Source organism: Esox lucius, chromosome 19 (genome assembly GCF_011004845.1).
Source record: "Esox lucius isolate fEsoLuc1 chromosome 19, fEsoLuc1.pri, whole genome shotgun sequence".
In the NCBI taxonomy this organism is placed as follows: Eukaryota; Metazoa; Chordata; class Actinopteri; order Esociformes; family Esocidae; genus Esox; species Esox lucius.
In genome coordinates this window covers 14,387,743-14,531,921 of record NC_047587.1, presented here as the reverse complement: position 1 = coordinate 14,531,921, position 144,179 = coordinate 14,387,743, and the positions used below count along the sequence as shown (strand labels likewise).

General features: G+C 43.3%; 2 protein-coding genes across 4 annotated transcripts; one reads left to right on the top strand and one right to left on the bottom strand.

The window, feature by feature from the left end:
• Nucleotides 1–3,847: 3,847 nt before the first annotated feature.
• On the top strand, nt 3,848–30,310 carry LOC105018322 (homeobox protein aristaless-like 4). Its single transcript, XM_010883650.4, has 4 exons — nt 3,848–4,573; nt 14,501–14,838; nt 28,693–28,821; nt 29,587–30,310. Exons 1-4 carry the CDS (start codon nt 4,240–4,242, stop codon nt 29,923–29,925), a joined length of 1,140 nt encoding a protein of 379 aa, XP_010881952.1. The 5' UTR covers nt 3,848–4,239; the 3' UTR covers nt 29,926–30,310.
• A 19,060-nt stretch (nt 30,311–49,370) lies between these two features.
• On the bottom strand, nt 49,371–109,460 carry tspan18b (tetraspanin 18b). Of its 3 annotated transcripts, none has more exons than XM_034288478.1 (9): nt 109,155–109,460; nt 74,768–74,846; nt 59,840–59,935; nt 57,425–57,619; nt 52,494–52,568; nt 52,175–52,273; nt 51,860–52,036; nt 50,982–51,065; nt 49,371–50,367 (listed from the first exon to the last, which is right to left on the bottom strand). In XM_034288478.1, exons 2-9 carry the CDS (start codon nt 74,768–74,770, stop codon nt 50,320–50,322), a joined length of 777 nt encoding a protein of 258 aa, XP_034144369.1. In that variant the 5' UTR covers nt 74,771–74,846; nt 109,155–109,460; the 3' UTR covers nt 49,371–50,319. The 3 variants fall into 3 exon arrangements, with proteins under 3 accessions (XP_034144369.1, XP_034144370.1, XP_034144371.1); XM_034288479.1 differs by lacking the exon at nt 109,155–109,460 and adding an exon at nt 97,577–97,597; XM_034288480.1 differs by lacking the exon at nt 109,155–109,460 and adding an exon at nt 82,970–82,990.
• Between the last annotated feature and the right edge of the window lie 34,719 nt (nt 109,461–144,179).

Here is a 144,179-nt window from a genome sequence, read left to right as displayed (position 1 = left end):
TGTGAAAGAGCTTGAGTGGGCCAGACAAAGCCAGGTCTTGAACCCCACTGAACATTTGTGGGGAGACCTGAAGATTGCAGTTCACCAGTGCTTCCCATTCAATCTGTTTGAGAGGATCTGTATGGAAGAAAGGGCGAAACTGCTCAAATCCAGGTGTGCAAACCTGGTCAAAGCTGGAAGCTCTAATTCCTGCCAAAGGCTCTTCTACAAAGTACTGAAATAGGGGTCTGAATACTCATGTGTATGAGATATTAACTTTTATTTTATTTCCAATAGATTGGCACAAATTTCTAAAAACGTATTTTTGCTTTGTCATTGTAGGGTATTATATGTATATATATATATTTTTTACAATTAATTATAAATTACGTTTCACATCACAACAAAATGTAGAGAAAGTGAAGGGGTCTGAATACTTCCAATGCCAACGTACCCCACAGGCGCTGAACTGCGTGCGCTGAGCTGGATGTTGTTTCGGGGATAATCAATCCCGCAACACCGCACAGCGAATGTATATGCATGAGTGTGTGTTTCATACACCGTGCTGAATAATCTGCCCATGTTTCCTACTTCCTGCTGGAAGCTACACAGACAGAAGAGGAAACACTGGACCGCATCAACTAAAACAAGCTTTCTAAAAAGCCTTGAAGAATGTCACGGTTGAGTGACGCATCTATACGTGGGTGATGTATTCCGGGCGTGTTTTAACCTTTTAGCCAGTGGCAAAAGGGGTGTTTTCTGTTAGTGGGGGTGATTCTTAAAACATATTTATACTGTGATTATTATCATTAGGATGGCTTCAGAATAGTTCACTTATATGTTGTTTTTTTATCAATAAACAATATATCAGTACAGATTGCTAGACGTTGCACCAGAATAGTAGGCCGATCCCTACGTCAGATTTGTATTGATTTGCAAAGTAGGCCTACTTCAGGCAAAAGACTGCTTGTAAAATAATAATATACCATTACTGATTTAGTAGTAAATATACGTATTATTTAACAAAAGGGATTTAATAGATAGTGTACATAAGTAAGGTGAGTATTGTGGAAATGGCACAATTAAGTTTTGTCGTGGAAATAATTGTCTGTGTACTGAAAGCGTACGATTTGGCCAATTGTGTCATTTTCATATTTTCATATAGTCTGTATTGAATAAGAAATGTACTGGTAAATTCGGGTACAAACAGGAGACAAAACGGATAAGTCTACCACAAAACAAATGTCCTTAGATGTATTGGGATATTACAATGAGGGAGATTGGGCAATAAAAGAATGACGAAAATGCATTCAATGTCTCATTAAAAAATGCCTGCACAGCACGAGAGGTGCCAGCGAACCCTTGACTAGACAAGACTAGCCCAACGCATCCGCCCGGGTATGCGCAATTAAAGGCTTTGCTAATACGTTCAGGGTTCCAATGTTACAATTAATGAGCCGACTGGTATTTTTTGTTTCATAGCAAAGCGACGGCTTTTATTTTTCAAACGTGGTCGCGTTATTCATTGCAGAAAATAAACATGTTTATTGCTTTGGGAGCGTGCTATAGATCACACACAGCATGACCCAGAATGATTATGCACATCCGCGGTCAGAGTGAACACATAAATACGTGGAATTAAAACGAAAACTTATCTTGCTGAGATTCACTTTTAACAAAAGGTCGGGAATACAAAATAGTAAAAAACATAGTCCCGTGGTAAATTACGGTGCCTTAAGAAAAAGCCCATTATATCCAGGCCGTGAAAGAAGTGTAGACTATTTAGCAGACTACATCCTATCAAGTTTGGTCTGTGACCGGAGGCTAGCTATAGGCCACTGTTTCTTCTCGGTGACAGTTGCCGTAAACAGTGACTCCGTGGCACGATGTAAATTATCTGCCACTCAAATAAAAAGTGATTCTGATGTGGTGGGCTCCTTACTGTATATTCAAACAGAGATAATAGTATGTGACACTTCAGAGGGTCAGTAAATAAGCGCTGTTCTGGACAATAACGAATCAAGGAGTACAATGCCAAGGCTCTCTTTTAGTTGTCAAAATGATTCTCGAGGCATTCTCAATGACATTAGTCGTGTACGTTATAGTGTCCTCCTTAAACCCCATTGGATAAAACAGTCAGAGGCCCATCCCCTCTGACCTTCTCCTCCAATACGAATTGGAAAAAGATGGAGGAAAGAGAGAAGAGGCGAGGAATCTTTAGGTTTAATTGAGATCTTCCCAACATAATTCTCCGCGTCGCTTTTGTTAAAATGGTTTGCCACTGAGGCTAAGCATGAATCTCTGTGCATTATCTTGTAGTGGCACTTAAAAAAAATCGCGTGGCAACAAGTGAAAATCGGCTATGGGTCTATATCGCTCTTTTACATCATATATTCGGTGAATTGTGTGGAATAAATACAACTAAACGGTACAGAAATGTACAAAATAATATCCTGAAATAGGTTTATCGAGGAGCCTTAAATTATGTGGGAATAATATAACTACATCCCAGGAACAATTAAGCTTGATGAATGTAGTCAGGGGAATGATAATGATTTTTCATTCTGGTTGACCTTTTTTTGTTTAAATATAGTTTCTCTTCATTTGTAGTTCTGTCTACATTTGTAGTAGAAATGTTCAGCATTTCTTCTTGATTCATGTTCAATTGCTTCTCAGCCGTTTTATTCAATTAATTGAGTATAAACAGGTGGACATAAAACCATTCCAGAAAGGAGCAAATAAATCTCTCAGTAAACCTGTCAAATTTGAAAGGTTTGCTATTGGGAGCCACTTTGTTCATGCAATAGGCCTACTTTATCAATCAAATAAATCGAAATGCACTTAATCTTAAACAGTCCTTTCATTTTAGTTTAAATGCTTTAATTAAGCTTTCTGTTCGCTAATCACACAATTGTGAAAATCTACTGTTTCAGTCGTTGCAGTTATTATCGTAAATATTTCTGTAATGTATGGCTATTATAATGCAATGGTCTAAAATAACTCCGTAAAATCATGTAAGCCTATACCGCTTCTAGAAAAATGAAAGAGGTAAACGTGTTTTTTTATTTCTGCAGAGAAGTAATTTAATATCGAAAACCTTGTTTCCTTGCGGCAATGACAAACAACGCTTTTTATTTAACCATGGATTGCACAAAGAAAACATTCAGCAAATGGCTTACGGGTAGAAACTTAGGAAAGCACTCTATTATAGAGACAACCATAAATGTAATTGTCCTATTATTAGCCTATAACTAAATTAATTAATTGCCATATCACTGTAACGATCAATTTCATCAGTTGAGGTCAAAGCGTGGTCGAAATAATAAAAATACCCACAAAAATGGCATTTTACACACAAAATTATGGTTCTTACGGCTATAGTTTTGTAAACATTGTGTTCATTTTCTGTTCTGTTTTGCGTAGCCAACGTAAAATTGGAAAATAAAGCAAAAAGATAAAGCAGAAAGAGCATCAGAAGTGCTAAACCTATTTGACACAATGCAGAACGAAAATTGACATTTTACGTTAATTTACATGAATCCATAGTTGTTAACGTTCTTCCCAATAAGGTATTTTAAAGCTTATTATACCTCTCATATATATTGAATAAAGGAAAGAAAATCTAATTTTCGAGCAATTATCTCTTTTATGCACACCATGAAATTTTACCCCCCCCCCATGTGCATTTATCAAAGCAGTTATATTCACTCCTAATCAAATTAATGTCATGTGTTGTCTCCCGCGTGTTTACCAAAAAAGAAGGAAAAAAATCTATCTCTTTAGTTAGACCTCCCATCTTCCATCTTTGGTGTCTAAATAACAGCGACGGTGGGGTGGGCTATGGTTCTTGTAACGACGCCTATGGAGCGACAAGGTCGGAATGTTTTGAGCTGAGGACTTAGTGGGCCCACTGGCATCATCTGTTAAGCAACGGAATTTTTGTTCCTTACCCCAGCGAACCTTCAGGGGGCTTTTCTTAGCATTTGTCCGCTGCAATTCTCTGGCCAACATCAGATTCATTCTCTAACCGACCCAGATGCGGCAGTGTGCTTGAGGGAGTCTGTTTGAGAGATAGTGTGTTAGAGAGAGCGTGTGTGTGTGTGATAGAGAGAGAGAGAGAGAGAGAGAGAGAGAGAGACAGAGAGAGTGCGTGAGTGCTCGTCAGTGCATGAGAGAAAGGATCTCTTGCTGCAGGGGCACAAGGACATAGAAAAAACAGTTCGGCTTTTTTATTCAAACTTTTTAAAATTTGTTTTAGGAATGAACGTAGATACGTGCGTTTCATATTGTGATATGACATCCATGGATTCATATTATAACACGTCTTCGCCTCACAGTAGGGATCACCAACCGTCGAATCCCTTCAGGACATTCCAAACGAGTGAAACCAAATACAGCCCCACGTTCCTACCTAAAGGACAACAGGTTTACGGGGAGAAGTCCCGGAGTCCGTTCCAACAGGAGTGCCAGTCACTGGACGGCGGTACTGAAGAGGGCAACAACTACAACAAATACCACCTCTTCATGCAACGACCAGCTTGCAAAACTCCCCCAGAAAGCAGCGCACACAACGGCGCGCCCACCCCGTGCTACGGTGAGTACGACTCCTTTCGGCTGTGCGCGCGTTGGTACGAATCAGCATCCACAATGATTTTTGACTTTTGTTTTAACTGGCGGGTTGACGAAAGTGAAAACTACATTTGATTGATTTCTAGAGGATCTGCACTAAAACAGTGTTCAATAGTTAATTTAGTTATCGTTTGATTTTATAATAAAAACTATGTTTCATAGTTGGTCTAGGCCCTGGTGGGTCATTCGGCATCCCAAACAGCAGTGTGCTCCTTCGCCGCATGGGCAAGGAGGCTCAACATTGAAAGGATAGGATCAGTGTAAGAGGCCAGGCGTTAGTTCAGAGAAGTCTGCTTATGAAATCCCCCAAGTGTCCTTGAAAGATGAAGACACACAACATTTGTCTTTTAGAAACGGCACGAGCAGTTAATTAACTTGAAGCCAAATTTGTTGGTGAAGTCAATAAAATAATGCCAAAAATTGCAGAACAATTTCACTTTTGAGATCAGCTGAACATTATAGCCTAGCTACAAAACAGATTTTTGTCTTCGTTTAAGCTACGTGTTTCTGATATTCTTGTATATGTAATCTTATGGCGAACCAGAAAACCTAATTTGTTTTGTATTATTAGCTATTCTCTGTTGTCCATTACACATAGGGCTATTATACAGCCGAGGCATAACAACCACTAATTATAAACAACAACCAAAATCCTAAGAACTTTATTGGGATATGGATTTAACAAATTCATTGGATAGACTAAAATATGTTCTTAGTGAAATTACATTTACAAATTTTTTTTATAAGATCTAAGGATATCATACCAGAAACAAAAATAAGGGGAACAACTGAGACCAACCGCCAACCAGCAGGTAAAGGCCTACGAAGCTTACAGGGTTTTTCATGCTGTTTACAAAACGAGCTTGGATGTTTTTGTGTGGAATATATTGTATCTTGAGTGTCAAGTCAGTAAAAATTGGTGTTAAGTAGGCTTAAAGTTCTCTCCAGTGAAACATCCTCAAGCGTGCCGTCTAATCATGCCGTAGAAAATTAATAAAAAAATAAAGTCTTGAAATCCAGCACATCTAAATAGAACTTTTTATCATTATAATGAAACATACATTTTTGAGTTGTGTAACTTCCGTTTTTGCAATTTAGACAATATTTCTTATAGGCAATCCCAATTCGCTTTATTCAGGCCTTCTGCGTGGCTACAGATCAGTTGGAGAGGCTCGCAGCCTGACCCGCACACTTACCACAAGGGGCTTTGCGTCATGATGATAATCATGTCAGACAATGTAACAGATTTATAGCTAGGTTGTAATATGTCAATGGCGAGCATATGAAAAGTTCTTCTCAATAATGTTAATATGGAAATGAACATCATAGCCAAGCGTGATTGGCTGGACATCACTTTCAGCTCGTTATTTAAAATCGATTTATTCCAAAGAAAAACGTTTTTTTCTCGACATGCAACTGCATGGCTCTACGCTAATGAATTTCAGAAAGTCGACATTATTTCAAGAGAAGTAGCAAAATAATACAATTTGGTATAAGCTATTCCAATTAAGCTCTGCATCTTCCACTAATAACTCACGCCCACGTTTTGAAATCTTGTAATACGCTAGTTGTATAACATGGTAACATTTAAATAATTCCGAATGTGTTAACTAAGGCAATTTAATGCACAAAAAAATCAAAGGAATAAATATGTTTGGACGTATAACTATTGTTGCTTCAAGCGAATGGCGTACCATATGAAGCGACTGTTATGTAGATCTTATGACACTATTTGTAAAAAATAAAATAAAAAAAATACTACAATATACTATAATATAAACACAATTTAGTAACCAGGTTGTGACGACTTATGTGATTTTAAAGAGCAAGCTCAATTTAATTTAAGCGCTGAGCGGTCTGGACGTCTTTGAAACCTATAGCCTATAGTCTACACAAGAGCAGATACAAACCAATAATCACGATAACAATAGCCTACATTCAATAGAATTAAAATAATTTTAAATTAAATTCGTTCATGGTTTTTTGGACCAATATCCATTGGCAATTATACATTAATTATACATAGCCTATACTTTCATAATTTCAGCAACATTTATTTAATTGATATACTATCCTCAACTTAACAGAAGAAGTAGCCTAAAACAAACTAGGCACTGAGCTTAATCTATTACTAAATCTACTACTGCGCAGACGAGGGCCTTTCCATTTTGAAGAAATGCTTCAGATGTTTCACATTGTCCCTTCAATTTCCAATTAATTTAAATCTACCCTAAACATTTCGACAACTCATTAAAGCGTGAAATCCAAATGACAAGCTTCGAATCGATTCTGGGAGTGAAATAGACTAAATCGAGGACATCTGAACCGTTCGACAACGCTGTGCTATAACGACATACCGCCGCCACTGCCAGCATCTTTCACCCCACTCCAGCATAAAAGTAATCTGCTTTCCCGTGACAGCAGACAGCAGGAGTCAGGCCTTTTATTTTGGGTAAAACTCTCATCACACACTTTATAGTGTGTGCTTTTCTCAAGGTGAGAGCCAGGGGTTGAGCACCCCTGCATCGAACGAAAACATCTGGCAACGTCCAATGACAGAGAGACAGAGACATTTAAACAGCGATCATTAAAAACAGTATGTCTCCCCGAGGAGCGCTTTGCAATGTTATTCTATAAAATGTTGAAGCCAGATTACGATGAAGCTTCAGGGAGGATAGATTTGGGAGGCTAGCCAAAGCCCTAGGCGTCAACAGACCTTTGTGTGGGGTATTTTGGTACGGAACCAGGGAGATATTCCTCAACTTCATTGCATTTATATCCATCCACACCCGCATTTCGACGGTTTATTATCAATCGCGTGGGAATTATTGGTGCGCTTCTCTATTGTTTTGGGACAATGGGCATGCCTAAGGTCTGCATATCCATGCCCGCCACCATTGTCCACCTATTCCAAAAAAGAATCACACACGCACACGTACACACATGCACGCACATACCGTGGCAGTGAATGTACATCCCTTCTGAGTGTTGTGTTCACACCTATCCCGGAACACATACTCAGCTTCTCCATCGGTGTTAAACCCCTTCTGTTATGTTTCATTCTATATGTTAGTACTCTTTCACAACGCGTTTTCATTGTCCATAGTCCTATCTCTGCTTTTTCAACACAGTCCGAAATAAATAAATAAATATATAGAGAGACTAGCCTATCTATATTTTAAACGATTCATTATTTCTCCTTCAACAACCATAACAAATGACCCATACCTGTGTATTGTTCATACTACATTATTCCATACAGCTAGCTCCTTAAAATAGTCCAATGCATTAGGCTCACACTTCCATGCTAGGGTGGTGCCTCAGGCATCATGGGAAGTGGAGTTTGTTATGGTGAGACTATGACACAAGGCACTATGGCCATTATCAACAATAATTCTACAAACCCGTCTCAGCTACAGTGCTGTAGGCTCTGTCCCAATAAACCTGTGTCTCAGCTACAGTGCTGTAGGCTCTGTCCTAATAAACCTTGTCTCAGCTACAGTGCTGTAGGCTCTGTCCTAATAAACCTGGGTCTCAGCTACAGTGCTGTAGGCTCTGTCCTAATAAACCTGTGTCTCAGCTACAGTGCTGTAGGCTCTGTCCTAATAAACCTGTGTCTCAGCTACAGTGCTGTAGGCTCTGTCCTAATAAACCTGTGTCTCAGCTACAGTGCTGTAGGCTCTGTCCTAATAAACCTGTGTCTCAGCTACAGTGCTGTAGGCTTGGTCCTGCTAAACTGGTGTCTCAGGCACTGGTTTTTGACTAGATGGGAGGCCTCTAATTTCAGAGCTTACGCAGCAGGTTAGGAGAATGTATAGAAGCAGACTAGGAGAACCCATGCGGCAGGTTAGGAGAACCTATAGAAGCAGGTTAGGAGAACACACAAGGCAGGTTAGTAGACTCAACGTAGCAGGTTACAAAAGATTTGCGGAAGGCTAGGAAAAGGTTAGCAGAAGGTAGACGTTGCTTTCACATTAGTGGTGTCCTGTTTAGACACAACTAAGACATTGAGACAACATATCAGGGCTGGGGTGGTGGGGGGGGGGTGGTTGCCGGGAGCCCCAGCAGACAGAAAACCCTCCCTATGTGACCCGAGAGAGCAATGAATGAATTCAAACCACGAGTGGAACCGATGGGAGTTCTTACATGGCAGGAGTCGGCAGGAATGCGGGCCGGGCTACACGGCGCTACGGGAGAGCTAGCTACCCCATTAATACAAGGCAGATGTGTGTGCTCAGACTCCGAACGACACCCTATCCCCTACACAGCACGCAGCCTGTTTCACCGGGGCGCTGCGGGCTGTAGTGCACGACGGAGTGGATGGGGTGCCGTTTGGAAGAGGTGCCAGAACCGACTCCTACGGTTATTATTGAGGCTCCCCAACACAAGCCCTCCAAAGCCGCGGCGTCTGTCAGACAGACCCTGGGATGACAGAGGAGGACTGGTGTACGTAACCCCGTTTCACCAACGCCCCGAGTAAATAAACCAAACGCCAGAAATGGGTATCGGGTTCTGGGGCAGCGTTTTGAGTGATTATGGGGAGCAGGGGGTGCGCGCACACGGGGGGTGCATGCGTTGGGTGTGTGTGGAGACGGACTTGACGGGGCGTGCGTGTGTGTTTGTGGGGAGATGTTGGCGCTGGCCGGCACACTTGTGTTTTTGTGTGTTTGAGTGTTTACATTGCTGTGCTCTTGGATCATGGCGCTCTCTGCGCTTTGGGTATTTTCACTTGGGTTCTATTTGGAGTTTGTCTCTGAAGGACACCCGTTGAGATATGCCGAGACCTTGTTAGATTGTCACAAAATTGTATATGTTAGGGTGTTTTCTTGAAAGCGGGTGTTGTGCAGAGTGTGTGAGATCAACTGGAGGTTTCCAGTGAGGAGGACATCTGGATAGCAGATAGCCGACGGCTCCTCGTGATGACATGACATGAAACTTACTCTACACGTATGTAGTCTGACAGCAGCTATGGTAGGAGTGGAGTGGGCACTTCACATTGATTAAACTTAATGTTTGGGATTTGGACCACGAGAGTCTTCCCCCAGAGTCAGGTGAACGTGTTCATACGAGCCAATGCTAACCAGCCGATGCTAAATACCACCTGAGCAATGATTGGAACACTAATTTGAAATTAGTGTCTCGGCCTATCAACACACGTCCAAACAGCTAAAAGCCTGTTTTTGATGCTTGTTGACACTCCATGTTACGTCCGAACGCTGAGGCACGGTCCCAGCCGTGTTGATAAATCAGGGTGTAGCGCACACGTTCACACCACGGTTAAGCTGCACCCTGTTGGCGGGGAGTTAGACACTGAGGTTTTGGTTGTCATTCAGGCAATAAAACATTCCCATTTTATACAGTGTTCTTCGTGTCAAAGGTGAAATACGGGGGGGGGGGCTTATAGGATTAGTAAATTTCCACACATATGTACAAGCGTTTGGAAAGTTTGCGGGTGTGAAATTGCTCCCTCTGGGACACCCATGGATCAGATGTTACTGATGGGGACCCAGGAGCAATCAGTGTTGTGTGCCTTGCTCAAGTTCAGATCAACAGATCACTTTGTCGAGTCAGGGATTTGAAACAAACGCTGTAACCATTGCAGATGTACAGTTTGGGGCGATTTGTATTTTCTCAGATCTGAATCCAAATGCTGATAATCAGACTCACAACAAGAGGCCTTTGTTAGGTTCATGTAATAATAATAATAATAATTATAACTCCTGTATAGCTGCTACAATGACATGGAGAACTGGGACATGATTCCAGGAAATGCCCCCCCCCACCTCTGCCCCATTGAAGGAAAGATCACTGCTCGAACCCCTCCCTTCCAAAAACCATGACCCTTCAGCAGACGGGGGACAGATGAGCAGTACAGGTCCAATACGCCCAAAGAAAAGGACTTCCACCTCAACTCGTTCTGTCCCAGTGCAACGGACTGTCTGCCCCACAGATTCTAACAAGACTATATTCTCGTCAACGCACCTCTAAATGGTTAAATTAAAAGCGGCCCCATACTGCCCTCAGAACTCTGCTCGTGTGCCTATAGACATAACATACTGCACGGATGCTGTTAATATGTACGGCAAATCCAAGTATATTATATAGTGACAGCTCGCATCTCATAAGCACAGAGCACCATTGCACCAAGTAAAATCTGGGGTATGTGTACATATAGTTACTTCATAAAGGTGATTGTGATGTTTTCTCAGCATACAGAAAAAGGATAAAAAAAAAGGTCTTAGCAGCCTCTTTCCAAAGCGAGACACTCTCAGTAAGTATGTGTTAGATGGCCTAGAACGTGATGTCACCGAGAAGATATGTGATGATGGCTAACACGTTGAGTTGATAGTTCTGGGAGACAGAGTGTCTGCATGGTTACATGTCTGTGCCAATATTATGTGCAATAAAAACGCACACATGATAAATGCATGGATTACAATATTTGCTCATTACTTACCGGCTAGAACCCAAATTGTTATCTCGGCCCTACTGATCAGACATATGGATTGGTTTTTGGGCACGGATCATTTAGCAATTCAATTTCTAATTTTAGAAAAAAAAAAATTATTGTGGTGCGTTGAACACATTCTAAAACAGTTAGCACATGGCCAAACAGGCTGTCAAAGATGTTACTTTAGCAAGATTACTGAGACTTGCATGTTCCATAAAGTCCACTGAGCCTAAGGTAGATATAAAAAAACAAAGCCACAATCATGTTTCTTATTCACTCTGTCATTCTACAGAGGATTTATTTACTCTGATAAAAAACTGCATTCCCCAAGCCCCATGCAATTCAATACAATTGCTTAGACTGTCAGATTTGGAGGAGCTGACAGACAGTCTAAAAGAAGGAAGAATCTGCCATGAACACACACACACACACAGACACAAATCTTAATAACATCTAACACATTGAGGAGATTACAGGGGCCAAGATGTAAAAAAAAAAAAGATGTAAAAGACTCTTTTACCCAAAACAACATGAGTTTTTTATTGTTTGGTCCAGAGAAGGAAACCTTCTATCCTGTTGCGCTCAACCAACTAGGCCTGAGAGGAGGGGTTTTCCACAGTTAATGTAATCTCATGACCATTATTTTTTGTCAGACAGGTCTCTTAGCTCTGACATGCTCCCACAGTAGGCTAAGTCGTCACCCACAAACATAGTCCAGCCTGCTGAACTGTCTGTCAGCTCAATGCCGTCTTGGAGAATGCAACCATCTCACTTTTCTCTGGAGCAGTGGCCAAGATTCCGTTGCATTGCCTCCAAAATATTGTGCATAGAAAGAAAAGTGTGTGTGCGTTCATGTTTGTGTATGTGTGTGTGAGCGCGAGCTTGTGGCTGTCTGAATAGGAGGGGGCGTTGAAGAATAGTTCTTCTTCAGATCCTCCCTCATCATACGCACATAATATATTGTTAAAAGAATGAAGTTCACACATGCAATACTGTTCCTTTACAGTATAATGTTATTGTATAGAATACTGATCCTATTCTCACTGTTTTTCCATAAGTTCATTTGTGTTAAGCAGCAGACCTTTTCGTTCAGTTAGCAAAGGTCAGACTTTTACTAGGGTCAGTCGTTTAATCCTAGTCAAACCCAGAGCGAAAAACATCAAAGTGTAATTTAACTATCTGTAAAGCGGCAGGGCGCCCTCTCTGCTTTTACAGGATGGGACGGGAAGGGTCAACTGAAGGCAAATAAAAGAAACCACTATAAATTAGCAACCCGGGGAAGGGTTAATGACCAGCCGCTAAAGATGGAGATAGGAGGCTGGAACTAGAGAGAGACTTAAACGCAAAGCTGCAACTGCCAGCCGGTCCATAAGTCCCTTATCTGCCTGTCTGAGAGTCCAGGTTCAGTAGTGTTCAGTAGAGGGGAGGGAGGGAGGGAGGCAGGGAGGGAGAGGAGAGAGAGAGGGAGGCTTGTCTCCCAGATGTTTCCGAGAACTGAGGAGAGATCAATAGCAGCGACTGGTTCGTACAGGAATGCAGATTCCGTGGGAAACTATGAGAACAGTTCTGTTCAACCTCAGCTTCCCGATAAAACCGCCCACATCACATGACCCCTGCAGCAACAGAGTTTGCGCGGTGAGGCTTGTCGCAGGGCTGCGGACCGATGCACGAAATAAACATTACAATGGGACTTTTTAATAAATACGCGGCAAAAACTCTACCATTCTCTATTGTTCCGTCGATGAGAGAAGGAAAAGGCCATGGTGATTTGTGCTTACGGTGAAGGCCAACTTGATTCAGAGAACGCATGCGGGAATTAAAGCAGGGCATGATATGTGGCTAGCTGCCTTGTTCCAGGGCACAATGGCAGACGAGCTACATCTGAAGTAGAGTAAAATCACAGACTATCCCACTATATGGATGGATCTGAAGCCCAGTAGCCGGGTAGTGGAAGCCTTTGGAGTGGGTTAAAACTGGGCCCAGATTCAGCACATTTTCTGACAAATGAAATCTGTCCGTAAGGTTTTTTCTTCCCAACAGTCATATATGCAAAGAGATGTGTGGAATGAGTTGCTGTAGAGTTTACCCTTTCCCAAAGCTTTAAAACATTCCTGAAAGTGCCAATATTTCCCAACACAATCTCACTGAGCCCATCTGACCTAGGTTCCGATCACTCTGCTTCACCACCTTCCTATAAGATGATGACTGGATCCCAGAACCATGTTGTCCTGGTTGTTATTATAGCCAACAGGGACCACTAGGCAAAAGCCTGCTATATGCTAACAGAACATGCTAACCCTATCCACCATGCCGCCGTTCTATCAGCTCTGACAGTGAGGTTAGTCCTCCACCCTTGCTCCTTCATTCCCCCATTTTCGGTTTCCGTTCGAAAACACTTTAAAATGTTACGTCAAAGTGCCCGACTGAACGCGACCCAGCGTTAGAGGGCACACCATGCCCAGGAAAGACAAACAGAGTCTAACAGACCTCAGTGTTCCTCCACTTGGGCCTTACCAGAACCCCTCAGCTTATTTATCCCCACAGCTGTTTGTTTATCCAGGAGGAGCGCTCCTCTTTGCTCACCATCTCCCTGAAATAGAATCCAAAACATATTCCACATATAACCAGGAAGAGACTCTGATTATGGCACATACACAGAACAGAGCCGGGTCTGTCGCCCCAACGGAGGATATTATGAGTGACAAACACAATGTTGTTGACGTCTGAGAGCTGAGGGCCGCTCGGGCACCATGGTGGCCATGACACACAAAGGCCCCCCATACATGGGACTGGTCTGGTTATGGATTATTCATATTTCAGATGGCGTGATCAGAGATTTTGTAATAAGAGGCTGAGTGTGTGTGCACGCGTGTGTTTGGCAGTTGATGGTTGGATCACAGGTCAGAGTGTATTGTTGTGACACACCTGTCAAACAGAGAAGCACATTTCTTGTGATATTCAGTTTCTATTACTCTAGCTGCAGAGATATCTGACCCTTCTGAAAAGCATTACGGGGAATGATGTCATGCTGGAGTTCATGTCAGTCGATACTGGGACTGCTAGCGTGATGGTGAGCAGAGAACAAGGCTGCGCGGTTTGGAGGTGGAACAGTTATCCAGTTAGGGCTGTCAAGGACTACAACACTGACTCACCATAATCAAGATTGGTAGCCTCATTAAACGGATTACTCAAGGGAGCAATGTGACCACGTTCACCGATGTTTAGCAGAACACTGTAATGTGGTTAATTTAGAGACAACCGTGTTTTAATTATTCTGCTATTTCAAACACGGTATCCTGCTGAAAGATTTATTGCTGTCTAAACTTCACGATCACGATCACACAGAAAAAATGACTGACCATGGAAAACAGAAAATATAAAGAAATGTTAATTTCTTTGATGGCTTATACTACTGTTTTTCTCTCTCTCTCTGACCCACAGCCAAAGACAACGGTGGCTTAACTGACTCTGAGCTGACCTCCAACACAGACTCCCCCGGGATGGAAGGTTCCTACCTGACCCTGAAGGAGCCAGGGTCTGGGGTCAAGGGTCAGCCCGACCGGTCCGGGGGCCCTAGCTCCGACCACCTCTCCAGTCCCATGGACAAGGGGAGCGAGGCCGCCGAGAGCAACAAGGGTAAGAAGAGGCGGAACCGCACCACCTTCACCAGCTACCAACTGGAGGAGCTGGAGAAGGTGTTCCAGAAGACTCACTACCCAGACGTCTACGCCAGGGAGCAGCTGGCCCTGAGGACTGACCTGACCGAGGCCAGAGTGCAGGTGAGGACAGATGACCTTTGCCCTTTCAGGGTCCATGGAGATCATTTTTATTTGTATTTTAGGATTTTGTTCATTAACATCAGCCAATCCGGGGGCGGTCTCATGGCCAGTCACTTGCGATTTGTCTTTGACGAATCTCTTTCTCTCTCTCTCTCTCTCTCTCTCTCTCTATCTTTCTCTCCTTACACTTTGTCACTTTCTACTTTTACATTTGAACTTTTAGTAATTTAGGAAACACTAATCCAGAGTGACTCAGTTCGTGCACAGACCTTAAGACTCAGTGGGGAAGTATACCTACCAGCCCCCCCAGTAATATTACCTTTATCCCCATAAATTAGCAGTCAGACAGACAGTGAGTCTGCCAGTCAAACAGTCATTCAGTCCTAGAAGTAAGCAAAAAGAAAAAACAAGGACGTTATAATATGATCCCAGATGGAGGTGAACGTCGGCAGTTCAGTTTTCCAGAGTGGAGATGTAAAGAGAAAAACCGACAAAAAAGCAGTTGGCAAAATTACAACCACCGTACCCAGAGCTCAGCTTGAAACAGAGATCAAACTGAACCGAACGATCATATGTGAGGGAAGGTGAGATTACTACAAGATGGCTTTGGCTCTTGTGCACCACAAACAACTAGCAATATCACACTAAGTTCAGTGCATATGGTTGAACCCCATCATCTTAACAATATCCACCCAGGGACATGAAAGTTAAAACTAGAAGGAATAAAACTTGACAGAGCTGAACAGCTAGTGCTCCTCTCCTCCCCTCCCTTGGCGTAGGTTTCATTATACATGAGTGGGACATGTCCCCCCACGTTTAAAATGGCATTTTGTCGCCCCCACTTTTTATCAACAGAACTCCATTATAAGAGAGCCTCAAACTCTGTGCTTTAGAACGGTGTGGAGGCAGGACGGTAAGCAATCTGTAATTCAGACTGCCTTAAGGAACACATGCAGGCACTTTGTTGCTGGGAAGTTCATGTGCACGCTACCCCCAAGTACCCCTGACTGCAGTGTTCAGTTCGGGGCGTGATCAATGTGAGCGGAGACACACATTTGACCCCGCCCACCGTTTTTTTGTCCATCCGAGGTTCGACAGTCACACACGGAATACAAACACACGTTTTTGCCTGTGTTTGTATTCACATGTTGAATACAAACGTAGTTCATTTTTCAAGAAATATCACGTTGATTGATACCTGCCCGAGCACGTGACCTCTGGAGCGAAGGTTACGCACTGCTCCACCGTTCCGTCACTCCACGTCTTTCCCATCACTCGACTCAAAACCACTGTTCACTCACAGGAAAAATAACTGCCACTCCAAATCCGCTCTGTTCATTTTTTGTTTAGTCATAATTCAAACAGAAATCTGTCCGTTTTGTGATTATGTATGTTGAGTATTCGTTCTTATATAACAAAGCCATACAGTATTTTAATGAAGTCTAGCTTGTTTTTTTAAAACATGAAAGGATGAGAATACAAAGTAATCATCATTTCAAATAGTCATCAGATCTGTCTATCAGTCCTTTAGCCAAAATGTATACACCCAAACAAGTACCACTATATAATTTTTTTCATATTAATTTTATACGACGACGAAATACTAAAGCATTTCTGATACACTATCGGCTTGCAAGAAAATCTGATACTCAGCATTTTTAAACAACATTTTGCCTCTTGAATGTTTAAAATAAAATAGGACATTTACTTGCTTTGAATTAAATTAAACTGAAATGAAAAAAGCAGTTCCAGCAGGCAGCCAAAAAGGAACAACAAATATATTCTATCAGTGGGCTACATGTCAAGAAATTGCAAATCGCATGCTTTCAAATATTATGCGCACAGAATTATTCTAGCATATACATTGCGTATATTGGCTGTAAAAATAAAAATCTAAAACTGACGTGAAATTAAATTTTAAAAAATCCCTAAATGTCTGTCAATAATACCATGGAAAACAAATTTTTGAATTTGACCAGAATCTATTTGGCCAGAGTCTGTTTGACCAGAATCTATTTGGCCAGAGTCTGTTTGACCAGAATCTATTTGGCCAGATTCTGTTTGACCAGAGTCTGTTTGACCAGAGTCTGTCTGACCAGAATCTATTTGGCCAGAGTCTGTTTGGCCAGAGTCTGTTTGACCAGAGTCTGTTTGACCAGAGTCTGTCTGACCAGAATCTATTTGGCCAGAGTCTGTTTGGCCAGAGTCTGTGGCTTCAGGATGATGTTATGGTGCATGATGTAGTTCTTATTATTTCTCCTACTTCTCTACCGCTGCAACCACTGCTCCTTCTATGTCCAGTGAGGATTGTTGCTGCTGTGTAAAATACAAGCTGTGGTATTTGTCTCTAAATTGGTTGCGCACCTGATCCTCCCTTATCACCCACTTGGCTTTAAATCTACGACCCAAGACATTAGCTGGGATGAGATTATCTTAAAAGTAACGCATGTAACCGCAAGTGGAAACCTTTTCATATAGTGTCGTTTTTCAATAATATTACAGCCAATAAACAGATGATACAACTACAACCGCATTTAATATGTTCTGTAGGCCTATAAGATAAATTATCATATCATAATGGAAACATATTGTAAATGACTAAGACCTTCCGGCATGAAACAAAATTACCCAATTAAAATGTAAGTAGACAAATACAACAAAAATTAACTAAACCTTTTAATGCTTAGCTACAACAGCTACCCACTTTGTTCCTTTCTGATAGCATATGTATGTACGTTTTCCATAATGATTTATTAGGTTACTAGATCATCGCACTCCCTCTCCAGCATGTTCTTGGTTCTCCACATTTCTGTAAGATTTCTTTATTTTTCACCAGTAGGTTTGCACCAGTTTTTGCACCAGTTTCTTTATATAATTATTTAGTTCATGAAACTTAAGCAACAAGGTTTATATTTGTATCTATGTAGGATAGGTTCGATTAAGATTTGCTTTCGTTAACGTTGATACCTTTGTGAACCTCAGCTTGAGTGACTTTAAAGGAGACGGGAGGGTTCGGGTTAAACACGTTTGACTCCGCCCACATTGAGGCCGGCCCCGAACTGCACACTGCAGTCAGGGGCTTCTCCACGGTACTGGTTACTGTAATAGAGCAGAGGCTACCGTTGCTACTAGCAACTCTGATCTCTGGCTCATGAATGTTCGGTATTCTAGCTGACATTACCTCTAGTTAACTACCTCTCATAACATATAAATGAGCTCATCTATCAACAAGTGTTTTCTTTTTAACCGGCAACCATGTTAGGTGTGGTTAGGCTAATGTTATATATTAACGATAGTTGAGAAATATTTATTATCTTCCTAGTTAACGTTTTGGCTCACTAGCTAGCAAACAGACAGATTTTCAAAAAATATTTTCACTCAAAGCAAATGTTGGTATAATTGCTGTTATGTAACTTCACACAGTATATTTTTTGTACTACATGCTTTTAACGACAACTATTCCAGCAGCCCAGACCCAAGAAATTCATATTTTTGGCCCACTCACTCATTATGAACAGGAGAGCCTCGTATGGGCGTTGACCAATGAGGTGAAGTCAGGAGTCTTTTCTGTTGAAGCAGTGTGCGGTACTTCTGCAAGATGTTGGTCAATGAGGCTGGATCTGTACTTGGGCATCGGATGACAGTTTTTTGTATTTGGACCGCATCCTTTCTATGGAAGTGCCTCTGCAAATTGTACTCTTTAAAAACTGCGACGTTAGCATTACATATTAAGCAAGTTGCTTTACCTGCGATATCTGCAAATAAATATCTTCCTGTCCATTCTTTTTTAAATACCCTGCTTTTGTTATCAACTTTTCTTAGACAGGCTCCTGTCCGGAGATCGCTAGCCATCAGTTGCTTATAGCAGTGGTTCTCAAACCTCTCCTGGGGCCTCCCCAGCTGTTCCATGTATTTGATGTAGCCCCGACCTGGCTCACCTGAATCAAGCAGCCAAGGGCTTGATAATTAGTTAACAAGGTGATTCAGGTGTGCTAGCTCTGGGAAACATCTAATACATGGAACAGCCGGGGAGGAGATGTTTGAGAAACACTGGCTGTATAGTACGAACAAATGATAACTTCCGCACGTGGATTGTGGTGCTGGTCCCTACTTATCATAGCAATGTAAATAGCTTGTTTTAACTTAAAAGTGTTTAAAACAGACAGTATGATACTGCTGTACTTATTACTGGGAGTGCCACTTTTAATTTGAAATAAAATAAATATGCAGCAGTAAATAAAGTCATGTAATCTGCAGACCTCATCAGGTATTTTTTGTTTGTTTTATTAAGTTTTGGATATATCGAGATAGAATGACTCATCGGGCCGGATCCAGCCAGGGGGCCTTATCTTTCCCAGGTCTGGTCTAACACATTAACACTATGTTCACCCCACTCACAGCTAGCACAGAGATGACACCAGCCAAGAAGAGACTTAAGTTAGGTGTATTTTCTATGCAACGACAACGTGAGTGCTACAGCTAGCTAGCTATGAGATATTAGAAGACACAGTTGGATAACTAATTAGCTTAATAGCGTTTTTTTAACTAGCTTAATAGTTGTTCTCTTGAAAAGTTAGCGAACGTTACCTGTAGTTCCATACACAGGTAGCTGCATTTTACATTTCAACCTAATGGGGATCCTATATATCAAACATTGCCATCAGGTTGTGCAGGCGTCAATGTAGCTCAAGCTGTTCATATCGTATTCTGTACCGCACTTTAGCATGATCAGATGGTGACCGTAACAGGGGTTCCTGTCACAGCAGGATCCGACAGCCAGGGAGGAAAGGTCAACCAAGAAGCTGAGGTGAAATGTGGCTGCATAGCAGTAGTCTATAAAAGTGGATAACTTCAACAAAAAGATTTGTTGTAATGTGTAGGCCATATCTTGAATGTTCATATTTATTAGCAGAACCAAGAGCATGTTAAGTCGACCAGTTTTGTCATGTCAGAGGGTTGTGGTAGAGCTTGGGAGGTGATGTTGTGAAATTTAAGTACAGTACAGGCAACATCTACATGTAGATCACATTATATCAGCCACACAAATTGAAAAACAGAGGTCTGTGTAATAACTTTTTACTAAGAACACACATCACAGACAATACTAAGTAATATTAATGAAATGGTTGAAGGCAGTATTGTTCATGTCTATTCAAATAGATGTTGTGTCCAGGGCAGATACACCATACGGCCAAAAGTATGTGGAGACCCGACCATCACACCTATATGAGCTTGTTGGATATCCCACTCCAAAACCACGGTCATTAGATTCTTTTTTTGTCCCCCTTACATTTGTAATCAAACCTATGCCCCTGCTCCTATCTACTCCTCTCCCCCTCTTCTCTCGTCTTCTCATCTGCATGGGCAGGACTAAAGGGGATATACAACTTAGCTTTTGAGTTCTACACAATGTAGACTGTAGTACAAGGTTGAAGGGCAAGGGCCTCCCCTCAAAACAACCTTTTTTAAACTGCACAACTGCAAAGTTTTAATTGAAAGAAAAGAAAATAGAAAGAGAGAGCAAGGGAGAAAGAAACAGAGAGAGAGAGAGAGAAAGTTCATCTCAGCTATTTGGCAAGTGAAGAAAAAACACTTTGAGATGCCAGGTTCAATTTCCCAGTGTGCTCTGAGACACAGTCAGGGACAAAGAACCTGGTCTGGAAGAGGGAATGTACTGTACAACAACTGAGTGTCTGTTTGTGTGAACATGCGTGCTTGGGCGTGTTGCGTGTCTGGGTGTGTTGTGTGTCTGTGTGTCTGCGTGTGCGCGGATGTGCGTGCGTGCCAAGGCGTGTGCGTAACAGTCGCTGCCGTCATTGGGTACTCTAACAGAGAACATCTATCCCGCCAGATGAATGTGATTTACTCCCTGTCCAGACTACCAGGCACACACTGTTGAGTCACTGTGATGTTTGACCCGCACTTCACATAGAAACTCATACCATAAATACACACGCAATCAAGACTAAACCCCAACAATTTTGTCCAAGGAAAGGGTCCGTCCCGAGTCTGTAGACAAAGTCCAGCTCCATACGTCTCATTATGTTACTACCGTCAATTTTCCGATCCATGCTGCGGCATAACGGATTACAAACCGGGTGATTCGAATCCTGAATTCTGATTGGCTGAAAGTCATGGTATATGAGACCTTACACCACGGGTATGACATCACATCACCTTTTTTCATTGTTCGAATTACATTGGTAACCAGTTTATAGTAGCAATAGGGCTGCTTTGTGTTTTGTGTTGTGCAACCAATATTTTGTGGACTAAAAAAAAGGGTGGACTGAAAGGGCGTTGGATTGGGCTGAGATGCAATACATCACTGTACAAAAGGAAAGTGCTTATTATTGCCAAAGGGCCTGATATAACTAGACAGTGTAGGCTACCATCTGCCTGTCCATATCTGCATATACCAGCCCATTTCTGAATGTTATTAACAAGATTTTTACCACACACGTTTCACTCAAATCTGAAATATGGGCCCTGCAGGTTTTGTGCTCTTGTTGAAGAGCGGTAAACCCCCTTCTGAGAAATACAATTAACCGGCCTGATAACTTGCTAACCAACAAAGAATATAAATTCTCTGATCTTATCTATGGTCGGGAAAAGGCTTTCCCCTTGTTGGTATGAAAGCTCTGTCTCTTGGGCTACTGTCAACAGAAATGTGCTCCAGTGTGTGCCTGCTCAGTCTCCCAGAGATATTTACTTTAGTTAGTTTTATTGAAAATTGGCTGAGATTACATTTTAATTTTAATATATTAAATATATATTAAAACATTCATTAAAACTAATTTACCAAACTACTAATGTAGCTCATTAAAGGTGAATCTGAGGAACTTAACGGAATGGGAAGTAGATGGCAAAAAGCTGTTCATCTCTGTGTCACGCTGCTATTCCACACACACACCCAAAGATTAGGTCTTCCTCTCATTCTCTATCCGAAAGGTTTTTTCTGTGCAACTGTCTTGAAAGAGTGTCACATATGACGACGGAACAGTGATAGTACATTGGCCGTATACTTAATCTCTTCAGGCCACATTTCTTAAGTACATACTCTCTGCGAATCATCACAGAATGCATTTCATGTCACAATGAAAAAAACTGGTGATATTCAGCATAGAGATTCCTTGCCAGAACTAACAAAATCCCAAAGAACATTAATTCCAAGTAATTTCTTCCAAGCAGTAGCTCCACTGAATCTAAATGTCATGATTTTTTTCGCCATAGTCACAGTCAACGCATTGACTTAGTTCACTCACGTTAACTTAGATTGGACCTTCTCCACAGACAGGGTCTAGGCTGGGGGGGGGGGGGGGTCTGAGCGAATGCTAAGGCACTCTATCAATCTCCAGGGTAAGGCCCTGTGTGACAGAGATGAGGTGAGACTGCTAGACTTCAAAGCCGCTTTTTTGCAGTTGCTGCTCTCTGCCCTCTCTCTTTCTACCTCTTCCTCTCTGCCTCCTTTTCTCTCTTGCTCTCAGTCTTCTCTCTCTCCTCTATCCCCCTTCTCTCCCCTGTGTCTCCTTTTCTCCTCCTGCTCTCTTTGTCTCTCTCCCACTGGCCATGGAGCATAAATAAAGCTCTTTAATGGCTCTGTAAGCTGCCTTTTGCTGTCAACGTCTTTAGCAATTACTGCATCACTGCTGAGCTCCACGCTCAGCCCCCAGATCTCTCTCTCTCTCTCTCTCTCTCTCTGCAAAGAACCACCTTCTGCACAGATGTCTGTTCCACTGCTGGAGAGAATCAACAAGTATAGAATCCATAATGGTTGCCATTGCTAGATATCAGTACTCAGCCTGTAATGGTGGTGGTGAGTTGCTAGATGGAAATTTGTTTCTGCCTGTCCTTTGTCCAAAAGACCAGAGTTTGTGTTATTATGTGTTATGTGTTTTGAGGTGTTTCATCAATATATTTTACTGTGAAATTAAACAGCCACGTAAAATTTGAAATACATATTTTTGCACATGTGCAAATAATATTGTAATATTTTATCCACTGTGATTTCAGAGTTCTCCATTAATATACTTCTCTAATTAACCTGATGCTTCATGGTAATTAATTGTCTTGAGTGTACAATAAAGGTATGGTTACAATCACCTTTAACCTAGCTCAGTTTCTGACCTAAATGTTGGAACATTGCTCTGTGTTCCTTGTCCACCTGCTATAGGTGCCGTATTGACGTGACATGGGGCGGTTTTAAACAACATTAACTGTCACCTCCAAAATAGCGATCACCCTTGATAAGGATGAGCAACTGTATAAAATTAACCGTTAAAAGTCAGAACTAAATTATGACTATGGGGCATTTTGTCAAATGTTGAAATGATTCGAGAACACATGGGAGTTTAAGTCCGGAGACTGAGATGGCCAGTGCAAACTGAAAACAATGGTGGTCATATAACTATTTTGATGGGTGCTTCGGGTTGCTGTCTTGTTTAGAGAGTATCACTTCCTTCTGGTTGCACACAAACCTGACTCCCTGCAGACACATTGATCGCAACTTAACGTCTTAAAACAGCATAAAAAATTCAGAAGAGGCCCTGACTTTCGAAATGCATGCTACTGAGGTTAGCTAGTGTGCTCCGCGGGCAGCTGTTATATTGCTAATCCTGGCCTTGCTAGCCGAGGTGAGAGGGGTCGTTGTTACTTTCTATAGACACAGGTTATGTTAACGTAACATTAGCAATAGCCGGGAGGTTAGCGGTGTGGTCACATTTGGGTTGAATTTCAAATACAATTTGAAGAAAACACCTTTTTGAAAAATGCAGGGCTTCACCATTGAAGCTAGCGATAAGGCGACGGTGAAGAGACTCTTTCTCTGCCGGGATTCCTGCTTTGGGAGTTACACCCTGGAAACACTACATAATGTTAGCGTGCTCTCAGCGCAGACAGCTGCTACCACGCTATTCCTGCTCCTGCTAGCCACGTTGAGCCGGGACGGGGTTGACAGGAGGAGCAGTGACGGACACAACGTCTGACTTCGTAATACGTCTCAATGATCTCCCTTCGAAACAATTTGACCCCAAATCCCTCTTCATACTGCCCTTCAAAGAAAAAGCATCGAGCGCATGCACACACACACACACACCCAGAAATGAGCAAAGAAAACCCCTCTGTGATATGTGTGAGACGTCATGCGCATTGGAGTGGGTTAGTGTTAAAGAATGACATGTACGGAATTTATTTGGCAGTGTGTAAGGACAAGCATCTACTCACTATTGTTTCAGATTTGAAAATGCGTTCACATGTAGTGTCATGATGGAATTATGTATGTGCAGTGTATGTGTGTGTACTGGTGTGTGTGTGTGTTTGTAGCTGGTCCGCTGCCCCAGCCTGTGAGCCTCCAGAAGGTCAGAGGGCTAGCTGAGGAAAGCCAAGGGCTTAGGCGTCAGGAAATTAAACATGAAATGAAAACAAGCTCCAGTTTGAACATTCTCCCATCTCACTTTCCAATATCCCCACTTCCCTACGCTGACTTAAAAGAGAGAGACGTGGGGACGAGGGGGGATGGGGGGGTTCAGAGAGGGAGGAGGAAGCTGAGGCGGGGCTTGGATCTGAGAGACAGAGAGAGAAAGACCTCTTCTTTGGGATGTGTGTGTGTGCGTGTGGGGGGGGGGGTGAACAGCGTGACGCAGAGATGAACAGCTTTTTGCCATCTACTTCCCATTCCATTGAGTTCCTCAGATATTTTCGGATATACTTGAGGGAACTTTCATAGCCGAAAACAGCAGATAGAGAGAGAGACCAGGTAGAAGGAGACAGGAAGCGTTCATTCAACAGTTGAACACGGTACTCCAGGGTTTGCATCTATACACCTTGACCACTGGACCATAGGGTCTGCAGATGTCCTCGGATTCTAATCTCCCCTTGTTTTGGTTAGCAGATTCAGATTCATCTGGTGAAGCCTTTGTAATCAGATTCCCATGAGAAAACCGAACAGTACTTTGATGAAATGCGACTTAAAATAACCGTAGGAATGACTTTGACATACCTTAACCAAAACGGTGACCTAGATAAACGCTGTGTGTATAGGCTGTGTTGCCCCGGAGGGATTGGTGACTGTTGTGGTTTTGAAGTTATTTGAAAAACCCCAAAGCCTTTCCAAACAGATGATATGATCTGCAGGGCGACAACCCTCACCTTGACGTTTAGAGTTCAGCCACATTGAGTAATATCAGGTTACTGCTCTGTGTGGTTGCTCTGTGCAGACGACCTGGGGAATGGATGTCAGACTCTTTCTCTCTTTCTCACACTTTCTTTTTTTCTCGCTCTCTCTATCTCTCTTAATCTCTCTCTTCATTTCTTTTCTCTCTCTTTCTGCCTCTCTCTCTCCTCTCCCCATTTTAAACTCAGGAGAATTTAGTTGCGTCAATCCACCACACTCTTGGCATGTATTACTAATGTAACCGTGGTCATGTTACACACACACATACACACGGACAATCATACACACCGGTGTCCACTCACACTTACAGTGAAATGTCTATAAACAGCAGCCACCTAGTTTCTGAAAAAACATGATAACTTGACGAGTTTCAACCCTGTCAGAGTATCAGCCTCTGTTGGAGATGTTCACAACCCTCTGCCATAATCACACTGGAAAACAACACTCTTCCTCTTTGGTTCCGGGTGTGTGAGTATGTGAGTGTGTGTGCGCGTGCATGTACGTGGAGGAGTGTGTGAGAGTGTAAGCTAGTGAAACATTGAGAGTGAGACAGACAGACAGACAGTGACTTTGGGTTTGAGAATGAGTGAAAGACAGAAAGAAAAACAGATGGATAAAGAGGAAGATCCCCACATCCCCACCGAAGCTTTTGGCTCTGCCCATCCTGCAGGGAAGCTCCCACTCAGCCCAGTCCAAATCTCTCCTCAGACACCAATAGAGGAACCTGCTTCCACTTTAAGCCAGGACAGGAGAGACCCCACCCATGTTCTGGAAGTATGTGAAACCCCTACCGTTTCAAAGAGTATCTAAAATAACTCCATATTCCACTCCTCACCTACCGATGCCTTTTCTGAGCCAGTGCTTGAAAATTTCTATAAAATTAGCTGACTATGCTAATGAGCTGATGGCTACTTCACTGGGTGAGGTGAAGGTACTCCTCCTGGGTTGGATGGTTGTCCGACAGAGCTATTTGAAGATAAACACACAAACCGGAAGTCTCGTGAAATAATAAAATGCACAGCATAAATGTCAAAAAGGGAGAGAAAGCAGGGACGGAGAGATAGATGAGCTGAAAGGGAAATTGCACGTAAGCGGCTGTGAAACCACAACCTGATTGGCTTGAGACTCCTCCACGCCATAATCCAAGTTCAAACCCCCGTGTCGACTCTACATCGGCCTCTCTTTGAAGAGTACTCTCTTTCCCCTCGGAGGATAACAGGCAGACAATCACTGCGTACATGCATCTAAACACTGGAGGCCCAATCTCCTCGCATCTGCTCCGCTCCCCTCTCCACTCTTCTCCTCCTCTCAGTGTTCTTGTCCAGGGTTTTTTTCTTCTGAAAATCATATAATAGTTTAATTTATTGCACATCTAAACTAAGAGATTTTTTTTTTTTGCACTGAAATGGAAATAAAGTGAAGAACAGACTATGAGAGAACAGGGAGAGATAAAAGATGAAAGGAATCCTGATTTTAGGATGAGGAGATTAGAGAAAACATCTGTGATGGTCTGTGTATTGGGTGACTGAAGCAGCCATCACAGGATGAATCACTAGCTGAAGTATTGGAAACGCGTGGTTTAGGTTGGTGTTTTTTAGGATGGTGTGATTTAGGATGGTGTTTTTTAGGATGGTGTTTTTTAAGATGGTGTTTTTTGGGATGGTGTGTTTTAGGATGCTGTTTTTTGGGATGCTGTTTTTTAGGATGGTGTTTTTTAAGATGGTGTTTTTTAGGATGGTGTGTTTTAGGATGGTGTTTTTTAAGATGGTGTTTTAGGATGGTGTTTTTTAAGATGGTGTGTTTTAGGATGGTGTTTTTTAAGATGGTGTTTTTGGATCGTGTGTTTTAAGATGATGTTTTAGGATTGTGTTCTTTTGGATTGTTTGTTCTAGGATGGTGTTTTTAGGATGGTGTGGTTCTTTAGAACAGTGTGTTTTAAAATGGTGTGTTTTAGGATGGTGTTGTTCTTTAGGATGATGTTTTTAGGATGGTGTGTGTATTGTTTTAAAGAAGGGTGGTATTTATCATCTATACATTTACCTACCCAACCCCTCTCCCCGAATCCATCTCCTACAAAGCCTACTCCTCCAAACCCTCTCCACTCTCTTTCAGTTCCTGTCCTCCTATCCCTCTACTCCAGTCCTTCTCCTCCATGCCCTCTCCCCTCAGGTCTCTGTCCAGCAGTGATCAGAAGGTTACTGTACGGGTGGAATCCTTCTAGTTGTGAAATCAGTGGAGGTGGTGGTCATACCTTTCCAGCAGTCTGGTGATTGATGAGATGCAGCAGATCCAGATGTGTAACACACACACGGATACACACACACACACACACACACACACACATACTGCAGCGGACATCTCCAGGGGGACACTTGCAGCACTCTGGGAACATCAATAGCCACGTGGTAGATGCTTAGCCGGAACTTTAAAGACACGTCAACCCGGCAACCTGTGTCCGGGCTTTCAAGTAGGGCAGGATTTATGGAATGCTCTGCATTCTGTCTTCACCTCAGGTTCAGATGGCAGATCCTCTCCTGGTTCCTTGCTGCGATGTGGTGAAAGGGGGGTCCTGGTTTAGATCACAACAGGGGCTGATGTTTTGATCAGGGCTGATATATAGCAAATGTTTGTGTTTTTACATGCATTGTGGGCTGACACTCTCCATAATGCACTCAGAACCAGTTCCACCTATTATTAATAACTTTTTTACATGTTGGGAAAAACTTTTTTTCTGCTCTCCATTTTCTGTAAAATGTATCTTTTGGAGATGTATTTTTGCTGTTAAGTGGCAATACGGGGATGTGGATTCATGACCACATGACCAGCTGCAATGTTACAATTCCATACAGTGTTGATGTCACCGGTGTTGGAGATGTCATCAATGTTGGAGATGTCATCAATGTTGGAGATGTCATCAATATTGGAGATGTCATCAGTGTTGGAGATGTCATCAGTGTTGGAGATGTCATCAATGTTGGAGATGTCATCAATGTTGGAGATGTCATCAATGTTGGAGATGTCAGCAGTGTTGGAGATGTCATCAGTGTTGGAGATGTCATCAGTGTTGGAGATGTCACCTGTGTTGGATATGTTACCTATTGGGTCAGGTCATTTGTAGGAGGGAGTATCTTTCAAAATGTCTCTGTGGCCACATCTCCCATCTGTACCAGTAAATGTGATTCCGGTTCATCCGTGCTGATACCAGGTGTTTGGTTTGTTACCTTTTGCAATGCTTAAACTGGCATATAAGTTCCTCAAGAGCCTAAGCACATCCTGATGTTGGAATGTGGTTTGTGAGTCATCATTTACTTATTTTTCATTAGGATAATGTGAAAACAAATTAACATAAAGAATGCGAATGAAACAGTCTCCTTGATCAATCTAAATGCAACGTCCTCAATAGCACACATACCCAAAACTCACAGGTGCTGAGTCAACCAAATTCATGGTTAAATGAACTGAACTGATAGTTAAATTAAGTATTACAAACAACCCAACCCAAATAGAACCATTTAGGTTCCATAAAGATCCTTTCCAGGACTCTTCATGGACAAAACATGTTGAAACGAAAATGGTGTTCCCTTGAGCCAGAAAGCTGTTTTTCACACAAGAACAGCCGAAGAACCATTTACAGAAACTCTTTTCTCCTGAGAGTGTTATTTCTGATGGCTCCTTTCTTGCAATAGGTGTGGTTCCAGAACCGGCGTGCCAAGTGGAGGAAGAGGGAGAGGTTTGGTCAGATGCAGCAGGTCAGAACTCACTTCTCTACTGCCTACGAGCTGCCCCTCCTCACCAGGTCAGACAACTATGCCCAGGTAACTACTGACCCATATCCAATCAGCTACTGAGGAGACGCTCTCGCCATGATTTGTTGTCATGTTATGTTGTTGTCATATTGTGTTGTTGTCATGTTGTACGTGTAGTTTCGTCAACATGGAACGTTGGTCCAGCATCTGATTTATTTAACACCCTGCTTAATTCTAAATTGATTGCAAGGTGAAATAAAGTATTCAAGTTTAATCAAAATATATGTAGAGGTTGACAGAAAGACCACCAGACTGCATTATGCCAGACTGTGTTACGCCAGACTGTATTACGCCAGACTGTATTACGCCAGACTGTATTACACCAGACTGTATTACGCCAGACTCCGTTACACAAGACTGTGTTACGCCAGACTGTATTACACCAGACGGTATTACACCAGACTGTGTTATGGCAGACTCCGTTACACCAGACTGTATTACACCAGACTGTGTTAAGCCAGATTGTGTAACACCAGACTCCGTTAACTACAAAAGAGGTTATCAACTCAAACACACTACAGATCTGCTATTTCCTGATCAAATTAAGATCCTGCATTTGATATTTTTTCTCCTACTACTCACAAACAAAACCCTCTGGCCACCCTTATGAAGCCACAGTTGAAATTCCATGACATTTCTACGTCAACAGATAAGAATTACCATGGTAACAACAAAACACACTAATGCGGTGTAAAAAACAACAACAGAAATGACCAGACCTCAACCTGCTATTACTTATCCTCTAACTTCATCATTTCTTGTTTTTCCGTGTAGATCCAGAACCCATCGTGGCTGGGTGGGGGCAGCGGAGCCTCGCCCCTCCCCGGATGTGTGGTGCCCTGTGACGGTTCTGTCACCTCCTGCATGCCCCCTCACACCCACGGAGGGGTCTCAGACTACCTGGGGGTGCCCAGCCCGGCGGGGGGCCACGGGGGTCACATGGGGCAGACGCACATGGGCAGCCTCTTCGGGGCCGGGGGAATGGGCGGCGGTGGCACCGGCATCAACGGCTATGACCTGAACAGCGTGGACCCAGACAGGAAGTCCTCCAGCATCGCGGCGCTGCGCATGAAGGCCAAGGAACATAGCGCGGCCATCTCCTGGAACACATGATGTCACGGGCCTGGCTGTGACTCCGCCCCCGGTCTGGGAGGACGCGCCCTAACACTAACCTCGCCTCTTGACCCAGACTGCCCCTCCTTTGGATCCACCCACGTCAAAGACCACGCCCAGTTCTGGGGAGGTGGAGGGCTAGGACGGGACTATGACTACAGCACCTGAAAGCACTAATGATTTAATAACTGATTAAAGAACTGAGCAGGTCAGATGAACTAATGACAGGAGACACAAGGATGATGTCACCAGCCAGTCCAGAGGCCTTGAACATCTCAGCCAAGATAACACCTAGGATACCTGTAGAGGAGACACCTCTCTTCATCTCTCTCCCCTGCCCTGTCTCCCCCTCTCTTCATCTCCCTCCCCTACCCTGTCTCCCTCTCTCTTCCCCTCTCTCCCCTACCCTGTCTCCCTCTCTTGTCATCTCTCTCCCCTACCCTGTCTCCCCCTCTCGCCATCTCTCTCCCCTGCCCTGTCTCCGCCTCTCTTCATCTCTCCCCCCTATCCTGTCTCCCACTCTTGTCAGCTCTCTCCCCTGCCCTGTCTCCCCCTCTCTTCATCTCCCTCCCCTACCCTGTCTCCCTCTCTCTTCATCTCCCTCCCCTACCCTGTCTCCCCCTCTCGCCATCTCTCCCCCCTGCCCTGTCTCTGCCTCTCTTCATCTCTCTCCCAGTTTTTCTCTTGTCATATTTTTTTCTTTGCCCCTCCTAAAAATCCTCCAAACTCTTGAGACAGAGGCACAGCCACTTCAAACAGGGCTGGTTCCTCTGAGGACCTAACAACATAACAACAGGACCACGTAGCCCACCACAACAACATCACAAAACGTGACAACTCTTAATAGTCCTTTGAGCTCACACTGACGAAGAACATCAGGAATCCCCCTGGACTCTGTCAACAAGAATCACCACTGACTGATGACCATGTCAGGGACTTTTCTCTTTCTCCCAAACAACACAATAACCAATTGTCTCAGAGGCAGTATGGTAATAACCGACAAACATCTCCCTCTCGTGTGATGGGAAGAAAACATCTGTTTGGTGCGGGACAAAGGAGATGTGCCGGGCAGCTGTGACGATCCCTACTAGCGAAAGAGAGAGAGAGAGAGAGAGAGAGAGAGGGAGAGAGAGAGAGAGGTAGAACAAAAACAATCCTGTAAAGTTCCACAACATTTGCCTACTGAAACATGACACAGGCTTCTAGAGCGACAGAGGTTGAATATCAGAGGGCTCTGTTGATTGGCTGTTTCAGACAGGGCAGACCCGATGCCAATTTGGTCAGCAGAGGCAATGTACGGCAGGCGTGTGATTGACAGTAGTTGCAAGTGAACTTGTCACTTCCTCCCCCAGGGCTGCCCCCCTCCCAGTGTCGACCTATTAGATTACAGGAAACAGTCTCCCCCGGCGACACACACACACACAGGCGCAAACACTCTCACACACATGCATACAAACTACACACAGTAATACACAGAGCAGCGTTCAACACCAACTATCCAGACCTCTCTCCAATCACACTCCAGCCGGGACAGACAACTGACAGACAAAATGGCAGACAGACAGACAGGAAGGCAGACAGACAGACTCAAACTACCTTTCCCTGAGATGGAAAAAAAATATTTTTTTTATAGCCGTGCCATTCTATTCCAGCATGGGTAGAGAAGTTGAAGCATTCTTCATGTTAACGTAATCAATTTCATTGGCTGATCATTTCTAATGACCCGGTTGGACTTGTGATCACGTGACCTACATACAAGTTGCGGATTCCTTCCATGGCGTTCGGGGCAAACCGTTCGGCAACCTTCAAGCGAATTGAACTCAATCAATCAATCAAATTTTTTACAAGAGCAGTTGTCACAAAGTGCTTTACAGAGACACCCGGCCTTAAACCCCAAGGAGCAAAAAACAGTAGTGTTGAATTTCAGTGGCTAGGAAAAACTCCCTAAGAAGGCCGAATTTTAGGAAGAAACCTAGAGAGGACCCAGGCTCAGAGGAGTGACCAGTCCTCTTCTGGCTGTGCCGGGTGAGATATTTATAGTCCAATTGGAATAATTAATAAATTTCTCTGGGCTAAATCCAGAGGCTATTTGATTTTATACTAGGTCAAACGTATGACCAGGTGGACAAGGACAGGGACAGCAACGGGCCCCCCAAACCAGGTAATCCGCAGGTGTGGACCAGGACCTCATCTCCTCCTAAAATTTAAAACTGGAGGAAACTGAGAACTCACCTCAGTTCATAATTAGCTTACAACCAGGAAATCTGATTGGACCCTAGTTGGTGTCGCACTCAGACTGCAGTCAGCCGTTAGGAGACTAATTAAGCCTGGCTCTAGCGACAGACCCAATCACCGGCTTCAATCGCGCAACAGGCCTGCAATCAAGTCCTACTGCATTCCTGCCATCCGGCTTCAATGTCATCGCATTACCTAAGTAGTCACAGGAACCTGCAGCCTGTCTTTCACCTCCCCATTGTCCGGTGGTAACCCCACTGTCCAGCGGTAACCCCATTGACCAGTGGTAACCCCTCTGTCCTGCGGTAACCCCATTCACCAGTAACCCCACTGTCCAACGGTAACCCCACTGTCCTGCGGTAACCCCATTGACCTGTGGTAACCCCACTGTCCAGCGGTAACCCCATTGTCCTGCGGTAACCCCACTGTCCAGCGGTAACCCCATTGTCCTGCGGTAACCCCACTGTCCTGCGGTAACCCCATTGTCCTGCGGTAACCCCACTGTCCAGTGGTAACCCCACTGTCCAGCGGTAACCCCACTGTCCTGCGGTAATCCCATTGTCCAGCGGTAACTCCACTGTCCAGCGGTAACTCCATTGTCCTATATACACCCGGAGACCCAGGTTCGATCCCACTGCCTTCTCACCTCAGCGTCTCCCCCCCCTGAAATTGTAACGTCTAATAGAAATCCATTAGAAAATAATAAATACATCTGTCTGACTATTAGTCAATTCGGGTTTGATGGAGAGGAGGTGGTGCTTATTAATTATCCTAACTGGTTCTGCTCTTGTGACCCATGACCTTTAACTCCTCTGCAGCTTCCTCCATATTGATACTACTGAAACCGCAACAGAGGATCATGGTTATTCATAGATCATATTTGTGTAAATGTGTACAAGCTTAGTTTTTATTTAGCTTGTTTGTGCTGAACATTTGTTTAATGTTGGATCTTTCAGAAAGAAACTATTAGCCTTGAGAATTAATGTACCATATTTAGTTTGAAGTATTATCTTACTCTTTTGAAGTGTAACGTTATTTGGTGTGTTTTGTTTTTGATGAGTTCTGCTGGATTTTAACCAGGTTGAAATGGCTTTTTAATTTGCTTACGGCTTTAAAGCTGAGATGTGTGTTTTTTATTCATCTTGTATTTTATCTATTCCTGATTGTGTCTGAATATAATTCTGTGCCATTGCAATAAGTTATTGCACTTACAACAAATGTTTGAATCTTCCCTTTGGGCAGCAGCTTTTCTAAATAAGCCCGTGCTATGCAACTCTCAGCCAAGAATCCTACTAAACCATCTTTGAAACATACATTCAGAAACGCTCTTGATGTAAGACTTTGTGTTTGTACAGAAGTAACTCGCTGACTGTGGATTTGACTTTATTTTATTCTTTGAAGTGATTCTAAAATAAATTGGTCTCTATTGATTGAGTGGATAGATATGGTTGCTTTGCACACACAAACACAAACACACACACACACACACAGTGGAGAGGGTAAAAAGATGAGATGGGGAGCCTCCTGGATTCCTGGCATTCCTGATGCTCTGGAATAATTCCTGTAACTCTGGAATAATTCCTGTAGATGTGGAATTGTTCCTGTAACTGTGGAAAGGAGAGAGGAGAGGCACGGAGGAGAGAAGGGGAGAGGGGATAGAAGGAGGATTGAGAGGGAAAGAGAGGGAAAGAGAGAAGAGATAGGGAGGAGAGATTGGGAAAGAGAGGGGAGAGAGGGAGGAGAGACAGGGAAAGAGAGGGAAAGAGAGAAGAGATAGGGAGGAGAGACAGGGAAAGAGAGGGGATAGATAGGGAAAGGGCAGGGTGAGGGGGGAGGGAGGGGAGAGAGGAGAGGGGAGAGATAGGGAAAGGGCAGGGTGAGGGGAGAGGGAAAAGAGGGTGGAATGAAGCATGAAGGAAGCACACTTAATGCTTCATCTATCTACACCAGCACTAAGATCAGAACACACATAAACACAAACCTGTAACCTTTGCCCTAAAACTTAAAAATCAGTAGTTTTGTTCTGATTTATCTCCAGTTTGGGGACATTTCTGTCCCTATAATAAATATTTAGGTTAGAAACACACACACAAAAACAAAAGTAACTAACTTAAATGAACACCTTGGGCCTATGAATGGAAGGTTTTCAATAGAAACACCATATCTGGTCCTTTATTGAGATAGCTGATTCCACAGGTCAGAGGTTAGGGGTTCAGGGGTGACAAAAATGAAATTATTCAGAATGGAGAGATGATTTTGCATATCTATTAGTTCTCATTTTAAGTCTCTTCCTTTCTCGCAGACTCTCTCAATTTCTCTCCCATTTTCTCTTTCCCTGGCAGTCTCCCCTCCCTCTATTTCTATGCCATCTCTCTCTCCCACCCACTCTAAGAGAGTAACATGACAAGGGCTAAATAAACATTTAATTTGTCATTTCACCTACACAGTCAATCATACAGCCATGTCTGTTCAATTCAAGGTTCCTGTTCATTAGGGCAAAGCGTAGCAAAACATTTCAATTGCTTTCTTATGGTAAAAGCTCTACCACTCTGTGCCTACCGAACATGAGACAAACCGACAAACAGACAGACAGAGACTGCTAGGGAACTACACACAAGAAGCCCACAAGAGGTTAACTGTTCTGTGTATCTGACCTCTGACCCCTAACAGCAGGAGAGCTAGCGAGCGGTCCCAGTGAAAACGGGCAGGACTGGAGAAAAGCACTCTATAAATCAGATAGGGGCTCCGCAAGGGGCCCCTACACACGATCCACCTAGAGGCCTAATTGAAAACATACTGTGGGGAGGGTGTTGAGAGGTGGGGGGCGGGGGGCAGGCTGGGGGCCCCTCAGGATGATAAGGAGGAGAGAGAAGGGAGCCAGAGAAGGCAGCATTCAGTGGTAGGGGTGGAGGTGAGGGGGAGTCAGACAAGGCCGTGTTGAGGAGTACGGGTGGAGGTCGGGGGTAGACTGGTTTTAGAGTAGAGTCAGACAAGGCCGTGTTGAGGAGTACGGGTGGAGGTCGGGGGTAGACTGGTTTTAGAGTAGAGTCAGACAAGGCCGTGTTGAGGAGTACGGGTGGAGGTCGGGGGTAGACTGGTTTTAGAGTAGAGTCAGACAAGGCCGTGTTGAGGAGTACGGGTGGAGGTCGGGGGTAGACTGGTTTTAGAGTAGAGTCAGACAAGGCCGTGTTGAGGAGTACGGGTGGAGGTCGGGGGTAGACTGGTTTTAGAGTAAAGTCAGACAAGGCCGTGTTGAGGAGTACGGGTGGAGGTCGGGGGTAGACTGGTTTTAGAATAGAGTCAGATAAAGCAGTGTTGAGGAGTACAGGTGGAGGTTGGGTGGAGGCAGGGGGTAGAGGAGTCAGACAAGGAGGTGTTGAGGGTGATGATGTAGGGTATGAGAAAGGCTGACAAGGACCTTCGTGCCTAAAGGATGGGTGAAGACTGGAAAGATAGAGTAGGAAGGGGAGGCAGGTTCAAAGGTGAAGGTGGGGCCAGCCCCCAGACAGTTTATTGGGTGAAGTAAGGGGTTCAGAGGTTGGGGGTCAGGCGTCGGTCTCAGTATACCCAGATCCTCTTGTCTCCCCAATGGCAGAGTAGTTGATGGTGAAAAGTAAATTTATTTCACACTTTATTCACACTTTCAGGGTTTGTTTTGGTGTAAATTTGCCCCGTCAAAACTAATGATCAGTATGTTATCCCCCAACCTTGGTTTTCCACCTACATCCTTTCTTCCCCACTTCACATCAATCAAACTTTTCTGTGTGACACATTAATGCAGACTTTTCTGTGTGACACATTAATGCAGACTTTTCTGTGTGACACATTAATGCAGATTTTTCTGTGTGACACATTAATGCAGACTTTTCTGTGTGACACATTACTGCAGACTTTTCTGTGTGACACATTACTGCAGATTTTTCTGTGTGACACATTACTGCAGACTTTTCTGTGTGACACATTACTGCAGACCTTTCTGTGTTACTCATTACTGCAGACTTTTCTGTGTGACTCATTACTGCAGACTTTTCTGTGTGACACATTACTGCAGACTTTTCTGTGCGACACATTACTGCAGACTTTTCTGTGTGACACATTACTGCAGACTTTTCTGTGCGACACATTACTGCAGACTTTTCTGTGCGACACATTATTGCAGACTTTTCTGTGTGACACATTACAGTTTGTGATACGGAAAATAAAATGTCAGAATCGAGTGTATGTTAGGAACCCCGTTTCTCAGTGTTTGAACCCCTGTTAACCCTTCCTTGCATTCCCCCCAAGGTGCTTCTGTCATTGGGACTCCTAAAATGCTTCCCTACTTCCTCCCTGTTTGAGCCATGTCAGGAAACCACACTAGACATTTCCACACTGTAATAAACGGTCGTTTTATTGGTTGGGGGGACTCTCTCTAGTATGATGGTTGAACGATGCGGGGAGAAACTGGTGTTAAGCCAAGCTCGTCTCCCTGGTAACTGACCACACCACACAGTGATCCCTGTGTGTCAGGGAGCAGGCAGAGAGAGAGGTTTCCGTGGTGTTTGGTGGTTTTGACAGCCATGGACAAATGTGACATTTTAGCGGCAAATTAGGATAAATTAGGCAGCCAACTAGGAGGATTAACATAGCAGGTTAAGGTGAATTAAAGGTTTGGAAGAGCCTCTCATCCAACGTGACGCGAAAATGCAACCTTTTTACTGTCAATGTATACGATCTACTGCCACAATGGAATAACAACTGATAGACCATCTGGATAAAGCGGCACATGTTCACGGTACCCCAGATCTCCATCTGCACCATCCTAGATCTCCATCCACACCATCCCAGATCTCCATCCGCACATCCCAGATCTCCATTCGCACATCCCAGATCTCCATCTGCACCAGCCCAGATCTCCATCTGCACCAGCCCAGATCTCCATCCGCACATCCCAGATCTCCATCTGCACATCCCAGATCTCCATCCGCACATCTCAGATCTCCATTCGCACATCCCAGATCTCCATCTGCACCAGCCCAGATCTCCATCTGCACCAGCCCAGATCTCCATCCGCACATCCCAGATCTCCATCTGCACATCCCAGATCTCCATCTGCACCAGCCCAGATCTCCATCCGCACATCCCAGATCTCCATTTGCACCAGCCCAGATCTCCATTTGCACCAGCCCAGAGCTCCATCCGCACCACCCCAGATCTCTCATCTCAGGCCACTCACGACCATTGGCTTTTCTGCATTGACTTCTCATTGGAGCCCTGGACATTCACTCACTCTGCCATACTAGCGCAACGCCCTGTGTTAGTTTGCTCCTCTGAAACAAACCACACCATGAGAACATATCTGGAATGAGGGAAGTTAAGTGAAAGTTGTTAATGTGATCTCATGGCAGAGGGGCTGTGAACATAGTGTGACTGAGCAAGCACCTGATAAGCGGCTAGGGACCTGGCTGCTAAGGGTTTTTGTTGCCTATGTCAGATAACATTCTCAGTCTCTCTAATCCACTCAAACATTTGTAACCATTATTTTATCAGTCAGACCAAAAAAACACCTCTCATTCTTGATGACAACATAGCCAAAACCATGTGGTTACACTGAAGTGCTGAGTACATTCGCACAATTCTGGTAACCCTCCCCAAACTCCCAGGTTTTCAACAGGATTTGGAGAGAAGCAGGGAATTTCGATAATATTACTGGCAACCTGCAACCGTAGTTCCAAGTCAACCCTCCTCAAACCCTGCCGGAGTCTTTATAGCAGTCATACTTGGGGCCCAGAGGTACAGAGTCAGGTACAGAGTCAGGTACAGAGTCAGTCAGGTACAGAGTCAGGTACAGAGTCAGTCAGGTACAGAGTCAGTCAGGTACAGAGTCAGTCAGGTACAGAGTCAGGTACAGAGTCAGTCAGGTAGAGAGTCAGGTACAGAGTCAGTCAGGTACAGAGTCAGGTACAGAGTCAGTCAGGTAGAGAGTCAGGTACAGAGTCAGTCAGGTACAGAGTCAGGTGCAGAGAGCATTGGATTCTAAAGACTTTCGTTTTCCTCCTCCTTTGTCTGTCTGTGTGTCCCTCTGTTCATCTGTCTGTCTGCCTGTGTCTCTCTGTTGGTCTGTCTCTCTGACCATCTGTTTGTCTCTCTGTTGGTCTGTCTCTGTCTGTCTGTGTCTCTCTCTGTTGTTCTGTATCTGTCTGTCTGTGTCTCTCTCTGTTGGTCTGTCTCTCTGTCTGTCTGTGTCTCTCTCTGTTAGTCTGTCTCTCTGTTGGTCTGTCTCTCTCTCTCTCTGTTGGTCTGTCTCTGTCTGTCTGTGCCTCTCTCTGTTGGTCTGTCTCTGTCTCTCTCTGTTGGTCTGTCTCAGTCTGTCGGTGTCTCTCTCTGTTGGCCTGTCTCTGTCTCTCTGTCTGTGTCTCTCTCTGTGTCCTTGGTACAATTCCTGAGATAACAAACTAATGTATGGTTCAGACAGGTCCACTGTCCTACTCCCCATTCTAGTCAGTCAGGCTCTCTGCTTGTACATTTACATTGGCTTCTTGAGATACTTTCTTTCCTTCTTTTTCTTCCCTCTCTCACCGCTCTCTTTCATTTCTTCTCTCCATCACCATCTTCGGTCTCTCCCTCCCGGTCTGTTTCTCCGTGCCGTTCACGGTGTCGCCCACACAGGAGACCGCCTTCTCATCTCCCAGGACAGAATCAATACGTCAGGAAAGAATCAATACGTCAGGACAGAATTAATATGTCAGAACAGAATCAATACGTCAGGAAAGAATCAATACGTCAGGACAGAATCAATACATCAGGAAAGAATCAATACATCAGGACAGAATCAATACGTCAGGAAAGAATCAATTCGTCAGGACAGAATCAATATGTCAGGACAGAATCAATACATCAGGAAAGAATCAATATGTCAGGACAGAATCAATATGTCAGGACAGAATCAATACGTCAGGACAGAATTAATACGTCAGAACAGAATCAATACGTCAGGAAAGAATCAATACGTCAGGACAGAATCAATATGTCAGGACAGAATCAATACATCAGGAAAGAATCAATACGTCAGGACAGAATCAATACGTCAGGAAAGAATCAATTCGTCAGGACAGAATCAATATGTCAGGACAGAATCAATACATCAGGAAAGAATCAATATGTCAGGACAGAATCAATACGTCAGGTAGGAATCAATACGTCAGGACCGAATCAATATGTCAGGAAAGAATCAATACGTCAGGACAGAATTAATAGGTCAGGACAGAATCAATACGTCAGGAAGGAATCAATACGTCAGAATGGACCACTAGTCACATTTCTGATTGGCTGTCAAGTCTTTGCGGTCTGTGCAGCCAAGGTGAGGGGGACCTGGCACTGGTGTTATGACTCATATATTTGTACAGCCTCTAATCTGTGCCAATTAAGACCGCCTGATTCTGCCGGGTAAACGGTCACTGGGTATCAAATTATCAATTGTTCAGTCACCCTTAAATCCACAGGAATTAGATCTTTTGACTTTCCTGGACCAAAAACTATGTTTGTTACAGAGCTACAGGATTTACTATCAAAATTAAGGCATGGTTTAACTGTATAATTGTCCACATGTCAGGTCTAAATTATTACCTTTTAGAGATATGTCACTAAAACCTGATACAAGACTTGATTCATTGCTGTGCAGCCCTGCTAACGATGGCTAATGCCGGATTACGATTGGCTAACGACGGCCCTTAACTGGTGCTTAACGAGCGTAACAAGCATCCAGTTGTTTATGGAGCTGCATGGATGACATGTCTGTGCCAATGGAAAAACTACAGAAGTCAGTTCTGAGATGAGGAATAGGATCTGTCTCCCCTGGTCCACAGGACCCCATCAGCAGTACCCTAACACAGCAGAGTGACCTTTGAAGTGGCCTAATGGTTGTCATGGTCCCTTAACCGTGCCAGAACAGGCCAGGTCTTTATTAAGGCTAAAGTCTGGTATTCGTTGTTGTTGTTTTTTTTTTAACAATTTGTCAGCTCTGCCACTCAAGAATCGAAATGACCATTTAACAGAATCTCAGATCGCGAACAGCACCTTTAGCTGGGACCAGAGCCAGAGCCCCATTAGGGTGTCTGTGGACCGGAGCCTGACCAGAGGGGAGAGGCTTTGGTCTGCCGGCGGTAGAGAGGCAGTGGTCTAGGGGCCGGGCTCATGAAGCGGTATGACTTGTAGTGTTTAATGAGTACTGCTCAGGGAAAATTGGGGCCCCGGTCTTCCTCTCTGGATGAGTCTGTTAAACTCAGGCCATACATGAGAGCCACAAGGCCAACAGGAGTGAAGGACACAGAGAGGACATCCCAGGATCTTCATTCCTACCTTTCAATAAGCATCATTGTCTTTGTCATCCTCTACGCTCAGAAATAAATGTTATCAACTAAAATCTCAGTCTTCTTCCTCTTTGTGTTCCAAACTCCAATCTACGATGTCCCGGTCCCTTTCTCAGTTCATTTAGAGACTTGGGTGTGACAGACACTGTGTCCTCAGCATGTCATTCTCATGCAAGTGCTGCCGTGGCAACAGCTGGATCCTGGTGGATTGTGGGCAGTTTCAGCTAAGCAGGTCAACAGCCATGTTTGTGTGTTTGTGTGTGTGTGTGTGTGTGCGAGCGCTCGCTACAAGGAACTGTATAAGTGATGTTGGGGGGCATCGCAACATAAACTTGTCATCCGCGAGAATCGGAACAGATGTCAAAAAGGGGCCTTGTCCATGCCATTTGGGGATTCCCTTGAGTGAAATTCATGAGTGAAGTTGACTTCTCGCCTCTCATGTTCACTTGGAGAAAGAGAATTCAGCCAAACTCTTTCCTCCTAAAAGAGGAAAGCATTCCTGTGGATGCTTTCCAGCTTCTCTCAGAGCTGTCAGTTCTCAGTGGAAGGTTTATTGGGTGACGGTTCTCTCACCCGGGCCAGGCCGTCTCCTCTCCCCCTTCACCCATGCCTCTGTACCTCAGAGCACAACTGTGAAAAAGACAGTGATTGTTCCTGCGATCACGGAGGAATGGAAGAGCAACTCCAGCGTTTCCAGCAGGGCAAAGCCGAGCCAATTGTGTTCTGGCTCTGGAGCTGGTCTAGCTGGGCTGGCCGTGGGCTGGTCTAGCTGGGCTGGCTGTGGGCTGGCCGTGGGCTGGCCGTGGGCTGGTCTAGCTGGGCTGGCCGTGGGCTGGTCTAGCTGGGCTGGCCGTGGGCTGGCCATGGGCTGGTCTAGCTGGGCTGGCCGTGGGCTGGTCTAGCTGGGCTGGCCGTGGGCTGGCCGTGGGCTGGCCGTGGGCTGGCCGTGGGCTGGCCGTGGGCTGGCCGTGGGCTGGCCGTGGGCTGGCCGTGGGAACCCTTCCCATGAGAGTGGTTGGGTCGTAAGTTGACAAACTAGGGTTCTGCAGTGAGACGTATGAAAATATGGGTGCAGAATGACTCCGAAACTCAGTCAACGGTTTTCTTATAGGACAAGCACTCACTAGCCTGACGACCTATCCAAGTCTGCCCAAATTAGTGTTTGTTCTACAGAGCGAGTCTGGATTTATTTTTCTTACTGACGTTTTCTTGAATGCAAACACACTCCCGACCATCCGGGTTGGTCTGAGGACAGGAGCCGTCGGGCAACTCCTTCACTGTATAACAGAGCCGTTTGAGATCTTGTCACCCAGTGCAGAATGAGACATCAGCATTTTTAGTTAATTACTAAACCAGAGACCCGTTGACCTGAAACATATGGCCAAATGGACAGCGAAGCAGAGTGAGTTAGACTTGGGTCTATGTTACACTTGAATTGATGGACACAGTGGTGAAAGATTTTTACTGTAAGAGAAGTGGGCCAGACAGGAACCCAGAACGGGGGCAGAAGCAGGGGTGGACACTATCAGAGAATAGTGCTGATGAATTAAAAGGTGTGTTTTATATTTCATTCTATAAACCCATTTACAAAAAACTGTTACAAGTTACATGTAACGTAACGTTTTGATTACTCAAACTCAGTAGCGTAACCTGATTACTGTCACGGTTGTGGCGGTAGGACACAGGCGGAGAGACGAAAGGGCCGGTAGAAATTCATGGTTTTAATGAAAATGAACAAAACAATAGCAGCAACCAGTGACGTTGGGCAGCAAGCTCAAACACAAAGCCATAAGGAACCACCCCGGGTGTGGCCACACATGGAACATAAGTAGGGTCCCCAACTGGAGGCAACGATCTACACCTGCCTCTTGACATGACTGTATATACAAATCTGGATATCCGTAGCTTTTCGCACAGACACTAAATCTGCAGTAGTCTGATGTTTTGCTCCACAACCACCAACATTGTTAAAATGTTGCAGAAACCCCAGGCATACGAATGCACATTTGCAATCGCAAAACACCCGCATACAAATAAGATTTACCCACGCGAATGTAACCTGCGATTATTAGGGCCACCAGCGATGGGTTTTTCAAAAAGCAAATGAAATAAACTGTGATTATACACCTGCACTGTTAGCTTAAAGTCAATGTCGTCAGCAGCCAATGATCACCAATGAATCACATGGCCTACCTGTATGGAGTTGAGGTAGCTGCATCAAATGCAAATCAACATCCTTTGGCAGAAGGCTTCCCGACACACCTCTTTTCCTCATATATCGTGATCAATGTCATAATATTTTATCTTGAAGGCAGCAGAATGTGACAGCTATCTAACAAATAGCTGCCTAATCTTTTAAACAATTCCTGTCAGTAAAAGTAGGCCTATCGCCTATCATAGTTCTGAGAAAGATGCATTGATAGTAGATAACAAGAGGTTAGATAAAATGTTATATGGGTCGGCTAATATTATCGTAGATATACTCTGTTTTTACCAGCCATCCAACCAACCAAAACCAGAGAAAATTTAAGTATCTGTAATCCGATTACAATATTGTAGTTGGTAATGTAACCGATTACAGTTACTGTTTTTTTGTAATCCACTACATGTGACGGATTACTTGTAATCCCTCACTCCCCAACACTGTTTACAATACAATATATAGTATACAGCTTGCCGGGAGGGGGTCTCATTTGCTGTCAGTGTGCGGTCACTTCCTGTGACACGATTGGCGATGGGCACCGGGCTGTGCGTCACCGAGCCAAGGCGGTCCGCCGTGATGGCTGGGGTTCTGTGGGACTAAGTGAGCTGTGGGAGAACTTAGTACACTACAACTGGGCAAATTGCCAGGCCCATCTACAAACTTTCTCGGGGACTGGGAACTGCAAACCCAGATTAAAACTCAGTCCCCCCACACCCCCACCAGAAGAACTGAAAATATCAATGTCTAGGATTTTCAAAGAGACACCCCCAAGAGACCCGGAGGTCATGTCCATGTACCCATAATGCATTGTCTTCACCAGCAGAATGTGCTCAGTGCTCAGTCTGTAATTCTCAATTTTCTCAGGGCTGGATCTTAGTGCCGGAACCGGAGAGCCATGTTACAACTCCAGTTCATGTGTAACTATCCTATTGACATCCATGTGTGACATGCATGACATTATATAATAGTGTAGGGTATTCTAAAGCCTTCAGAGGTTTCACTTTCTCCTCTCACCGGAGCAGTAGATCACCATTTTCCACGGCCTGGTTTCTGTCCATCCAACAGAATATTTTGTTAATGGCCTAACTTACTGTATGCTAGACCTCTACTAACACACAGTATAATACACCTCTACTAACACATTTTATACTACACCTCTACTAACACACTGTATACTACACCTCTACTAACATATTTTATACTACACCTCTACTAACACACTGTATACTACACCTCCACTAATGCGCTGTATACTTCAACTCTGCTAAAACACTTTATACAACACCTCTACTAACACAGTGTATACTACACCTCTACTAAAACACTGTATACTACACCTCTACTAACACACTGTATACTACACCTCTACTAAAACACTTCCTACTAAACTTCTACTAACACACTGTAAACTACAACTCTACCAAAACACTTTATACTACACCTCTACTAAAATACTTTGTAATACACTGCTCCAACCAGACTTAACACCTTCTACACTGGACACATTAACACAGGGAAAGATGGGGAGGCCGTGTAACGCAGAAGAGAAAAGGCATTTGCTTCCAGTGGGAGTCTAACCACCTATAAATCAGCAAGCAATGAAAGTTAAGTTTCCTTCCCTTGAAACAGCGGGTGTTAAAACTAACTGAGAACCCCCCCCCCCACCCGCCTTTATCCCCCACACCCCTCTGAATGCTCTCCACGTTCCTCTATGCTTTCTCCACGTTCTTGGTGTGTGTGCTGTACATGCCCTACTCTTTTCTTTCCTGGCAGGAATTTTTATGAGGAGAGAAGAGATGAAGGCCGTCACATGTTTGAAGATGCAGAAGACTGTTCTGTTTCTCAGGGCGAAAGCCAAGCAACAATTCATACACTCTCAAAAAGAGAGGTTCCATGCGTGTTCTTCCACTGTATCTGTGGGGGAACCCTTTTCATTTGGTTCAGAAAGAACCCTTTTGGGTTCCGGCAAGAACTACTTGGTGTCTACTTGGTGTTCCAGGGAGAACCTGATCATCAAAATGAACATAGAAAAACAAATCAACCAAATGAGCTGTTAATTACATTTTATTAAAGCCTGCATTGCATTAATGTTGTATTGCTACTTTCTCCTATTGTGAAGTAAAATCTTTAACTGGCCAAGGGTACGGTAAAAAGTTTTATACAGTACAAAGTTTCCCCCTAGCAGACTTCACTGTTTCAGTCCTGGCAGAGCTTTTTTAGCTATCAATATGAACCCTGTTTACACCTCCAACATGCATCCTGTCCTAACTTTGACCTGATCTTGATCCATTATAATCATTAGACCAGATCGCAATCTCTTTTAATCGTCCGTACCTGACTGAAACTGTGAAACACGCAGAATGTGAACCACGATCAGACCTGATGATGCATGTCAGAATGGGGAATAAACGGGTCAGATCAAGCCAAAAGAAAAAGTATGTGTGTTAGTTTTTGATGATCATTGGAATGCACACACATTTATGTTTTTAATATCCGTTTGGACACCCTAAACGCTACATGAGCCTAACCCTATCCAAGTAACCTCCAAAACATACATTAACCCTAACTCCAAAAACATACATTAACCCTAACTCCAAAAACCGATCCCGATCATTATTTTTACCATGAAAGGCATTTGAGAATTTAACATCAAAGACAAAAATAGCCCATGTTCTCCTTTTCCTCGTTGTACTATTCTTCCCTTTCCAAATGGTTGATCCCCTCCATGACACAAAACACACCCACCCCCCCCCCCCACACACACACACACACACACACACATACACACACACACACACACACACACACACACAGTCAAAAAGATACACAGGTGAATGGTCTGTGTTGACTCAGTAGCTCACAGTGTGTTACAGCTGCTAAGTGTTACTGTTGGTCAGACAGCCGTACCTCCGGCTCCTGGACATGACGTGTTTATGGTCAAGGTCAGTGCACACGCGTACCTCATTAACATGGCTCTGAGGTGTGCATCTGTGTATGTCTGTTTGTGTGTGTGTCTGAGTATGTCTGTGTGTGTGTGTGTCTGGGTATGTCTGTCTGTTACTCTCTATGTGTGTGTGTCTGAGTATGTCTGTCTGTTACTCTCTATGTGTGTGTGTGTGTGTGTATGTCTGGGTATGTCTGTCTGTTACTCTCTATGTGTGTGTGTTTGTGTGTGTGTCTGAGTATGTCTGTCTGTTACTCTCTATGTGTGTGTGTGTGTGTGTGTGTCTGAGTATGTCTGTCTGTTACTCTCTATGTGTGTGTGTGTGTGTGTGTCTGAGTATGTCTGTCTGTTACTCTCTATGTGTGTGTGTGTGTGTGTGTGTCTGGGTATGTCTGACTGTTACTCTCTCTATGTGTGTGTGTGTGTGTGTGTGTCTGAGTATGTCTGTCTGTTACTCTCTATGTGTGTGTGTGTGTGTGTGTGTGTCTGGGCATGTCTGACTGTTTCAGTTGTGTTAATGAACCTTCTCCAGCGTGGATATAGTCCACATGGAGACAGTCCACACACAACTACCATTCAACACAGAAAAAAGCAGTTCCAAAAACGTACTGACGATACCGGTAGGAGAACCATTTTGGATTCCTGGTTTAAACACAAATTATAAACTGGGTGCGTCAAATTTCAAGTGCTGACTGTCCGATAGCTGTGGTATATGAGACCGTACAAGGTTATGGCATCAATTCACTTCTCACTGCTCTAATTGCTTTGGTAACCAGTTTGTAATCGCAATAAGCCATCTCAGGGGTTTGTGATATGTTGCCAATATACCACAACTAAACGATGCGTTGTGTCTAAGAACTGCTCTTAGCCGTGGTATATTGGCCGTATACCATCCCCACTCGTGCCTTACTGCAACATTTGTGAGTGACTGGAGTATGCAACATTTTGTGAGTGACTGGAGTATGCAACATTTGTGAATGACTAGAGTATGCAACATTTGTGAGTGACTGGAGTATGCAACATTTGTGAATGACTAGAGTATGCAACATTTGTGAATGACTAGAGTATGCAACATTTGTGAGTGACTGGAGTATGCAACATTTGTGAATGACTGGAGTATGCAACATTTGTGAGTGACTGGAGTATGCAACATTTGTGAGTGACTGGAGTATGCAACATTTGTGAATGACTGGAGTATAGAGATTAATATTTGTACCTTTCAAATGTTTCACAAAATATCCATTGAGTTCTAAATTTAACAAACCATACAATTTTAGAACTTACAGATTTTATAATTCACATGGAACATGTTACAGCAAAGCATTTATTTCAGAATATTGCAGATGCTAATTTTGGAAAAAGGACTAAGGTTTGCTACTATTGTTCGGCTAACAAACTTTGAAAACAACAGGTTTTATTTTGACAATTTAAAAGGGAAAAGTCTCAGGTATATTTTGTTACCATGGAAATGCCTACACAGAAAGTCTAATGATTTCAGATACAACCAGACATAGCTCTAAAGTGCTTCTACTTATTTGAGCCAATCAAAACATAAGCAAACTACCATGTACGTATAATCAATATGATATTAAGCTTTTCCAAAAAAAAAATAGAATATAAAAACAGAATATAGGCTTTTTGTAACCATGACAGCATGGTCTTCCCAGGTAGTAAATTACCAAACACCTAGGGTTACATTCATCAGGGTTTAAAAAGCAACCAGAGATCAAAGCGTTGAGTCAGAATTTAGAGTACAGGATGTAGAAATAAGCTGCTGCCATCTTGTGGTAATCAAATGCAATGCAGATGAATTGCAAATGGCATTGACAACAGGTCGATGACAGAATGACGATGAATTCAGAATTGCAAATGTAGAAAGTGTCAAGTAAACAAAATGAACATAGTCACTGACCATCGAATCTAAATATATATTAATTTCCTAGAGTACAATTAATCAACTAGTCTATTTACATGTTATGAAACTACTGTTTGGGGCCAAATTTAGCACAATAATAATTAATTTAATAATTATTATATAATGAATTTACAACTGCTCCAAACGGTTTACCTCTTGGCTTTAAACAAAGCATTGACTGGAGTTAACTACATTTTTACAGGGCATCGGCATTTCTAGCGATCCGCAGGTAAGCAGGTCTTTCAAACCATGCAGAATATTTTACACTTCTGTAAACAACTCACACCTTTGATTGACCTTGCTCAGTCAGTTCTGCCCATTTCCAATGAACAAAAGTTGATTATTTAAAATCTCATAAAAGCATGGCAAAATCACGTTTCTCGAAAACAAAGGCAATGCGTGTATAATCTCTATACATTCTACTTACCAAGCAGGCGTTCCTTACAAAGTTGTTAAAAGTCATAGTTCTCCTGGTATTGCCAGATTTTTTTGTTGTTTCATGTGTACTTACGAAGTTTGAAAAAAGATGGACGACTTAGTTTAATTACTGGCACTAACTGGGGGGGGAAATGCTTTTTACAACTTTGTTGATGGCCAGGAACTCCAGTACATTCAGATAAAGTAGATAAAGTAACGTTAGAGTAATAATCCAGATAATGCAACGCTCATCTGCGGAGCTGAACATAGCCGATTCGAAACATGGCTTGGATGTTTTGTACAAATTCGTAATGTGTGATACGTTTTAGTAGCGTTTGTATCATAAATTTTTGTACTGTTCGGAACATATATGTCGTATAGCTTTCGTAACATATGATACATTTTAATAGCATTTGTTACATATGTTACGTTTTAGCCCATTCATTATGCATTATACGTTTCGGTAGTGCATTGTGATGTAATCTACAGTAACATATCATACAAAACCGGGTGCCATATATTTACGTAAAATAGTCTATATATTGCAATGAGACCAGGTTGTCATCACTGGCCTCCCTAGCTACATTAACATGACATTATTTCACGTGTTTTGTTTGTCTAAAAGATTGGTATTTAAACTGAAACTGGAGGATGTCATTTTATTTGGCTGCCTCAAATCTTCCAGCCACTGACCCCACCAGACACTGGATATCTTCTCTGACGATGCTATGTCTGTCTGCTGTTTGTTTTGAGGGAGTTTTGCTTCAAATCTCATCTTCAGCAAATTAATTGATTCATTTAACTGTATCATAGACTGTATAAATAAGAACTGTATTAATCCCTCAGAGGAAATTTGAGATGAAAAGCATGTACATTTGATTTAAATCTGGAGCTACAGTATTTGCCCACTTCTTGTTCCTAAATAATGTCTTAGTTAATAGGGCAGTACTTTTGGGGTAATAGTCTTCATGTATGATAAAGCACTTTCCAATAAGGTTGGAGGCATACACTTTAGCAGCCAACATGCTTCTGGACACTTCCAAGAGCCAAAATAAATATATGTTACCTTTGGCCCTTTTCGCACTGTGGAACGCATGAAACCTCCTGACACCTTTGAGAATATCACCCTTGTCAAAATGTGTGGCTGTTATTGTATATCAATAACTAGCATAGCATTTGACTTCCTAGTGAATACAGACTGTAGGCTTTCTACCAATTCAAAGAGAGGAATGGACAAGAGTTAACTATGTGCCTGTAAAATCAGATTTGTGATCTACACATGCCTAACTCAGGGTGGAGACATATACAGTATTTTTCACTAGGTACTTTACTGTAAAAAGGCTGCTTGTCAAATGAATGATAAAATAATTACACTGACAATACTTCAGAATGTCATTTTAATGTCATTATCTTTTCAAGAATCTAATACAAATGCATACACATACATTTATGTTCACTTAAACCACATGTAACCACTATTGCAATGAACATCACAATACAAATATAAAAAAAAAGATCAGAAGTTGGCTCTCGTGCTCAGGGACGGTCAAAACAGGGGGCACATGCACTCGTTTATACAAGACAAGCCTGCACGCGCACACACACACACGCACACACACAGAGACAGGTGGGGCTTTGTACAGCATTACAGGTTTGTATTGTCTTTAACAATAGTATAGGAAAGAAGTGAAGGAAAGGAGGGAGGGTGGGCAGAATTAAAGGGTGGGGGGAGGGATGGGAGTTTCAGAGGGAGGGAGGGGAGTTTCAGAGGGAGGGGTAGGGTTGAAGGAAACAGCCAAAGTGTACATAAAACACACATTTCTATATTACAGTTATGCCAACATTTTACTCAGTAAGTATAAATATTCTTCATCCAAAAGTCAGTGCAGTGCCTTCTGCGCTAGCCTGAGTCCCATTTAGCAAGCAAGACTGCACAAACAGACATGGGACTCAGGCTAATTCTGCTGTAAGGCAGGCTTCAACCAGGACCTCTTCTTCACCATGCCTGGTTTCAACCCGGTCCACTTTGCCCCTCCTGGTTCCGCTACTATACACCTGGTCTGTGAGACCTGGTCCGCTAAACACCTGTTTAACTTTACACACAAATCACTCTTATTTTTGTTTTCTTGTGTTTTTTTCTTTGTTTTTGTCACCCAGTACCTCAGAGGTCCAGCTGAGAAGTACAACTTGATGTTTGTTTACCACCAATTTGTTTTGCAGATATAAAAGAGAACAACAAATTTAACATGTGATAATTTTTCTTTCATGTCTCCTAATTTCCCTTTTCTAGCTCCAGAAAATTCCTCCCATTCGTGCGTTGCGGCCAACAGGCCTACTGGATGCCCCTGAAGAGACACATGGCAAAGACCATGGCGAACAGCTGGAGAGAATAACACAGAAGAGGAGAGATAGGACAGCTGTCAGGATCGAGGACAAGACAAGGGCACTTCTGTACAACTAACATGGTCAACTGTCCTGGCTATTGAGATATCTGTACAGCGCGAATAGCGACCAAGTCAAAGCTAAAGGTGACTTTCAGAATCTTGTCAGGGGGTGTGTGGAGGCTACAATGAGGCAAAACATACTAATACACCCAGTAATCAACAAATGTTGATTGCCTAATCAGCTGTGTTTCCTAGGGGAGGTGGAGGTAAACACTGACGTGGTCAAACAGTCCTGCAACACCTGATCTCTCCACCAGGCGGTGCTATACTACTAGAACAGTTGAAGTAACCAGAACCTGTTTGAAATAAGGTAAGCCATGTCTCAGTCAGTTAATCTGAGGACGAAACAGGGTTTGTCTGGTTCATGGGGGGCAGAAACAATCCATGGCAGAAGCGTATAGCGTTGTGTGTGTGTGTGTGTGTGGGTGGGGTGGCTTCTCATCTCTCCTAACCCTTACATTACGCATCAACTAACTGAGGGACATTTATTTAAGCGGACATGGCTGCTACTCCCCCCAAAAAGTGACACCCTGTTACTGAATGACAGTACCTCTATGGTGAGCACCACGATGGCCAGAGCCCCCGCCACGTAGATGTACAGCTCGAAGTAATCCACCACGGCCGAGTAGCAACCCTGAACATGGACAGACAGGATGTAGTCAGGCCAACATCCACCCGAGGAAAGTCGGAGACACAGTTGGATGTGAATCATATGAGAAAAAAGCGTTCCATTCGGAATGTGGTTTGTGTGCGGCCTGATTGTGTAATGCTGTGTGTGTGTGTGTACAGCAAAAATGGCTACACAGCCCTAACTGAATGTCTCAGTGTATAAAAGACTGTAGACGTGAATGGGCTTAGAGACAGACAGACAGACAGGTAGAGACAGGAACAAGGACACTGGCCTCGTTGGTTTTAATGAGCCTCTTTGTGTGAACGGGAGAGACAGACACCTCCCGGAGATACTGCATTGTTCCACAGGCTTGGACAGAAACAGGTGCCTGTCCTTCCTATCTGCTTTCACTGTAATTACGTTTCACTCTGAAGGCACTTATTAAGATGGGAAGGCACGCAGTCTCACACATACACGCACACACATAAATATAGAATTTCTCTCACCCACTCTCACCCACTATAAATATAAAATCTTTCTTTCACACACACACACACACACACGTTTTTGTTTTTCAAGACCAAAACAACTGTCCACATTAATATCATTTTCTACTAACCCTAGATCCTAACCTTAACCACATCCCAACTTAAGCACAAAATTCATACCATTAACCCCTATTCACTCTTAACACTAAACCACAAATATAAACCAAAACAAATATATACAAGCATAGAAAAACAAATACACACACACACAAACACTTTTTGCGTACATCTTTTTATAGATATATAGATGTACCAGGACAAGCAACCTACCTTATTGTTCCGGAAAAGCATGTTGCCCCTCAGACAGTCATCTTGGCTGACCAGTGCCGAGTCCCCTGGCTGGCTACTCCTCCGGCAGCAGGTCGCCGGCACCAACTCGTTGTGATTGATCAGTCTGAACAGGCTGTCCTCAAAGTCCTCAGGGCTGTTCACGCCGCAGCAGTCAAACTGGGGAGACACAGAGGGTCAGGGGTCAAACCCTTTACAGGTATCATACACTTACTGACAAACGTACTCAGCTACATCTAATCACTTTACTTCCTGAGACAGAAATGACCCCTAACCCCTGTGGTATATTAGCCTTACGGTGTTCATAATGGCGTTCCACGTCCCAGTGAATACATCAGTGTTGTTGTAGCCCTGGTAGTGTTTCTTCAGCTCCTTGGTGAAGTACTCTCTGGTCAACTAGACGGGAACATGGAGAACAGCTGCGTTTTAACACTGCACACGGTCAAAATGGCTTGGGAGCACAGAAATACAATCACCAGAACAGACATTCCCAATTAGGTCAACACTCCTAGTGAGTCCATAAGAAATACCCTTGTGGTTTCAGAGCATTGGCCCTCTTCTAGTTATAATAATGTGTTTGTAACTTTGAATGGGTTTAAAGAGTGGGGCCACTTACATGCTCCCTGAAGATGAACGCCAGGATGGCCGCTGCCAGCTCCGCCAGGAAGATGACCAGGATGAGCATGAAGAACTGAGGGAGGAAAGAAGACAGAGAGATGGATTGGAAAGGGAGAGATGATGAGAGAGGGAGAGATGATGGGACAGGGAGAGATGGATGGGAGAGTTAGAGATGGATGGGAGAGTTAGAGATGGATGGGAGAGTTAAAGATGGATGGGAGAGTTAGAGATGGATGGGAGTGTTAGAGATGGATGGGAGTGTTAGAGATGGATGGGAGTGTTAAAGATGGATGGGAGTGTTAGAGATGGATGGGAGAGTTAAAGATGGATGGGAGTGTTAGAGATGGATGGGAGTGTTAGAGATGGATGGGAGTGTTAGAGATGGATGGGAGAGTTAGAGATGGATGGGAAAGTTAGAGATGGATGGGAGTGTTAGAGATGGATGGGAGTGTTAGAGATGGATGGGAGAGTTAGAGATGGATGGGAGAGTTAGAGATGGATGGGAGAGTTAGAGATGGATGGGAGAGTTAGAGATGGATGGGAGAGTTAAAGATGGATGGGAGAGTTAGAGATGGATGGGAGAGTTAGAGATGGATGGGAGAGTTAGAGATGGATGGGAGAGTTAAAGATGGATGGGAGAGTTAAAGATGGATGGGAGAGATAGAGATGGATGAAAGAGGGAGAGATGGATGAAAGAGATGGACAGAAGAGGCCGAGAGAAGGAGTTAGATGTTTCAATCAGGGTCTAGCCAAACCTCTCCTCAGTCCTTGGACATTCACCATTTTAGTTTTTAACCTTAAACTACTATTCTCACTTACATAGGTTAAATGCTTGATGAAAACATGACAGATTCAATCAGGTTGGCAAATTTAATGGTTATGACAAAAAGTTTGGGGAGGGCTGAGGGGAGGTCTGGGAAACCTGGCCTCAGATCATACTGATTCACAAAGAATTTCACATAATACAAACATTGAGAAACTCCCTATTCGTTAAATGGAATGCTGATTTGTGACCCGCTGACATGAGCAAAGGGCAATGAGTGGAGCACAAACCACATTGTTAACAGAACCATTATTAATCTCTTTATTTTCTTAATTCCTTGTTACAACACTATATAAATATAGTGCCTTTAACAATTAGAAACCATTTTATCTGGAACTTCTGTTTAAATGAGCATGATATAGTATGTATGCATTGTAATATAAGAAGTGTTTCACAACCTTTACTCACCAGATGTTGTGTGTGTATACAGTACAAAATCATATCCTAATATGCTGAATTTCTATTGGTCAACAGAAGACGCCCAACCTCTGCTGTTGACACTCCCTCCCTTCGATTAGCTTCACTAAGAGACAATAATTTCTCCTCAAACAAGCAATGGCAGGTACTGCAATGAGACACCACAAGTGAAATTATTTTGCCATTTCCTGGTTGCTAAAATTCTACACAGTTCGTTCAATTTCTTTTTATGTTAGCTAAGAAGAACTGTGTAGGGAACCATTGTGCCGTCTTAATCACTTTTTCAAATGTTTAAAATAGTCATGCCAGTAAGTTTGTCGACCAGAAGGGAAAGCAATGCGCTGTTGTTGTAATTCAGCTTGCGTCCACTAGGTGGAAGCAAATTTGGGATATATGGGATATATATGGCAGATAGACCATTGATGCCCATGAGTCTGGGAGGCGTCACGAGTACGTCATTCTACTGTCCGATGGATCATCTACAAATGGAAATGAACCACAGAGTATGAACCACAGAGTAACACAAAGGGATATACGGGCCTCTCTAGCCACAATCAATGTGGAAGTTCTAGAGTCAACTGTCAGAAAGAGCCAAACCTGGCCTACATGGGAGGTCAGGAAGGAAGATATGGAAGAAGATATGGCCAAAAGTATGTGGACTCAGTAATGATTCAGTTCAGGTGTTTCAACCACACCCATTGCTCACAGATGCATAAAAATCCATGAAAGCCATGAAATCTCCATTGACAAACAATGGCAGTACAATGGGTCATATTGAAGAGCTCAGTGACTTTGAACGTGGCACTGTCACAGAATGCCACCATTGCCACAAGTTAGTTTGTGAAATGTCGGCTCTTCTAGATCTGCCCCGGTCAAATGTCAAGTGTTATAATTGTGTCTAGGAAGCATCGAGGAGCAACAACAGTCCAGCCACGGAGTGGTAGACCACACAAACTCAGAGCGGGGACACCAAGTGCTGAAGCACATAGCACATGAAAATTGATTGATTGATAATGATCTGGGGCTGTGTTTCAGGATTTGGGCAAGGCCCCTTAGTTCCAGGGAAGGGTCATTTTAATGCTACAGGATTCAAAGACATTTAAGACAATTGGTTGCTTCCAACTTTGTGGTATCAGTTTGGGGAAGGCCCTTTCCCGTTCCAGCATGCCCTGTGCACAAAGTGGGTTCCATAAAAACATGGGTCAACAAGGTTGGTGTGGAGGAACCCAAGTGTCCTTCACCAAGCCCTGAACTCAATCCCATCGAACACCTTTGGTATGGATTAGAACGGCGAGTGTGAGACAGGCCTTCTCGTCCAACATTAGAGCCTGACCTCAGAAAAGGAGGCTTTTGGAAAGCCTTCCCAGAAGAGTGGTGGCTTTTATAGCTGCAAAGGAGGGCCTCAGTGACTGGCCAACTTACAATCATTGAGTCAACCATGAATTCTATATTGTTCCAGATAATCATTTTGTAGAATGTAAGGACATCAGTTAAAAAGCAGAAGCTGAACTAAACATGCATCCTGCAATAGGACATTGACCCAAAACACCCAAGCAAAGATATGAAGGGCTCAAAAAATAAGAATTGGAGGATTATGAGTCAAAGCCCAGATTCCTATTAAAATGCAGTGGGTGAACATGAAGTGGGACATGCATGCAGGAAAGCCCTTGAACATGACACAACTGAAGCAGTACTGTAAAAGAGTTGGCAGAAATTCCTCCCAGTCGGTGTAAGAGACTAATAGAGAATCACAAGAAACGACAACATTAGGTTATTTCAGCAAAAAGGGGGCGTGCACTTTTGTAGGCGTGCACTTTTATTTGGCACTATGAAATTGGATTTCTTTAAATTTTTTGATGAACAAATGATTGCAATGTATTATTTTTCAGTGTAATTTGTTAAATTAGGTTAGCTTTATCTGTATATAGTGTTGAATTAAAGATTACATATAAAAATGTCCAAATATGTAAAAAGAAAAAGAAAAATTCTAGGGGATATACTTACTTTTTTAACTTTTCTATATGACTGTATGTGTGTATATACAGCTCTGGAAAAATTAAGAGACCACTGCAAATGTATCAGTTTCTCTGGTTTTACTATTCATAGGTATGTATTTGAGTAAAATGAGAGCAGAAGGAAGCAGGTGTTCTTCCAGGATAACCTTGTACTTGGCTTGATTCATGTGTCCTTCACAAAAACAAATCTGCCTGATTCCAGACTTGCTGAAGCATCCCCAGATCATCATGTTCCTCCACCAAATTCCACAGTGGGTACAAGACTCTGTGGCTTGTAGGCCTCTCCAGGTCTCCGTCTAACCATTAGAAGACCAGGTGTTGGGCAAAGCTGAAAATGTGAATTGTCAGAGAAGATGACCTTACTCCATTCCTCTATGGTCCAATCCTTATGGTCTTTTGCAAATTTCAGCCTGGCTCTTTGCTTCTCATTGATGAATGGCTTTTTTCTAGATTTGCATTACTTCAGCCCTGCCCCTAGAAGCCTGTTTCGAACCGTCCTCGCCATGCACTTCACCCCAGCTGCTGTTTGCCATTCTTTTTGTAGGTCACTTGGTGTCATCCTATGGTTGTTGACGGTCATCTCAGTCAGTGGACAGTCGTTTTCGCCCTCTGCTTTGTTGTCCCCAATATCTGGTGCTTGATCTTGTTTTTATGAACCATTGTCTTTGAAATGTTCAGGATGGAAGCAACCTGACGCTCACTGTATCCCTCTGCCAGTAAAGCCAGAATCAAACCCTTCTTTTCTTAACTTAAAGCTTTTCTTTTCAACTCTTTTGTCATTCTGAATAGTTATTTTTTAGAGCAAAAGAGGTGGATGAAAGAGACAGGAGAGGAAAAGAGAGAGAGGGAGGTTAATAGTTATTGTGAGTCACCATCAGTCTCAGGCTGTCCGTGCTACACCACTCAACATTAACTATGCATAAGGGCGGCTGCATGGAGGAAAAATGGAGAACTGCTGTATCCTCTAAGATTAGGGCCTGTTTCCGTTCCATTTCAGTCCAGCATGACTAATCAAAAACCATGCAAACCAACAGTACAGACACAGCTGACAGACAGACACACACACACACACACACACAAGTTCAGTAGCTGTTCAAAATGTTCTGCTACCCGGGGTAGTCCCGGGGTCAGACTAGCCTCCTCCAGGGGGCGCAGTCCTTCACCAATCTACCTTATTATGCAACATTAAGGATATGCCTTGGACAAGACTACACACCTTACTGAATGTCACCAATGACTTTCCACCACACCACCACAACGCATGAATAGCAGCGGTCTTCAGGACACCTTATAGCACTGTTTATAATGCAGGCGTCTTACAAAAAGCAGGAGACACTTGTTCTCGCGGATGGCTCCACAGCAGGCCGGGAATGTTCATAACACCTCGTAACAGTCTTTAGGACACCTTATAGCACTGTTTATAATGCAGGCAACTTACAAAGAGCAGGAGACACTTGTTCTCGCGGATGGCTCCACAGCAGGCCGGGAATGTTCATAACACCTCATAACAGTCTTTAGGACACCTTATAGCACTGTTTATAATGCAGGCAACTTACAAAGAGCAGGAGACACTTGTTCTCGCGGATGGCTCCACAGCAGGCCGGGAATGTTCATAACACCTCATAACAGTCTTTAGGACACCTTATAGCACTGTTTATAATGCAGGCAACTTACAAAGAGCAGGAGACACTTGTTCTCGCGGATGGCTCCACAGCAGCCCAGGAAGCCCAGCAAGAACAGCATCCCCCCCATGACCAGGATGATGTAGACCCCGGTGAAGAGCAGGGGGTTGGCCGCTACGATCTCCCGGAAGCCTGTGGGGTCCACCAGCACCCACACACCCACACCCAGCAGGAAGGAGCCCCCTAACTGGAGGGAAAGAGGGGCGTTGGTGGTGGGGGGGGGGTACATTGGAGATGGAGGGAGTTTAGCTCCTTAATGAATTACAATGACATAATGAATTACAATGAACTGAAGAGAAAGGAAGGTTAGAGAGAGCTGGTGAGATAGGACACTCAACAGCCTGGAGAGAGAAGGGGAGGGACAGTGGGGAGAAGGGGGAGGTGGGAGTAGAGCAGGAAGGTAAAGAGCATTATGATATAATGGCATCAGTCATGGGACTAGGTGGCACTTGCCCTTTTCCTATCTACTTCTGACCAGTTAATCCTTAACTGCACACCTGTTAATCTGTCATTTCAAATGAAATCAAGGATATAGACTGATAGAATGCAGGTAGCTCAGCTACATTGTGATATATATTGTTGAAATTTTACTTATACGCACTGTCCATACTCTGTCCACACACACACACACACACACACACACGACCACACCAGCTGAAACTGAAACCATTATATACTAAAGAGGATGAAGGAAAATACACATGAAAAGCAGAGAGGAGAATGGGGATAAGCTAAGAATATTACTATGTTTTATAGAGTGTAAGGTGAAGGATGGGTAATAGACTGGTTAATATGTTCTGTAAGGTGAAGGATGGGTAATAGACTGGTTATGTCCTATAATGTGAATGAGGGGTAATAGACTGGTTATGTCCTATAATGTGAATGAGGGGTAATAGACTGGTTAATACGTTCTATAATGTGAATGAGGGGTAATAGACTGGTTATGTCCTATAATGTGAATGAGGGGTAATAGACTGGTTATGTCCTATAATGTGAATGAGGGGTAATAGACTGGTTATGTTCTATAATGTGAATGAGGGGTAACAGACTGGTTATGTTCTATAATGTGAATGAGGGGTAATAGACTGGTTATGTCCTATAATGTGAATGAGGGGTGATAGACTGGTTAATACGTTCTATAATGTGAATGAGGGGTAACAGACTGGTTATGTCCTATAATGTGAATGAGGGGTAATAGACTGGTTATGTCCTATAATGTGAATGAGGGGTAACAGACTGGTTATGTTCTATAATGTGAATGAGGGGTAACAGACTGGTTAATACGTTCTATAATGTGAATGAGGGGTAATAGACTGGTTATGTCCTATAATGTGAATGAGGGGTAACAGACTGGTTATGTTCTATAATGTGAATGAGGGGTAATATACTGGTTATGTTCTATAATGTGAATGAGAGGTAACAGACTGGTTATGTCCTATAATGTGAATGAGGGGTAACAGACTGGTTATGTCCTATAATGTGAATGAGGGGTAACAGACTGGTTATGTCCTATAATGTGAATGAGGGGTAACAGACTGGTTATGTTCTATAATGTGAATGAGGGGTAATAGACTGGTTATGTTCTATAATGTGAATGAGGGGTAACAGACTGGTTATGTTCTATAATGTGAATGAGGGGTAACAGACTGGTTATGTTCTATAATGTGAATGAGGGGTAATAGACTGGTTATGTTCTATAATGTGAATGAGGGGTAACAGACTGGTTATGTTCTATAATGTGAATGAGGGGTAACAGACTGGTTATGTTCTATAATGTGAATGAGGGGTAATAGACTGGTTATGTTCTAGTTCTATGTCCTTGATGTTTCAGCAGCAGGCTGCATGTATGGTAGGTATGTCAGCTGTGAACTGTATTTCCCTTCTTCATCTCTCAAAATAATCCCCCCCTTTCCATCTCTTATCCCCCTCCTCCATCCGTCTTTCAGTAAACCACTATCTGCTGTCAGTGGGCGAGGCTTCTACTGATGAAGGTTTGTAAGGAACATGGTGTTGCACACTGTTTTTATTGGTTGCCGTTAGCAGTCTGGATAATGTTTGAAAGAAATCCATGGTTTTGTTTTGTTTCCCCGGTGCTGTTTCCAAATGCTAACGAGCTTCACAATCAATTCCAGGAACATTTGGATTAATGGTACATGATGGATGAAAAATGCTAATATCAGTACAAGGACTTTGAGTTGGATCACAAATGTGTGCCTGCAACGATTGGGTTTTGAAACAGTGCCAGGAAGCCAAGCTAACACAGATTTCTTTCAAATCCTGACCTTGGACTGCTAACAAGATAAGGAACACAAGAACATTAAAGTAGAGGCTTATGGCGAACCCCAGAGAGCAACCACTGCTGCGAGGAACTCGACTGAATAAATACATTAATAAATAGTCTACTTACAAAGATGAGGAAGTTGAAGACAAACATCAGGTATTTGACACAGCTGAGACAGTCTCCATCTATGGCTGTCCCCCTCGCCGAAGCCTCGCCCAGCCCCTGGATAGGGAACACATGCACACAGTTGGTGGTAATCGTCATTCAAACAGAGTTTGTTCTACCAAGACAACCTAAAAAAGAGGTACCGATATATACTGGAGGTCCTGATATATACTGGAGGTCCTGATATATACTGGAGGCCCTGATATATACTGGAGGCCCTGATATATACTGGAGGTCCTGATATATACTGGCGGTCCCAAAACATGTCATGTTTGCAATAATGTTCTAACAGGCAGTTATGTGGCATTGTTTACATGCTCCCTGTTTAACGTTACTGGGGAGTTAACATGGCTGCCACAGAACGTGAAACGGTGGAGGTTTAGACCAGGCTGGAGGTTTAAGACCTCACAAAAGGTCTAGAGTGAGAGGTTGAATGTTTCTACACCACACAATATTACAGGAATTGCTACTTTACTTCTCCACAGCATTAACTGTACAGTAATGATAAACAACGCTTTTACATACAAACAATAAAAATTCAACTTGTTTTAAAGACTGTTATGGGTCTTTGAGGATTTTTCCGATTGCCAGGACCAAGTGTGTTAACATCAATTCCCACACACACACAATAACCATTTTCTATTAGTAACTCAAATGAATGTTGACTATAGACATTGTGTTGGGAAAATGACATTCACGCCACGGTGGGTTATTTTCTGTTTGGGACAACGTAAATCACACACATACAGTTAGGCGCCATTATTTGTCATTAGCAACGTGATCCATGCTAATTACACTGATTATATCGGAAAACGACATTCACGCCGTGGTGGTTTTGTTTGCTTTAAACACACATACACACGTGCATATAGTAGACAATCTCACACACAAGGACAGAACGGGAGTGCAGGTGCAAGGACATGACAGGAGGACCTGAGAGAAGAACATGACAGGAGGACATGAAGGGAGGACATGACAGGAGGACCTGAGAGAAGAACATGACAGGAGGACATGAAGGGAGGACATGACAGGAGGACCTGAGAGAAGAACATGACAGGAGGACATGAAGGGAGGACATGACAGGAGGACCTGAGAGAAGAACATGACAGGAGGACATGAAGGGAGGACATGACAGGAGGACCTGAGAGAAGAACATGACAGGAGGACATGAAGGGAGGACATGACAGGAGGACCTGAGAGAAGAACATGACAGGAGGACATGAAGGGAGGACATGACAGGAGGACCTGAGAGAAGAACATGACAGGAGGACATGAAGGGAGGACATGACAGGAGGACCTGAGAGAAGAACATGACAGGAGGACATGAAGGGAGGACATGACAGGAGGACATGAGAGGAGAACATGACAGGAGGACATGAAGGGAGGACATGACAGGAGGACCTGAGAGAAGAACATGACAGGAGGACATGAAGGGAGGACATGACAGGAGGACCTGAGAGAAGAACATGACAGGAGGACATGAAGGGAGGACATGACAGGAGGACCTGAGAGAAGAACATGACAGGAGGACATGAAGGGAGGACATGACAGGAGGACCTGAGAGAAGAACATGACAGGAGGACATGAAGGGAGGACATGACAGGAGGACATGAGAGGAGAACATGACAGGACATGAAGGGAGGACATGACAGGAGGACATGAGAGGAGAACATGACAGGAGGACATGAAGGGAGGACATGACAGGAGGACATGAAGGGAGGACATGACAGGACATGAAGGGAGGACATGACAGGAGGACATGAGAGGAGAACATGACAGGAGGACATGAAGGGAGGACATGACAGGACATGAAGGGAGGACATGACAGGAGGACATGAAGGGAGGACATGACAGGACATGAAGGGAGGACATGACAGGAGGACATGAGAGGAGAACATGACAGGAGGACATGAAGGGAGGACATGACAGGAGGACATGAGAGGAGAACATGAGAGGACGACAAAACGATATGACAAGAGTACATGAGAGGAGGACATAAGAGGAGGACACAAAGGGAAGACACGAAGGGAGGACACGAAGGGAGGACATGAGAGGAGGACATGAGAGGAGAACATGAGGAGAACAAAACGATATGACAAGAGGACATGAGGAGGACATGACAGGAGAATAGAACGACATGACAAGAGGACATGACAGGAGGAGAGAACAGAACACCCTTGTTTTGAAAGGAGTTGTTCTTCATTATGCTGGAGTGCTTCCTGTAGAGGGCTGGTCATGGTGAGTGTGTTAATGTCATGGGGAAGGATGGCCTGCGGGCCTTTAGCCTCTCATTACCTTGAAAGGGAGAGGGGTGTGTGCCGCCCTGTCTGGCGTATTAGCACGTGTGACATATGAAACATAATGCTCTGAAACACAATGCCCGGAACACAGCTTCAGATAACAAGGGAATGGATCCTGACCAGCCAACACGCCCTCTTTCAGAAGACAGTGAACACTGGTTGGGTTTGTGTGCGAGGGGACAGGCGATACTTCACCTTAACTAAGTTTAGGTTTATCGCTCCCTCCTGCCCTTCCTTCTTCATTCCTTCCCTCCTTATATTCTCTCCTTAGGGACAAGTAATTGATTCAAAGCCTTTGTTAAATACCTCCTCTCAATCCTCGTGAAATGCTTTAAGTATTGATCATTCCTCTTGGCTATTCGCTAAGAGCGTGCTAGCATAACCCCTTCTAACCAATGAGCCTTGTTAATTAACCCCCCCCCCCCACACACACACACACACACACAGAGAGAAACCTCCCAGAACCTTCTTTCTCTGGAGATTTGCATATATTACTGATGACTGAGAGAAGGTGTCAAGAGATCCTTCATTCTCTTATCTCACCTTCTCTTAACTCCCCAGACCCTGGAACTCATTTAATACAGGAACCAGGGATTAAGTAGAGGTGGAGGGAGAGGACGGTGGGTGGCTGGAAAGTCGCATCTGAAGCTCAAAACAAAATGTTTGATTTCTCTCCCGGCCTCTCTTACCGCCTCTCTTTTTCTTCTCACCCTCTCGCAGGGCCAAACCCCTGCCAGATTCACAGCCAATTATTTCGTCTTCTAATAGTATTCATCTCATGTACTGAGTGAATTTTAAAACTGAGTCCTGGGCCAAGGTTCCTATCGCAAGTCCACGGTTGCCGTTTCACCAGCGCCAGTAAATCAACATGCCACTGTGTTTGTGTGTGTGCGCATGAATGTGTGTAAGAGTAAGAGTGAAAGTGCAGCGTAGACAGACTGGTCTTTCCCATAATTCCCCAGGGCTCTGAGCTGGGGAGAGGTCAGCCGGCTGGTGTTCTGATAGCCAGCTCCAGAGAACGGGAGAAGGAGAAAGAGCGAGCGCGGGTGGGGGCATTAAAACACAAACAGATGAAGAAAAGGCGGGGGGGTCAATATGCAGTAACACCAACTACTCTGCTGCACTACATGAACCAATGAGGAAGCACTTCCCATGAAACCCGTGGAAGCTGTTATTCTGTTAGAGAATAATGATCTCCAATGAAAGATTCATAGAGTTGTAAAACAGGTCTAGTGCAGTGTGATCCTACGGTATATACTGCATCAATACACTAGTGCAGTGTGATGAAACTATATACTGCATCAATACACTAGTGCAGTGTGATGAAACTATATACTGCATCAATACACTAGTGCAGTGTGATAAAACTATATACTGCCTCAATACACTAGTGCAGTGTGATGAAACTATATACTGAATCAATACACTAGTGCAGTGTGATAAAACTATATACTGCATCAATACACTAGTGCAGTGTGATAAAACTATATGCTGCCTCAATACACTAGTGCAGTGTGATGAAACTATATACTGCATCAGGAGAACAATGCTTTGTCTGATGAAAGACATCAGCTATAAATCAAGTCTAAACGATTTGGAAGTTACTGCCATCTCTCCATCCCTCTCTCTACACACATTTCCTCTCTCTACACATCTCCATCCCCCTGTCCCCCTCTATGTAGTTAGATGTTGCTACTGATCTGGAAAGAATGTGGCTGAGGAGCTGTGGACGCTCTGTCTGGGAGATATCAGATCCTGGATCAGATTTTAGTGGACAGACACGCATATAGAGACAGACAGACACACAGAGCTCTTTACTAAATCCTACATTACCTATTTCCCCCATAATGGGAGACTTTCTGCTACTGAAACAGGCCTTCCTTAAAAAGCACGGCCGTGAGCTCCACATGACTCTGTGCTCCCCAAGCTCACATCTCATCCTACAGTCACTGTGACAACCAACAGAAACATCACAGGGGACACACTGGCACAGAAAGTGGCCACTTTTGCATAATAGACTTGATCTGAAAAACAGTAACCTGTGCAGGTTCAATCAGGAGAAGTGCTTTGGGGGGAGGGGGCTTCTCTTTGATAACAGAAGGTCCTTGATTTGGTATTGTCTCCTTGATGCTGAGTCTCTCTACTACATTAATGAAGTGACTCCACCCCACCAACACCATTGCCCCCCTCCCCACCACTAGGAAAAACAGTCGCAGCATGACTGCTCTGAGCCAAATGGCACCCTATTCCCAGCACGGCGCCATCTCTTCCAGGTAAGGCAGTATTTAGGGAATAGGGTGCCATTTTGGACGTGGAACAGTGTGTGTCTGTTTAGAGCCAAGCTTCCCTCACGCTTCCTCAACACGGCCATTAGCCGTGGGCCTGCCTCCAAAAATCTCTCTGCCTGACCTTCCTTTATCACAGCCCGGCCCCCACACCCCTACCCCTCGCCCCGCCCTCCTCAACCCGACCGAGAGTCATGACGTTGCATACAAAGTCATGATTACCCCAGACGGCTCTGCTGGGATCCTGAGGATGGAACTTGACCCTCTCTTCAATGTCAGTGACCTCTTAAATGACCTCCTGTAAGTGACCCCTGGGGAATGCCTTAATGGTCTCTTCATGGACAGGAGCAGTAGACGGTGTGTGTGCGTTGTGTATTTATGTTCTTAGGATACAGTACCTCGTCTCTTACACACACACAAACACACTCACAGACACACACAATCAGACGATCCTGCTAATACATGAGCTGGGCAGGGACGCAGAGACAACACACATACACACGTCTAAGATCAGACACATTCTCAATTATTTCATATTTCACAGAGGAGGAGAGAGGGAGGAGATGTGGAAGAGGAGGAGATGTGGAAGAGGGGAGAGGGAAGAGGAGACAGGGAAGAGGAAGAGATGTGGAAGAGGACAGAGGGAAGAGATGTGGAAGAAGACAGAGGGAAGAGATGTGGAAGAGGACAGAGGGAAGAGGAGATTTGGAAGAGGAGGAGATGTGGAAGAGGACAGAGGGAAGAGGAGATGTGGAAGAGGAGGAGATGTGGAAGAGGACAGAGGGAAGAGGAGATGTGGAAGAGGAGGAGATGTGGAAGAGGACAGAGGGAAGAGGAGACAGGGAAGAGGAGGAGATGTGGAAGAGGACAGAGGGACGAGGAGACAGGGAAGAGGAGACAGGGAAGAGGAGATGTGGAAGAGGAGAGATGGAACACATCATCAGATCTTTTTTTGCATGATTCAGCATACTAGCTCCAGCAGCTAATGTTATGTAGCTTCATTATTTATGCATCCTTACAAATGTAGAGAGAACCATGTGGGACAACAACCATGAGTGCCACCAAGAGACTGTTGACTCGACATGTGACCAGAACTAAAAACTCTGAACACTAAGGACAAGCATCTTCAATATAAAGGATTAAAAAACAAGGACTTGTGAGTCCAGTACAACACACACTGACTCAACTTGTAATGCCAGCATAAAAGACTCTTGACTCAAACCCTAGGGACTTGGTGTTCATTCATTTGACAACATAACTGTCAGTGCCTGCTACAAAACACAGACAATATGATGGCAAATATACACTCCTCCCTTCTGATCTTCTCCAGGTGGTTTTTAGAAGGCAAGGAGAGAAAACGGGAATGTGTACACTAAACTCTGAAAGTAGGTCTGACACAAGGCTTTTGACTCAGTATTTCTGCACTTTGGATTTAAATTATACAATGACTATATAGTAATTGTAAATGGGGGGGTCAAAATATGTTATAATTTCTAAATAGGTATTACAATACTTAAATTAAAGCTGACAGTCTGCAATTTAACCCAAATGAAAATGTATTATTAAAATACAGAGCCCCAAAAACAAAAACATTGTCACTCTTCAAATACTTTGTGCAGTGTGGATTTTGAAAAAGTGTGAAACTCACAGCATTACATTTAACAGAAGTGTGAAACTCACAGCTTTTAGAGCACACAGAGATTGCTCAAATTGTCAAATAATTTAGTCTGGTTGTTACAGAAACTGAGAGAGTCTTTCAGGCCAGAGTAAAATCCTCTGCCAACTTTTTCTGCTGATGTTGTTAATAATTTAGATTTTACCTAGGTTTAACTGAAAATGGAGTCTTTATCATTTGTTCTATTCAATGTATTCATAGGGAGTGAACCCTATCCAAAATCCAGATGGAGAACTGAAATAAAAAGCTTAAAATTTTTTTTTACCCTGGTTTAAAGCCCAGTGTAACATCCCAGCTTGTCATGATTTCTGTGTGTTTTGGGTTTGTCATATCCTTGTTTGGTCTTTCCTGTTCCCAGTTCAGTTGATTGGTTATATTCTTTTCACCTGTGTTTAGCCCTCACCTATTTCTGTTCTCCTCGTTAGTCAATCTTATTGTTCTTAACTGATCATTACTCAAACATTTGGTTAGTAAACTGTATATATAGTATTTTACATAGTTTTGACTACTATACTCAGATAAAAAATACCAGAATCACCATCATAAGGCCATAGATTGGTAGGTGACCTCAGTGGGATTCAAACCCACAACACTGGTGTTGGTAGTGCTGCGCTCTAACAACTGAGCCTTAGAAGACAACTGCACTGCCAATACACAATGCAATACTATGAAATACAGTTCATGGCAACCATCCATAATTAAATTGCAAATGTATTTCCCAAAGTAGTAACTACAACTGGTAAGCATATAACCACATAACCATGTGAACATTGGCAATGTCTTTCAAAATGGAGCAGGATAGACAGCAAGGCAGAGGAGTAAATCAGATAGCACCCGAACAGGCTCAAAACTCCAAACTGATCTGCAGTGAACCATCACAAGTACGTCTCTGATGATGAAGCAGGCTCAAGTTCAAAGGATTATTTGTCATTTGCAATAACGAGTTATGGCAATGAAATGCTTGGTTTTCCATCAACAGGGCTTCCATGCAATATCATTGGCCAACGAGCTGCTGTACAAGAGCCTCGACAATTTTCATTGGCCAACAAGCTGCTATACAAGTGCTTGGAAAATATCATTGGCCAAAAAGCAGCTATACAAGCACCTGGTCAATATCATTGGCCAATGAGCAGCTGTACAAGTGTTTGGACAATATCATTGGCCAACGAGCAGCTGTACAAGTGCCTGGACAATGTGGGGGAATTAATTTGTGCAGCCATATTTGAAGATGGGGTGGATGGTAGGACATAGGCCCCTTCTTCATCCTTAAATAAATTGTGTGTGATGATGTTTGGTTCCACCATTCAGAGGTGGTTTAGGAATGGTTTTGGGCAAATCCCTGATTCCTGATCCCATACCTTCTCTTGTACTCTCCTTTCCTCAACCCTATTGAATTATTCATAACATGGTCTAAAGGTCTAAGACAATGTTCCCCACTCCACAAGGATAAGGAAGATATTCATTGGATGAGGAAGATATTCATTGGATGAGGAAGATATTCATTGGATGAGGGAGATATTCATTGGATGAGGGAGATATTCATTGGATGAGGGAGATATTCATTGGATGAGGGAGATATTCATTGGATGAGGGAGATATTCATTGGATGAGGGAGATATTCATTGGATGAGGGAGATATTCATTGGATAAGGGAGATATTCATTGGATAAGGGAGATATTCATTGGATAGGGAGAGTAATATGTTTAAATATGCTGTAGCATATCAAAGGGTCATTTTGAAACACGTGTCTTGCATTGTTTTAACTGGTTGGGCGATGATTAAACTGAGAGGATTGCACTACGTTGTGTTTTGATGACTTAACCAATCTACTCATTATATTTCATTAAAAAATGTAGTGGTTGGATCAATGACCTTGTGGTGAAAGATGTTTAATAAATCAAATTAAAGCACAATCATTCGTTCTCAACATAAGACGAGCTGTGTTACAATTGGGATCAGTTTGAAAATAGTAACAAAGCATTAAGATGATATGGAGATGACTTCTACAGGCGCTGTGCTGCATGCAAGGATGAGGTGCAATGGTTAATATCCTCATCCTCACCCAGACACATTTATTATTTCTATTCATTGCACTAAAAAGCCTTGTTAAAGCTTGAACAGAAAATCAATATAGGCAGTGGGAGCCGGAACAGCTATTCAGGAATGGCAAAATGTGGATTATGTGGTTCTCTGTAGTCTGTCGCGTCTTTACGCCAGGATAGTGGTTTCGATTCCCAGGGCCATCCGATATAAAGACAAGTAACTGTTTCATAACAGGCATTTTCAAAGCCTGAGCCAATGGCCTTCCCTTCAGTGTATCCAGGGCAGCTCCTACAGTTTAATCTAACAGGCAGTGTAGACCAGGAAGTGTCTGCAGGTCTCACATTAATCACCAGAATCATTTATAATTTATATTAACTGTGCACTTCAACAAAATGTCCTGTTTTCATGGCCTGAAAACCTGCAGTACTCCTCATTGCCTTTAGGGGGCCGGTGTGACTGTAGAATCCCAGTTATGGAGAGGAATACCTCCGATACCCCCAGGACAGACTTTCTTTGACCAGGCAGCTGACCAACAGTCTGATTCACTAACACAGTCCTCCAGTCTAAACACACACAGACCGATAGAGAGTTGCCCTAGACAGAGAGACGGACGGAGAAGGAGAGAAAACGAGAGTCGGAGACCGACTGAGATAGATGGATCTCTAATTATATTTTAATATTTTATTTAATTTATCTTTTTCTTATTACATTGTAAAATGCTTTGGCAACATTGTTCAAAATCACAACTTTCATGCCAATAAAGCCAATTGAATTGATTTGATAGACAGTGGGAGAAGGAGAGAAATAGAGAGAGACAGACAGAAGCAGAGAGACGATGACAGACAGTGATTATACTCGGACCATGAGCTTTCAACAACAGGTCAAAGTCTGTCCAGCCTCCTCTAATTCAACACAACTGTATTGATCCCCTAACGTGGAACTGGGCCAAGAAATGCAAGGACACATTACAAACATCAGTGTCTTCTTTCATCCACTCACTAAACTACAACGGGAAGATCTAAGGTCACTTCTCCATCTCCTCGTACGTCTCCTTACTCAATCCAAACTCCGTCCTACTCCATCTGACCCACACTCCTTCATATTCTCCCAGATACAGCCAATTTGTTCCGCTCTGGTTCCCACTTAATAGTGTCAGCACCTCTTCCAGGCGGAGTGGAGGAGAGGCTCAGCGATGACTGATCGATATGCAGCCAGGGGAAGGGTACGATCGATGGGCATTGATACCCTCAGGGGCCCCCCTCTTTCTGGGTCTCCTTCTGTGTGTGTGTGTGTGTGTAGATGTCAGGAGGGGATGGTGTGTGTGTGTGTGTCAGGATGGCGTGTGTGTGTGTGTCAGAAGTGGATGGTGTGTTTGTGTGTGTGTGTGTCAGGAGTGGATTGTGTGCATGTTTGTCAAGAGGGGATGGAGTGTGTGTGTGTGTGTGTGTATGTGTATGTGTCAGGAGTGGATTGTGTGCATGTGTGTCAAGAGGGGATGGGGTGTGTGTGTGTGTCAGGAGTGGATTGTGTGCATGTGTGTGTGTGTATGTATGTGTCAGGAGTGGATTGTGTGCATGTGTGTGTGTGTCAAGAGGGGATGGGGTGTGTGTGTGTGTCAAGAGGGGATGGGGTGTGTGTGTGTGTCAGGAGTGGATTGTGTGCATGCGTGTGTGTGTCAGGAATGGATGGTGTGTGTGTGTGTGTGTGTGTGTGTGTGTGCGCATGTGCCAAAAGGGGATGGGGTGTGTGTGTGTGTCAGGAGTGGATGGTGTGTGTGTGTGTCAGGGGGGGCTGGTGTGTGTGTGTGTCAGGGGGGGCTGGTGTCCGTGGGGGTGGGAGGGGCACAATAAACGATGTTAGACACAGTTTGTGTGTCGGCTGCTGTGAGGCGGAGTTGATAAGAGCATGTCTGTCCCTGGCAACAAACAATAAGGCTGGGTTCAACTCCCACAGGGGATCACATCCATTTCAACAGTTCAACGCTGAGGCTGGTTAAGACCCAACCAGTGGCTTTCCCAGTGGGCTGTGAAGACACACACACACACACACACACACACAAAAGCAGACACACACAAGCAGACACACCGGAGCTTTCCACGAGGAGGAGTTCCATGTCAGTCTAATCATGTGTGTAATGGTCTGATGACAATGGGACAGATTATCAGACTGACGGCATTCCGGTTGGGTTCTGAGCATCTGGAGCGTAACGCACCCGGAATGGAGGAATGAAAACTGTTCCTGAGCACGTTGCGGCGGTGGTGGTACAGCAGGCCAGCTGGCAAGAAAGGGACCGTCATTGTTGAGCACAAATCTGCCTCTGACATGACAGTTTGATTCTGGTAAAAAAGAAACTGTCAAGTCACTGCTATTTCCCCAGAACATTGATTGAGTAAATTCCATGGTTTTCAGAAAAAATGTAATAAAATCTGCAATCCTCCAACCGTGATATACGGAAAATGTTTTTGCAATCCTATATTACTCAGAATATCATACCATCAACCGCAATAAAACCTCAGGACATCCTACCATCAACTACATAAAGATCCCACCAAAAACCACAGTACTCCTCAACCTTCTACCAACAACTACATAACAGAACATCCCACCAAAAACCACAGTACTCCTCAACCTTCTACCATCAACTACATAACAGAACATCCCACAAAAAACCACAGTACTCCTCAACCTTCTACCAACAACTACATAATAGAACATCCCACCAAAAACCACAGTACTCCTCAACCTTCTACCAACAACTACATAACAGAACATCCCACCAAAAACCACAGTACTCCTCAACCTTCTACCATCAACTACATAACAGAACATCCCACAAAAAACCACAGTACTCCTCAACCTTCTACCAACAACTACATAATAGAACATCCCACCAAAAACCACAGTACTCCTCAACCTTCTACCAACAACTACATAACAGAACATCCCACCAAAAACCACAGTAATCCTCAACCTTCTACCAACAACTACATAACAGAACATCCCACCAAAAACCACAGTACTCCTCAACCTTCTACCATCAACTACATAACAGAACATCCCACCAAAAACCACAGTACTCCTCAACCTTCTACCATCAACTACATAACAGAACATCCCACCAAAAACCACAGAACTCCTCAACCTTCTACCATCAACTACATAACAGAACATCCCACCAAAAACCACAGTACTCCTCAACCTTCTACCAACAACTACATAACAGAACATCCCACAAAAAACCACAGTACTCCTCAACCTTCTACCATCAACTACATAATAGAACATCCCACCAAAAACCACAGTACTCCTCAACCTTCTACCAACAACTACATAACAGAACATCCCACCAAAAACCACAGAACTCCTCAACCTTCTACCAACAACTACATAACAGAACATCCCACTAAAAACCACAGTACTCCTCAACCTTCTAACAACAACTACATAACAAAACATCCCACCAAAAACCACAGTACTCCTCAACCTTCTACCAACAACTACTGTACATTCCTACTCAATACATCCCACCATTACAAAACAAATTCGCTTATGGTTTACAGATTCTTCCAGAAGTAGTTAGAATCACTGTAACAGCCTTAGGTTGTCAGGCTAAATTGGGCCATGGAGGAAGTGAGACCATGGAGCCAAACGACATAAGATGCCCCGGTTGAGCAGTCGGCCCGGAGGGAGGAAACATGAGTTTATGAATCTGTGTTGTTCGTTTTTAAATGCATTTAGAATGCTGATTAATCCCCTCGTGGTACTAACCTCACTGAAGAAACCATCGGGGAGTCACTGTTATAACCTACAGAACAACATGGTTCGTCAATCAAGTTAGGTGCTGATTATGATTTCATCATACTCCTCAGGCCAGTCCAGTACTAGACTCAATGTTATATAATCCCTTAAAGGGAAGGTTTTTCTGAGTGAATGCTTTTCTTTAGGATGTAACTGAGATTGGTGGAGCTGATTAACATAGTAATGTCCCTCCCGGGATTTGGACCACATTTTAAAAACATTGCAAGACCAAGCAAACAGATGAGGCGGGGGGGGGACGATGACTCTCCTTTGTCTTTGCATACCAGTTCTTGGCATCTCTACTCCTCCCTGGCCCCCGTCAGACCCAACGTGGCACGTAAAAAAAAAAAACACTCAAGCATCCGGGAAACGGAAGCTAGGCTGAAGAGGGCTGCATCCCTGAAAAACTGACGCTTCCATTATTCTGGGAGCCTCTGTGAAGGATGTTTTACGACAAACAAAGCAGCGTTGACCTCACCAGCTCAGATCACCAGGGTGGGGGAAAGACAGCTTGAACTGTCGTTTGTCTAATGACTGATCAGTCCCGCTGTGTTGCCAGGCCACATGTTAGTTAGATAGAGGAAGCGCAGACCTGTTCCTGTTTACTGTTTCGCCCTGAGCCTCTTCCCCCACAGGGCAGTTACTGAAGGTGTGTGCTCACATTAGTGTGCGTTTGTTAAGTTGCGAGTGTTTTTAGTGTGTCTGTGAGACTCGAAATAAACCCATCTGCTTCTGAGGCCCTTTAACACACAAGCAAATACACACCACTAATTACAATCGAGTGGTACAGAGTGTCTGTGTGTGTGTGTGGACAGGCGCGCAGGTACGGATATGCATGCGCGTGTCTGCATGTATGGGTGCGTGTGTGCTAGTAAAAAGGAATACATTTTTTTATTTCTTTAATGGTGCCCTTATGCGATCACTATGGAAGCCCTGAGGTGACAAAACACATACTTCATCATTAATGTGACATGAGGTACTTTTGCGAAACACACTGACATGATTACATGACAAATATCGAGGTCCTAGCCTGGTAGATGAAGCTTTCTTGGCAGCTGTTGCAATGGGAGCATAAACAACAATCCTCTACTTTCAGGAACTAATCATACAGTCATAAGTGTAGGCCATGGATTTTCAAATGTTTAAGACCACGAAAACGGTTCATGTTTTAAAATATTAATTTGTTTTCCTCTTGTGTGTACCTACATATACAGGGACAGTAGATATAAAATATCTACACACCCGTACTGAAAATGCGAAGGCTGGCCCATGTGGTCCGATCCAACAGGCGAGCTACCGTAGCTCAAATTGCTGAAAATATGAATGCTGGTACTAATAGAAAGGTGCCAGAACACACAGTGCATCACAGTTTGTTGTGTATGGGGCTGCGTAGCCACCACAAAGCAAAAATGGTTCAGGAATGGACTGAGGAACACAACAATGAGTTCAAGGTGTTGACTTGGCCTCCAAATTCCCCAGATCTCAATCCAATCGAGCATCTGTGGGATGTGCTGGACAATCAAGTCAGATCCATGGCGGCCCCACCTCGCAGCTTACAGGACTTAAAGGATCTGCTGCTAACATCTTGGTGCCAGATACCACAGAACACCTTCTGAGGTTTAGTGGAGTCCATGCCTCAACGGGTCAGGGCTGTTTTGGTGGCAGAATGGGGGACCTATACAATATTAGGCAGGTGGTCATAATGTTATGGCTGATCGGTGTATATTACATAAGCCTATATTAAGTTGCAAATAATACAGCTATTCACAAGTGTATGCATTATCATAGAAGCAGAGGACTTACATGTTAAATTATCTTTTTGCATCAAAATTATTCCTTTGTCAAAATACACAAGTCCGAATACATAACACGTTGAGACTTGTTTTGTACTAGCGGAGGGAAACTTGTTGCGTTATATATCCATCTACAGACGGTTGTGTCTCCTTTAACCTCTAGATCAGTGTGTGTGTGTGCGTGCGTGCGTGTGTTTTTACCTTCTGTATCTATGCACGGAGGCGTGCATTGAATACTAACGTTCAAGGTTTCTATGCTAATCAGGGTCTCACAAAAGCCAGAACAAAGTGTACCTCTGGGACATTCTGAGGGACAAAGCCATGAATGAAGGCCCTGCCTTTCCTTTCAAAGAGCTGAGCCCTCATCAAGGCACGGACGTATGACTCAATGAAATTCAGTCCATAGCGTCCGGCTCCAGGGCTTTCAACTCCTCAACAAGCTCTTTTGCCAGCAATCCTTTTGCAAGGATGTTTTGGCAAGCTGGTAAGCTCATTCTTCCCCAAACCAGCCTGTTGACTGTGAGACAACCTATTCTCATGCTTCCGGCGCTTAACACCCAGCAGAACCAGGCTGGTGACAAGAAGCACTTTCTACTGTGACTGTTTCCTGTTCCAGCTTTAAAAAATTTCTCCAACGAATGACTCACTCCTTCTATCACTATGCTTATGTCACAAACACGCACAAACGTGCACGCGCACACACCATGGGGTCCAACTACCATCAAAATACCGTAGGCTAGGATTCACACACACAGATGTGGGGAAAACACATTTTTGGAGAGAATTCTTTAAGGAATGTGGGTGGTTTGAAGGTTTTGAGAAGTTTTTATTTTTATTTCATGTATCCGATAACCTCAGAGCTGAAGTCACGCTGAGAGTGTGGAACTTTTCCTTGGAACTGTAAAGACAGTAGTATCAATAGAAGAAGAGAAAGAAGACACAGCAGAAGAACTAGTCAAAAATAAATCAGAGGGTAAAAGAAGTGTTAACATACCATGTGTGTCTATGGATGTTCTTAGTTCTGGTGAATCTCTCGGTTTCTCTCTGTTCCCTCTGGTTCTGTTGTTATTGAGCTGTGGACAGAAAGACAAACAGGTGGCAGAGGTCAGGGGTGAAGGATCAACGGATGACAGAGATCAGGGGTGAAGGATCAACGGATGACAGAGGTCAGGGGTGATAGAAATCAAAGGATGACAGAGATCAGGTGTGAAGGGTCAATGGATGGCAGAGGTTAAGGGGTAAAGGGTCAATGGATGGTAGAGGTTAAAGGGTGAAGGATGAACAGATGGCAGAGGTGAAAGATTAACAGAAGGCAGAAATCAGGGGTGAAGGAATGAATGTTTCATTCCTACATACTGCTCTAAAAGCAAAATAATCTATCTTTCACCACTTTCCTATCGAAAACAAAACATTATATTCCAGAGGAAATAGCTTTACAATTAAAACAATTTCAAAATGTGAAATGAGATGGTTATTTATAAATGATTTGTTTACATGTAATTGAGATTATTGAGGTTATTTGTTGGTAACATGCTTTGCGTCCCCATGGCAAGCTGACCGTGAGATCTAGCAGCCATTTTTTAACAATTTTTTAACCAATAGCATTACAACATCAACGACACTCAGATGGACAGAGAGAACGGTACTGTGGCTGTCAACTCAGTAACAGTTCCAATCCAGTGTATGTGTGTGTTTGTGTGTGTGTGTGTGTGTGTGTGTCTGCGCGTCTGTCTGAACAGAATGCAGTAAATTGTAACAAAAGGACCAATTAATCAAACAGATTCCAGCAGCAGGCATTAACATTTTACCTTTGCATCATAAACACACAGACCCAGACACACAAACACACACACTCATACCGGTTCTGTCTAACATGAAGATTTATGCCTTATGCATGTTGAAACTAGCTCGCCTTGCTAATTACAGGTTGCTATAGCTTTAACTGTCAAAGTTGATCGCCTACCAAGAGAGCCTAAATGCTTTTAACTTTCCCTGCGGTTCTGCTTCCTTTGCCACAAGTGTTGGAGGGAGTCCCCGCTGAAAATAACGATACGGCAACACGAGGCAGAGCTAATTACCGCCAGCAGCCATTCCTGTCTCTTTAACTCAGTGCCAAAACAGTCAGCAGAGAAACAGAGGAGCTATTCTGATTTAATGACAATACTTTGGAGTGGTTTTCAAAGTGTATGGCAGAGGCACTGAGAACTGGAACATCAATTATCTATGGACGCCAGTCTGTGACAGTGGTGTGACATGGGATGCAAGGGTCCCACGTATCTAATTATTTCATTCATTTGTTGCATGGGGGGGACAGAAATCTAACAAGGTTTTTAAAAACTATAAAGCAACATGCAAAAATGATACAGTCCTTGTCTGGTGGAAAGATAATCGCCAAGGAGAAGAGGGAGCTAACATGGATGTTCGAATAAAATGTGCAATGCTATTTAAATAAAAGTATTTTGTTTTGTTCCAAATATATTGAAGTGACAAAATAATTATCTGTGCTGTGTAGAAACTACTGTAAATCAATATGATTATTTTTTTTTTTTTAGATCCCTAATAACTGGCAGAAAAACAGCCAGACAGTCAGAGGGCGTTGAAAATTCCCCAAACTGTGCATGGAATTTTGACAGCTAGACATTTTCAGTGTGGACCCCTTGACCTCATTAAAAGCCCCATGTGACCCCTTCTCTGTGGGTGCATTCTCCTCCATTAGATACTATTACAGGCTGTGTGCATTCTGTAGGAGCTGGGATGGAATGCGGAACCAGAATGTCCCATGAGGGTTCTGGAACCCGTGTCTGAGCCCTCATCACCATGCTTCTACCCTTCGGCATTTCGCCAGCAGATTCAACAAGATTAAGAACTGACACTTGCAGTACAAACACAGCAAGCAAACGCATGCGCGCATGCACGCACGCCCGCTGTGATAACATCTACCCACAAATCAATGCGATCTCAGGCAGAGGAGTTAACTAGTGAAGAGCAGGATGGGAGGTACAGAGATACAACCCGCTCCTGGAAGGATTCACAGGGTTCAAAACGGAGACTGTGACACCCAGGGGATCACACACCTCCGCCCACAGTCGTACAGACTGGCGTGGTTGGGGAACTAAAATCCATCTTTGGCAGAGGTGTTAGACCACTACTGCAGCTCACATTTCCCACCTTCATCATTAAGCGGTGTCTCCTGCTTGTAAGGACAGGTCTTTTTTTGTTTCCTATTTACCTGGAAAAACAGCCCATCAAGACTTGAATCATCCCCCAGTCCGGCACTCAATACGAAGTGTGCCACTGAAACAATGGCCGACATGGGCTACTGGAGGTCCCGTCGGAATAATCTAGTTATGGAGGGACAGAGGTCAGCATCTACAGCCTCTACAGTCCTGTGTTTAGCTGCTGTTAGTGGAGTAGCTCACAGACAGACACAGAGAAACACTGCAGAGTGTCTGAATTATTTTCAGGTTTCCATGGTAACTTTGCACAAGGGGAAACTGGAGCACCAGAAAGAGAGAGAAAGGGGGGGGGGGGTTGAGCGAGACAGGGGACACAGAAAGAGACCCTTTTCTATATTACAGCTCTTCTTTTTCACCTGCGTTAGCAATGTACACAAATATTTCCCATGCAAATAAAAACCCTTAAATTGAAATTGAATTAGAAATAGAGATTAGGAGAGAGAGATTGAGAGACCACCGGGCGACAAAGGTGTCAGGTTTTTGGTGAGGATTGGCAACATATGCGCGTACGCACGCACAGAGCAACTCAACAATAGGCTAGCAGAACATTCTCTCTCTCTCTCTCTCTCTCTTTTCCACAAGGTGAGGGTAAGAGAGAGAATAGAAGAATGAAGGCAATTCCCTTCATTAACATCCACTCAAAGAAGTCCCGTCAAGCGGGGCTTGTAAATCCCTTTCCACTCTCTGATCGTTGACATTTGAGCCTCGACCACAGCGGGAGACTTGTTTTGTACACCAAGCCTCAATCCGACTGAACGTTGTTTCAGTTGTGAGACTGGGAGCCCGAGCGTCTCTGCATCCACAGCGCTGGGCGGACATTTCGATCCGCACTGGCATCTTGCCCAAAAACATGTCCAGGTTCTCCTCTTTTCGTTTTGAACAGATAACTTCAAGTTCGCTGCACGACCGACTGAAGAGGAAGTGAACCCAATAAAGGATTTCCATTCCACGTACAGTGTTTTAGGGAGGAGGAGTGTCCTCTGGGCATTGTCCACTCTCACTTTAACCCATGGTAAAACCCTCCCTGTATCCAAGTGACCCCTGACCCCCTACCTTGACTACAGCCCTGAATTCGGGTAAAGGGGTTAATGTAGCGGGGGTGCCGACAACAGACAACGTTGTTCTGTTACAGAAAACGGGACATGGAAGACCAGAAATGAGAGAGTCCCTGCTACCAGTGAAAGACTCTACTGGTATTGAGTGCTACAATCTGAACCTTCTTTGTGGTTTTTCTAACACACTCTCCATCCCTTTTCATCACTGGTTTTCATTGCCAAGGCAAGCAGAATATAAAAACACTAAAATACGAATTCACTGATCTCTCAATCTCCTTTCTCTCTCCTTCACTCTACTTACTTCTCCGCCCCCCCCCCCCCCCCCGCTCCCCCATACAGATATTATACTCCAAGTCTACCCTATACTGACCCACGCAGAATGTACAGTGAATAGGATGCAATTTCAGTCACAGATAAAAGAGCAATAGAGTGATTTCAATTAGCCGGGTTTTCTCCTGGATGTGCTGGGTAATGAAAGTAGTGCTGACAAAGACACATTGCCTAATACCAGATACAGATTTATTGATCCTGCAGCGTGTGAATCAAACCACCGGGCGCCCAGCACGCCAAAGACCGATATAAACCACCGGGCCCCCAGCACGCCAGAGACACATATAAACTGCTGAGCCTGGAGGTTCAGTTTCCTCGCTGATCTGATTGAATCACACAACTCATCATTCACTCTGGTCTCAGTCTCAGGCAGTAGCCCCCGCATTATTAGTTCATCCTCCCCTCACACTCTGCTCGTTGTTCCGATGTTATTTATTCATTCATTCATTCTCGTCTCACTCTCTAGCTGTAGCTCAGATTTTATTAATTCATTCTCTTATTCTCGTTTCACACTGGGGTTATTGTTCCGAAGTTACTCGTTTATTCCCTACAATTCTTGAAACAGTTCGGTACTCAAATTTGAGTGATGTTCTGTACTTAAGTCAATTCATTTGTCTATATATTCTTCATGAAAACTAAGCTATTTGCTTTTGCTTAACCAGCTTCTAACAGGTATAAAAAACAACATACTTTCTGACATGTTTAAAATATTTCACAATGATTTCACCCAATCTGTGGGTACTTTCTAAAATGCACCTCATTCCAATGTCAGTAGCCTAGACCATGCACCCAAAACAAAAAACATTTGTCTGTCATACATACAGGATGATTTATCAGTTTTAAAATGACAATTTGTGTAATAATATACTAGCTACGATTAGCAACAAACTAAAGTAACACATCTTAACACTTAAGTGCATTTCATTTTGTTGTACCTTTCATACAATTTCATACTATTCAATGAGAAAAGCTAATATAGTCCTAGCCTAGTCCTCCTGTTGATAATATGGGTCAGTAGGCTACCGCAAAGACTGCTATTCAAAAGTGAAATAAGTATTTAAATGTGGAGACATCAAAACAACACCATTTGTTTAACCCAAATGTTACGCCAAAACCAAGGGGAAAAATTACGGAATTACAGTGAATACTGTGAACATGCCATTGTCAGATACCTTAGAAACATCACGGTAACACAATAGTTGGAAAACCATAAGCACCTTGGTCAAATTGTCAGCAAACCTTTCCTAACAAACACAACATCATAAGTGGGAAAACCTTGTTAAGGACATTAACAGAACGGATCGCTCTATTCTCTTTAGCTCCCAGTCAGTCGGGGTACTCAGTCAACCATCTTAAATGATTCTGACTGAATTGATTTGGTTGTCCTCAGTCTCTTCCCAGTGCTTTAAGGGGGAGACTGGGAGGCTGTGAGATTGCCAGCTGTAGCCATCTGAATATGGTCTTAGTCCAAAATGGCACCCTAAACCCTATGTGGTGCAGACACTTCTTATGTGAATCAGCTGGGTCCCAGTCAAAAGATTCCCACTAAACAGGGAAAAGTGTGCCATTTGGGACAACAGAGTCTCTTTGACGCTGATTGAAGCTGACGTAAAGCCTCCGTCATCATCTTAGCCAAGTGGGAGGCAAATGGAGGAAAACATTTACCCCCAAACCCCCCCCCCCCCCCACATAACAGGTTCATCTGGCAGAGGTTCTAACTATGACCCCCACACGATGTTGTCATCAAAGATGCTATTCAAACCTTTCTCGGACCTTCACAAGTTTATAAGTCACTTAGCGTTCGGGCCAGAAAGAAATTGCCTGCAGTAAATGATGACGGAGTACAGAACCAGCTACCTCTCAGACTTTATCATTTTGACGGCATGCTGTACCTCAAAAGGCGATAGGTCTCAACCCCAGGCAGAGAGGTACCTGTTGCCAGGAGACACCTGGTTATTATCCGCCTCCTGCTTGGAAATTAGGAGGAATGGATGCCAGGTCATATCACTTTCAATCAGCATCAAAGCACCTCCCTCAGGTGTTCAGGGGGCCTCTCTCTAACAGGTTTTCCACTGACCTAGAAGCCATTTGGATGGCAAAGTGGTGTTCTTTCACCACAACATTCCTTCCTGCTTCTGATGGGCTTCTATAATTATCCCCGGGGAACCTGCTGAAACGGCACCAGTCGTGTCAGAAGACGGTGACGGAGAACAGCCACGCCACTAACTACTTGTTGGTGTTTGGTGTTTTCTTTATCCTTCCTTCCCTCCCTCCCTCCCTCTCTCCCCCTTTTCCCATGCCCCCCAGGCTAACTTTAACCCAGGCAGAGAGAGAACAGAGGGTGGGGGGGCCTGGAGGGCATCACAATGGAGAGGCTTTGAAGTGATGCGATTAAAGAGGAAGGACTTGTCAGAGCAGGCTGAAGAGGGAAAGCTTAGAGAGGGCAAGTTGGGGAGAGGGAGGGAGAGAGAGAGAGAGAAGGAGGGTGAGAGAGGGAAAGGAGGGAGAGTGAGAGAGAGAGAGGGAGGGAGAGGGGTAAGGATCGCGGCTGGATTGGGTTGACCAGGGGAGGTTGGGCAGGTTAAGGGACAGGGAGGTTGGGCAGGTTAAGGGACAGGGAGGTTGGGCAGGTTAAGGGAGAGACGGGGGGAGGTAGGGCAGGGGAAGGGCGAGACAGGGGGAAGGTTGGGCAGGGGAAGGGAGAGACAGGGGGAGGTTGGGCAGGGGAAGGGAGAGACAGGGGGGAGGTTGGGCAGGGAAAGGGAGAGACGGGAGGTTGGGCAGGGAAAGGGAGAGACGGGAGGTTGGGCAGGGAAAGGGAGAGACAGGGGGAGGTTGGGCAGGGAAAGGGAGAGACAGGGGGAGGTTGGGCAGGGAAAGGGAGAGACAGGGGAAGGTTGGGCAGGGGAAGGGAGAGACAGGGGGGAGGTTGGGCAGGGGAAGGGAGAGACAGGGGGGAGGTTGGGCAGGGGAAGGGAGAGACAGGGGGAGGTTGGGCAGGGGAAGGGAGAGACGGGGGGAGGTTGGGCAGGGAAAGGGAGAGACAGGGGGGAGGTTGGGCAGGGGAAGGGAGAGACAGGGGGGAGGTTGGGCAGGGGAAGGGAGAGACAGGGGAAGGTTGGGCAGGGGAAGGGAGAGACAGGGGGAGGTTGGGCAGGGGAAGGGAGAGACAGGGGGGAGGTTGGGCAGGGAAAGGGAGAGACGGGAGGTTGGGCAGGGAAAGGGAGAGACGGGAGGTTGGGCAGGGAAAGGGAGAGACAGGGGGAGGTTGGGCAGGGAAAGGGAGAGACAGGGGGAGGTTGGGCAGGGAAAGGGAGAGACGGGGGGAGGTTGGGCAGGGAAAGGGAGAGACAGGGGGGAGGTTGGGCAGGGGAAGGGAGAGACAGGGGGGAGGTTGGGCAGGGGAAGGGAGAGACAGGGGGAGGTTGGGCAGGGGAAGGGAGAGACAGGGGGGAGATTGGGCAGGGGAAGGGAGAAACAGGGGGGAGGTTGGGCAGGGGAAGGGAGAGACAGGGGGAGGTTGGGCAGGGGAAGGGAGAAACAGGGGGGAGGTTGGGCAGGGGAAGGGACGGAGAGGCAAGGTTTGTGATGGACAGGAAAGGCTGTGAACACTGAAAGGACAAGGGTGGGGGGTTGGGGCACAATTAGCCCGCCAGGCTGTTCAGAGAGATGGTTACAAAAACAAACCAAGCAAGGATGCCTACCCTTCCTTTTTCTCTTCTCTTCCTCTATCCCTCCCTCCTCAGGTATGGGTTAATTTCCAGAGACAAAAGCGTCAGGGGTAGTTAAACTCTCCCGTCACAGGCCTTTCACATTGTGTTTAACAGGAGCACTTTAAGCCACCAACAGGGACTAATGCCTGGGTGAGAGCATCTGCTGGATGACTGAAACACTAATTAAACGGTGTCCCATGACAAAACAAAATGGTTAGGAGAACATTTCAGTGTCATCCAACACTAGTCACTCCTGGAGCCATGGGCTGAGAGTCCACCTCATGGCACACCCTCCTATCCGGCCCAGGGAGGGACATCTCCGGTCTAAGCAACAGGAAGTCAACAGAGACTGACTGCAGTGCTCAGTACCTGATACCAACTGAATAATCTGTTTAGACTGCATCAATCTCTTTTCTCCTCCTTTCTTAAGTTTTTGCAGCCATGGTGGGCAAGGCCTAGCGCACTACCTGGCGTTCAGCTTTACGCGGTTAAGACTGGTAGCAGACGGATATACACTGAACAAAATTATAAATGCAACACTTTTGTTTTTGCCCCCATTCATCATGAGCTGAACTCAACGATCTAAGACTTTCTCTATGTACACAAAAGGCCTATTCCTTTCCAAATATTGTTCACAAATCTGTGTTATTGGGCACTTCACCTTTGCCGAGATAATCCATCCACCTCACACGTGTGGCATATCCTGATTAGGCAGCATGATTATTGCACAGGTGTGCCTTAGGCTGACCACAATAAAATGCCACTCTAAAATGTGCAGTTTCAAAAACTAAAAAGTGTTGCGTTTATAATTTATTTCAGTGTAAATGCCTGTGGCAAAATTAAATCTGTAAACATATCATACCTTCACTCTTGTCTCGTTGTGTGGTCCACAGTCCACACAGAGTATTTTCAATGATAAATGAATTCAGCAGTAACACAGGACTCCAGCTCACAGGGAACAGTGGCTTTGAGGGCTAGAGGAACCTGCATGATTGCAGCGTGCTAACAGCTAAACATTCCCAGTGTTCATCCCGTTAGTCCAGAAGGCCTTTTTAGGAAATGAGGCGTGTTTGTGGAAGAAGGGAAAACACAAAAGGTCCCCTTGTGGTTTTGATTAGGAGAGTAACTGGCAGCTGTTCTTGCGGAGCCAAAGAGTGTGTTCCCCCTTTAGCGCTCTCCCTCAGTCCTGATCATTGAGGCTCTCAGACGTACACTGTTTGTCACAACAGCTAAACAAATGCCACGTGAGTGGACCGGAGGGAGCAAGAGGAAGGGGCTAAGACTCAGATCACTTGAAAGAAGACCAGGCCCGTCCTGACAAAACAATAACAATGATAACAACAACAATTATACCTCAGAAATGGGTAGTATTTTAGTTTTAGGACAATTTATCATACCCCGGATTTCTTTTCTGTCTACAAATAGACAAGAGGTCAGTGAGGGCACAATGCCCTAAGGACTGAAGACATCAAAACATCTTTACTAGTTTTCCTACTAGAAATGATATTGTGAAAGTGACTGTATTGGTTCTGGTGGGGAAGGTTTGGGGTCCTCCCTATCACAAAGTGGCCTAGCAATCCCCCACTGCTGTGGTTTGTTAAGACCAGAATGAGCTGAGACTATGGTTTAAACGGAGACCAGATGTGGTTTAACACGTGCTTAAGGGACCTATTTGACTTCAGGGACCAGGGTTTACTAACAGAGTCTGTGATATTCTTGCATTCTCCTTGTTTAGCCAAAAAATAATTATGGAAAAAGCAGATGTGAAACGGTTCAAAAACCTTCTTTATCTCTTTTCGAATGGGAAAAGCACATGCGCCACGAGATTCAAAAGCCGCCTTGAATTCCACTTAATTCGGAGAGTAAACCCGAATTCTAAATTCCTACTGTGTTGTCACACAGTGTAACAATATATCTATTATTCTGTGCGCTGTCATTTGGTAGCCAGTGTTTTTATTCATAATTACACGGTAATTATGGCTGTATTACTCTGAAAACTTTGCAACTGATTTCACAGGCAACCTTTCAGGACGACAGGGGTCCTTGAGGCAGCGTGACGACAGCAGGAACCTAAATGCTGATGGACAGTAGAGGGGGCGTGGCCAATGCAGCGGCGCGTGAGCGTTGTGTTTAGACAGACAGTTAGACATCTTAATACACAGGTGGTGACACACTGTCCGGCATTAGTGGCACGGTTCGATTACCCTGCAGGAGAAACGGGCTGCTTTTCACCAGGTTATGAGCGCCAGGAGCCACGGGTCAGGCAGTCCTCAAGGGGCCCTCAGTGTTCGACAGGGTCCACACGCTGGGACTACCTCGTGAAACAGCATACTAGCCAAACGACCATCCCAAATCACCTTTGGCTGTGCCATCTCAGCACCGTGTCCGTCCTGTTAACGGGTTACCAAATCGAACCCGTTCATAAGTGTTGGGGACTGTGCCCACAGCTGCATTCTGCTCTGCGTAAAATTGACACTTTTTGTTTGCCACCATCCTTATCAAGCCTCTGTTCTCATGATTCGTCCAAGGAAGAAGTATGAGCAGGACCCATTCCCTTCATCCTGCATACCCCACAGCTATTGATAACACACCCACAGCTTTGGATACCACACCCGCAGCTTTGGATACCACACCCACAGCTTTGGATACCACACCCACAGCTTTGGAGACCACACCCACCCTCACTGTCTGACCAGATCCTGCAAGAACTCAGACTGTTATTTTTACAAACATGACCTAAGCAGTAGATTTTACAGAGATTCTCCAGTTGCCCATGATGCTCTGTTATTATCACAGGTCCATATCATCCAATAGGCTAGTTGTAGTTTGAGGAGAGCAGAGTTGTGACAACAGCATATGCAGGAAGTGAATTTCCTTGGACAGGCCAAGTTGACAAATACCACTCTAAACAGACCGTGGTAAAATTGCAAATTGCTTTGCCAGTGTGTTTTGCAACAGGTAAGAATTCTTGAATCTTCTATATTATGGTGAAATCCTTCGGAGTGGAAACATCAGAATTATCTAAGCATTGTAAGATGAAACCAGGATGAGTCACAACACAAATCCTTTGTTTATTTATTAGCCTTAACGATACCTCCCCTAACTCATCTAATGTTGATCAGAGCATGGACAAAGACAAAAAGAGAGACAGACAGAGACATACAGAAAGAAAGAAACAATTTAAGCTGTACCCCTCTATTCCCTCAGTTGAAAGATATCCCTAAAGAACAATATTTTTATCTTATGGAATACAGGAAGCCATATGAACCTAAGAGGAGATGGAGAAATGGAAAAAGGGGCAGACAATAAGAAACTTCAAGAAACTTTTAAGAGCATTTCAATGCCAGAACCAGAGGAAGGCCCGAGGTAGCAGAGAACGGGAGAAATCCTGCTTGGCTTTGACACTAAGAGCACTTAGAGACATGAGATGTAATCTTGTGAGACCAAGGCTACAAGGGCAGCAGCAAGAGAGAGAACAGGGAGCCAGAGGAAAACAGCGAGAGCCAACTGTGAGAAAGAACGAACGGTTACTTCACGATCAATCTCCTCCCAGCTGGAAAAAACCAAACACAAAAACCACAAATACTACACTGTGTTTTTCTGCGCAAATTGAACAAAGCTGAAGGTCTTTAACGGATCGATGTCACATCTTTATTCAGTGGTCACACTTTAAGTTAAAAACAAAAAAATCACCAATGCAGGGATAACAGCCACATCATGTGTTTTTTAAGAGGCATGAACAATTAGAGCTGTCATTCACCACACGGCCTAGGGACATGGACGTGATTTGACAGTTCATCACCAGATCTGTTTTCGGGAAGCACGGGTTTGAGGTTAACTGGCCGATTCTGAGAGATTTTCACTGTGAGAATATGTACACACACACACACACACACACACAAACACACACACACTATTTCATTGTGAGAATGTGTACACACACACACAAACAAGTACACACACACACACACACACAAACACGTACACACACACACACACACACACACACACACAGACTGTTTCATTGTGAGAATGTGTACACACACACACACTATTTTACTGTAAGAATGCAATGCTTCGCTGAGACCTGGGCTGTGGGAAAGGGAGTTTACATAATTACATCATATTGATTTATAGGAGGAAGGGAGAGAGAGAGAGAGAGATGGAGGAAGAAATGGAGAAAGAGAACAACAGAGACAAGGCAGAGGGGAAACTGAGACATTTGGATGAGGTCCAAGATTCAGACTAGCAATAGGTCCCTGTATGGGGACCTATAAAAAACATGGTGCATAGGATGGTGTAACATGGGCTAGGATGATATAGCATTGGATAACATGGGATAGGATGGTATAACATGGGCTAGGATAATGTAGCATTGGATAACATGGGATAGGATGGTATAACATGGGCTAGGATGATATAGCATTGGATAACATGGGATAGGATGGTATAACATGGGCTAGGATGATATAGCATTGGATAACATGGAATAGGAGGGTATAACATGGGCTAGGATGATGTAGCGTTAGATAACATGGGATAGGAGGGAATAACATGGGCTAGGATAATGTATCACTGGATAACATGGGATAGGATGGTATAGCATGGGCTAGGATGATATAGCATTGGATAACATGGGATAGGATGGTATAACATGGGCTAGGATAATGTAGCATTGGATAACATGGGATAGGATGGTATAACATGGGCTAGGATGATAAAACATGGTATAGCATAGGATAAGATGGTATAGGATTGGATAGGATGATAAAACATGGTATAGCATTGGATAAGATGGTATAGGATTGGATAGGATGGTAAACATGGGATCGGATGGTATAGCATGGGATAAGACGGTGTAGGATTGTAAAGGACGGGATAGGATGACATATCATGTAATAGGATGGTATAGCATGGAATAGGATGGTATAGTTTTCAGCCATCTTCTAAATTTTCTGCCCTCTTCTATTTGCACTTCTGGTTAGATGCTAACTGCATATCGTTGTACTTGTTAAATTGACAACAAAGTTTAATTTAATCTAATCTAATAGGATGGGATAGGATGGTATAGCATGGAACAGGATGGAATAGGATGGTATCGCATGAAATAGGATGGTATAGGATGGAATAGGATGGTATAGGATGGTATAGCATGGAATAGGATGGTATAGCATGGAATAGGATGGTATAGCATGGAATAGGATGGTATAGCATGGAATAGGAAGGTATAGGATGGAATAGGATGGGATAGGACGGTATAGGATGGGATAGGAGAGAATGGTATAGAATAGGATGAATGCATGGTCTGGAGCCATATGTGCAGTGATACACTGTATACTGCCATAGCTGATTCTGAGTCAGTGTTCACTCAGACTTTTCTTTAAGTGTTGGTGTGTATGTGCCGTGTGCCCGTGTGTTGAAGCTTTCCCAAGTCAGCTGTGCATTAGTAACCCTACAACAATGGAGTGTTATATATCTAAACAGATATATATTTGTTTCTGTGAGCTCAGTTTAAAACAGCTTGGACCACACAGAAAAAGTCCATCTGGGATATCACTGATCTCTGATCGCTGATCACACCATCTTTTCTAAACATAACTTACTGATGCTAACAGAAAGGAATGTGTACTGTTTTTCAGTGTTCAAGCCCTTAAATGGGTTCTACTGTTCTAGTGGGGGGAAATTCAAATCTTACCCTACGAGATCCGGAGCCAGCTGGTTTTCTGTTCCATCGCATCATGAATGTCACCCACATGGTGTCCCAGGTCTAAATCAGTCCCTGATCAAAAAACAGAGTGAAACTGGCCAATATGTCCAGAGGTGTGTTTGAGGCTTCTAGGGTGTTTAATGTTCATTGTCAGAACCATTGGACTCTGACGGATGGATTCAGTTACTAATCACCTGTAGAATGACTGCACCTCAGCAGCAACAGTCTCAGCCAAATAGTAAGCCTGTTGGAGATGACAACAACATCGGGGTTGGCACTCCCATTTCAGGCCGGGGAAAAAAGCCAGCGGGCACATATAATACGGCACCCGGTCAAGCACACTACTTTCCCACTGGAGCTCCTTGGGCCCTGGTCACAAGACGCACCCTGTTAAGGGAATAGGGCGTCATTTGGAGCACACTGATCTAGTCATTCAGAGGCAATGTGATGAAAGACAAGGGAGGGGGTCCCTTCGTCTTCACCCAATCCAGACACAATGGGATAATATAGCATTGGGGGGGGTTAATGCGGCTGGAATGTAAAAAATAATGTTTTATCTCTCATTAATTTCATTGCATGAGACGGATCTCTTTGATGGCAGCTAGGAGCCAAATGGTAAAGATATGGACGAGGCAGAAGGAGAATGGAGATTACCAGAAAGCAGGGCACAGCTTCAGTATAATAATGAGGTGGAAAGATACAAAATGGGGGTGTCTCCTTTCAAAGTCTTAAAAGATCTCAGACTCAGATCTCTGTTGTCTCGGGTTCAGTAAAAGCTTGACAAAACTAACTTTGGGTCGGGGGAAAAATGAGGCTGTTTGAATTAGGGGCCGTCCATGTTAAATCATTAATATTGCACGCTTGCTGCCGTTATACAGTGTAATGTCGTTGATGCATGTCCAGTGTTCTGTCACGCAGGATCTTCAAAGCGCACTTGTTTCCGCTCAGACCCTTTAAAGTTCAAAACACAATGGTTTTGTTTTACTGCAGTGCAATTAGCGTGAGGTACATTGCTGTCCTCCAACTAGCCTGGGATGAGTTGCCACCTCACACACACACACACACACACACACACACACACACCCCCACACAAGTTGGAGCAACTCCGCCCAAGTTTGTGCAAATTTGCCCATTATTCGGTGTCCGATGTGGATGGAAATTCCCTAAAATCGTTTTTTAAAGTCATTATATAACTTCAAACAACCTCAAAAGCCCTGGACTTTAAAAAAGTGTCATTGTCCAAACACATTATGAATTCACTGATAGACAGCCCTAGTTGGAATATTTAGTCATTTCAGGGGAATCGCTTTAAATACGCCTGAGGTAGACTGGAATACACACACACACACACACAAACACGCATTTGGAGCACATGTGAAACTAGCGTGATTATATCTAGACCCCGGGAAATAAAAGATGATCTCAGCTGAGAATGACAATGGAAAAACAACACTGGAGAAGAAAGCTCTTCCGCAAACACTTATCCTCATCACTTCAGGCTGTTTGTAATTGACAGTCTTTTCCATAAAGAATCACTGTTAGCGTATTCTTCCTATAATGCACCAACCAACTATCAATTAACATTAGTGCAATTGAAATTGTTATCTGCCAAATCTAAGCAAATAGAAAGCTAAGAAAATGAAAACATTTGACAAACCCCTTTGTCGTTTTCTCCTTGTTGCCTAACCCTAACCTTAACCTTAATGCCTAAACCTAACCTAGCCCTGACACTCATGCCTAACCAGTAATGCTTAAACCTAAATGTACTGTAAGGCCAATTCTGACATGACGCTCAATGTCCCCTAAACCTAACCCCGTAACCAGAACCCCTTAGCCAAAAAAAAGCACCAAAAAAAACTTGTGGAGACTTATTTGTCAGGCTTTACTATCTTTGTGGGGAATTCCCACACGTACACATAGACATGAATCACAAACACCAGAAAAGGGCCAGAAAGATGTTTGGACAGTCCGAACGACAGGAAATGTTTCAGATTGAAAAATGGAATGCCTAGAAAAGTAGTCGACGCAGAAATGTTCTAGGTCTATAGTAAGTTGAGTCAGTTGGCTCTGTCTCACCCGGAGATGATTGAGGTTGTTGTGACTAGGAAAATGGGTTTAAACATCTGCTTTCTGTTATGAGTAGAACAGTGTGTTAAGAGTGGGGTTGTGTGCAAGCCACTCTGAACGGCCTGAAGAGATAAGGGAACGCGGTTATGGCTCCAGAGATGGAGAGCAATTCATTTTAAATGACGTGAAGGACTGTGTGCACAAGCTTGGTTTTCCCTTATTACTGTTATTCTTCCTCTTGTCACACAGATCATTTAGTATTGAATTTGCATCTACAACCCTCTCACAGCCGAGGCACCATCCGGGAGGCCATTTTCTTGTCATTCTCTTCTGAGATCATCTTCTTTCATCCAGGAGTCTGGACCTAATTTGCTAGTTTCACATTTGAGCCTTATGAGTGTGTTTGGGTGTGTTAGTGTTTGAGAGTGAGAAAGTAAGAGCATTACACAGTTGGTTGACACAAGGGCTTTTCTATGGTCTTGTTATTACTATATAACTTATCATTATATAACTTGTTATTACTATGTTAATTGTTATTATTATATAGTTTGTTATTCATGTATAACTTGTCAAAGATATATTGTGTTATTACTATGTAAATTGTTATCATTATATAGTTTGTTATCATATAGCTTGCTATTACTGTATAGCTAGGTATCATTATATAACTTGTTTTTATGGTATAGCTTGTTATCATTATATAACTTGTTATTACGATATAGCTTATTATTATTATTACATAACTTGTTATTGTTATATAGCTTGTTGTCATTACCAAATTTTATACTTGCTATTTTTATATAACATGCTGTTATTATACAGCTCAACCATAATTCCTGGACACGTCTGAAGACACAAAATGGAACAGGAACGCTTCATTGACCATGGCCCCATGAATCCTGCTGGCATGACTCTGAAGCTAAGCAGGGTCACTTCAATCAATCAATCACATTTATTTTATGGATACCTTTTTACATCAACAGTCACAAAGTGCAGACAAAAGGTCATTAATGACTGCCACAATCAATATTTCTGTGTGTTCAGATAACAGACTGGCTGTCTAGAGTCTGGAGGCAGAAGGTAGATCTGCAAGACATACAGGTGTACAAGGACCGGGAACACCAGTACCCCAAGGCCAGGTAGACCCAAGGCCAGGTAGTCCCAAGGCCAGGTAGACCCAAGGCCAGGTAGACCCAAGGCCAGGTAGACCCAAGGCCAGGTAGACCCAAGGCCAGGTAGTCCCAAGGCCAGGTAGTCCCAAGTCCAGGTAGATCCAAGGCCAGGTAGTCCCAAGGCCAGGTAGTACCAAGGCCAGGTAGTCCCAAGGCGTGGTCCATGGAAGCAGGTCCTCCAAAGATTCAACAGGACACCAAAGAAATTAGACAGAACATTCCTTAGATCCAAAAAGACACCTCAATACAGACAGGCCCTTATCCTCCAGCACATGAACTATTTCTACATAAAAACTAGGGACTCAGACAGAGGGAATCTGGAGACACTATGGCCGCATCTGAAGACAGCCTTGGAGAGACCATCCAGGCAGGAAATGGTCGATATCTGGATGGAAGTGCTGTTGGAGGGAAAAACGTGATTTTGATTCTCCTCTCCCTCTCCTCTCCTTTCTCTTGTTCTTGTTCTTTAGTCTTCTCATCTCTTAGCTCTTGCCCTCTCCCTTCCATTCTCCTCGAACACCAAATGTTATCGGTAGAGATGATAATGATAATGTAAATTCACAGTGCACAGTGCCAGAGCGATGCTGGAGCGATGCTGGAATGAAAACTGTCTGACTCTGTCTTGGCCCTAATCACTTCACCCTCTGAGCATTATCTGAACACACACAAGCACAGCCCTGGCACGTGCACGCACACACACACGCAAGGACAGACACAGGTGGCAATGATTACGCTACCCGGCGTTCTTCTCTCTGGTAGAGGGATGACATAAGTAATCACTGGGTTCCTATCCAACGTTTCCCGTTATGTGTGATGTTCCTCTGCAGAATAAAAAACAAAATATGTGTATTTGTGTTTCGTGTCTATGTGTGTTTCGTGTCTGTGTGTAAGAACTCAAGCGTGTTTCCATTCCCCTGCTTAACTCAACCAATAGAAGCCCGCCGACACTCATCCTCAAACCCAGCTGTCAAAAATGTGTGTGCGTTTTGGCTACTCTGTCTGAAACACAAGTTGGTTGGATAATGAAATATATTTCCTTGACAATATCAAACAACTTCCATAAGCCTCTAATGGTTACATCAGTCTAGTGAATACTCTGTACTTCACCCACTCCTCCTCTGTTTCTCTCTCATACTCCCTCGCTCCTACTCGCTATCACTGTCTCACACTCCATTCATCGTTCTCCTCCTCTGGCTCCGCTCTTTCTCTGTCTCCCCCCAGTCCTCTTTCCTCACTATCTCGCTAGCTCCCTCTTTTTTTGTGTGTATTTAAATGAGCTTCATTGACATGGGAAACGTTAAAAAAAGAAAAATGTGAGAAAAACTAAACACAAAAACACACACTCAAACATGGTTTCAGAAGGACACAGAGATGGAAAAACTAAACACAAAAACACACACTCAAACATGGTTTCAGAACGACACAGAGATGGAAAATGCTATTACACAAAACATGTTGTTCGGATCCTGGATGTCAAGCAGGAGCCTTTCTGAGCCAAGTAAAACCACATATCAAAATGTTACAGGTTTCATCCGAGTAAATCTCTCTCTGTCGTTCTAAATATCTGTCGGTCTCGGTCTCTCTGTCTATTTCTACATTTCTCTTTCTCTCCCTTTCTTTCCTTCTCTCATTTTCATCTCCTTGTCTAAACTTTTTGCTCTCTCCTATCCCTTCATCTCGCTGTCCATCGTTCTGTGTCACTGTCTCCCTGCCTCTTTTGCCCTCATTTGGTGAATTCTCCTTCTTTGCCATATTTAAAGAGAGAGAGGAGGTACTGAAAGGTAGGGATTAGGACTGAAGAGCACAGGAGATTATACTTCACAGAACACATTAGCATACATTTCCCTCTGACAAATGGCCATGTAAGTGTTTGCATGTATGGTAAACAGCTCCACTTTCCACCTGAAAAGGACATCAATATGACTGCATCCCATATGAGACTTTATACCCGGTATAGTCTGCAACTTTTGATCAGGGCTCATATGAATCTGGTCTTAGAGTAGTGTACTATTATGGGAATAGGGTGGCATTTGGGACTAGTGCCGCTGTCCCCTTCTTCAGTCTCTCCACTGCATCATTTACAGTCGGCCACCAAGGGCCCTTCCTCTACTGATCGCTTTCCTATAACCTACCGATAACTGCTGCCACAAACAGACTAGCACTGACACAGCAACAGACCAGCTGGGACTGACACAGCCACAAACAGGCAATCTCTGACAGAGCAACAGAAAGACTAGAACTGACACAGCCACAAACAGGCTAGCACTGACAAAGCAACAGACAGTATCAGATCTGCCCCGAAGAAATATGGCAATGCAGAAAGATCCAACGTGATTGGTCAAAAAATAACAGACCTAGGCAGGCGGGTGTGAGTGCAGACATGGTGTCCTTATAGCCACACAGCTACTTTCTAGCCTTTCTGTGTAGCAGAACTACATAACATCCCAAATCGCAGCTTATTCACTACATAGCACACTGCTTCAGACCAGGGCCCATGGGAATCGGGTCAAAAGTGAAGCACTATGTAGGCAATAGAGTGTGATTTGGGACGCAGGCCTATGCAGACGTGCGTTGACCTGCTCTGTGTACCCGGAGGACAGAGAGGGTTTCAGGGAGCTGACCTACAAACACCACAGACTGGAGGGGTGCACTTTTAAAGTGGCAGCGGGCTGAAAATTTCATAAAGCTCAAGACATAAAATAATCACGAGGCCTCTTTATCTCAGCCTCGCCTTGTAATCATCTGTCCCTGGAACCGGAGTAAAAATAACCGCCTAACCGCCTAATGCTTGTAGATATGAATCCAGCCATTAGACATTCTGACAGGACGTCTTATTTAGAGGAGGTGGGCCAAGGAGTCCAATGTACAGCATGCGGCAGACAGGATGACCCAGTGAGACCTGGAGTGAAATGACGTCCTCAGGAAACACCACAACGTCATTCACAGCATCATTCCACACAGTGATTTATCACGCTGAGCCTGAAGGGGCACATGCGGCACCAGGGAAATGTATTGTAACCCACTTCTTCACACAGGATTTTGCATAACTGTATTTCTGAGGTAAATGAGGTATCCAAATGTTATGTTATTTATTAGGTTCCCTGACAACATAGGTTCCATTCGGTATTGTGTCTTTTTAAAGATTTTATAACATTCTGAGAAAATCAGAAAATGGGGCGAATACTTTTTCAGGCGAAGAAGAACAAGGCGCAGAAGAAGAAGAAAGTGCAGAAGAAGTAGCACAAGTCACTGGATAAGAAAAATTTGGTGCCCCCCATTAATTGGATGTGAATAACAGGCGATCCCAGCGCAGCTTTCAGGAAAACATCATCAGTCACCTGGCAGGGGACAGTACACTGGCCTGGACACCCTCACCGTCCCTCTCCACAGGTAGACTGTACAGGGCATATTTCAATCAAACCCTCAAACTCTGCTCATCACCTGGCTGTGGTGCGATGCCACGGGGGTAGGTGGAGTGGGAGGTCGAGAGGCAGTGTGTGTGTGTGTGTGTGTGTGTGTGTGTGGCGGGAGCCTGTGAATCTAATAGACCAGTGGGAGGTAGGGTAATATAAGTGTTACTACAGGGGATTAGAGGAGAATGGCTGTGTGTGGGCCTCAGAAAAAGGAACATCGAGAGAGAAGAACAGACTGGAGAGAGAAAGAGGGGAAAAACAGCCTAACAATATAACTATTTATGAGAATACAGCGGTAAAGCCTTCACTTTAACTGGAAATGTGCACATAATTACACTGAAATACTGGACTTGGAAACCTGCTAGCCCATTTTAGTCTTCTGAAGCACACTACACTCTCCTCCAAATCAAAGATTAAAGATTGGAAAGGGTTGAGGTAAGCAGAAAGACTAAGTTACCTTTGCTGCAGATCAGACACTTAGCCCAGATTTCCAAACGTTCAAGCAAACAGCCATACTGGAAAAGACATAACTGGGATGCCTAACAACAACCTCTAATTACACAAGTAGAGTTTGGGTAAATACTCTCTGGAATGGTACAGTGGTGCGTGTGTGTGCCCATGGACACGTGTACATCGTAATGTTGGGGTTGTTGTTAGGCAGCCCAGTTATGCCTTTTCCAGTAGGGAAGACATAGCTTCTATCATAAACTGCCAGTGTGTTCTGTGGAGAAAGAGAGGCTGACACAAATGTGTGTGTGTGTGTGTTCAACATGGACCGTGAAGCAGAACAAAATGAGTCCCGATATAATTCTCAGAAAAGCCACTCTATAATTCTTTGACTGCCACCACGGAAAATGGGCAGAAACAGCAAACGATGACTGACGTCTTCCACATCCACCGAGTCCCCATGAGCAGAGCCCAAATGGCCCCTCTCTGATATGAGGAAGTGCACTACGCAGGGATCAGGGCGCCTTTTGGGGCCCTTTGGCTCCAGGTCCATAAATCTGTTTTAACAGCATCCTCTCAGTTTAATTTGACTTCCATTCATAAACCAGATCCTTTAATAAATTAGCTGATGGCGGCTAGCCCAAACAACACTTTAAATTTTTTTTTAATTAAAAGTTAAATCAAGCTAAATTCCTAGGCCATTACTAACAAACCATCTATCCTTTAAAGAAAATTCAGTTTGGTTTATGCCTGGCCAAATCAGCCAATCCATTTGAATTTATAGTCCTAGTTCTGGAATATTCGACTTCCTCAATACCCCACAAAGACTGGAATATTGATGATTTTACCTGATGCAATACCTGATCCTTACTAAACCTAAATCTGTCCCTGATTTGAGTGGAAGAATGTAAAAAAATGTTTATAAAAAACAAGTGTTACTGCCCTGGCTTCAAGGTCCAGAGTGTAATTTGAGGACCCTAGTGTGTGATAAAATGTCAGTGAAATATCCAGCTGCTTATACAGCTCTGAAAAAAATTAAGAGACCACTGTACCTTTTTCTTTTCTTTCCAAAAAAGTCAAAAAGGAAAGTTTTGAGTGAGGAACAGAAGGGGTTAAAATTAAGAGACCACTGCAAATTCAACGCTTCTGTTCCTCATTCAAAACTTTCCTTTTCAACGTTTTTGGAAAGGAAAGAAAAAGGTGCAGTGGTCCCTTAATCTTTTCCGGAGCTGTATGTAAGTGTAGGCTATAAAGTGGAGATAACTAAGTCCATGAATGTAAGTGTAGGCTATAAAGTGGAGATATCTGCATCCATGAATGTAAGTGTAATCTATAAAGTGGAGATATCTACATCCATGAATGTAAGTGTAGGCAATAAAGTGGAGATATCTACATTGTATTTAAGTGTGGGAGATATCTACATCCATGAATGTAAGTGTAGGCAATAAAGTGGAGATACCTAAGTCCATGAATGTAATTGTAGGCTATAAAGTGGAGGCAACTACGTTGTATTTAAGTGTGGGAGATATCTACATCCTTGAATGTAAGTGTAGGCTATAAAGTGGAGATATCTACATCCATGAATGTAAGTGTAGGCTATAAAGTGGAGATATCTAAGTCCATTAATTTAAGTGTAGGCTATAAAGTGGAGATATCTACATCCATTAATGTAAGTGTAGGCTATAAAGTGGAGATACCTAAGTCCATTAATGTAAGTGTAGGCTATAAAGTGGAGACAACTACATTGTATTTAAGTGTGGGAGATATCTACATCCGTGTATTTAAGTGTGGGAGATATCTACATCCGTGTATTTAAGTGTAGGCTATAAAGTGGATTACTAGAATGTCATCACAACATTATTACATCACAGTGCCTGTATCCTCATTACACAGTCTGTCTGTCAGTCAGTGTCTTTGTCAGTCTGTCAGTCTCTTTGTCGGTCTGACCGTCTGTCGGTATGTCGGTCTGTCTGTTGATCTGTCTGTCCATCCTGTAACACTCAACTCACACCGCACTGAACAGAAAGAGCAGCAGGAGGAGAATCCCAAAGGCACTTTGCCAAAGCACATAGAGAGAAAGAGAAAATGGTGAGAAAAGACAAGAGACCAGAGAGGCAGAAGGAAAGAAAGAGAGGAGGGGCAGAAAGAGAGAGAGAAAGAAGAAGAGAAACAGAGAGAGAAATAGAGGGAGAGGCAACAAAGAGAGACAGACAGACTCGAGACAGTTGGGGACTGGTAAGAGAAAGAACAGAAGCCGGAGGAAAAGAGTCAGAGGAATGCCTGAGTCAGTGTGTGTTTATGTTTGTGTCCATGTGTGTGTGTATGTGTGTGTGTTTGTCAGTCTGTGTGTCCAATGGAAAAGGAAAATGACTTTCAAGGCCTAGTGAGTTACAGTTATGATCCAAAGACCAGCCATTAATTACCAGGGTTAAGAGAAGAGTTCTGGACAGCGTTAACATTGCTTTGACAACAAACTACAGTTCTTCTAGAAGAAGAGACCAAGACACACAGCTATAAACGATCAACCCTCAGCAATTTCAGATGATAATCAATAAACTGGACGCGGCAAATAAGTGTTGCACCAACGCCGCCAAAATGAAATTCTGGTAGCTTCCAAAATATTCCAGAAGCTAGCACCTGGGCCAGACCCTGCCCCTACATACCTGCCTCTCCGTGGGACCTCATCCGAGGAGACTTTGGAGGGGCCCGTAGGGAGCAGCTAAGGCCCAGTAGCAGAACAGGAGATGAAGCAGGCAATGTTCAAAAACGGAGGAGGAGTAACAAATGGCCAGGAGACGGAGGGTGCCGGAGCAGCTGCCAAAGCTACAATCCCGCAGCACCCATTCATCCCAAATCCCCACTAGGAAGCCGCCACAGAGATGAAGCCGCCTCCCTACAAAATGGGTTGGATTTCTACCCCACCTCCTCCCTTCAGCCCTTGTAGCTTTAGAATGCCCTCCAGGGCCTGGAACACATCCGGTGTCCATTCCCAGCTCCCTTCCCAATTACAATATCTATGTATATATATGACTTCTACTTTAGTTTGCTAGAGAGAAAATGGAAATCTTAAAAGCCGAAAAATAGTAATGAAACCAATCAATCATACGTAGTTAGTATCTTTCCCCAACGGTCCCCTCAAAAAACGACAACTGCGACTACCTGGTAGAAACGCATACAGGAATATCATACTGTTATACAGTCCAGAATTACAAGTGTGTGGGAATATAGGATGAATATTGCGAATTAAGACACATTACTCTGGCAGGTTTCAGTGAACCCTGAGCTATTTCAATTATTCAATTTATCTGGCTTATTTAAATAAACCACAGAATCCTGAGCCATTTCAATGAATCAGTTTATCCTGAATTATTTACATGAATCACTGAAACCTGAGCTATTTCAATGACTCAGTTTGTCGTGGCTTATTTCAATGATTCTTCGAATCCTGATCTATTTCAATTATTAATTTAATCCTGGCTTATTTAAATGAGTCATCGAATTGTGGTCTATTGAAATGATTCAGTGAATCCAAGCCTATTGCAATGATTCGGTTTATTCTGTCTGATCAAAATGATTCAGTGAATCCTGGCCTATTTCAATGATTGTAGCATTTATAGCCCCCAAAGACAAAACTGCCATTATTCACAGTCCCTTGGCAACTGTATTTCATTAAATCTCTTCGTCACCATATTAATTCAGTGATCCACATTTTAAATAGGGACACAATCTCCTAATTATGGTGATGAACGGGTCCTCTGTGGTAACATAGACACAGCCCATACACAGATTCACAACAGGAACCCAGACATTGGAGAGAAAATTAATCGCAAGAAAAAACTCAAACAGTAGCTGCTTATCTCTTGACTTTTTTTTAATTGCCAGTTTTGAGAGATCAGGACGTTCAGTGAAAGACTGCAGTGTTGGTGGGAGCTGGTGGAGCACAACCCAGTATCACATGGCGTAACAGAATTGTTTCCCTAATAGAGTGTTGTAAGATTATACCACAACCCGCTTTCTCTGGAATCTAACGCTGGAATTCCCCTTGATTTCAAAATCTACTGACTCCAGGCTTCTGTGTCCTGTCGAGGTCTGGTACTGACAAGACCATTACCATGAAATACCATAAATGAATGTCAAGTCAAACCACAGCTCTAAAGGGTTGTTTAAAGGGCCAAGTCTAATCTTTTCCATTCTACCAGTCAGCTCATCTCTTCACCATTTTCCCAGTCTGGTCATCTCTTCTCCATTCTACCGGTCAGCTCATCTCTTCTCCATTCTACCGGTCAGCTCATCTCTTCTCCATTCTACCGGTCAGCTCATCTCTTCTCCATTCTACCGGTCAGCTCATCTCTTCTCCATTCTACCGGTCAGCTCATCTCTTCTCCATTCTACCGGTCAGCTCATCTCTTCTCCATTCTACCGGTCAGCTCATCTCTTCTCCATTCTACCAGTCAGCTCATCTCTTCTCCATTCTACCAGTCAGCTCATCTCTTCTCCATTCTACCAGTCAGCTCATCTCTTCTCCATTCTACCAGTCAGCTCATCTCTTCTCTATTCTACCAGTCAGGTCATCTCTTCTCCATTCTACCAGTCAGCTTATCTCTTCTCTATTCTACCAGTCAGGTCATCTCTTCTCCATTCTACCAGACAGAGAGACAGGCAGTATAGAGATAGGCAGACAGACAAACATACAGACAGAAAGGCAAGTCCATGACTTTCCCAGCTGGTTCTACATAAAAATGTGGTCATGGTTACATGGCTATGTATGCTGTCACAAAGGAGTCCCAAGGACCTAACAGTTGGAGCTACAGACCAGTAAACATGTCACTTAGAGTCAAGAGAGACTATGGAAAAGCATACTATTTGAGGTTTTGCTGAACGATGCACACAAACTTAGGGAACCTTTTAAGGCAAGCTGAGTACCTTTGAAATAAAAATTGGCTAGCCTTGCAAATGTCAGGCCACTCATGCATGAAATAAATAATTTGTTGGGTGTAAACAGAAAGATTTTTCAATACTTGTGTATGTAGTCGACTCAACAAGTCCAATGATTCACGGGATATGCACCTTAAAACAGTTTCATATGTCAGCTTAGTAAAATTAAGGACTAAGAAGGGAAAATACGTTGTGAGGCCCTCTTTGGGCATCCATGATCCACCACTGACCCACAGGCCTCTGGGATGAATCCATGACTGACGGACTGATCCCCAGGGTTTCTGGGATGAATCCATGACTGACGGACTGATCCCCAGGGTTTCTGGGATGAATCCATGACTGACGGACTGATCCCCAGGGCCTCTGGGATGAATCCATGACTGACGGACTGATCCCCAGGGCCTCTGGGATGAATCCATGACTGAACCCCAGGGCCTCTGGGATAAATCCATGACTGACGGACTGATCCCCAGGGCCTCTGGGATGAATAGACGGGAGGCTCCTTCCCAGCAATCACAGTAAAAAGATTTAATAGAATGGTGGGAGAAACGATGACAGATGAGTTCTCTGTCTCTATATAACAGCCAGCAGCATGAGTCATTAACAGACACGAGTGACACGGCTTATAAGGACTCAAAAACAGTGTGGAGGAAATTGAGGATGAGGTGACCAGGAGGATTTAAAGTGAGGATAGATTGGTCTTTTCTATCAGAGACTGGATATATCCTCTTCTCACCATCTAACTCCCCTGTCAGTCTCCAATCACTATCTCCCTGGTCCAGCTTGTGAGACACACACCTTTTATCCCATTAGCCGGTCCTCCGTCTGGCTATTATATAAGGGAAATAAGGAGAGGATGAGATAAGCCACAAAAAGCCTTGGGTTGAGCAGCCGAGGTGAGGAGCAAAGCGACAGACATACAACTGGTCTGCTTCCTTTAGATAAAGTGTCAGAGAGGCCCCTGAACAGACATACTTCCTGTGTGTGTTTGCGCATGTGTGTGTGAGCAGTGTGAACTGTTCTTAGTGGACCCTGAACTCACTGCCAGCTGCCCGTGAAACCACCTCAGTGTGAGTCAGTATATATTTGTGTGTGTGTGTGTGTGTGTGTGTGTGTGCGCATACCAGTGTATTGGAATGTGTGTGTGTGTGTTTGAGTGAATAAACGTATGTAGGAGGGGACTGTGTGTTGTTGGAGTGTGTGAACATATGTGTTATAACATAGAGTACTTCCAAATTGTTCAGGTGCATGTCATCGGCTTCCTACATGTTTACAGTCCCAGCGATTGGAGCCATCATCACAACAAACCTCACGCACATTTTGAAAAGCAGACGTGAACATCCACTGTTCTCAAACACTGAACCACTAATCAGATTATAGGCCGGGTGTTGTTTTTGGCTATAAAAAGATTATGACGTGACACGGTTATGTGCGAGACGACACAATCTCGGTCTTTGAACATAAAAAAAAATTTGCTAAATAAAAAATACAAAAACGGGTGTAATTCCAATGCGTGTGAAGTGTGTCGAAGCCTGGGGCCTTTTACAACGCTGACGAAAGAGAACCACACACCTTTCCTCCAGTCTCTGGCGTGTAAATTATTTATCATGCCACGGTAAAAAGCAAATTCCATTTTGCTGGAGTCTCTTGACAACAAACACACTGCGTCCATTACAGCGGTACTCAGGCCCTCACATCACACGCATTAAATGAAGGGTCCTCCAGCGATCGAAAAAAGCAATTTTCTCATTGAGCCAATAGATAGATACTCCATTTAGTTCCGGGCTCTCAGCAGACCAGAGTGAGTGCGTGTGTGCCCGAGTGCGTGTGTGTGTGTGTTTGGGAGGACCGCAGCACGGTGAATGGTGCCAGAGGAACGCAGTGGGGTTGGTACGATATGGGAAAGACAACGGCACAGACGTGACCTACCCAGACAGCCTTTCTACCACCTACCATTTACACCCTGTGTTACCGCCTGTTGTCACTGGCTTCTGTACCGTCTACCATTTACACCCCGTGTTACCGCCTGTTGTCACTGGCTTCTATACCGTCTACCATTTACACTCCATGTTACCGCCTGTTGTCACTGGCTTCTGTACCGCCTACCATCTAAACCCTGTGTTATCGCCTGTTGTCACTGGCTTCTGTACCGTCTACCATTTACACCCCGTGTTATCGCCTGTTGTCACTGGCTTCTGTACAGTCTACCATTTACACCCTGTGTTACCGCCTTTGTCACTGGCTTCTGTACCGTCTACTATTTACTACCTGTGTTACCGCCTGTTGTCACTGGCTTCTGTACCGTCTACCATTTACACTCCGTGTTACCGCCTTTGTCACTGGCTTCTGTACCGCCTACCATCTAAACCCTGTGTTATCGCCTGTTGTCACTGGCTTCTGTACCGCTTGGCTCCACTGAACCCCAGTGATACAGAGAGGTGTACCCTGCAGGCTGAAAAGTGAGAGATATAAGGAGGAGTGGGAAAGGTGGGAGAGGGGATGGAAAAACCATTAAGGAAGAGGAAACGTACAAAAGGTGTGAAGAACGGGGAAATATAAAGAAAGTGATAAAAAAGGGAACGTAAAAAGAAAAAGAGAAATATAGATAAAGAGGAAAGAGACATATACCATTGAGGAAAGTGAGAGTGCAAGAGAGAAAGAGGGAGGAGAAAACACAGAAATACATAGAAGATAAACTGTACATAGGAGATATACTGTACATAGGAGACTGTAGAATTAATGAAATGGTCTGGAATGAAAACAGCTACGGCAGCCTTCACCCACATCATGTATACAGAAACAGGTAGACAGAGAAGGAGAAAGAGACGGGTACAGAAGGAGAGAGACAGGTAGACAGACAAGGAGAGAGAGACAGGCAGATGAGGTGAGGGAGACAGGAAGACAGACAAGGAGAGTGAGACATGCAGTCAGAGAATGACAAAGGGAAACGCAGAAGAGTGAGTGAAAGAAAGAGCACAGGTCAAGAATCTCAACCCTGTGGAACCATGACGTGGAACCATGACACACACATGACATTAAATATCAGGGCTGTAAGGCATCTACAACTACGTCAGGCCAGATAGCCCAGCTCAAATCAGTGGCTCCAGAGGAGGATGCCACGGGTCTCTAACACCTTCGTATTCTTATCAACCAATACATGGATCTGGTCTAGATTGGATGGGGAGTAAGAATACACAATGGAACCATCCTTCCTAATGTTAGTCTCTATTTGGCTGTGTGTGTGTGTGTTACACAAGTATGATGGTCTCACTGACAGTTTATCACGGTTGGGTGGAAATGTGATTGTTCCGTAAAATGTTTCTACTGTCTGATATATTTAAGGAAATGCAACGTCACTCTGTTATAACAGTGTTCTGATTGTAAGACGTGTTGGCATTTGGGTTTATTTCCTGTGGATATTAATACAGCCTGTTCTCTTTGGAATACGTAAACAATTATACAAAACTCTTTGACAGTCGAATTTGTAACGATATATTAAATTAGATGACGTAACGTTAGAGTAATAATCCAGTGTTTCGAACCCGCATCCATCAGCTCCAGAGACAGGCGCACTACAGACTGCTCCAATTAGGGACATCCCATTAGAGGAGGGTTTAAGGTTGCTACAATATGTTACAGGTGATTTTGTTTTCTAACCTTAATCCTAACCTTAAACCCTTTGCTGCAATACCTAACATTAACGCCAGTGCTGTGATACCTAACCATAAACAAACATTAACTTAACCTTTTTCATTGTATCACCTTACCCCAAACCTTAAACCTAACCTTAACCCCAGTGCTGTGATACCTAACCCTAAACAAACATTAACTTAACCTTTTTCATTGTATAACCTTACCCCAAACCTTAAACCTAACCTTAACCCCAGTGCTGTGAAACCTAACGTTAAACTGCATTTATTACATATTGTAGCGACCTTGGTAAGGCCATAGCTAGCAACCTTGGTAAAGCCATTACAATCTTGGTAAGGCCTAAATCAGATAACCTAGTATGGAGCAGTGGGTAGGATGCCCATTTGCAGAGCTCAATTTTGCCAGTTCGAGACAGGGCTGGGACGTCTTCTGTAAATTCCTAATATGTTATGTGTTTTAGTAACGTTTGTAACATGTTTTCATAGCGTTCGTAACAAATTATATGTTTATCTAGCGTTCATAACATATGTTACGTTTTAGCCAATTCATAATGTATTATACGTTTTGGCAGCGCTTTGCAATATAATTTTATGTAAGGTAATATATCATATGAAATTTATATGCCATAGAAATGGTTGCCATAGCTTTATGTACATGAGTTTACATATTCCAATGAGACCAGGTTGCTTAATGCAGTATCTGGACAACCACACTGCAGATGACATATCTAAATTTGACTACTCTGTTTTGCAGGTAATATCTAGATTCAAAAATACGTCGTATTTTTTCCTTAAACTTGGAACTTGATTTCTTACAATGCATTAGCTAAAACAAAAGTGTCCATTATTTATAATGCAGATAATGATTAACATATCCTGTTGCTGCAGATTTATTTTCCAGCAGTGTGAACCTGACTCAAATTAAGATACGGCTTCTGCTTTTCCAACATCACTCATGTCAACACAGTTAAAAGAAGAATGTTAGGCAATAGTATGGGGGTGTGTGTGTGTCTTTAGATATCCATGTTGGCAGCCATTCCACCATCATCATATAAACATTTTTTTCTTTCTTTGACAAGGCAAATGTTCTCCCACCCAGCCAGGAAACAAAAGTCATTGTGCTTCACTTTGATGTGTGTGTGTGTTTGTGTGTGTTAAGTTTATGCCCTAAAAACTCTCATGCTTACAGAAATTCGGTTTTGGTAAGAAAAGGGAGAAAGAGAGAGATAAATGTATTTGATGCTAACCCAACCCATAAATCACGATGGGGAGATCAGATCCTCTGTTAGTGAAATAGTCAGATACAAAGTCAGTGAGATGGACAGACACAGACAGACAGAGAGAGTTGGAGGCCCCTTGGTTTGGTAGCAGGCAGGCTCAACAAACATTTCCATACCAATGCAAAAAATTCTAATACATCAAGTGTTTTTTCTCTTATCAATACATTTTATGTATTAACAGAACAGTTTTTTTATTTGGTACCAAACTGGAATCTAAGTACTGATTCTTGTGACATCCTGAGTATGCAGTACACTTTCTGCGCACTATTTTTAAAAGGAACAAAGAGGTGTACTGTTAGCACATTTCTGGAGATAAATAGTATATTATTATGCAAACTACAATTGTAAAGCAAATTTTTTTGGGAAATTACACCAGCCCACTGGGCTTAAAATGGCTGTGCCCATCTGGAATTTGCCTGAAATGCCAGATGGCCAGTCTGTCCCTGGAGATGGCTCCTCTCCGCCAGGTAAAAGGAGTTGGCTCGCTGGGCTGTAAGGGCAGCAAAATTTGGATAAAATACTGAATCATGATATTTTGCCAAATATTGCAATTCCAATTAGGATTTATTATTCCAATTATGATTAATTATTACGACTATGATTCATTATTATGATGTGGATGTAGGATTTTCAAACATGGGTGTAAACAGTGCAGAATATCTCACTTAAAAATAGAGATCATAGAAATCACAGCACAGATACTGCTATTAAACTGAATAACTGAAAACTATAAAACAGATTTAAATAAATTTCAAATACATTTTCAAATACATTTAACACTTGTTACCGATTTGAAGGTGCAGCCTTGGTCAAAAAAGATTAACTACTCATTTAATTCAAAAGTGTTTGCTATGTTTGTGCTGTTGTCATAGCTACTTAGGCAAACCTTCTCAAAGCTTGAGTGATATTGTCTCCCATATTAAGGATGTTGTAGGCCGGGGTTATTCAAATCTGGCCCTTGAAGCCAGTTCCATTTTTTCATTGCAACCCTCCAATCAGGGACCTATTCAGGCTTAAGACACCAGGTGGGTCCAATTAATGATGAGGCAGAACAGAAAACCAGCAGGTTCCGGCACTCGTAGGGTAAGATTTTAATACCCCTGTTATAGGCGCTGACACTGAAACTCTTAACCATGCTGTTGTGCATGTGGGACAATATCTTGCTGCAACTCGCCAGCTCAAAGCAGACATCTTAGCCAGCAGCTGCAGTGTGAAGACAAACTAACACTGAAAAACCATTAAGAATTTGAACAAATTAGAAACAGCTATTATAGTAATCTACAAAAATTCACCATTCACCATTTTCTGTAGCCGTAAATTGTTGGTCATTTGGAAGTTGTACACGTCAATATTGTAATTCTGATTATAATTTGATTTATCGTCCAACCCTACTGAGCTGTACAACCCCATAGAGTCTAGAGAAAGGCACTTGGTAATCAATGACTAAATATTATAGTTACACCAAATCAAATCACAATGTAACTAGTTCAGTTTCTGTTCCCCATGTGCTGTTGTACTGCTAATGTATGGGTACGTCTTCAGCCAGTCAGTCTATCAACCAGCTAACCAGTCAGTCCATCAGTCCATTCACCACTAACCAGTCAGTCCATCTACCAGCTAACCAGTAAGTCCACCAACCAGTCAGTCCATCAGTCCATCCACCACCAACCAGTCCATCCACCACCAACCAGTCATCCATCAGTCCATCCACCACCAACCAGTCATCCATCAGTCTATCCACCAGCAACCAGTCATCCATCAGTCTATCCACAACCAACCAGTCATTCATCAGTCCATCCACCACCAACCAGTCAGTCCATCCACCACCAACCAGTCAGTCCATCAGTCCATCCACCACCAACCAGTCAGTCCATCAGTCTATCCACCAGCCAGTCTGTTTGTCCTTCTGTCCACCAGCTAACCAACCAGTCAGTATGTCCACCCGCTAGCTATTCAGTCTGTCAACCAGTTAACCTATGGTTATTAGCTACTTATAGACTTTATTCTAGTCTCAGGCGCAGTATAAAGATAGTAGATATGGAAACAGTTGGTATAGAGACAGTAGATATGGAGACAGTTGGTATAGAGAATGAAGATATGGTGACAATTGGTATGAAGACAGATATGGAGAAAGTTGGTATACAAGAGAGTAGATATGGAGACATTTGGTATGGAGACAGTAGATATGGAGACATCTGGTATGGAGACAGTAAATATGGAGACATCTGGTATGGAGACAGTAAATATGGAGACATATGGTATGGAGACAGTAGATATGGAGACATATGGTATGGAGACAGTAGATATGGAGACATATGGTATGGAGACAGTAGATATGGAGACATATGGTATGGAGACAGTAAATATGGAGACATCTGGTATGGAGACAGTAGATATGGAGACATCTGGTATGGAGACAGTAGATATGGAGACATCTGGTATGGAGACATCTGGTATGGAGACAGCTGGTATGGAATGAACACTAGCTGGACAAGGCTCAAAGGTACAGCAACTCTACAAGACTGATTCTGAATTTAACAAGGCTGAGCTGGCCAGCATCCTCACACACACACACACACACACACACACACACACATTCTTGACCAGAGAGTATGTGCTAATGGATCCCTTTGAGCCAGTCTCTTTACACCCACATACCTGATACCTGATTTGCTGTGTGTAGGTGTGTGTGTGTTGCCTTATCGGCAACTATAGAACAAGTGCCAACAGCACAAACCTCGTTAAACATAATGGAACAGGAAATGTCAGCGCCCAAAGGTTGCCAATATAACTCAAAATAACCTGCTATTGTTATCGTCACTGAGTATCACCAGCAGGCCTATGGAGGTCTGTGCATTCAAATCTAATAGAAGGACAGAAGCCCACATGATCCTATTCTCTGATTAATGTTAACAGTCAGTGAACGCCTGCCCCCGGGCCAAGGTGCCTCCAACGCAGACAGCTTGAGAGGCTCCCATCTGGTGACCCTGCGCGCTGTGGACGGCAAGCCTCCGTTATGATGAGACCCCCTGTGTCGGGTGCGTCCCACACTGTCACTTTCTGTGGGAAAGACGCCAGCCTGATGCGCGGAGACTGACATACATCGGCTCATGCCTTTCAACCCCCTTCAGTGTGCCCCCTCTCTGGGCACAAAGAGCAAAACTGTTTGGTAAATCAGGTCAAAGTTGCTCTTACCGCCAGAGATTAAATCTCATTGTGTCTTGGTAGAATGCATGTCATGAATATAATGGTGTGATATCATTATTAAAAGGCCATCATTAATTGATTAATCGTGTTGAAGTATACAATTGCCTGCGTTATAATGCATGACATCCGTTACTCCGTTGACAATACAATACTACATCTTGAAACATTAGACTATGGTGAGGTAAATCGGGAATCCGCAATTGAAACCATAACAAAGAGCTCTCCTGGCCCCAGTCTCCGTAAAAGCCGTAAAAAGAGGGTTTGGGCTGGAGAAATCTGTAAATCCATAGACAACGCTATGGATTCCAAGGTCTGATCATCCATGATACCAACACTACAGTTTCAACGATGTTTTCAGCCAGCAGAATGTTTGTTTACATTTACTTTGTTTACAAACAACGGAGTAAAACAATCGGTTATTTTGGTTTCCATTTAGGTACAACCGTTAAACTAAGCTCACGAGACACGTATAAGTTACATTCTTAAAGAATCTTACAATAACTATTGGTTAACTATAGCTTTGAAAATGTATGCACTGCCTCCAGATTTTCCCTTTACATCAAAATCGATAGTTAAAAGTTCAACAGGCATGGTAATTTACCCGTCGTGGGATCCACGTCCGCACCTTATGATTTCCACTCATCTGAGTCTCGGTCGATGCCCGACGCAGAAAAAAGTGGACACAATAATGAACGTCCCTTTAGGAAATTATGTCATTTGAGCCAGACATTCAACAGATATAATTTAACTACCTTGATTCATTACACACATGATGTGGGGGTGTGATCAATGTATACCGCGTTTAGAACAACAACCTTTACTTAGAGTAAACTAGAACAATAATGCAGTATCAACAAGCAGTATCAGAAACAAAACACTGCGTTCAACATTGCGTACAGTATACCCACTTAATATGTCATTAATAACATTGTGATTTTGGCATCAACGTTACATTGCAATGGTATATATTCCAATAAAAGCCCGTGGTAAATAAAATAAGCGTAAAATGGCACAACAGTGTCTACATGGCATACTGTAGTTTCGCAACATTTGTTTTATCCATCACTTCTCCACCCTCACACTTAAACAAACATAACAAGTTGAAGAAACGGAGCGTAAGAGACAATTATTTCCTTATGAAGCCATTACGTTACATTCACTACTCTTACCTCAAAACCGCATATTAGCCCCAAACCTCAGCGCGAGCTCCGCCGTGTTCGCTAAAGACGCCAGAGAACAAAATGTTGAATCAGCGCAGGAAAAAAAAAACAGAAAGATTAACAGAAAACAGCCAATTAGAAGTTCTCTGTCCAAGGGACGAACAACTAGCCGTTTGACTTCAGCTAACAAATTCCAGAGGCTCTGAGAACTACAGACCCGAATTGGACATGCACCGTACGAGGGGAGCGAGAGAAATCGGTAGGCTATGCAAACAGTTTTCTCCTGAACTCAATGAAGGAATAGCACGCTGTAAAAGCTCGAACGGTCCAAACGGTTGTTCAGCCCTGGAGGAGGAACTCAGCCAATTCGGCCACGCCCCTTTCACTGTTTTACTTCAGCTGGATTTCGATTATTCTGTGTCTTCCCAACACAGAACACTTGGAAAAGGTAAATGAAGTTATAGTTCAAATGTAACGGTTATCAAAACCGTGTCAATACGCACGCAACCAAAATATAATTATTGAAAGGAGACAGCGCACGGCTGGAGAGACAGAAGTGTTTTCTTCCAGGCGCAGGCCCTCATGTCACAAAATCTACTACAGATGGAAGAGCAAGATAAGCGGGTCTCGAGATCTTTTTCTTTCTCGCTGGAAGGTCGTGACACTGACATTCCCTGTGGCATACGTGATACCAGCCCCCTCCAACCTCGCACTCCCCAGTGTTTCATGAGTGTTTTCCATATCCCTTTCCCCTACTTTCCCAACTCTAACAAGAAAATGTTAATATAAAAGGAAATATCTTGTGTAGAAGTGGTTGCACCTACTTGTGTGAAATTATCATCAACATTGATGAATATGTGTGTGTGTGTGTGTGTGTGTGTGTGTGATAGGCAGCTGTGGTCTTGTAATCACAGGTCTCAGGGAGGACCTCTGTCTTCTACATCAAGAAGGCCCAACAGCACAGCTCCAATCACATACAGAACAGTCCCTATGTACTGCTGCTAGTTATCCCATATTATAAACCCGGATGGTTTGAGTCCTGAATCCTAATTTGGCTGAAAGCTGTCATATGGGACCACATACAACAGGTATCACATCACATACATTTTTACTCTTGAAATTGCACTTGTACCTAGTGTATAATGGCAATACATTATCTCAAGGTTTGTGGTATATTGCCAATATACCATGGCGAAGGGCATTGTGAGCAGCTCAGAGGGGAGCAGGGTCATTGCTGGGGTGAATGGACTGTTCAGCCAATCAATGATTGATCACATTATTAACTCTGCAGCAAAGTGAGAGACGTAGGGTTTATCATGCTCTAAATGACACCCTGCACTCCCTCTCATCTAAACCAGTACACTATATAGGGTAGAGAGTGCCATTTGGGATGCCCTTTTTGTGTTGGTATGTATATCTTTTGGTATGTATGTATGTATGTATTGTATATATGTGTGTATTCATTACTATATACAGTACATACTCATATAAACTGTATATAGACTTTCTAATGTATATTCATAAAGTTCCTTGACTGTGCCATCTCACAAAAAATCATCCAAACAGAAGCTCAACAGCCAGGGAAACATTTCCAAAACGATGGAAGACGGACAATTTTCTGCATATTTCGACTGGGATTGTTTTCCTTCATGTTTTCAGTGAGGCCCTCTGGACCTTGTTGAAGACAGAGTGGGCCCTCGAAGATGAAAACGGTTTAAACCCTCTCTAGGCCATCTTTATAATACACATTTTTTCTTCACACAAAAACACACACACAAAAACACACTCACACACACACAACATGCCCACAAGGACATATACACGTACACACACCTTTTCCTATCACAAATGCTCACTCTTGCGAACACACACATACACACAGGTTTGTATACATGCACAGACATACACACGTGCTGAAACACACGTGCACACACACAGACACACACACACACACACGTGTACACACCCACAATCCCCCCTGCAGCCTTATTCTGTCAGGGGGCATCAGAGGGAGCCGGTGGGACGTGGACTGTGAGTCATGCCCGCCCTCCTCAAGGCTCCAGCAAAATGGTGAAGTCTCAAGGACGAGGTGCAGTGACACTGCCCAGTGGCAGTGCCTCGGTCTGGGATTTAGGAGCAGAGCAGGAGACCTCGACCTCTAGGTAGGAACTCGCTACAACAGCCCAGATAAATGGACTTTCGGCACAACGCACATGAAATGTACAATACATGCTAATGTATAATGTGTAATCACTGAAGCCCGACCTTCAGTGAACTGGGCTGAAAACTGGGCTGAAAACTGTGTCACGGCCCCTAGGTTGATTCGGAGAACCAGAGCTCCAGAAAGATAAGAGCAGTCGTCACCTTAAATTCAGTGCTGGTTTTAGGTGAAGAGTGATCGCCTGACTCTCTCTGTATTAACAATTTGACTGGGACAATGCAACAACGTGTGCAGAATGATTAGACACAGTTTATACACTCTGTGACTTGTGTGTCTGTGTTTTTGTACAAGCGCTGATGTAGACCCAATGGGCTCTTTCCTAGTAAACCTGGCTTTGACCTTCAATTCGGGTGAAGTCTGACCCTGTCGCTGGCGCCTCTATCTCGGGTAGTGGCGCAGGGAAGGGGACACCCAACCTGGTTCCCATGAAAGAGAACCAGACCCAGGGCCCATCGGGCCGGGCGGCCGTGTTGCAGTCCCTCTGTCTGGGGTAGAGGAGGGGGTTGTCTCCCTGACAGACAACCGCTTCAGACTTGAGGCCTGGAGGTAGAAAACTGAAGATTAATTAGGGTGTTTTTTCAGTGACATCATTCTATTTGTCTCAGCCATGTACTCTCAGATAAAAATAATCCAAAAGAGGCCTTTTACTGTCTCAATGACAAACAAAAGGAACTTCTGAAACCCTTTTGGTAGCCATTTTATTGTTTAACTATGGATGTATATCCTGCAGTAGGGTAGCTGAAGATCTACTAGTATATTCGATAGTCATTCAACTATCGAATATAGTTGAACGACTTAGCCCCCTCAGTTGTATTTTTTGCCCCCCAGTTTAGGTTTTAAATTCCCTATAGAAAAATAGCCAAAAAAAAGATTACACCATTTTTAACTGCCCCCTCTGTCACTTCATCCTGGCGCCGGGCCTGGTTCAACTGACCTGTCAGACTACCTTCAAATACTCTGTTAACATGGACATCCATGGACGCATCCACGGACACATATACCCTTAGAAACTCATACACATACAACAGACACAAGGAAACACACGTACACACTCAATCAGAGTTATGCAAATTCTACAGTTAATAGTGCTTATACATAGATATGTTACTGTATATTATTATCATGCTGTTTCTGTTGTATTCTTTTATGACTTACTATCTCTTTTTTTATTTTTAATAAAAATGTAGGTGTGTAGTTTTTGTTGTGTATCCTATGTATACACTTGGAGCTAGAGCCCCAGTTATGGATCTACAGTCTCTTCCAGTTAGGTATCTACAACCTCTTCCATTTAGGTATCTAAAACCTCTTCCAGTTAGGTATCTACAACCTCTTCCATTTAGGTATCTACAACCTCTTCCATTTAGGTATCTAAAACCTCTTCCAGTTAGGTATCTACAACCTCTTCCAGTTAGGTATCTATAACATATTCCAGTTTGGCATCAAAAAACCTCTTCCAGTTAGGTATCTACAACCTCTTCAAGTTAGGCATCTACAACCTCTTCCAGTTAGGTTTCTACAACCTCTTCCAGTTAGGTATCTACACCCTCTTACAGTTAGGTATCTACCATCTCTTCCAGTTAGGTATCTACAGCCTCTTCCAGTTAGATATCTACAACCTCTTCCAGTTAGGTATCTATAACATCTTACAGTTTGGCATCAAAAAACCTCTTCCAGTTAGGTATCTACAACATCTTCCAGGTAGGTATCTACAACCTCTTCCAGTTAGGCATCTACAACATCTTCCAGCTAGGTATCTATAGCCTCTTCCAGTTAGGTATCTACAACCTCTTCCAGTTAGGTTTCTACAACCTCTTCCAGTTAGGTATCTACAGCCTCTTACAGTTAGGTATCTACAACCTCTTCCAGTTAGGTATCTACAGCCTCTTCCAGTTAGGTATCTACAACCTCTTCCAGTTAGGTATCTACAACCTCTTCCAGTTAGGTATCTACAGCCTCTTCCAGTTAGGTATCTACAACCTCTTCCAGTTAGGTATCTACAGCCTCTTCCAGTTAGGTATCTACAACCTCTTCCAGTTAGGTATCTACAGCCTCTTCCAGTTAGATATCTACAACCTCTTCCAGTTAGATATCTACAACCTCTTACAGTTAGATAGTTAGAGCCTCCGGTTAAATAGTTGGAATCCATTCCAGTTGGGCATCTAGATTGTCCTCCAGTTAGGCAGCTAGAGGTTCCTCCAGTTAAATATCTAGAATGTCTTAGGGAGAGGAAAGTTCCTCTTATCTCATGTTGTTAATTGTAGCTTTCCCTACCTGCAGCTTCAGCACACCCAGTGATTGAAATCTGGGTTTGTGTGATGTGTGTGATCTGTATGATGTGTGTGAGGTGTGTGTGTGTCTGCCTCAGGGTGTGTGCGAGTGAGATTCACCCTACTCACCTCCCAACTCATCTCAACGCTGTCGTCTGTCTCACAGTAATGATTGTGAACTCAAGCATTTGCCACATGTCTGTACTGTCTGAGAAATTGCAACAAAAATCCACAGGGCTGGTTTCCCTGAACCAGCAGTTCAGTGCTACAGTGTGATTTAAAATAAATAGGCAATGTTTCACGTCAGTGAAAATACATTTACTACCAAGGCATGTTTGTTCAATCTGAGATTAATTTGACTTCTGTTGAGCAATCTGTAACGCTTCACTAACACAGGTAGAATACTTACCTTGGCCCGTAGTCCGGGATTGACCTGGCTTCTTGGAAAGAGGCCCTCAACATGGGAGCAGACAGAGGGAATAAGGAAACAGAAACGAACTAAATCGACACTGCGTGAGTGTGGAAGAAGAGAAATAGCGGACCTCTCGCTCCGTTCCCTCCCCCTGGAAGGTGGGGTATGTCGGACCTACTGAGCTATGTGGCTTATAGTGGTGACAGGCCAAGCGAGGCAGAGAGCCTCCTCCACCCACCTCTGTTCCCAGGAGAAGCTGGTGAATGGAGGAAAGTAGGGCAGGGGAATCATCACATTCTGCCCCCCCTCCTACATCTTTCCCTTCCTTTATCTCTTCCCTCTATTTTTCAGACCCACACTTGGTATTCACTGGTACACTCTTAGGAAAACTAGGAGAACCGCATATATACAACAAGTAAATATACATATATATATACATATATACACCGATCAGATACAACAAGTAAATATACATATATATGTACATATATACACCAATCAGATACAACAAGTAAATATACATACATTTTAGAGTGGCGTTTTATTGTGGCCAGCCTAAGGCACCCCTGTGCAATAATCATGCTGTCTAATCAGCATCTTGATATGCAACACCTGTGAGGTGGATGGATTATATCGGCAAAGGAGAAGTGCTCACTAACAAAGATTTAGACAGATTGGTGAACAATATTTGAGAAAAACAGGCCTTTTGTGTACATAGAGAAAGTCTTAGATCGTTTGGATTGGATTGAGATCAGGGGAAATTGGAGGCCAAGTCAACACCACGGACCTTCTTCCATTGCTCCGTGGTCCAGTTCTGATGCTCACATTCCAATTTAAGGCATTTTCGGCAGTGGTCACAGGAGTCAGCATGGGCATCCTGACTGGTCTGCGGCTACGCAGCCCCATACACAACAAACTGCGATAAACTGTGTGTTCTGACATCTTTCTATCAGTACCAGCATTAACTTTTTCAGCAATTTGAGCTACAGAAGCTCCTCTGTTGGATTTGACCACACGGGCCAGCCTTCTCTCCCCAAGTGCATCAGTGAGCCTTAGCTGCCAATGACCACTTGGACCACTTTTGATAGTTACTGACCACTGCAGACCGGGAACACCCTGCAGTTTTGGAGATGCTCTGACCCAGTTGTCTAGCCATCACAATTTGGCACTTGTTAGAGTCACTCAGATCCTTAAGCTTTGACCATTTTTCTTTCTTCTAACACATCAACTTTGAGGACAGAATGTTCACTTGCTGCGTAATTTATCCCACCCACTGACAGGTGCCATTATAATGAGATTATCAGTGTTATTCACTTCACCTGTCAGTGGTCATAATGTTATGGCTGATCAGTGTATATATATATATATATAGTCATCTTGGAAGCTAGGTTGGACAACACCATCACAACACAACCAGCAGGTGTTCTTCCGTTTAACCCTAATGATCCATTTTTGGTACGAGGTGGAACCCTTTGCATAGGGTTGTAAAAACGTTTAACTTTTAATTTTAGGTATTACCAAGGATTCTGCCAAGAATACCTTGAAGAGTTCTACCAAGACCAAAGTTTATTTCCTGAACCCACTCTGAAGGGGTTCCAGATAGAACCATTTTATATTTTATTTGATCTGGAGATGTTTTATTTAAACAATCTATATATGTTTTTACCAGCCCTATTTACTTTTAAAAGTAAATTATTCATGACATACTTTACATATCAGAGGGTCTTTCTTTTAGGGCCTATTTATAACCCAACACAGTGTTGTTAGAAAACTCCCGGTTCAAAGGCCACATCAGTAATGCAAGTCACACAATGCTGCTTTGCAAAGTGATGTTTAATTCCTTTTGAAAACCAGCCACAGTGAACTTTTTAATCACGTACAGTCAGAATGCGGCCAGGGTAGGGAAGATTGTGATCCTACACTGAAACAGCAATTTCAGTAGCAGGTGCAATAAATCAAACTACTAACCAATTGGATTAGTTTAATCTGTTTATAAAGCTGTTATTTATCATTGTGTAGCATAATATTATTCAACTAATGTCTGCCATGTATTCAATCAATGCATGTAAAAGGCCGACTTTAAATCAAACCATCACTGAGCAATACAGCCTGCTGGGTAATATTTCTGTTTAAGTTATAACCCTTCATGCTTTCTAAAAAGTCCTTATTACCTTCCAAGGAATTATCACAAAATGTTTTTTAGGAAGCGGTTCTTCGGTTGTTAAAGGTTCCATATAGAACCCTTAGTATTAGAAATAACCTTATCTTCCAAAAATGGTTCTTCACATCACAATGGTTCTTGGTAGAGCCTATCAATTTGCTGCAAAGAAGCCTTTTAGATTTTTTTTAGCCTTTTTTAAGTCTGTACATCATCCACCCATTCTTTTCACCACATCCGCCTTCTCCACCTTCCTTTCTTCGTCTCTGTCTGCATCCACTATGTTCTTTACTTCCCGCTTCATAGCCTCCCTCTCCTCCTCATCCTCATCTATTTTCCTCTTCTTCCATCTCCTTTCAGCCTTTCCTACTCCCTTGCCTCCTTCTCCTCCCTAGAAATTCTCCACCTCCTCCCTCTGCTCCTTTCACTCCCTCTTTCCATATCACTCTCCTCAAGCCTCAGAAATCTGATTTAGTGCTTTGGAATGATCAATTTCAGTGTCAAATGGAATTTTCTTTCTCTTCCATTTCATTTGAGGTTTTCAATTTTCAACAGTGAGGACATACAATGTTTCTGAAGTTTTATTATGTTTGCTGATCTCTGTGTGTGCGTGTGTGAGTGAACACGCGTGTGCACATGCTTGCGTGCCTCTCTGCAGTTCATATATAAGACTGCATCTATGGGTGTGTTAGTGTGTGTAGTGATTTGACTGTGTTAGTGTGTTACTTTTATAGCATTTTAGCATGTGCTTGTACATGTTTTGTAAAAAAAAATCTGTCTCTAAAAGGGCAAGAACAGTCTGTGTGTCGAACAGTCTTTTCTACTGACCTCTGTAGTTAGTCTGCATGTTAAAACAGTCTTTTCTACTGACCTCTGTAGTTAGTCTGCATGTTAAAACAGTCTGGTCTACTGACCTCTATAGTTAGTCTGTGTGTTAGAACAGTCTGGTCTACTGACCTCTATAGTTAGTCTGTGTGTTAGAACAGTCTGGTCTACTGACCTCTATAGTTAGTCTGTGTGTCAGAACAGTCTGGTCTACTGACCTCTATAGTTAGTCTGTGTGTTAGAACAGTCTGGTCTACTGACCTCTATAGTTAGTCTGTGTGTCAGAACAGTCTGGTCTACTGACCTCTATAGTTAGTCTGTGTGTTAGAACAGTCTGGTCTACTGACCTCTATAGTTAGTCTGTGTGTTAGAACAGTCTGGTCTACTGACCTCTATAGTTAGTCTGTGTGTCAGAACAGTCTGGTCTACTGACCTCTATAGTTAGTCTGTGTGTCAGAACAGTCTGGTCTACTGACCTCTATAGTTAGTCTGTGTGTCAGAACAGTCTGGTCTACTGACCTCTATAGTTAGTCTGTGTGTTAGAACAGTCTGGTCTACTGACCTCTATAGTTAGTCTGTGTGTTAGGACAGTCTGGTCTACTGACCTTTATAGTTAGTCTGTGTGTTAGGGTCTCTAGGGTATGTTTGGGTTTTGTTTGTACAGCTGGGTTATGGACCCAGATGATTAATGGTGTACTCCAGATACATTTCTGGCCTGGGCGGTGGGAGGAAGTGAGGGAGTGAGGTGGGAGGGAGGGGGGGAGTGGGGGAGGGCCGGGGGTTTTGTGTCAGATACAGGTCTGACTAGTGGACTTTGGATATGAGGTGAATTGAGTCATGCAGCCATTTGTGGTTTGAGATGCTGGGAGTCTGGTTCATTATTAGCCTGGGGTCAAACCCCAAGAATCTGGGCTTCCCATGTTTGGGTTGCTGTGAGTCTGGTTCATTATTAGCCTGAGTTCAAACCCCAAGAATCTGGGCTTCCCATGTTTGGGTCGCTGGGAGCTTTAAGGTCCAGACAGTCTGCATGGAAAAAGCACTGGGCTGGAAGGAAGGAGAAGCATTGTGTCCATATTGTGTTATTTTACTCTGAAGACCTCAATTCAAAAACTATTTAAAATGTTTCATACTATGGAGGTATAACCCTATTTCCCAAAAAGTTGGGATGACGTGTAAAATGCAAACAAAAACAGAATGCAATGATGTGCAAAACATTTATCCCGATATTTAATAAAAAAATGTACAATGACAAAATATCAAATGTTGAAAAAACATGCCTGTTTGATGTATGGTGTTTTTATATGATATACTGTGTTTTTAAACTCAAATCAGATTTTTCTCTCTCCCTTTCTTCTGTCTCACTCTGTGTGCTTGTCTGTCTCTCTGTGTCTATCACTCTTTGTGTGTGTGTCTGTCTCTCTTGTGTCTGTCTCTTTCAGCCTGTTCTGTCATGGATAGTACTGTTAATCTGAAACCCTGTTAATGTTTCACTTAGACTCCACAGAACCACAACTCTCCCCACAGTCTTACCCCATATATATATATACATGTAGAACTTACATTTATGGACATGGAATGTTCCCTGAGTTTGTTTTGGATGTGTTACTGGAACAGTTTTATGTCTCATCACTTCAAACAAAAGCTGCTGATTCACTGCCTTCTATGTCTTTGATCAAATGTTCATGGATGGGTCATACCAACGGTTTTATTCATGAAGTCACTAATAACAATCTAACATCTTTATTTGTTGTCATTTAGCTGAACTTCGTATCCAGAGAAACGTACAGTATAAAAACTGTACAAAACTATAAATACAACATGTAAACATTTTGAATATTTCAAAAATGTTACGCTTCATGTAAGGAAATAGTTTAATTGAAATTAATTCCTTAAGCCCAAATCTATGGATTTAACATAACCGGGAATACAGATGTATGTACTGGTCACAGATCCCTTTGACCCAGCTCATCCAGATACATGGAGTTGTGCAATCATCATGCAGGGTGTCCCACGTCCAATGGCGGCTCTAGGCTTTTGAGTGTCTTAAGCAGAATTTAATTTGGGGCCCCCTCTCTCCTAGTATTCAGGGGGCCCTAAGAGGTCGCTTATGCCTGGAACCGGACCTGGTGAAGTAGGATTTAGACAAATGGGGAAGGATTCCTGGCCGTCCGACAACACATTAAGCAGCACCTGGCCTCCCATCAGTGATAGACCAGCAACCAACCTGCTCAGCTTCAGAGGCCCACCTGACCTCCCATCCAGGGACAGACCAGCACCCAACCTGCTCAGCTTCAGAGGCCCACCTGGCCTCCCATCCAGGGACAGACCAGCACCCACCCTGCTCAGCTTCAGAGGCCCACCTGACCTCCCATCCTGGGACAGACCAGCACCCAACCTGCTCAGCTTCAGAGGCCCACCTGGCCTCCCATCCAGGGACAGACCAGCACCCACCCTGCTCAGCTTCAGAGGTCCACCTGCGGTGAAGCGTGGGCTTGTCTGTTGTGTGTCATGTTATTAAGGAGCAGGATGATGTATCTGTTCTCACCATGTGTGGACCACACAGTTCTCCCAAATTCTAAATTGTGAAATAAAACCAAACTAGATGGGGTTTACATTTCATTTAAACTCCTGAATCAATTTTGGGATGTTTTTCACTACCACTTCCTGCCTAGATACTGTACCCACTTCCATAGCAACCGCCTGGCCAGAGGTTATATATGTGATGAGCTGTTTTGTGTTTGTGTGTATGTATGTGTGTATTCAGTGCATGTGTGTGAGTGTGTGTGAGAGTGTGTGTGAGGGTGTGATTAGGAGACAGGAGCTTCAGGGCTCAGCTGTTGATGGAGCGTTTGTTATTCTTTTTTCCCATTATCTTCCATTCTACTCTGTCTCTTTCTCTCTGTGTCTCTTTCTCTCTCTCTCTCTCTCTCTCTCACTCTCTCTCTCTCTCTCTCACACACACACACACACACACACACGCCACATCTGTCAGTCATTTAATCCATCAGGGACCAGCATGTAGGTACAATGAGAAGGAATGGCCTCTTCCACAACAATAACACCTGTCCACTCATCTGAACAGAAATGTGTGTGTGTGTGTTTGCTAGCATGGGTAATCATAGATGTATTTCTCAGTGTTTGTGTGTGTGTTGGGGGAGATATAACAGACTCATCAAACTAAACCCCAGCTGGGTTCCTGTGTGAGAATAAACACTTCAACAACGCTGGTGATCTTGATGCTCCAGATTAAATGTATCCTTAAAAAGCTGTTTGTTCTCCACAGACCTTCGTTACCACAGAAGGCACCATCCCCCACAACCCCAGAGAAAAGAGCTGTATGAAATCATCTGAACGGCTGAAAATCATCTGAACAACTATACATTTCAACCAGAGAACCAGAAACCATGTTTTTATATTATATGTGGAAACAATAAAAATGTTTTGTGTATGAATATTTAAAATCCACTTTATAACAATGACAAAACAAACATAAAACTTGAAATCGCACACTAGTTGCATCAGATCATTTGAAAATGTGTACAAAATCATGTCTATTATAATAATTAGAAGTAAGTAACATTTCCTCTAGAGAACATGTTTTTGGATGAATGTACACAATCATCTCTATATAATGATAATACAACGGTTTAATTGTACATTATGACTTAATGATAATAGGTTTCTCTTTGAGTAGAGAGTAGAGATGCAGATGTAACACAGGAAGATTCATGTTTAATAAAATATGAACATGTCCATACAACTGTAGATTATATATTCACCAGGTAATACCCTGAAACCACAAAACCAAAAATAAACAGACTGAGCAAACGCCACGTCCGGAAAGACCCTGCTTTGCTTTGCGCTCTGTTTCTTTAGTTACTGAATGGGTTTAACGGTCGGGTTATAGTTAAAAACAATGTGCAAGAAGCGCTGAGCTGAAGAATCGGTGTTGAATATTCATCCAGAGCTTAACTGAGCTTAATCTGCGTCTAGGCCTTTGCACATAGTTTGACAGCATGGACTCAATGGAGGGGTGAACAGCTAATTCCACCACCTTTGTAGCTCGACCTCGCCAGTTATCGCCCAGGATAGATTTATTGCTGTGTTGCTGTTCTCACTGAGACATTTCTCAATTACTAGGTGTACATTTCTCCTTAGGAGGACTAAATCCTCCTAGGAATGAATGCCTTTGTTTGACTCAATCAGAGCGGGTTATCTAGGAATGCCAGTCACATCCCTGGTGTTCCCGGGCATGCTCCAGGGTAACCGAGCCCGGACACAGATCCAGTTCTTTAAATGACTGTGTGTCAGCAGACACATTGGAAGTCATCAGCGTCCTGGCAGACGTATAATTAGTCTGGTGTTATCGCCACCCACACCCACCCTATCGCACCAGCAGGGGCGGACTAGGACTATGAATTCAAACCTGGCATTTCCTACACGCTGGGCCATTTCGTGCCTTGATGCCCCCACGCTGTCACAGTTCTCCCACACGTGCTCCCTGGAATTAGCCGGACAATGCTCATTTTGAGCGAAGAAATCAACAACCAGTTGATGAAGCCCAACGGGGTAGTAAAACGACATAACATGGACCAGCCAGAGTGGTGGCAAGAGGCGCTGTGAAACAGACGATCCAGAATCTAAAGTTGGTTTAAAGTCAACATAATCGGTACAGCTTTAATCGTGTTTTGAATTATCCTCTAGTCTCTGCTTTATACTTTCGAACTGTATTTTTTTTTTTACCCACAACACTAAATAAAATATTCTGTAAAAGATGTCATCTGCAGTGTAAAAGGTTCTGATGAATCTTGTAATGGGAAAAAAAAAGTGGTACAGGTCTCTAGAGTTTCCCGACAGATCCATTATTTCCCAGCAGGGGAATCACCGGACAGACTTTAATAAAGGTTAGTTTTAACATCAGAGAAAATCCCAGACAGAGCAAGAGACCCAGGGCTCATCAAGAAGTAACAGACTATGGTATCAGCAGTTAGAAATGACACACAAGGATTCTGCTGTCGCTCTGTCAACTGGCATCAAGACAGAGGAAAATATAAAATTCAATCCTGCTTTTGATGAGATATTTAGACTCCTGAGGGATGGAACGCTCACTCGCTTTGATATAATTCCCAGCCACCATTGATCTCCTGTCAGACAAATGAAACATTTAGGTGAGAGGAACTAAAACACAGAAGAAAACATGCTAAAAATCATTCTCTCTCTGAACTGAATATTATATTCTTCTTTATAAAATCTGTCTGGATCAATCCACACTTTTTTCTGTATTTCTTTCCGAATTATTTTAGAATATTTTATAATCAAATTTTCTATTTTTTTCATGTCAGAAGATGTGTTGTTGTAAACACCTTGGCGCCATTTGGTTGATACTTCTGCACGTTCTCCCCGTTACCTTTCATACTATTAAACCGCTTTCCCTGAAGGAACACTGGGTTGTTAATTACTGCTAACGAGACACACACACACTCACTCACACGCACAAACTGCTGTTTCGCCAGAGGGGTTTCTTTAATAATGGAAAATGTTGGTTTCCAGTGCTCTCTCCTTCTAGAAGTGTTTGTGACAGACATAACTAGCTGGCAAACTGGAACACATTCTCCTTCAGCAGAACAGCACTCAACATAAGACCACCCTGAAGTCCACATCAATAAAGCCAGATTTAACTGGAGATATGGGGTTACAGAAGGTTTTAACCTGCACCTAAAATGTATAGATTTACAGGCATCTCCAGCACCTCACTCATTCCAGAGATATGTAGGACTATTCTTAGTCAGGGGCCAGGTTGGGTTGTTTTGCCAACATTTGTGGCTGTCAACCCAGAATTTGCATCACATTTTTGTTTGCTGCTTAAATGCTATCTAAAACGAGGAAAAAAAACATGCTTAATGAAGGATGTTGGCACGCTCACTTGTTTGAAACTGCAAAATCTGTCTTTCCAATCGACTATATTGTATGTTATTAGTTTGAAAATACCTTCAGTGATGACAAATGTAAGATAATTATTTACAATGTATCGGTACATTCCAAAAAATAAATATCTCCACAAGGAACCACAAACCATTCCTAACTGACCCCCAAGTTGAAGACACAAACAGATATGAAACTTGGCTTTTACTGTGCCCATCAAAGGTCTCCATGTTACTCACCCTAAGTCCTTGACATTTAGGGTTAGACAAAGTGTAGGCCTTTAATACGCCATTAGGCCTGTAGGCCTGATGCAAGGTCCCTGTGTTCTGTGTATACAACATCAAACAGACACGAGACCAGAGAATAGAAGCCTTTTATCGTGCCCTCAAAAGTTTAGTTTCAAAATACCCTGGTCCTTGAATCTCTCTCATCCCAGATAGTTGACATTCAGGGCTGGTGGGTCTGCGGCTGTGAACTTTATATTGTAGAAAGCATTGAATCAAAGTTTAAATCCAGTGGTATTTTATAGAGACCTTTCACGGATGAAAAATGGAACAGAACAGGACATTGATCTGTCAGTGGAGAGAAAGAAAAAAAGTGAGTGAGTTAGAGTAAGAGAGAGGGGGATTGATATGGAGATTCAGGTCTCATGAGAACAAACTGAGAGAGTGATATGTAGAGATAAATCCAAAGAAAGGGGTAAAAAAAAAAAAAAGAGAGGAAGGGACAAAGATATCTCACACTTTTCAGTTTGAGACCAGTAACATGGATTAAAATGATAATTTTATCAGAGACATTTAAATGAGTCATTACAGAGAGAAGGGATTGTCAAACTGCTGTGGGAGGTGGGTCATGTTGAGGAAAGATGGAAGAGAAAAGGGGGGGGTTAGTGCACATACCTCTTCTATGTGCACAAGGGCTTAGAAAAACAGAAATGAAATATCCCCGTTTTAGATTTTCACACACATACACACACACACATATGGATGTGACAACTCGTGTACACAAACAGACACACACACATAGTCAGTGAATGTCTCTGTACTCTAAATGTTTTTTCTTCCTCCAAAGATCCTAAACTAATGTTTTGTCCTCTGTAGATGGAGTAGACTGCTCAGCCGACTCAGGATTGAATCTGCCTGGGAAGTGAGCACACAGCAGGTCAACCTTCAAGGGGACTCGGCACTCTCCTCTCAAATAATGGAATGTATTCAACCAAGTCCTACGAGAGAAGGGAAGGCGAGGGAAGACAAGAGGAAGGAGAGAAGAAAGAGGAGACAGGAGACTAGAGACAAAAGAGAACGAGACCAGGGAAAGGGGGAAAAATAAAGAGAGAGAAAAAATGAGTAAGAGAAAAGCCACTTTTAGTTAAATGTGCAGCCCATTAAATATAGAACATCTCGCCTGACTAAACTTGAATGCTTAATATTGGGAATGGGAACACTTCATGGCCTCTGTTGTATAGGCCTACCTTTTCCAAAACAAGGAACAGCTTTTATGTTTCTATCAGTAAAAAAAATAAAATATTTTTGATTTATGGTATCCAGTGTTACTTATGACCATTTCAAATGGAGGCCGCTTCCATGATGAAGTAGTGATAGTCACTCCCAATGACCTGGCGCTTTTCTAACATATATCTACTCTAGATAAATATAATTTGAATATTGCGAATCTAGTCTATGATTGATTAATGGATGCAATGATATAGGGCATATTTTACATGCATGTACTGTTTCATAGCAACAGCAAAATAACACAATTCATTGTTGATTGCAGAGCCGTTAAATTATAATCTCTCTAGATTGGCTCTGGATTGAATTGGCCATGATAATTTTAATATGTTACATGTTTATCTTCTGTTTCTTAGCAACTAGCTACAGAAGGACAACATGATTGGGTATTGTTTCGATCCAGATTCTTCCAAATTTCGAGTCGGGCCAATTAGTGTATTGATCAGGCCATGGCCCTCCCAGGCCCAATATTGCTGCTGCCAATGGGTGGACAGCTTTGCACTGGGCTAAACAGCTTTTACATTATTATGTCTAAACACTGGAAGCTAGTCAAGGAGTGAAAGAAGGGTAGCAGGGATTGAGAGAGTCTGGTAGAGTGTATTGTTTCGGTATTGTATTTAGCAAAACTGTGAAATTATTGTGTTTAAAAACAGAGTTCTCCAAATTCCAGTGAGGTGAACTGAGATGTTGTTCAGCCCTTGTGACCGTCCTGTGATTCTCCCATTCTAACAGTAAGGCCACAGTACTGGACCCAAACAGATTCACACGTGATACACCCGCAGGCCTTCACACTAAACATAGGGAGGCACACACACACTCTGTGTCCGCTGCTTCATCAGCTTATGCGTCCTCTCACCATGAGAGCATTTTACTCCTCAGCCGTGAAACTAGCATCGTCCTGAGTGAATAAATATTTATTGGCATTAATAGGAAAACACCCCGGGGCAGGTATATGTAGATGCTGCTGCCATGGTGATGATCGGGCTCTTTTATTTATTTATCTATCGAGAGAGAAGATGAGAAGATGCTCTCCAAGTAAGTGGAGTGCCACCACGACAACCGTCTCTATTGCCATGACAACGGAGTTCAGTCGCGGAGCGAGCCAGGCAGCGGCGGGGAAATGGCCCTGTCACCGGAACAGACAGAGCTCCGCTCTGACAAAGGAGGTGGGGTATTCTGCATTTATAAGTGTAGACTACAGTATATGTGTGTGTGAGTGTGTGTGTGACAAAGAACATGTTAGAGACTGTGACGGAGAAAAGACACAACGTACACACATCACACAGAAAACAAGCATGCAACAGCCTGCATATTCATGTCACCTGTTCTATATTTTATGTTTTCATGTCACAACCCAGTTCCATGGAGGAAAGCAGAAATCACATCTAAGTTGCCTTCTCAGGTGAACCCTCTTGGCGCTAGATGATACAGTGGTAATTCAGTGCATCATTCTGTTGCCAGTTGTTCCTTTTTCACGTGTCTTGTTGATATGACCTGCCATTTTCATGGCCCTTTATCGCTTTTGGATTTTCTGTTAAACAGTCAACTTCTTGTCTTATGGTTACCATAGTTACCATAAACCCTGTTTATACCGGATTTTGACATGTTTTCTTCAACCCCGATGTTCTATGAAACCCCAGATTCTGATGGTTCCTAGAAGTTTACACAAGTTTTAGAAAAAAAAAACATTTTGATCTGATCGTGATCATATCTCACGAGTATAACAGGGATGAATATTCACAGATCACAACAGGCTATCGAAATGTGCAGACAGATTAAGCTCAAATTCTGGAGATATTCTGCGGAGGCTTTCGCTTTTAAGTGGAGTGGGGCATTCCACAGCATCTGTCTGAGTCACAGCTCCAAGCACTCCCAAACAGTGCCCTATTCTATATGTAGTGCACTGGTTTCCAGAGTTTTATGACATGAAGTACAGCTCAGCCTAGGGGATTCGTTGCCGTTCTGGGCGTGCCAAAGCATCTTCTTTACAAGGTGTGGGAGATTTAGTGTGGTTCGCCTGTCAGGGATACGTGGGGGAAGACTGTGTCAGAAGCCTGTGGTTGCGGATAAAAGAGCACACACACACACACAGCCTTGTATTTCTAACCTTGTGGGGACCAGAACAATTTATGAAAATTCCGTGACTAACTCCAATAACCTAACATTTATGCCTAAACTTAACCTTGCCCTGATGCCTATCCCTAAACGTAACCCATAATTCCTAAACCTAAAAGTAACCCCAAATGTAAATCCAAAACCAAAGCCTTAAACCAGGTATGAACTTTGTCTTTGTGAGAACTGACAAGGGGTCTTAATAACAGCAGATCTTTCATGTTTTACCTTTTGAGGATCTGAGCCTTGAGACAATCTTGTGTCAGAGCTTAACGGACAATGTCTTCAACCATATGACTTGGTTCTTGGTCGTATGGGCACTGTCAACTGTGGGACCTTATTTAGACAAGTGTGACACTCAATTGAATTTACCGCAGGTGGACTCCAGTCAGGTTGTGGAGACATTTCAAGGATGATCAATGGAAACAGGATGCATCTGAGCTCAATGTCGAGTGTCATACTGTAGCAAAGGATCTGAATATTTACAGTACCAGTCAAAAAGTCCCACTATTGGTGTGTCCATACTTTTGACTGGTACTGTATTAAAATGTAATATTTCATGGAATGAAAATAGAATGAGGCTGTGTTATAACAAAATGTGAAGGGGTTTGAATACTTTTTGAATGTGCCACATTTACCCGAAGAAGTAGCTTTCATGTTTTGTCAACTGAGGCTCTGCACACTTTTGGAAATCTACATGGCAGGCGGCTCCAACCAGGTGATGCGGAAGAACCTGTCCGGCATATGGTTCCTCACCACTGGTGTCTTGCAGCATTCTGTTTGAAGTCCTCTCATCTTCTCTTTATACATCAGTTCCTTGGCTCTGTCATATCCTCAAACCATCGCTCCTATCATTGCTTTACAGATGACACTTAACTATTTCACTCCTTCCCCCTTCTGACACCCAGATGGCACCATGTATTTCTGAATGCCTCATAGACTTCTTAAACGCTTAAATGTTGGCCCAACACATCAAGCTCAGCCTTGACAAGACAGAGCTGCTCTTCCTCCAACATTTAAACAATATGATCTTATCTTACACACGACGTGGTCCAGGTGCTAATCCAGGCTCTTGTCATCTCATCTCTGGTCTACTGCAACTCACTACTGGTAGGACTCAAAGCTTAGGACATCAAACCACTGGAATATATATATAGAATGCTGCTGGCTATTTGGTATTTTTACAGGTTTTTCCACGTCACCCTTTCCTTTTTAAAGAGTATCTAAAACAACTCCACAGCCCCCCCACCTCCCCCCAATGTGGCCTTAAGTGATCAAATGCTTATAATTTTACAACCAAAATGTAGTCTCTGCATAATTTAAATTTGATGAAGAGTTGGTGCAGTGCTGTGGAGCCACATCCTAGGAGAGGCGATACATTCTCTCCCCTGACTAACTGGGCAAAGTGGGTCCTGCTTTTCGTACATAGTAGTTTGAGCTTTGTTACAGTCCCCATGTTCCAATATGCAATTAGCATCTGCATCTCAGATCAGACTGATCTGTTAGACGTTGTTTTTAGTTGGGCACAGAAAACTGCTTACACTGGTGGTGATCCTCACTAATGTGTCTTATTAAGTGCTAGGTGAGCCTGGCTGTTAATTCAAGTTAGGCAAAATAGTTACAATTGTTGGTCCTCATCTTAACATTAAAACGTACAATGTGCGCATTTGTATTTGCGTGTGTGCGCGTTTGTGCGCGTTTGTGTGCGTGTGTGTCAGACAGGCAGCTGACAGAGAACCAGCCAAGGGGGTCTTCTGTTCTTTCGATGTCACATTTAATCCCATTTCGTTTTCTTCTTCATTCTTTCTCTTTCTCGTATTTCCTCCCAAAGACACCCTCCCTCCCTCCCTTTCTCCCCCTGCACCCTCTCTCTCTCCCCACTCCACCCTCTCCCAGCCTACGACCACCCCACCCCCTCCTCTCCCTCTCCCCCTCCCCTGCCTACGCACCCCCCCCCCACCACTACGTCTCTCTCCTTCCCTCCTATCTGAGCCCCTACACAGAACACACAACACAGGAGAGTGGCAGAGACAGACTAATGAGCAGCATTCTGTTTTGCTGTCCCTCACAAACACATGATCACACACTCATATACACACTCACACAAACACAGCCTGGGCCTCACACGTCACTTTCACTGGCTGTCATTAACACAGGTCATCAATTAGAGTTGACCCAAAAAGCCTGTCTGCCTGCCTGCCTGCCTGCCTGTCTGTCTGTCTGTCTGCCTGTCTGTCTGCCTGTTTGTCTGTCTGTCTGCCTGTCTGTCTGTCTGTCTGTCTGTCTGCCTCTCTGCCTGCCTGTCTGTCTGCCTCTCTGCCTGCCTGTCTGTCTTTCTGTACAGAGCTGAGGACAATGAAGGAAACAGGGCTAAAATACATCCTCACTCCCAATCCCCTACTTACTATATTACCGTAGAAGCCACTGTTAATACCAGGATTAACACACATTAAAACGCACAACACATACATTAAGACACATTAAACCACATAACAAACACATTATAAAACATTAGAAGACATAACAAACAGATTAAAATACATAAACACATTAAAAGAAATTAAACCCCATACAAAACACATATAACCACATATCAAACACATCAAAACAGATTAAACCAAATATCAAACACGATAAAACACAGACAAACAATTAAACCACATAAAACAAATTAAAACACATTTGACCATATTAAACCACATAGCAAACACATTAAACCACACTAAACAACGTAATTAAAAATGTTTTACCACATTAAACCCAATAACAAACACATTGAAATATAATGATACAAATAAAGACAAAAACAAACAAGTAGGCTGACACTGGTTTCAGGCCAGCTCAGTGCTGCCCTCTCTCTTCAAGTATGGCTGTTTTCAAGAGGATCCAAACTGCAATGTATCGTTGGTAAATTGTGAGAAAACTGATATACAAATAAAAATGTGTAATTATTTATGACATACTGTGAGTTGTCTAAAGTTTGTCAACGGTTAAAATTTTTAGGCCCACTGAAGGTTAATTGATCCTCATGTGTATTTCGATTGGTCAGATGCTTCATTGGTATGATTATTTTGGTATGATTTTTTTATATAACCTAGCAGGTGATTAGTTATAATATTAGTTAAACATATAATGGACAAATTGTGAAAGAATGTTAAATCTAAAATATGTTGGTTTTTTTATGATGCAAGTTATTTTGACCCTCTCACACATGAATCCTCCCTCAAACAAGGAATTTGTTTTAGACTGTCAACTCATACACAAGTATTGTTGTTGACTTGACCTATGCTATTATTTGTGTCCAAAACATAAATTGTAGCGCAAAAACGACAATTATATGGTAAAAATGATATATTGAGAAACACTCAGGGGTATGACATCTTCTTTAAAGGAGGATGAGCTGGGCAATCAGAGGTGATACAGAGATGAGCTGGCCAATCATCAGTCTTCCCTAATAAACATTTTTACAACCGATGTATGCCCATAAAATTACGTCGTTGTGGTACTCCCACACAATTCCTAACCAGTAAAAAGCTTTTTATGAACTTTTTAATTAATTTGCAAAACAATTTAAGCAATAAGATATGAGTGGGTGTGGTGTATGACCAATTACCCATGGCTAAAATATCTGTCCATATTTCTCTATGTGTCAAAATATGACAATATCTGTCCATATTTCTCTATATGTGTCAAAATATGACAATATCTGTCCATATTTCTCTATATGTGTCAAAATATGACAATATCTGTCCATATTTCTCTATATGTGTCAATATGGTTCTATGTGTCAGTATATGATAATATCTGTATGTGTGTGTCTATAATGTATCTTTCTATATCTGTCAATATCTGTCTATGTGTGTCTATATGTGTCTGTGTGTGTTTAAATGTGTCTGTGTGTGTTTATATGTGTCTGTGTGTGTTTATATGTGTCTGTGTGTGTTTATATTTGTCTGTGTGTGTTTATATTTGTCTGTGTGTGTTATATGTGTCTGTGTGTGTTTATATGTGTCTGTGTGTGTTTATATTTGTCTGTGTGTGTTATATGTGTCTGTGTGTGTTTATATTTGTCTGTGTGTGTTATATTTGTCTGTGTGTGTTATATGTGTCTGTGTGTGTTATATGTGTCTGTGTGTGTTTATATTTGTCTGTGTGTGTTATATTTGTCTGTGTGTGTTATATGTGTCTGTGTGTGTTTATATTTGTCTGTGTGTGTTATATGTGTCTGTGTGTGTTTAAATGTGTCTGTGTGTGTTAAATGTGTCTGTGTGTGTTTATATTTGTCTGTGTGTGTTATATTTGTCTGTTTGTGTTATATGTGTCTGTGTGTGTTTAAATGTGTCTGTGTGTGTTAAATGTGTCTGTGTGTGTTTAAATGTGTCTGTGTGTGTTATATTTGTCTGTGTGTGTTATATGTGTCTGTGTGTGTTTATATTTGTCTGTGTGTGTTATATGTGTCTGTGTGTGTTTAAATGTGTCTGTGTGTGTTAAATGTGTCTGTGTGTGTTTATATTTGTCTGTGTGTGTTATATTTGTCTGTTTGTGTTATATGTGTCTGTGTGTGTTTAAATGTGTCTGTGTGTGTTAAATGTGTCTGTGTGTGTTTAAATGTGTCTGTGTGTGTTATATTTGTCTGTGTGTGTTATATGTGTCTGTGTGTGTTTAAATGTGTCTGTGTGTGTTAAATGTGTCTGTGTGTGTTTATATTTGTCTGTGTGTGTTATATTTGTCTGTTTGTGTTATATGTGTCTGTGTGTGTTTAAATGTGTCTGTGTGTGTTAAATGTGTCTGTGTGTGTTTATATGTGTCTGTGTGTGTTTATATTTGTCTGTGTGTGTTTATATGTGTCTGTGTGTGTTTATATGTGTCTGTGTGTGTTAAATGTGTCTGTGTGTGTTAAATGTGTCTGTGTGTGTTTATATGTGTCTGTGTGTGTTTATATGTGTCTGTGTGTGTTATATGTGTCTGTGTGTGTTTATATGTGTCTGTGTGTGTTTATATGTGTCTGTGTGTGTTAAATGTGTCTGTGTGTGTTTATATGTGTCTGTGTGTGTTTATATTTGTCTGTGTGTGTTTATATGTGTCTATGTGAGTCAAAACCTGTCTATATGTGTCTATACTGTATCTGTCTATGTGTGTCTATGTCTGTCTATGTGTGTCTATGTCTGTCTAGGTGTGTCTATGTCTGTCTATGTCTGTCTAAATCTGTCTAAATCTGTCTGTACCTTTCCATATCTGCTGTATCCCCTTACTTTAACTGGGATCCTGATTTCTGCAGTACAACTTGGTCGGGCTTGTGTGGCTTCAGTGAGAGGGGGCAGCGATTCTTCACTGGCAGCAGGATAGGTACAAACATGCACACACACACACACACACACACACATACACACACACTTACACACAGTAGAAAATACAGATATGGGCAGACTGCCGAAGCCAAAATTAGGCAACTAATTTAACGCCTTTGAAGTCTCTTTCTATGCAGTTGTCAGCGAAACGACTACTGCCAACCAAATGCAATTAGTTACACATGCACTGAATTCTGCTTATTTCACTGCAAGGCAAGCCATGACCCTTCTGAGGCTAAACTGCAGTAGACAGTGGATTCAAACAGTTTTTGTTCTTTTTCAAAAACTAGAATAATTTCATTCAGCCTGAAGTGCCAAATGCCCGCTAGCAAGCTTAACTGAGCTTGGCTCAAAGGAGCAAACAAATCTCAAACATTGTGTGAACCCAGGTCTGCTTGGCAGTCGGAGAGGTTTGGCACTGGGAGCCTGGAAAGCAAACGTAGACTAAGCAGAATGTGATGACCTGAGCTGTCATGGAATCAAGACCTGTCTGCCTGCCTGCCTGTCTGTCTGACTGCCTGTTTTTCTGTCTTTCAGTATGCCTGCATGTGTGCCTGTCTATCTGCCTTTCTTTTTGTCCATCTGTCTTTCTGTGTCTGTCTGTCTGCCAGCCTGTCTGTCTGTCTGTCGGTTTGTCTGTTCTTCTTCTCTTTTCCTTCCTGCTTCTATTCTTGCTGTTTTATTAGCAGAGGAACCGGGAGCTGCCAGTAGCCTGGAGCCATCTTGAGGAAACTACAGAGACACAGACAGCAGCGAGAGATAGCAGAGACACCAAAAGAGAGAAACAGAGAGAAAGAGATGGAGAGAAACGTGGTTAAGAGGGCTGAAGGTGGGGAAGGTTGCTGGAGAAAAGAGAAGGCGGAGGAGAGGAGGAGAGGGGCGAGTGAAAAGGAGGGGGAAGAGAGGATAATAAGAAAGGGGGATGTTCTGGTGATGAAGGGAACATTCTCCCACGTGGCTTCGGTGCCAGTGCTGGCATGTGTGTTGAGTTAGTGGACACGGAAGAAGCCAGGGAACACACAGTCCTGTTGGTCCTGCCGATGCTGTCCCTGCCATCCTCCACGTTGTAATCTAAGACAGTCTTCTCTGAGGCCTTGTAACGGTTTAAGGCTGTGATATCCTCTAAGCGCTAAATGACAGCGCCAACCCTTGTCACAAAGCAACTCAATGATTTTTTTTTTCTTCTTCAGGGGGGAAACCAGATGTTTTAAGCTTAGTTATACTGAAACATAAATTTTGAGTCTTCATTTTGACAGTTTGTTGCAGAAGTGACACTTAAAAATATAGTTATTTTTGCCCTTGACAGCTGAACTCTTGGAAACCTTGGAAATGTGCTCCACTCTCATCAAGGGTTTTCTCATTCCATTCTAGTTAGGCTGGTTGGAACTCATTAGCACGTGACGGAGCGCAAATATATCAGTAAAACATGGAGAGTTCTAGTAACAAGCAAACAATGTACTTCTTCATAGTAAGCTAAGTTCACAATTATTGTTCATAATTCGTTTTAATTCACTTAAAAAGCGCCCATGAACTGTGACGGCCGGTAAATGCTCGCCAACACCTAAACCAAAGTGATGAGCGTCATGAGGTATTGTGTGGATGAAGAGCAGCAGTGGCGCCGCGCGTAGTCATAACAACATTTAAATGATCTGTGATTCGGTTTGCTCTGAACAACCCCATTGCCACATTCTGCTCCCTACTGATGGTAGAGAGGCGCGGGAATGTTGGTGGGGGGGGGGGGTGATGCGTGCCCAGCTGCTACCCGAAGATGATGGCCTCAAACACAGACCTGCGACAGACTCTACCACCAGACTAATAAAAGTATCCCAAGGGGTCTGTAAACTCGTCAAATCTAGCGGTAGCGTGGCCTCCTACCAAGCTGTACATGGGCCCAGCCGATACAGGTGTATTCTGGCGACCATCTAAGTACGGTACTCACCCTGGTACAATGTATGGACAACATTTTCCCTTAAATATCTGCTCTTGCAAAGTGTTTCCCTATACTCATACCTCCTCCTTCTCTCACTGTATTCCTCTTCCATTCCCCTCTCTCTCTCTCTCTCTCTCTCTCTCTCTCTCTCTCTCTCTGTATCTGCCTGTCTTTTCTGTCCCTCCCCTCTTTCCTCAGTGTGGTAGTTCAGACCAAGCTGGTCCTAATGTAAGCCAGATGAGTTAGAAAAACACAGGCGTGCTCCACAGAGTCTTCTCAATCCATTAACCATTCAGACACACACATACACACACACACACACGCACACACATGCACACACATGCACACAAATGCAGGCCCCTGTCATTTTTCTCTCTCCAATCACAGGCCAATGTGTTGAGGTTTACCAGTGCATCTTTCTGCTTACAATATGTACTAAAACATCATGACTCACCAAAAAGACAGCCTGACAAACCAGTAAAACAGACAGAGAGACCAGTAAACAAGGCTTGCAAACCACTAAAATGGCCTGTCACACCAGTAAAATACAGCGGAAAATCAGTAAAACAGCATGATATGCTGGTAAAACAGTCTGACAAACCAGTAAAACAGCCTAAGAGACAACAAAAAAAGCATGACAGACCAGTAAAACAACCTAAAAGACCAGGAAACCAGCCTGGCAAACCATTAAAACAGCCTGACACACCAATAAAATAGAATGGAAAATCAGTATAACAACTTGATATACTGGTAAAACAGTCTGACAAACCAGTAAAACACCCCGTGAGACTAATAAAATGGTCAAACAGACCAGTAAATCAGCCTGACAGTGGTAGTCAACAGCGATACAAGTGTTCTTTTTTTCTTAATAAGTTAAGGTCTTTCACCACCAAAACTCTTCATACATCAACGTCTCAGAATAAGCTTGTTCAGCCAAAACTCTGGCGACAGTTGTCACTCAGAAACATACCATGTCACTCATAACACACTAAACAAATAACACTAACAACAGCAAGCATAAATTACGTTTTTTAAATGATTTTTCACATAAATCAGTATTTGATCATAGAATAAGAAAAACGCCTCACTTTATTGACTGTACTAAAGTATATGGATCAAGAAAGAATCAGAAATGCAGCAATTTGAAGGAATATCATTTTCCTATATCTTTGTATATTGTAAATTATGCTTTTTGTTTTGTGTTTGAATAAAAGGTTCAAACACAAAACAAATTTCCCAAAATTCCAGGGCTGCAATACAGTTTTTCCTGATTGCTTACAAGCATAAAAAAATACAGAAGTTAAAGTAACAAAACTCTTCACAGTCAGCAAAATGGAAGTGTATGTGAAAAAACTGTGAATAATGTCTCATTGCTTTCACACACAATTCATTAAATGAACACATTCCCCAAAATCCATGAACTCTTTTCTCATTCAAAGTCAACAACCTACAAAACAACATATTCACGGCACGTTTTCTCAAATGCTTACACACTGTTCTCAAAACAGTTAAAAACACATTCAAAACAAAATGATGGCAACTGGTGTGCATTTCTGCAGTAACCAGATTGAAATATAAAGAAAATGTTTGATATTTGTTAGAAAATGTTATGTTTATATTTAGTCAATCCGAACACAGTGGATTGCTGTTTGAGCTGAAAACCGACCCAAGTGTTGTACACTGTACCCTTTGAGGCAAACGATGAATGTGTGAAAGAACTCCGGTATCAATATATCCAGGTAAGAAGTCTGTTCAATAACCAAACAGGGTATTTAAACATTAACACGTAATGTAAAGTACTGTGAAACTATGGATTTACTGTTTTTTTTTAAAGAGTTATGGAAGCCAGTCAAACTGCACATGAATTAATCTTTGTGGATGAAGCTGGATTCAACCTGGCAAAAACACCCCGCAGGGGAAGAAATGTGATTGGTTAGAGAGCCACCATGGATGTCCCAGGCCAGAGAGGAGCTAACATCACAGTGTGCAGCACTGTCCAAAGATGGTTTGCTGTTACACAAACCACTCATTGGCCCCTACAATACACAAAGGCTAGTGATTATACTATACTCGTGGATGTTTGTTTGTTTTTGTTGCAAGCCCTGGAATTTGGGTACATTTTGTTTGAACTTATTATTTTTCAAAAGTAAAATGTACTATATGCAAAGATGTAGATAAAATAAAGGATATTCCTTTACATTGCTGCGTTTGTGATTCATTCTTGTTCCATATACTTTAGTAAAGTCATTAAAGTGAGGTGTTTTTCTTATTCTATGATCAAATACTGATTTATGTGAAAAATCATTTAAGACGGTAATAAGATAAAACTGTTGTTAGTGTTTTATAGGTCAGTGTGTTATGAGTGACAGTGTGTGTTTCTGAGTGGGAATTGTTGCCAGTGTTTTGGTGGAACAAGCATTTTGGTGAGATTAACTGTTTTGCAACAATGCATGTTGGTAATGCACACTGTGTGAAGAGTTTTGTTATTGTGGTTTCAGTATTGACCGTTGCTTATAAGCAATTGAGAAAAACTGTAATAACAAACAAACATCAACATGTATAGTATAATCACTAGCCTATCTGTACTGTAGGAGCCAATGACAGATTTGTGTAACAGCAAACCCATTGGACAGTGCTGCACACATTGTGATGATAGCTCCTCTCTGACCTGGGATATCCATTGCGGCTCTCTGACCAATCACATTTCTGCGGTGTTTTTTGGCAGGTTGAAACCAGATTAATCTACAAAGAGGAGCAGTTTGCCTGGCTTCCATCTCCATTACTGTCTAAAAAACTGTAAATCCAGAGTTTTGTCAGTACTTTACATTATGCGTAGATGTGTATATACCCGGTCTAGTTATTGAACAGACATCTTGCCTGGACATACTGGTACAGGGGTTTCTCTAAGTGGGTACAGTGTATAGCACTTGGGTAGGTTTTCTGCTGAAATTGCAATCAGCTGTGTTTGGAATGATTCAATATTCTGCTAACCTTTTCTATATATTTCAATTTAGTTAATGCAGAAATGCACACCAGTTGCCAGCATTCTGTTTTGAATGTGTTTTTAACAGTTTTGGGAACAGTGGGTGAGCATTTGAGATGACATTTGCTTATTGTTATTACATTTGATTATATTGTTTTGCAGGTGGTGGAGTACGAATGAGAAAAGTGTTCATGGATTTGGGAGAATGTGTTCATGGATTTGGGAGAATGTGTTCATGGAATTGGGAGAATGTGTTCATGGATTTGGGAGAATGTGTTCATGGAATTGGGAGAATGTGTTCATGGAATTGGGAGAATGTGTTCATGGAATGCATTTTGTGTGAAGGCGATGAAAAATGATTCTCAGTTTGGTCCTCATACACTCCTGTCTCGCAGACTGTGTGAAGAGTTTTGACAATGTGACTTCAGTATTGACTGATGCTTGTTAGCAATTGTGAAAAACTGTAGCACTGGCCAGTGTACTGCTGTCTAATCACAGGGCCATATCGGCTGCTTGGCATTTCAAAAACATTTAAATGACTTGCCAAGGTTGCCACACACACACACACACACAAATGGTGCATCCCCCCTGTTGTAACTCTGAGACAAGCACGTCAGAGGTCAGAGGTGAAGAGCCTGTAGTCTAGTGTTTAGCTACCATCATGTGCTGTTGAATCTCCAAAGAGACAAACAACCGCAGCAACATTCCTCCCTCTGCCTCACTCCCACCATCCTTCTCACTCTCTCTCTCTCCATCCCTTTCTCTCTCTCTCTCCATCCCTTTCTCTCTCTCTTTCTATCACTCTCTCCCCCATCTTTCTCCCCATCTCTCTCTCTCCATCTCTATCTCTCCCTCACTCTCTCTCACTCTCCCCATCCCTTTCTCTTACTCTCCCCATCTCTCTCTCACTCTCCCTATCTCTCTCTCACTCTACCCATCTTACTCTCTCACTCTCCCCACCCATTTCTCTCACTCTCCCTATCCCCATCCCTTTCTCTCACTCTCCCCATCCCTTTCTCTCACTCTCCCCATCCCTCTCTCACTCTCCCCATCCCTTTCTCTCACTCTCCCCATCCCTCTCTCACTCTCCCCATCTCACTCTCACTCTCCCCATCCCTTTCTCTCACTCTCCCCATCCCTCTCTCACTCTCCCCATCCCTCTCTCACTCTCCCCATCTCTCTCTCACTCTCCCCATCTCTCTCTCACTCTCCCCATCTCTCTCTCACTCTCCCCATCTCTCTCTCACTCTCCCCATCTCCCCCATACCCTGTCTTCTCTCCCTGGTCGTCACCCAAAGACAGAGCAGAAGCAGCAGTGCGTTGAAGACAGTGACATTTCAATCAACCGCCTGCAGATCTCTACAGTCTGTCGTCTGTCATCAGCCCCCCGTCACTGTGGCTTCACAACCCTTAGAAGGCGCATCCAGAATGCTAAGTTAAAAGGGAGGGGGGTTGGCACCATACACTCCCAGATGACCCCCAGATCTATCAGAGTGACAAAGGGAACCAGTTGGACTGTTGTACTTCCGTCTGTCTGGGCTGGCTCATTTCAGAGGTTAGGCCGGGTATACACAGGGCACACTGCTGAGGGGGTAGGAGGAGTTAAAGCATGGAAGGGGGGAGGATAGGTGGAGAAAGGAAAGGGGTGGAGGGAGGAGCATAGCAGAGGGGGCGGAGGTGAGAGCAGTAAATGGGGAAGGAGAGAAGGGAGGGAGAAAGGGAGAAAAGGAGAGAGAGCTGGAGGGCACAGTCTTCGAGGAACTAAAAGCCAGTAGTTGTTTTTGTTAATCCCCATATCTGAACCTTTTTGCTGCTACTTAGAACCTTTGCAAAGGTTTCTACTGAGAACCCTCTAGAGGTGCTCTACCTAGAACCCTCCTAGCAATCAGTTTGAATAAATGTTGCAGGTGAGTAGCAAGTCAACCTATTGAATCATCATCATACCTCACTCTAGGGTGGAGTCTTGACAGGCTGTGTTGTTTCACTCGTAGTAACTGGCCCTTTCCTGTAGGCGAGGGTGGAGTCTTGACAGTCTGTGCTGTTTCACTGGGCCAGATATCTTCCAGAGGAAGACACATAAAACCCATTTGGTGGACAGAGAGAAAAGGACACGGATCAGATGCACTTAATTCACCATTACACTGGACACCCCCGATTAAGACAATTAACCACTGTAGCAAACAAACAAGAAAATTACCCACTGTAGCAAGTAACCAAGACAACTACCACTGTAGCCAGTAACCAAGACAACTACCACTGTAGTCAGTAACCAAAACAACTACCACTGTAGTCAGTAACCAAAACAACTACCACTGTAGCCAGTAAGCAAAACAACTACCACTGTAGTCAGTAACCAAAACAACTACCACTGTAGCCAGTAAGCAAAACAACTACCACTACTAACCAACCACAAACCAATTAATCTAACCAACACGTTACCAATTAATGTAAGGGAGTGATCAGAATTTTACATGATCAGACAAGGAGGATCATGCTTTTTTAATTTCAGTCTTGGGGAGGGTTTACAGTTTTTCATAAAGTCCAAGGGAGGGTCATTTAATTTTATAATCGATTACATTTCACATTTTACATCTGTCAGACTTCTGAAATGTACATATTGACTGGCAGAACATACCTTATTTCTAGATCACCTTTCTATTGGCTATTCAATCAGTCCCTCATTGTGCTTGGCGTAAAGAACAGAACAAAGAAACAAAAGAAGAGTCACAACTCTGTGCAGGAACTTGTACATTGGGTCATTGACTTTATGGTAAAGGAATGCTATTGGAAAGTCGTTACAGCCTTGCTCTGCTCAGACCAATCACGTGCAGGACAGGTTCAGTGATCTAGGCCTACATCCTACCTGCGCTAAAAGGGATTGAGTGGTCTGAAGGGAAAGGCTAGCATGAAGGCCAGCTGAAGACATTGTGACCCTTGTTCGTTCTCAGCCGAAATCCGATCACAATTGGGCGGGGCCTTAAATTCTGATATTGTAGTTGGGCTGGGCTTGCGATGGTGATTTCAAAAAAATAGAAACTAGTGCTCTCTCCATTACCTGCAAGAAGAGCATGCAGTTAGTGCAGCATTGTGCGTATCAGGCTGTGTGTGTCAGCTGGTGTCGTAGTTGTTACAACAGTCATGTTTTTATACAGGTTTGGACAAGTAAAACAACCCTATAATATGGGCTAGAATTTTCAGCCATTGTCAGCCACTTTCATATTTTCGAGGGGCTTCATCCACCAGATACCCGATGTCATAAATAATGATCAGTCCCTAAACAACCACTAACCAATTAATCTAACCAACCATTAACATAGCAATGTAACCAACCATTAACCAACTAATGTAGCCAACCATTAACCAACTAATGTAACCAACCATTAGCCAACTAATGTAACTAATGTAACCAACCATTAACCAGCTAATATAATCAACCACTAACCAACTAATCTAACCAACGCGGACCCATGTGGTGGCTGGGGAGGAGAGAATGGGTTAAGTCAGTTTCCAGACCCCAGGTGTGTTTTAAACTCAGGCCTTGAATGGCTCCTTGTTAAAGGCTTTAATAAGGTTGGAATTGAACACTGCTGTCCTTTACACTATCCCCTACACGTCCATAAACACTGTCTGCCTCAGTCCATCGGTCAACACACTTCTCCTCCAACCAATCACACCACCCCACCCTTCCAACAAATCACATTTCCTCTCCAACCAATCAAACCACACCTCTTCTCTAACCAATCCCACCTCCCCTCCAATCAATCACAACACCTCTCTGTCCAATAACACCTCTCCTCCAATCAATTACAACAAACGTTCCCCCACCCAATCAATCACAACACACCTTCCCCAACCAATCACACCAGAGGATGTACACCCCTCACATTTTTGCAAATATTTGATTCTTTCTTTTCATGTGACAATACTGAAGAAATGAAACGTTGCTACAATGTAAAGTATAACAGTGTAAATTTGCTGTCCCCTCAAAATAACTCAACTCACAGCCATAAATATGCTGGCAACAAAAGTGAGTACACCCCTAAGTGAAAATGTCCAAATTAGGCCCAATTAGCCATTTTCCCTCCCCGGTGTCATGTGACTCGTTAGTGTTACAAGGTCTCAGGTGTGAATGGGGAGCAGGTGTGTTAAATTTTGTGTTATCGCTCTCACACTTCCACATACTGGTCACTGGAAGTTCAACATGGCACCTCATGGCAAAGAACTCTCTAAGGATCTGAAAAAAAGAATTGTTGCTCTACATAAAGTCCTAGGCTATAAGAAGATTGCCAAGACCCTGAAACTGAGCAGCAGCCCGGTGGCCAAGACCATACAATGGTTTAACAGGACAGGTTCCACTCAGAAAAGGCCTTTTCGACCAAAGAAGTTGAGTGCACGTGCTCAGCGTCATATCCAGAGGTTGTCTTTGGGAAATAGACGTATGAGTAGGGTTGCACGATATTGGAAATAACTTGTTTTTCTGCAATATATTTAGCGATATGAAAAAATACAGGATGTCTTCAGAAAGAGCTTTGGCTATCAACCTGACAGTATGTATCCTTCCTTCTTCCACAGACCCATCCTCTATAATTAAAATATATGAAACTTATGAAAATTGTTATATTTCAGTACAGGTTGCTAGGTAATAATATATAACAGCAATAGTATAGCAATAGCAACAGTAGTAAAATAGAATGTGCAATTGGGCATAACTTACCAACTGCAAGATGCAGTCTGGCCAAAGCACTGCAATCTGGCCCACTTGTTCAGGTGCAGCCTTCACCAGACGACTCTCATCTAGGCCCCAATCAGCTAAAGTTTCTCTCATCCTTGTTGCGATGTTCTCACTTGTATGATACTCTGGGAAAATGCAGTTTGCAAACAGCGACTTTTCAGGTGGAAGTCCTCAATAATAAAGTGTACGGTCAGACTTATGTAGGGCTCCGTTGTCCGGCTGGACCACAAGTCCGTTGTTGCTGTATAATATTCCACTTGTGACAACTCTGTTCCAACTTGTGCCTTGCATTTCTAGTGCAGCTCTGGGATGGCAACTTGAGAAAAATAGTTGCGTGATGGCATATATATCGCTTGTCAAGCGACCGGATCATGTGGACCGGACGTGAAATGTTATTGAATCTGAGATTTCTCTCTGCCGTTTGGAACCTTTCTCAAATGGTGTAATACTGGCAAATACATCGGAAATCGATTTTTGCTTTGCACTTGTCATACGAAGATTTGTGGTGCCGCCTTAAATGATCTAACAAATTGGTCGTGTGGTGGCAACAATTGCAAGGCACTCTCGACAAAGTACCTGTTTTTGGTCAACATCATCCTGTCTGTAGCCGAAATATTTCCATGTAAATGACGGTGCATTTCCTTTTGCAACCAAATTCCCCATTTCGGTCTTTTTTGCCTATTCCTCGCTCATCATTTCGTCACGCCCAAGCAGAGCCAGCATGTCAACTAAATGCAGCAACGAACCTTGATTAAAATAATAATAATAATAAGCTGTGTATCCAATAACCATATATTAGACAGATATAATGCTGGTTCCATTTGAAAATAATGTCGACTGATATGTTTACCTTACTAAATCGCACGTTCTGCGATGTGGATGTTACTATTGCGGATGCCTATATCACAATGTCGAGGCTGAAACGATATATCGTGCAGCCCTACGTATGAGAGCTGCAAGCATTGCTGCAGAGGTTGACGGGGTGGGGGGTCAGCCTGTCAATGCTCAGACCATACGCAGCACACTGAATTAAATTGGTCGGCATGGCTGTTGTCCCAGAAGGAAGCCTCTTCTAAAGATGATGCACAAGAAAAAACTGTTTGCTGAAGACATGCAGACTAAGGACATAGATTACAGGAACTATGTCCTGTGGTCTGATGAGACCAAGATACACTTATTTGGTTCAGATGGTGTCAAGCGTGTGTGGCAGCAACCAGGCGAGGAGTACAAAGACAAGTGTGTCTTGCCTACAGTCAAGCATGGTGGTGGGAGTGTCATGGTCTGGGGCTGCATGAGTGCTACCGGCACTGGGGAGCTACAGTTCATTGAGGGAACCATGAATGCCAACATGTACTGTGACATACTGAAGCAGAGCATGATCCCCTCCCATCAGAGACTGGGCCGCAGGGCAGTATTCCAACATGATAACGACCCCAAACACACCTCCAAGACGACCACTGCCTTGCTAAAGAAGCTGAGGGTAAAGGTGATGGACTGGCCAAGTATGTCTCCAGACTTAAACCCTATTGAGCATCTGTGGGTCATCCTCAAATGGAAGGTGGAGGAGCGCAAGGTCTCTAACATCCACCAGCTCTGTGATTTCATCATGGAGAAATTGAAGAGGACTCTTGTGGCAACCTTTGAAGCTCTGATGAACTCCATGCCCAAGAGGGTTAAGGCAGTGCTGGAAAATAATGGTGGCCACACAATATATTGACACTTTGGGCCCAATTTGGACATTTTCACTTAGGGGTGTACTCACTTTTGTTGCCAGCGGTTTAGACATTAATGGCTGTGTGGAGTTATTTTGAGGGGACAGCAAATTAACACTGTTATACAAGCTGTACACTCACTACTTTACATTGTAGAAAAGTGTCATTTCTTCATGAAAAGATATAATCAAATATTTGCAAAAATGTGAGGGGTTTACTCACCTTTGTGAGTTACTGTGTGTTAATATGAGTCAGTTTCATACTGCAGGAAGGAATTGCAAATTTATTACGTTCATTATAAATAATTGAAACATTTTGAAAGGGTTGTTACATTTTGACAAGTTGATTTTGTAAATCTTTAGAAGCATTTCCTAACTGCTGTACTGACAAATTCCTGCATCAACAGGATGAGCAAATTATGATGCAGCTCCAGGAATACAACAGACATACATGCTATTTGGGTGTGAGGTATGTGGGTCAGGGAATACCAAGCAGTTCCTACAGACCGTTTCCCTCTGGGGGGAAGAGAATACGTAGCTCCCTGGAAGTGTGTTTGGGGGCTTTTGTTTTGCTCTTCCAGGGGATTATGGGAGTCCCCCCCCCCCCCCACTCCCCCGACGCCCACCCCCAGGCCAGGAAGGTTATTAGCAACATAGACCTCAACTCTGTCCCTCTGTGATAGGATTACCGGATGATACACTGTACGCATGCAACCAAACATCCAGTTAATGAGGGAGGCCACTTACTCAACAGAAATGTAACCTATATAAACTTCTGCCCTCTGGCCACACACACACACACTGTCTCTCTCTGTCTCTCTCATTCTCTGTCTTTCTCTCTGTGTCTCGCTCATTCTTTCCCTTTCTGTGTTTGTCTGTCCTGTATCCCACCTTTCCATCCT

What these genes read in the sequence shown, in the direction of transcription:
- LOC105018322 (XM_010883650.4), top strand. Translation starts at nt 4,240, where the DNA reads ATGAACGTAGATACGTGCGTTTCATATTGTGATATGACATCCATGGAT. An exon ending in TGACCGAGGCCAGAGTGCAG is followed by an intron (nt 14,839 to 28,692) that starts GTGAGGACAGAT and finishes TTCTTGCAATAG; the next exon opens with GTGTGGTTCCAGAACCGGCG. An exon ending in GGTCAGACAACTATGCCCAG is followed by an intron (nt 28,822 to 29,586) that starts GTAACTACTGAC and finishes TTTTCCGTGTAG; the next exon opens with ATCCAGAACCCATCGTGGCT.
- tspan18b (XM_034288478.1), bottom strand. An exon ending in TCTTCAACTTCCTCATCTTT is followed by an intron (nt 57,620 to 59,839) that starts GTAAGTAGACTA and finishes CTTTCCCTCCAG; the next exon opens with TTAGGGGGCTCCTTCCTGCT. An exon ending in GGAACGCCATTATGAACACC is followed by an intron (nt 52,037 to 52,174) that starts GTAAGGCTAATA and finishes GTGTCTCCCCAG; the next exon opens with TTTGACTGCTGCGGCGTGAA.